At 41.2% G+C, this 144,179-nt stretch overlaps 1 protein-coding gene, 1 non-coding gene and 1 pseudogene across 2 annotated transcripts; 2 read left to right on the top strand and 1 right to left on the bottom strand.

Moving 5' to 3' along the window:
- Positions 1–32,891: 32,891 nt before the first annotated feature.
- LOC138421944 (F-box only protein 16-like) lies at positions 32,892–82,880 on the top strand (annotated as a pseudogene).
- LOC138422055 (U6 spliceosomal RNA) lies at positions 69,836–69,942 on the bottom strand. The gene has a single exon (XR_011249726.1). It is a non-coding gene; the product is annotated as a U6 spliceosomal RNA (small nuclear RNA).
- Positions 82,881–88,795: 5,915 nt separating the features above from the next.
- LOC138421943 (ankyrin repeat domain-containing protein 26-like) lies at positions 88,796–138,781 on the top strand. Its single transcript, XM_069556453.1, is given in 21 exon segments — positions 88,796–88,903; positions 92,543–92,618; positions 92,690–92,858; positions 92,860–92,891; positions 96,511–96,636; positions 96,936–96,997; positions 98,190–98,283; positions 101,984–102,082; positions 102,699–102,727; positions 102,822–102,883; positions 107,480–107,564; positions 111,875–112,017; positions 113,913–114,080; positions 116,243–116,289; positions 116,559–116,673; positions 122,151–122,437; positions 123,044–123,129; positions 123,131–123,264; positions 133,354–133,468; positions 133,630–133,803; positions 138,656–138,781. Coding segments are annotated over 21 exon segments (2,337 nt in total).
- Positions 138,782–144,179: the final 5,398 nt, after the last annotated feature.

The raw sequence follows: 144,179 nt of genomic DNA, 5'->3' as shown, positions 1-144,179 counted from the left end.
GGGCAGCAGGCCGAGGGTGGGAATAAAATGCAGGTGTCGAGGCTCACCGTCGGTCCCAGGGTGGGGGGGCTGAGGGCAACCCTGACGCGGACCTGAATGATGCACTAGGGAGTGTGCGTGTGTACACTTGTGTGTGGGAGCTTTTCATGTTATTTTAGTCAACAGTCTGTTATTCATATATCCATAGAAACAAGAATGTAGCAAGGGGAGGTGGGAGGGAGATTCAAGAGGGACGGGACATACGTACACCTATGGCTAATTCATGCTGATGTACGGCAGAAATCAACCGATATCGCACAAAATTATCTTTAAGTTAAAAAGAACATAGCAAGGTGGTCAGGAAAGTATAAAAAAAGATTTCTCATAGAGATTTATCCTCAACTCCATGCACATCTGGGAGCAGGCTGTCCACCATCATCAGACCTTACCCCCAGCATCAGGCCCTCCCACAGCATCAGGCCCCAGTCCAGCATCAGATGTGCCCCCCAGCATCAGGCCCTCTACCAGCATCAGACCCTTCCCCAGTGTCAGGCCCTCGTCCATCATCAGGCCCTACTCCAGCATTAGACCTTCCCCCAGCATCAGACCTTCCCCCAGCGCCAGAACCTAGTCCAGCATCAGACGCTCCCCCAGCATTAGACCTTAGTCCGGTATCAGGCCCTAGTCCACCATCAGGCCCTACTCCAGTATCAGACCCTTCCACAGCATCAGGCACTGCCCCAACATCAGGTCCTACTCCAGCATCAGAGGTTCCACCCAGCATCAGGTTCTAGTCCAGTACCAGGCCCTCCCCCAGCATCAGACCCTTCCCCAGCAACAGACCCTCACCGAGTGTCAGACCCTAGTTGAGCATCAGACCTTCCCCCACCATCAGACCCTTCCCCAGTGTCAGGCCCTCGTCCAGCATCAGACATTCCCCCAGCATCAGCCCCTAGTCCAGTATCAGGCCCTCCTCCACCCTCAGGCCCTCCCCCCACCCTCAGACCCTCCCCCAACCTCCGATCCTTCCCCAGTATCAGGCCCCCCACCTCCAGTATGAGGTGTGGCAGCCCTACTTGTCTGACGCTCCTGAACACACTGAGGCAGCCCCAGAGCAGCAGGACAACAGCTCTTGCAGGAGGTGCATTTTTAGGAATCACCTGCGGAGCAGCAGCAGCTGGGGTTTGTTTCAGGTCAAGGGGAGGCAAAGAGGAGGCACTTGTGCAGGATGCAGTGGAGGCTGCGGGCACGTTCCCCAGCTCTGCTTCCTCCCCGTGTGGGCTTTGCTCTCCTGCTCCCACGGTGGTGTCCTTCCAGATTCAAGGTCTCCTTGATATCTCAAGGCCAAGTCCTGAGTTGCGTCCCAGTCCGGCGTGGCAGAGGGCTGAGAACACCCAAGCTCAAGGCCTGAAAAGATCCCAGGGGGAGAGCCCAGCCCGAGTGGGTGGCAGGGCAGGGGATGAGGGTGGCCGCCCACAGAGGGGCCCACAGCAGCACTGGAAGGAGAGCAGTGATGCCTTAGCTCACAAGGGGACGCTGCCCGGCCTGGCACTCAGAGATCTTCCCACCAGCAGCTCTGGGGACGCAGGAAGCCCGGTGAGTGACACCACGGCACCCGGGCCGTGTGGGTGGGCACTGCTGACCATGGCCTCGGTTTTCATTCCGGTTCCAACTGTCCCTCCAAGGGCTGACCGGCTCCTCTTCCGAATGGCACAGATGTTTCCTTTATGTGGGTGACCGCATTCCTGCCTGTCTCTGTTGGCGCTGTTGTCGCTCATCGTGTATTTTCGCTTTACAACCTGTGCTTGCTGCTCTCCCAGTTTACCTTAGGAGCAGCCTGGATTTTCTGCATTTCTAGTTGTCAGCATTCACTGGGGCTTTCCAGGTGGTGCCAGGGGTAAAGATCCTGCCTGCCAATGCAACAGATAACAAGAGATGTGGGTTCGATCCCTGGGTCGAGAAAATGCCCTGGAGGAGGGCATGGCAACCCACTCCAGTATTCTTGCCTGGAGAATCCCATGGACAGAGGAGGTAGTGGGCTGCAGTCCCTGGGGTCGCAAAGAGTCAGACACGACTGGAGCAGGTTAGCACACACTCGGGTTTTAGTTCAGCCACTCAGTTGTGTCCGACTTTGCCACTCCGTGGACTGCAGCACTCCAGGCTTTCCTGTCCTTCACGATCTCCTGGAGATTGCTCCAACTCATGACCACTGAATCATTATGCCATTGAACCATCTCATTCCTGCTGCATCCACCAGAGAGGTGGCTGGGGCTTGGCAAAGTGCCTGGTCCTGCTGCGTGGGTGTGAACCTGCCCTCATCGCTCCCTGACCGTGTGACCGTCACTACGTCCTCCTCTGTAAATCGGGAGGGGGCAGCACCTGCTTGGTAAGGGGCACACACAGCATCTGGTATATAATCAATGCACCATCCATCTCAGCGTTGTATTTATTAACAATAGGGATAGCATTTAATAACCTGCTCCTTCTTCTCTCTTGTCACTTAACTGTGCTCCAGACCACATCTGCTTTACTTGCCCCTGTAAATCCCACACCCAGCACAAGTAAGACTCAACAAAAAGAAAAAGACCTTTAACTGGCACCCTCGTGCAAACACACACCCCTCCACAGAGGCTGAAGAGGCAGGAACATATGTGTCCTCAAGGAGAGGAAGCTGAGTGAGATGGGGGCCTAATGACAACCCTGTGTGACGAGGGGGACCCCAGGAGGACTTGCGTGGCTATGGGGTGGGGTGGGGGGCATGGGCAGAACCCCTGATGAGCTCCTGGGGATGGGGAGGTGGCAGGAAGGAGGGGGTCTGTTCCTCGTGGGGTGTCCACAGATTGTACCTCACTCTTCACTGATGAGCACCTAGGCCGTTTCCAAACAAGTGTCACTATTAGGGGGAAGCAATCATGGCCCAGCTCCTATTCAATCAATTTCATAGAATGTTTCTAGCACTGGAGCACAATCATCTGCTTTATTCATTCCATGTTCCGGTCATCCACCCATCCAGCCAGCCATCTGTTCATCCATCCATCCACCCACTAATCCATCCACCCACCCACCCATCCACTCATTAACTCATCAGACCATCTCAGACCCACTGAGAAGACAGACGCCTCCTCCGCTCCTGCTCCCAGGAGGACTCCCAGTGTGAGTGACAGGAGCCTCGTGGGGACAACGGGGGAGACATGCCTGCAGGCCCTCCTCCCTCTGAACGGTGAAGCACCCACCTGGTGCTAACGCCTCCTTGCCGGGATGCTCAGGCCGGCCCTTCTTCTTCTTGCGAAACAAGCGGCTGATGGAGGACTTGATGCCCTTCTTCTTCGGGGCTTTGTGCCATGAGTCCTGCCTGCTGGTGCTGCTGCTGGGGTTGTTCCCGGGGTTGTCCTGAGAGCCTGTAGAGCTTTGGGGAGAGAAAACGACCTTTAACTGGCACCCTTGTGCAAACACACACCCCTCCACAAGAGCTACTGATAGAAACGGGCACCCAGCAACACCCGCACCTCAACCTCGCAGCAGAGAGTGGAGTCTCCTTCACCAAACACGCTCCACACGAGCAGTGCAGGCTCCCCGACACAGACAACTGCCCCGGGAAGCTGAGATTCTCTGCCTCGAGCTCTCCCCCGAGGAGGGCGTGACTCCAGGCCAGCTGGTGCAGAGGGTGCTCCGACCCTCCCTCAGGGTCGCTGCTCGACAGGTGACAACGCTCCAGGAGAAGGCGAACTCCCCTGCTTTGGGCAGTTCTCCCCGCCTCCTGCAGGGTGACCATCCCTGGCCGTGGCAGGACGTAACCACACGTGCCCCCGATCGCGTGCTGCCTGGCTCAGGACGGGAGCCCAGGTGGTGGCCTGAATGAGGACAGTGTCCGTCACAGGAGGGGACAGAGTCTCCTGAGAGGAGACCCCTGAGGAAAAGGGAGGGACCCTCAAAAGCGAACCCGAGAGGCACGGGGCCGTCAGAGTCAGGAACGTGCCCCAGGCCAGGCAGACCTCTATCAAGAGCAGGAAGAAAGCTCCCACAGGAGTCAATCTGTAGAGAAGGACGTTTTCTAAAATCACTGAGGTCACTGCGCTCTTCTTCCCCAGGACCTGAAGTTCACCACTAAACACAGGCACTGAACCAATGGTATTCCTTTAAAATCATCCTTGCAACTCTTTGAAGACAAGAGGCGCAGGGCTCCTGAAACTGACGACGCGCACACAGGCCGCTTACTTGTGGGTGTCCCTGATGTTCTTGTGGGTGGATGTGTGCAGCAACCCCGTGTGCAGGTGGTCCAGCCGAAGGGACCGCAGTGAGCCGGGGGTCGAGGTTTAACATTTGATGGCGGTCTTGTCATCTCCTACCTCTTCCCGTAAAGCTGGCAGCTGAGGGAGTGAGGTAAGTGTAAAATTGGCTAACAATAGACTGTTTTGAAAACAGCAATCACACAGGCTTTACATTATAACCAGACACTTATTTGAAAATCTATAGCTATGCTTTCCCCCAAGTACAAAAAAACCCCTTGTTCTAGCTTAATGCCATGTTAAAGGACAGTCTTGTTCAAGGGAAGCGGGACTAGGGGCAGCAAGAGCATGACTGAGTGCAGAGACCCTGGACGGGAGCCTCCCTGCAGTCAGGCTCCACCCTCCCTGGAATCCAGCAACCAGATGGCCCTGCCAGGCAGGACAGCAGAGCGATGCCGGCCCTGTGAACCCTGCATGGCACGAACTGCCCTGATGAAAGGACTGTGCTCATCACCAGATGCTGCTCAGAAGCACCACAGCGAGAATAAGAAACCTCTCAGCAAAGCCATCCAGACCTTTCTGTTTGAAGGAGAAAAAGACACAGCTTGTGCCACCACCCAAGATCATTTGTAGTGATGATGCAGGTTACTGGAACCCATGACAACAAGAGAAACACCAAAAAGGTACCTAACCCCTCCACGCGAACACCACGCGCCTGGCTCGTATTTCTCGGTAATGTACAGACTGCGGGCTACCCACTGAAGTGCTTACACGCAGTTCGAGTGTCATTTGCTCACAGTTGTTTCTATAAAGCACCCCCAGGTCTTCACTAAGAGATGATCTTGTATCACCCTAGAGGGGTGGGAGGTTCAAACGGGAGGAGATATATGGATACCTACGGTTGATTCATGTTGAGGTTTGACAGAAAATTCTGTAAAGCAATTATTTTTCAATTAACAAACTAATTAAAAAAGAAAAAGAGATGATCTCTCCTGGACTTCCAGCTTTTCTGCTGGTCCTGGGTGTGAGGACAGGAAAGACAGTGTGGGGAACAGATTAACCCCTCAGGGTCGAGACAGGTCTCACTGATATATCTGGGTGTGTGGTTAAGCCAGGGGAAATTTTAGGAAACATGCATGGCATGTATTTTTATAAACAATGAGGTGTTGTTTTAAACAACTAACCTGTGTCTTTTTAGTGGGATTCTGTAAAGAATACTGATCCACAGGAGCTTGGTGACAACAAAGTGACGTAGTGCAAAGTAGAGCTGAACTCGTTTAACAGCAGCTGGATAAACTGGGCACCCTCCCCTGAGCTCCAACAAGAATCCTCAGACAACAGAAGGCAACAAAGGCTAGAAATTATCCACATGGAACTGAACAGGGGTCAATCTCAAATTCAAATTAAAATGAGCATTTATAAAAATCAGAAAACAACAACGAACAGAGCAGGGAAGTGACACACCTGGGTTGACTATGGACTCAGTGGAGACAAACACCTGCCTCAAGGTCAGGGACCATGCCAGCCCCTTCGCCCGGGCTTCCTCCTGAGGAAGGCCTCTGGTTGCGCAGCCTGGCCGCCCTCCCCCAGGAGGGGACCCACCCCACTGGTGCCCACATGGCCAGGATGGGCAGCACCGTGTCCACTTAACAGGAGGGCAAAGCAGGCCACAGAGCGGGCGAGCGGCACACCCAGGTCACCAACCCCAGGGGGACGGCGCTGCTCTGCTGTGCCCAGCAGAAGGGCTCCCAGGCACTGAGCTGCCTGAACTGGAGCATGGCCGCCCCAGTCCTGCGGGAAGCCCCAGGAGTGCTTGGTCAGCGGGCTGGGAGCAGGAGAGGGAAAAGGAAGGCCAGCCCTTGGGGCACTGGACTCCAGCAATAGGGGCTCATCCAAGTGACCCGAGGGGAGAGGCAGGAGGCTCCCTCCTGATGCTCCCGCCATCAGGGATGCCGGGATGGACACGAGAGCCTCTGGAGGAAAGCGGGCTGGACGGCACCACGGTTAAGTGTCCAGGCTCTGATCAGATCAGTCTGTACCACACTGCTGGGTGTGAGAGCCTGGGCAGGGTGCTCGGCCTCGCTAAGCCTCAGTGTCCATGTCTGCTGAATGGGGATAGCCGCAGCCTGGACCTCACCTGGGGATGAGATGACAGACTCGGAAAGCATGTGCCCAGTGCACAGTCTCCTGCACACTGCTACCCACCATCATTAAATTGGCTTCCCGCAAGTCTAACATCTATGGCTCTGATTCAGTCATTTCTTATAAGAAAACACTAACCGGAAATTCCATGGTGGTCCAGAGGTTAAGACTTGGTGCTTTCACTGCCGAGACACTGGTCTGATCCCTGGCTGGGGAACTAAGATCCCATAAGCTGTGGAGCATGGCCAAAAATATAAGTAAAGAAAAATTTTAAAATAATAAATAACACTATGTCTATTATAAACAAGCACGAGATGATCAGAAGGCAAATAAGTGGGAGAAAGGCAAACTGTTACAATTGTCCCAATGAATGACCTATTTCCAACAGAACCATCAGCACATTTTAAGTGGTGGGTGAGTTTCATTACTTCCATTAAAACATCAATTATTCACCAGTACATAACCACACAGTGTTCATTCACGTTAAATGATAAGGGCTCTTTAATACTTCACAGAGAAACAAAGGCCTGCTAAATTACTAGTTTACCTTTCGACGCTGCTTCCTTAAATCACTAGGCTGATAGATGCATGCAAAGAAATGAAGAGAAACCAGATTTATTGTGACTTTGAAGCTAAAATTTCAAGACTCAGTACAGGCAAATACAGGAAAGCAAAAATGATGGCAAACATGTAAGTGACATGAAGATATAGAGAACATGTGACTGGAAACAGAACATTTTTTTTGACCACAGATGTTAAATAAGCTATTCAAGATTTACTAGAGAAACACTATAAATTATTACTCAGGAAGATACAATTCTATTACAACATCATGATTTATTAAAGCACAGCATTCTGTACAACAAAGGGCCTTAACAGTTGTCTATTCTCAGCCAAACTTCTCTATAAGTTAGTTTCTCTTAATAAAAAACATGTTATACTTTAAATTAGTGATTGAACTGATGCGGAAGCTACCATAATACCTACTTTAACATTGAACAAATCTAACCACCTATTGGACATTAATGTAAAATCCTGACATAGAATTTGATTTAAAACTTCTCAAAATAAATTCATTAAAGCAGGTTCCCTGTGAAAATATGTAAGAACGAAAGCTAGCATAACAGCAGGTGCAGTCTTTACATTTTATTAACCAAAAAAGATACTTTTTAAAAGAGTCTAATAGAGACATTAACTGTGCAAAAGCTGATGAGATTTACAGTCTTAAATACAAGCACCAACACAGAAAGGATATTGTGTCAGTTCAGTTCAGTTGCTCAGTCGTGTCCGACTCTTTGCGACTCCATGGACTGTAGCCTACCGGGCTCCTCTGTCCATGGGATTTTCTGGGCAAGAGTACTGGAGTGGGTTGCCATTTCCTTCTCCAGATCACAGAGATGTTAGGTGACTTAGTTTCAAAGTCTGAAAGCTACTACATGAAAGAGGCAAAATCAGTATATAAATCTTTATGACATGTCTTATAACTCTATTTGCTTTCCAAAGGAGTTATACTGACTTAAAATGATATCAGAACCAAAGATAGTCCTCCTTCATTTTTTTGGTGAGAGAACTGGGTAGTTTGAATACCCAACAGGGACTGCCATGCCAGGAACCAAATTCCTATATTAAACCAATACCCATTCTCATATACCCAATCTAACAGTCTATACCAAATCTCTCCTTACCAGTTAGACTTTGTGTAGTCAGTGGAAGAGCAGAAATATTTTATTCAACCTCTACAATATTTTCAAGTATTTGGACTATACAAGTTGCCCTCTACGTTTCAAAATCTATGAATAATCATCTTTCTACAAAATTTCCCAGATTTATGTTAGTTTACTTGGAAGTACTAAATCTTTGAATTTTACTATAAAATGAAGATTCCAAAACAAGTAGTATTCGATTTGCTGAAAGCACTGTAACAAAGGATTAAAGACTAAAATTAAAAAAAAAAACAAACTTTAAATTCTATGTACTATGTAGCTACATTAATATTATAATAAGAGAAAATGGTAAAAGCTATCACTTTAAGAGAACTTACTCCAAAAGTACTGTGCCAGATACTTTATAAATGTTTCATTTTGTATAAATGCTTCATTTTGTATCTTCCAAAGTGTTAACTCTATTTTACAAGCAAAGTGACAATGGTAAGAAAGCTCAAGTAACTTGACCAAAGTAATACAGACAGAAAGTGGTAGCTGCTGCTGCAGTTTATACAATTCCAAAGCTTTTACCTCTTATTGTCACAGTTTACTGCCCCCTAATTCCTATCTGGTAAACATATCTTTGTCCACAATTCTAAAACCATTATTGAAACACATACATAATTATTTAAACCTATTATTAACTATATCCATTAATTTGTCATAGCTTCTAAAGTAAAATAATTAAAAACTGCCTAAAGAATTATCATTAGAAAAATTCAAGTAAGGCAACAGATTTTCATGACGTCCTGAGAGGTCAAGAACAGACAATCCACACAATAAAACCTCTATCACTGCTTGGGAGTTACTGTTCTTAAATTGATGTAAAGATAGTAAGACCAGGATACCATCTTAAGTATTTAAGACAATGTAAATACTGTAAACCCACCAGCCTAAAGGCTGAACCAAAGAACCCATTTTCAAAATCATGTTACCTTCAATATTTACTAAGTGAATTATGAATATTATTATTATAGTCTGCTCTTTAAAGTCTTATTATCAAATAACAGAAAAGATGTAACCATAACTTGGACAATTTAAACTTCTGAAAGGCTACTACTTCCCCAGTTCCAATGTTTCAAAGTTCTTCATAAAAGAATAGTATCTGAAAACTAAGATGAGTAATATCCCCCAAACATGAAATCTTCAGTCTATCAGAGTCTGAACCTGAACTTTTTAATGTACAAGATGCAGTTGAAAATAACATGTCAGTTGTTCCTGTTGTTTATCAGACCCATTCATTAGACTGATTAAAAAGGCAACACAAGAATCATTTTCTACGACACGCCAAATAATAGATGAAGTCTTACCTCCACTGCTAAAACTGCCATCTATTGATCATAGTGATTCAGAAGACTGGGCGTGAAGGCAGTGTTATAAGGTAAATCCTGGCACATCCTCAAGGTAATAGGCTCAAAGAAAACAAACTGTGCCCACCTATATGGCCCACAAACATAGTCAAGGGCCACAGAGAGAAGATGATCCAACTCATAGCCATGCTTTCTCGATTGAAGGGGATTCAGATGATCAGGCCTACTCAATATGTATGTTAGATCTTTGTACACCTGCAGGTCTCAGCTTGAAAGTACTTCTATCTTACCGTTAAGTTCTTCAAACAGAATTACTCTTTGCACCATCAGAGGTTTGTCAGCTTGGTCTCACAAAAGGCATTTGTTTTTGGTTTCACAATATGGGAAAATGACATCATCTTGCCTCTTCTTTTCATTTTATTACATCGGGTACCATGTGGCCAACGTGTCAAGTTGATCAACCACATTCCCAAACAACAGATTCCATCTTAGAAGAAGAGCTATTTCTTCCTTTGACTGAAATATCTGAAAAATAATTTTTTTTAAAATGGGAGAAATTAGCAATTTCCTCATAAAATATTACAGGCTTGATATTAAAACTTTGATTAGCTCAGTAAAGTTGCAGGATACAAAATCAGTATACAAAAATCAGTTGTGTTTCTACACACTAACAATCAGCTACTAGAAAGAGAAATTTTAAAATACTGCCTTTGGGACTTTCTGGTGGTCCAGTGATTAAAACTGCACACATCCACTACTGGAGCTCCAGTGCACTCCCTGGTGGAGAACTAAAATTTCAAGTGCCGGGCGTGTGGCTAACAACAATCACAAACTTTGACGAGAGATACAATACTGCCTTACAGACAAAATACATGGGTAATTCAGAAAAAAATATGACAGTTTTTCTACCTTCTCATTCTTGCTATAGATATACCAGAGAATCCATAAATAGCATTTAAAGGAAAGCACTATTTCCTCCCTCAGTTGTTTCTATAACATACAGTTTAATTTCCCATCTTCAATGGCAGTTTTTCATTTGTCACAAGACATAATTGATCCATCTTGAAAAACTTACATGCTGTTGTCCTAAATTTTATTTAAATATCTGCCACACTTAATAACAAGTCATTTGTATTTTATTATATATGTTTTAATCATTACATGATTCAGCAGATGGTATCTGTGAAAGGTGTAAACTATAAAGAAATCAAAAGATATGGATTCAAGCCTCTTCCCAACTATATGGATCACTTAACTTCTCTGAGCTCAGAATTTTCCTTTCTAAAAATTGCACCTTCCTATCAAAGATGTATGAGTGAATTATAAAATAATGTACCCTATAAAAGGTAAAGCAACATCAAACTTCAGGCAGTTTTATTACTGAATGACAGAGGATACAAAGACTTACTTCTATCAACCAATGCTGAACTGGCAAACCGAAGATTCTAAAAGTAGTATCAGGACATTTTCCCAGCAGTGCTTCATCCTTTAAGATAGTACAAAAATTTAGCACATAGATAGAGAAAATGTTTGACCAACAAATGCTGCATTACACACAGTCAGGCTGCAGAGAAGAGTCAACTCTAGAAAGTTACACGTGGAATATGAATCATTTCCAGTTAAGAGTTTCTACCAAGTTTCAGAGTCTGATTTGACACTGCCTTTCCTGGGGGATTCCCTGGTGGCTCAGACAGTAAAGAATCTGCCTGCAGTGCTAGAGACATGGGTTCGATCCCTGGGTTGGGAAGATTCCCTGGAGGAGGAAATGGCAACCCACTCCAATTTTCTTGCCTGGAAGAATGCCATGGACAGAGGAGCCTGGCAGGCTACAGTCCGTGGGATTGCAGAGAGTTGGATGCAACCTTCACATTCACTTTTTTGCTAGGGACAAAAATATGCATCTCTTTTGGGGCTGGAAGGGTAGGTAGAGTGGAAGGCAGGATTGGTAGGAAAAAAGCATATTCTAAAACTATCAGACCTCCACTTGGTTTTGTAAGGATGTTAAGTCTGCTTTTACTTTATTTTTGTTTCACAGATGTCAAATATTTCTGTTTGAAGTACACAACCTCGGCTGGGAAAACATGAGAAAGTCAGGTTCAGAAATTCTCAGAGACCCAGGTTAACAGGACAACTCAAATAGCTATTAGGGCCTGTGACAGAGAACTTGAACTGGCTTGGCTAAAGCAGAGAAAGAAACTGTCCTTTGTGCACTACCAATGACAGGGACCTCTGCATCCCAAGCTTTCATTACTGGGCAGAAAAAACTACTTGGAGAAAGAAAAGCCATGGCTGAATCTTCCCAATTTCTCCCCCAAGCATACGGTCTGGAGTAGAAGAAGGGAAAAGCAAAGTCTACAACCTTGGAATTAGAAACACCAAAGTTACAAGCAACCTCGGCCCCAAACGTCTCACCTCTCTAATACTGAAATCTCTAAATCAGAAATATTTGTTAAAGCTTCTTGGCCTGCCATATGTTTTCCTCCTTCAAGCTGGGCCCAGAAATGTGATGTCTGGCTATGGAAAAGTGATATTAAACACAGTCATGTATATTTAAGCTTAATTATCATGCAGCACGGTAACAATTATGCATATCATTAAATGTGTCAAATGAGCCCTGAAAGCTTTATTTGGCTACAGTATCAAACATTCATACAAGCTCCATTTTTGTAGTTTGCTGCTTATGCAGCATGTTCATCTGCTTGCAACTTTAAAAAAATTAAAGGGAACATTGCTCCCTACTGAATATGTATGTAACAATGAGAATTTCAAATTTTTCATTTAGACTATTTTTCTAGCAGTATGGGTTCCAAATTTACGGTTCAACGATTACCACACAAAACTTGAGGAAGAAACAAACTAATGTTGAGTTTTTTTAACTAGATGAGAAACTCCCTTATACTTCTGTCTACTCTATTTTACTTTTCCCTCAGTTATCCCTTTTGCCTCGTTTACAAACAATGCTTCTCACAGACTTACAAAAGTGCTTTCCTTTATGTACTTTAACATTCAAATTTTCATATATCAAAACATTTTTGTAAAATTATAGTTAGGCTGGGATAGGATAAAACCTTAATACATTAAGACTGCAGTTTATGATTATTAAGATAAACAAGAAAAAACAGTAGAATGCCATGAAACAAGAAGAAAAATAGGAACAGTAAAAATATTAAGGAATTCCTATTTCTTCCAAATCAGAGGTTCCCTAATTTTAATATGCAGCAGATTTATAGAAACTCCACGGGTCTAAGAAATCCGAACCTCTGGAAAATGAATGATATACATGCATTCTAACGATTATCTTGGTACTGTTACAAGTGATCTGTAAGTCGTATTTTAAGAAATGCTATTCTAAAATAGAATAACTTAAAACAGTACAGGATATTTGCACATAATTATATGTTTAGCAAAATACATAAAATGAATTTTTTTAAAAGCAGATAAAGAATACTACCTTAATAGAAAAATGGAAAAAGGACATAAATTTACAAATGGCCAACAAACATATGAAAAGATATTCAACTTTACTGATAAAAACATACAAACATGATATTTAACATTTTTGCCAATCAGATGAGCAAAGTAAGAATAACCAAACACAGTATAGGAGAGGGTGCAGAAAAAGGAATATATTCAACATTCCAACACTTGGAAATACTCTTTTTTTTTTTGGCTGTCCCACACGGCTTGCAGAATCTTAGTTCCCCAAACAAGGACTGAACCCGGGCCAGAGTAGTGCAGTGTCTAACCACTAGACCGCCAGGAAATTCTCCATTTTCAAATACTACTGGAGGAAAAGCAAACTAGTTGATATTTCAAAAAAAATTAGCTATGGACATCAAAAGCCCTTAAAATGTATATAATTTGATTCAGCAGACCTATTCTACAATTTATGCTAAGAAAGTAAACACAAGTACACATGATGTATAACTGAAATGTTAGTACAAAAACCCAGAGACAATCTGAAAGTCTACCAATAAGGAATTGGTTAAACTAAGGTACAAGCAACACATAACACACTCACTAAAAATGATGAGCAGGATCTGTATATACTGACTTGAAAAGACAGTAACAATACAATAGGTGAAAAATAAAATTTTAAATGGTTTACAAAACAGCATATAGTCTCCCACTTTTGTCAAAAATATACATATATGGAACAGAATAAAACTACCTGAATTGTTTAAAAATACAATAGTATAGGGACTTCCCTGGCAATCCAGTGATTAGGATTCTACACTTGTATGTCAGGGAGCTCGAATTTGATCGCTGGTCAGGGAATTAAGGTCCCACAAGCTGCAGAGCGTGGTCAAAAAACAAAACGAAAAAGTACTAAAGTATTATAAACGCTGCAATGTTATTTTAAAGTCTGTTGCATGTTATTTGTGTATGGGAAAATTAAGTCTGCTAAATCTATGAATGTGTACTGACAGTACTACTACTTGAATCAATGATTTACTGGCTGTTGATTAAATAACAAGCCAAGGGACACAAAAATACCCTACTACAGGTAGCAAGAAAAGCAAAAAAAAAATGATGATAAATTTAGAGTGGATCAAAAACTGATTTTGAATACTGAAAAAAAATCAGATCACCTCTCAGCTGAACCAAATATTATGCACAGTTAAAAGAAAACTTTTGATATATATTCTAAATTGCTTTTCAATAACATAATGAAATAAATGCTTCTAATCAGGATCACGTGAGTATGGATAGCAACAGTCCTTTTTCCTAAGAGAACCATCCTTGAAGCTGTAAGTTTCAGAGAGGACACAGACGATTGAGGAAACCAGGAAATACTGACAAAATACAGCAACTGATCACATAAAGATTAAAAGATTTTTTGCATTCTTTTTGATATTTTATCTTTTACTATAGGAATCTGCAGAATCTCAGCTGAATAAAGGGAATTGCTGGATTAACTGGAGGGAACAGTCTCAGGCATCAAGGACCAGTAAAAAATGAGGGGTCTGGCAACAGTTTTTCATGCCCTAACCCTGAGAAAAGACATTCACTTCTTTACAGAGCAATATAAGATATGTGGAAAACTAATTTCCAATTAAGTGACCTGATGACTATTTCATCAGAAAACAAAAAAGACTAGATACATTTAACCCTACACTTTATCAATGTGTAACATTAGGAATCTGATATTCCCCAATTTACCAGTTCTCTTTTGATGATAAAAAGTTCAGTTCAGTCGCTCATTCGTGTCCGACTCTCTGCGACCCCATAAATCACAGCACGCCAGGCCTCCCTGTCCATCACCATCTCCCAGAGTTTACCCAAACTCATATCCATTGAGTCGGTGATGCCATCCAGCCATCTCATCCTCTGTCATCCCCTTCTCCTCCTGACCCCAATCCCTCCCAGAATCAGAGTCTTTTCCAATGAATCAACTCTTCGCATGAGGTGGTCAAAGTATTGGAGTTTCAGCTTCAGCATCAGTCCTTCCAATGAACACCCAGGACTGACCTGCTTTAGGATGGACTGGTTGGATCTCCTTGCAGTCCAATGGACTCAGAAGAATCTTCACCAACACCACAGTTCAAAAGCATCAATTCTTCGGCGCTCAGCTTTCTTCACAGTCCAACTCTCACATCCATACATGACCACTGGAAAAACCATAGCCTTGAATAGACGGACCTTAGTCGGCAAAGTAATATCTGGTTTTTACTATGGTATCTAGGTTGGTCATAACTTTTCTTCCAAGGAGTAAGTGTCTTTTAATTTCATGGCTAAAATCACCATCCACAGTGATTTTGGAGCCCCAAAAAATAAAGTCTGACACTGTTTCCACTGTTTCCCCATCTATTTCCCATGAAGTGATGGGACCAGATGCCATGATCTTAGTTTTCTGCATATTGAGCTTTAAGCCAACTTTTTCACTCACCTCTTTCACGATCATCAAGAGGCTCTTTAATTCTTCACTTTCTGCCATAAGGGTGGTGTCATCTGCATATCTGAGGTTATTGATATCTCTCCCAGCAATCTTGATTGCAGCTTGTGCTTCTTCCAGCCCAGCGTTTCTCATGATGTACTCTGCATATAAGTTAAATAAGCAGGGTGACAATATACAGCCTTGACGTACTCCTTTTCCTATTTGGAAGCAGTCTGTTGTTCCATGTCCAGTTCTGTTTAATTTTTATCAATGTGCAACATCAGGAATCTGATATTCCCCAATTTACCAGTTCTCTTTTGATGTTAAAAAGTAAAAGCCCCTAAAATAAGTTGAGTATTTGTCCTGAAGAGCAGCAATAAAGGAGATACAATCTTGGAAGACTGTCTTCAGAGGCTGGCTACAAAGCCAGACCCAAAGAACTCAGGTGGGAAAAGCAGGAGATGGAACTGTGAAGAGGAAAGAAAGCAGGCAGAATCCCAGAAGAGACAATGACAAAAGTGGGCCTTGGGGGCTTGTCAGCAAGGCCCTGCAACAAAAGATGTTAGCAATTCTATTCCAATTCACACTTTCTATACAGAAAGTGATTCCTTTCATCTTTCTCAACTTAGATTTACTTATCTGGACACACTATACATGTACGTAACATTTTGCATTTCCAATTCAGAAATTAAAGGTTGTCTCAAACACACTGGCTACAATGGGAACAAGAGGATATTCTTTTGTCTTCTTTCAGAGTTTTCCAAGACTGCATTATAAAGATTAGCAATCACTACCGCTGAAGTGTCTTCTCTCAAGGAAATTATCATCTTCTTAGAGAGCAAAGTACACACTGAGAGCATATCACTGCTCAAAGTGCTAGGTTCCTTTTCCTAAAACTCATGTGGGTTTTGGCCTTTTGATTTCCATATCTTATTTTAAAAATAAATTTATTCTCAGGATACTGTTTTCTGGTTGCTAAAGTGTATATAGCTCCATATTCAATACATTGGAGAAGGCAATGGCAACCCACTCCAGTACCCTTGCCTGGAAAATCCCATGGGCGGAGGAGCCTGGTAGGCTACAGTCCATGAGGTCGCAGTGGGACATGATTGAGGGACTTCACTTTCACTTTTCACCTTCATGCACTGGAGAAGGAAATGGCAACCCACTCCAGTGTTCTTGCCTGGAGAATCCCAGGGACGGGGGAGCCTGGTGGGCTGCTGTCTATGGGGTCGCACAGAGTTGGACACGACTGAAGCGACTTAGCATCAGAATATTTAATTCATAGGGCCTAGATTCTTACTAATCTCAAGGTATCTTTGCTAAACTTTGCTACTTTAAGTTTTAATGTCCATCTAGTCATCTACTGGTCACAAAAGATAATCCAATCTTCCAGTGTGCTGAGTGATGGGGCTCAAAAAAATACACGAAAAACAAATCAAGTTCAAAACTTAAATGAATAGTAGGTATTAAAATTCAGTCCATCTTACAAATTATACATTACTTTTAATAGTAGAGAAAGCAGAAGCAGAAAATCTTTTAAAGCTAAAAACAAAACTGGAAAGGTAAAAGATGGCCAGAGTCTGGACTTAAAAAAAAAAAAAAAAAAATCAGGTTGAAATTCCAGCCCGGTTTCCCTTTTCCATTAAAATGTGTTCAGAAAATGCTCTAATATCAAGCTCCTGGGTTTTTTTTTTTCCCCCTTTAGCATGGTTGCATGTTTTGACTGTAAAATTAGTTTAAAGATAAACTTTGGGTACCAGGATTTTTTTTTTAGGCCTACTAGCCTAGTTGTTTGGAGAAGGCAATGGCACCCCACTCCAGTACCCTTGCCTGGAAAATCCCGTGGATGGAGGAGCCTGGTAGGCTGCATGGAGTCCATGGGGTCACACAGAGTCAGACACGACTGTAGTGACTTAGCAGCAGCAGCAGCCTAGTTGTTTTTTCTTAAACTTCATTCATAGTGCATTCCTTGCATCCCCCAAAACTGTTCTCAGCATAACAAACTGTAACTCAAAGATAGATTCATTATTCCTGATGCAACAGTCAGTTAAAACTAATTTCTAGTCAAAGAGGAGTTGTTACTCTTCAAACATTCATTCCTAACCTGGAAATGCAACTATTAAAAACCTTCACTTCTTTCCTCAAGACGCTGTGACCCTTCTTCTCCCAAATCTATACTGAACAATTCCTCTCATACGTATTTCAAAGTCTTGCTTTTCATTTGCACTACTGCTCTTTTTGTGGGCAGCTGCAGCTGTAAACGTCTCTAATTCTACAGATTTAGGGGTTAAAAAACACTTGAGGTCAACACTGCTCTTCCCTGTGAAAGAAGGTAAAGATGCAGTAAGAACTGTTTCCCATCACATGTCTCCTGAAGAAAATAAAGTCAACAGCAGTCTAACATCAACAAACTAACATGCTCAGAATACGTTTTCAGTATGAAATCTCATAGTTTTACTAACACACAGGACGTTTAAGTCGGGGAGAGAGATTTTTTGCCTGTCAAGTGGGCAACAGAGGACTTACAGTGAATTTAAAACCCCCTCTCTTTGCCCAATGATGACGTGCTCACAACACTGTGCTATACAAAGAAAAAACGTGCACTTTACTATTTATCTTCCCCTCAAGCCTCCCTACTTCAAATATCTCAATCATGGCTGGGGATCTCTCTAGAAAAATCCACCTAAATGTTCAAAGCACAAAATAAAGCTTAGAGGAATACAGTACCTAAGATGAAAAAAGGGATGAAAGAACCTAATGTCCTTTCTTCCTCTATTAATAGGGCACTGGTAGGTTTAGGAGAGATGTAGAGGCAGGGAATATTAGTGGATGAGAAAAAAAAAAAAAAAAGGAGGAGGAGGAAAGAGAAGGTAAGATGATAGGTTTTACTAATTGTTGAGGTCCTTTAATGGACCGGAACCTGGTGGTCCGGAGTTGAGGATAAGAAAGTAAAGGAGAGAAAGAGGCTGATATTCCTTGGTTTACGAAGAAAGCCAATAAAGCCCCTGGCACGGGGCTCGCTCTGTTCACGGAGGCCTCAGGCGCCCTCTTGATGGGGTGAATCGCACAGAGCCTTCTCGAGAGGGTCTTAGAAGGCCGGGCAAGAAACTGAACTCAGAGGACCTCTGCGCTCCAAAGAAATAGCCTGATAGAGAGAAAGACAGACACGGGGACCAGAGCTCTGATGGAGCAAAGGTGTTTTAATTAACATGGTGTGGGCATATATGCTGTCTTACAAGGTAGTTATTCTCAGCAAAGATAAAGATTAAAATTCCAGGCTTACAAAACATAGGCAATCCATACTAAAGAGAGAGAGAGCTGTAAACAATCACTTTTACTGTATGGTTCACAAGAAGGAAGAGGGTACTTATCTCCGTATAGAAAAACTAATGAAGGAAATGCAGGGATTCCTCAGCCCCGGGGAGAGGCTTATTTATTCCTCTTAATAAATTAATAAAGAACAGAGAATTCCTGACAGATCCAAAACAGCACACAGGAAGCCTCCTGTTAAATGCTTCCTGACAACTAATTACCTTATTTTCCTGACAGTTTCAAAGCATTTGGGGGGGAGGGGAGTAGAGGAGGAACCTGTTATTTCACTAAATAAAAGGCAACACTGTCAGAAGAATTGCATCTCAATTATCTTTTATTTTCAGCTCTATCCTTGCAAGCCTGCCCACTTAAACTTTCACATCACTTTCCGATCTTATTACCTCTATGTTGTGGGTTGGTACCTCAAACAAACACTTTTTTTCCCCCTCTTCTTATGGAGGAAAAAGATGGTATTGATTTGCTTAAAAGTACGGATGGGGGAAAAAAAAGGACGGATGGAAAGCATTATCTTGAGGAGTAAATGGTTCTTAATAACAGAACTACGGATTTATCTATCCCTTTGACTGACAGCACACCACTAAAGGCTAAAAAGGCTCAAGAGGGAGGTAACATCCCCCTTGTCAAGTCCTTGTTTCCTTGCTCCTGCGGTATTGGCTTTGCCAAGTAACCCAATTCCCGTACATAATCATTACAGGTCTCTCCAAACTACTTCTATAAAACAAGATATTGTTTGACCAACCTTATAGAGCACTCATTTATTTCTATAGCTGCTGGTCTGCTCTGCTGCTCTGTCTGCCTACATTCAGAAGGGAACCAAAATTCAAAATTTCATTTATTCTGGGCCAAAAACCAGACCTTTTTGTCCTTCCTAGATATTTTTATATGCTTTTGTTCTTTTAAGAAAGAAAGAAAGAAAAAACCACCCCTTTTTTCTCTTAAAAGGCACCTAATTCTGAAAAAGGCCTCTAGGAAGATGTTAAAATGTCTTGAAATGTTTAGCAGCACCTTATTTCAGAAGCTATGGATGAACCTCCCCGCAGTACCCCAGGGCAAACACACGGAGCGTCCAAGGAGGCAGAGGGGGAAGCCTCGAAGAGGAATATGCGGACTTTGCAAAAGTGACGGGAGGGAGGAGAGGAGACAACTTTCAGGACTAGAAACGGGAAGCAGCCCAGATGCTGCGACGCGGCCCGCGCCCCGCACCCAGCCCTCGGTGCACCGTCCTCCCGGCCAGCGGCCGCGCGCTCCATCCACAGCCCGCAGCGGCCCGGGAGCGCCACACGGCCCCGCGGCGCCGACCGAGCCCCAAGGCTGGGCCGAGGGCGGCGCGCAGGGAGCGCGGGCCACACTCCAACAGGTCGCTCGGCGCGGGCTCGGGACCGAGAGGGTTAATCCAGCCCGCGCGCCCGGCCCGCCCAGCCCCAAACGCGGGCTCCCCCGCCGGCCCGCCGCCCACCCCGAGAAAGCCCCGAGACCCCCCTCCACAGCGCGGCGCCCAAGGCTTGTGTTTTGGCGGCGAGCATAACGATCCCTGAGGAGGAGGCGCGCGGCTGCTGGTGGCTCTCCGGCACAGGGTCAGCCCGAGGAGCGGGCAGCCACCGGCACCTCCTCAGTCCCCACTCCCGAGGCCTTTTCCCGCTGAGCCGGACGGGAAGGGGCCTGCACGGCCCGGGGCTCACCTCACACCTCTTGCCCGGGCTCCCGGGGGGGCTACGGCGCCGGCCGGGGCGGCCGCAGGTCCCTCAGGTAAACGCAGCCAGCGAGGACCGCCGGCGCGCGCCTCGGAGCGCCCGCGCGCTTTCGCGACGGCCCGGGCGCGTGCGCACGCACGTACGGTGCAGGCGCGCGGCGCACGCTCGCCCGAGCGCTATTTTGAGCCCAGCTTCTGTATACGGGTCTGCAGGTTTCCTTGTTCTTTGCCTCGCGCTCCTATTTTGAGCCCAACTTCTGTATACGGGTCTGCAGGTTTCCTTGTTCTTGACCTCGCGCTGAGGCTGATGCTCGGCCCTGTCCTGCTCCGGCGGAGTCGTTCCGAGCTCTGGAAGCTTATCTTAAATGTCCTCAGTCTCCTTTGCAAAGCTCTCCCTCCCTTCCCTGCTGAGACAGTGCAGCGACTCTTCATCACTCAAGCCTGGAACGCTATTACTGCGAGACCACCAAAACCTGTTTCGAGAACCAGCGTGGCCCCTGGGGACGCGGGGATTGGAATTGGTTAAGAGGCGGGTGCTGAGGGTGGTACTGGGTGCAGATGGAGGTAGTCAGCTTTCATATGGCAGAGCTCCAGGCTGAAGCAGCAGAGCAGATACCCTCTTCACCAACACCCACTTTAGCGAGCAGGTGGGGCTTGAGGTTATTGGTGGCATTCCCCATCTTCTGTTCTTTGGCAAATGTTTCGCCTCTCTTTTTCTTCGTAAGTGATTTTATTTTTTTCTACATAAGCCACTTCAGAACTTAAAGATTCCTTAGAAATCATCTAAAGCTAACCTTTCAATATTCAGACGCGGAAAAGAACGGTCCAGAAAGGTTAAAAAGACTTAGCCAAAGCCAGGCAGCATTTTAAGGGCTGAGTCTGGATTCACTCATTTCAAGCCAAAGCTGTTCCGTTTGCCTCCATCATTTTACCTACCTTCCTTTCTCTTCCTTTTCCTCCCTTTTCAAACTAGACTTCACAGGCATCATTTTGTTCTATGGTAGCACGCAGGACTTAAAGAAATACTTTGATCTTGTAGCACAGTATGACTGTACTTAACTTGTAGCATAGTATGACTGTACATAGTATGACTGTTATTCAACTGTACACTTGGTTAAAATGGTGTATTTTAATATAATCTTCTGTCTGAATCTTTGCCACCCCATGTTAGGAGACTGACCAAAAGCAGCTATATACTCTTCGGTTTGTCCAAACCCTTGGGACACATCTCTGTGGCATCTTTAATTATAGGCAACTATTTTATACAAAGAAAAGTGGAAGTGTTAGTCCCTCAGTCGTGTCCGATTCTTTGTGATCCAATGGACTGTAGCCCACCAGACTCCTCTGTCCATGGACTTCTCCAGGCAAGAATACTGGAGTGGATTGCCGTTCCCTTCTACAGGGCACCTTCCCGACCCAGGTATGGAACCCAGGTCTCCTGCATTGCAGCCAGATTCTTTACTGTTTGAGCCACCAGTGAAACAATCTTTTTTTTAAATTTTTTATTTTATTTTTTTTTTACTTTATTTTACTTTACAACACTGTATAGGTTTTGCCATACATTGACATGAATCCACCACGGGTGTACATGCGTTCCCAAACATGAACCCCCCTCCCACCTCCCTCCCCATAACATCTCTCTGGGTCATCACCATGTACCAGCCCCAAGCATGCTGTATCCTGTGTCGGACATAGACTGGTGATTCGATTCTTACATGATAGTATACATGTTACAATGCCATTCTCCCAAATCATCCCACCCTCTCCCTCTCCCTCAGAGTCCAAAAGTCTGTTGTACATATCTGTATCTTTTTTGCTGTCTTGCATACAAGGTCGTCATTGCCATCTTTCTAAATTCCATATATATGTGTTAGTATACTGTATTGGTGTTTTTCTTTCTGGCTTACTGCACTCTGTATAATCAGCTCCAGTTTCATCCGTCTCATCAGAACTGATTCAAATGTATTCTTTTTAACGGCTGAGTAATACTCCATTGTGTATATGTACCACAGCTTTCTTATCCATTCATCTGCTGATGGACATCTAGGTTGTTTCCATGTCCTAGCTATTATAAAGAGTGCTGCGATGAACATTGGGGTACATGTGTCTCTTTCAATTCTGGTTTCCTCGGTGTGTATGCCCAGCAGGGGGATTGCTGGGTCATAAGGTAGTTCTATTTGCAATTTTTTAAGGACTCTCCACACTGTTCTCCAAAGTGGCTGTACTAGTTTGCATTCCCACCAACAGTGTAGGAGGGTTCCCTTTTCTCCACACCCTCTCCAGCATTTATTGCTTGCAGATTTTTGGATCGCAGACATTCTGACTGGTGTGAAGTGGTACCTCATTGTGGTTTTGATTTGCATTTCTCTAATAATGAGTGATGTTGAGCATCTTTTCATGTGTTTGTTAGCCATCCGTATGTCTTCTTTGGAGAAATGTCTATTTAGTTCTTTGGCCCATTTTTTGATTGGGTCGTTTATTTTTCTGGAATTGAGCTGCATAAGTTGCTTGTATATTTTTGAGATTAGTTGTTTGTCAGTTGCTTCATTTGCTATTATTTTCTCCCATTCAGAAGGCCATCTTTTCACCTTGCTTATAGTTTCCTTTGTTGTGCAGAAGCTTTTAATTTTAATTAGATCCCATTTGTTTATTTTTGCTTTTATTTCCAGTATTCTGGGAGGTGGATCATAGAGGATCCTGCTGTGATTTATGTCGGAGAGTGTTTTGCCTATATTCTCCTCTAGGAGTTTTATAGTTTCTGGTCTTACATTTAGATCTTTAATCCATTTTGAGTTTATTTTTGTGTATGGTGTTAGAAAGTGATCTAGTTTCATTCTTTTACAAGTGGTTGACCAATTTTCCCAGCACCACTTGTTAAAGAGATTGTCTTTACTCCATTGTATATTCTTGCCTCCTTTGTCAAAGATAAGTTGTCCATATGCGTGTGGATTTATCTCTGGGCTTTCTATTTTGTTCCATTGATCTATATGTCTGTCTTTGTGCCAGTACCATACTGTCTTGATGACTGTGGCTTTGTAGTAGAGCCTGAAGTCAGGCAAGTTGATTCCTCCAGTTCCATTCTTCTTTCTCAAGATGAAACAATCTTTTTTAAAGGTGCTCCCTAAATGATAATAAATACTGAGCTTAGACCGTCATAAATATAGTTTAATGTCAGAAGATGAGCTATGGGAATTGCATCATAAAAGGGATCTGAAATGACATTTTCAATTTCATTAATAAATACTAATGCAGTCATACTTTTTTTTGAAAAAGTAATGTTGATCCTTAGGCTGATTCTTATCAAGTCATTGTGTCTTATGGAGCCAACACTGCCTCTACTGAGGGTGAGTGAAGCGGCTAAGAGCATTTATGAAAATCAGTGTGGGCCTGCTTCAGGTACTTCTAGATCCCTTGTACCTTCAGATCCTCTAGAGATGTGCTGCTCTCACATTTTTATGCAATTTACACATGGTCTTGTGAAAACTGTCAGGCATAGAACATATCTTGGCTCCTAGTGGGAGGTGGGAATGATGTATAGATTATCATTGAATGTATCAACATGATCACATCTCAGAAATAGACCACTGAGTAAAAGAAGTGAACAACAAAGTATGTAGATTATGATAGCTCTTTAAAACAGTCACATTGTTTACAAGGCCAAACGTGTATATGTAATAAGCATAAAAAGTGGACAAGTAGGCAGCACACTAAATTTCATGACAGTGGATGCCTCTAGGCAGGCAGGGTGGAAAATGAGATCTGGGCCGCATGTAAAAGAGGCTTCAATTGTTAATCACACACACAAAGCAAAATGTTAACATTTTAAAAAATCTCTGCAGGGAGAAAAGGGTGTTTCTTAGGCAAGTCTGTAAACTTTTCTTTATGGTTGAAATGTTTCCTTTAAAAATAATGTTAAGGGGCTTCCCTGGTGGTCCAGTAACTAAGATTCCACCCTCCCAATGCAGAGGACCTAGGTTTAATCCCTGGTCTGGGAACTAGTGAAAGACAGGGAAGCCTGGAGTGGTGCAGTTGATGGGGTTTCAGAGTCAAACACGACTTAGCGACTGAAGAACAACTGGGAACTAGATCCCACAAACTGCAACTAAAGATCCAAGATCTTGTGTGCTGCAACTAAGATCCAGTGCAGCCAAATAAATATTTTTTTAAAGGAATTTTTAAAACATTTAAATGAAAGTAATGTTAAATTTTCAAGGACATTGAGCCAATGTGCTCACCATGAACACAGTGTGAATGGTGGTGTTCATTGGGGGATCAGCAGTCACACTGATGAAGGGCTGAACAAGGAGAGGTCCAGAGGATGCTAGCTGAGAGGATCAATGAAAGGGACCTTATTTTCAGGGATAAAAATATTCAGATCTAACAGGGATAAAGTGTCGGGCTCTCTTTAACCCCATCTTTCTTTCATTCAATGTTATAACCACCAATAGAAAGTCTTTAGGGCTTTCCTGGTAGCTCAGGAACTTCACCGAGACCCAACATTCTCCCAGGGAGTTGTTAAAACTGGTCTCTTTCTGGATAAACCCATTTTGAAACCATCCATGTTAACTGGTAATACATGATAATTTAGTATTGCATCTACTTACCTCCCCCAGGCCTCCACCCCTGCAAAAGTCTTTGTTTATTCATTTTACGTACAACCTGATCATAAAACATACAACCATACTTAAAACCACTGGGCTGTAATTTAGACACATAAGTTCTCATTTCAATTTGGCCACTTACTGATCCTTTGTCAACTCTAAAGAAAGCAGCAACCTCTATGAGCTTTACTTTTCATTTTCTTTTTAAATGGGAGATATACGAATGCTGCCTATTTCAAAACAATGAAACAATATAAACATAGGGTTTACATTTATTTACCTTGGAAGAAAGTACATTTTTATTTATTTTAGAAAACGTGAGATAGTAAGAAAAGTCTTCTTTTTTAAATTTTGTTAGCTGCTGCCCATAAGAACTGTTTTACACTTTCCGGATGTCCCTTCTGAAATGTTGTTTTTCTCCAGCATTATAGTTCTATCCCAGCAGTTATTTCTACATTGCATTTTCAAATCCTCCTCATTAGATTTCTTTTTTTATTCTTGCATTCTCACTCTGCCTCTCATTACATGGTAGATGCTTCATAAATTTCATTAATTAAATTAGACCAGATAGTAAAATTTCCCAAATTTGGAGTTATCCTTATTCAGGCATGCCATCTGCTGGTTCCCTGGTGTATCTGTTAGTCGGCCTGAATTCCTTAATACAATAACTTAAAATTCATGTTGAAGCGTTGCTGAGTTTGTGTGTTGGGCAATTTTCCCACGTTCTTCCACTTCCTGTGTGCAAGTGCTATTCTTTCATTGAACCTCTCCAGAATTGTTTTCCCTGCAACCTTCTTTTACCTGTTGGCCACTCTAAAAACCCGGAGAAACGTTTCAGAACCCTGGAGTGACCAGAACGATATAACTGGGCATGCTCAGTAGGTTGGCTTGATTTGGAACATACTTACGGCTTGGATGGGGGCATTTACTGCTGTTTGTTTCAGGATTGGCTGCATATTCGTCCTAGCCTTATATTGAGAGACGGCACCCTTTCCCACCCTCTGGGCGCTCCCACTTTTCCATTTTGTCGGTGTGCCCAATTTTGGAGCCAGCCCTCTAGGATCTCCCGGACAATCAAGAGACCACACATTGTTGCCTAAGAGACCCCGGATGCCAGCGAAAAGATTTATAGGTAGTGATTGGCCTATTGGAAGGGGTGGGGCTAGACGGAGTCACAGAAACAGGAGCTATGGCAACACCAGCGCTAGAGGTGAGAGCAGTGATCACTGCATGAGAAGGATCTGGACTGTTTTTGAAAGCGCTTCTCTCAGGTCCTCCTGGGCTTCTCACGAGCCTTGGCAGTGGCCCCGGGAATTACATTTTGCTCTGTGTTAGCAGTTAAATTACCAGGTGCATCAAATACACGAAATTAACAACCAACAAATAATTACTTCTATGCTTATCAAAGCACTGGATCTTTGCACCGTCTTATAATTTCTCTTTGTTTCCACCCAGTTGAATATAAGTTGAATTCATATTTAAATCTAACCGTACCCTATTTCCTGATCATTTCCTGGTAATCTCTCCTTCTCTGATGATACTGCAGTGTACAATGGGTGAGCTGTGTGTTAGTGGAGAAACTCAACCGTGTTCTGCTCTGTAAACGCCAAATAAAAACCCGATTATCCTGAGTCTAACCCCAATGCTCGGTTCCTAATGTTGAGTTTTACCTTCTTTGCCACTAGCTTTAATCCTTAAACCATCTCACCTCCACTATTGTGTTCATTCATTCTGCTGATTTAGACAAGTTTTTATTGAGCACCTACTGTGTACTACTGAGTTTAGGATTCAGGTGAGTACATTCAGAAAACCACATTAAGGCACCAGTGTTGCACCCCATTTTCTGATCTGAAGTGCAGTGTGTCTGTACAGATAGTGCATGAAGGGAGAGGAAGGAGGATGAACCAAAAAGGTAGATTCATGGTGTACCTAGATGAGCATGCTAAGGATTCTGTAGCCATTAGCGAGTCTCTGAAGGTTTTTGAGCTGAAAAAATGACTAACAGACCTTTTAAAAAATACTTCCCTGAATAGAGTAGTGGTTAGCCAAAGCTGGGGAGTAGGAAAGTGTGGAGATACTGATCAAAGGGTACAAACCTTCAGTTATAAAGTGAATAAGTTCTAGAGACCTTATGCACAGCATGGTGACTATGTGGTGATGGTGGCGGTAGTTTAGTCGCTAGTTGTGCCCCACTCTTGCAACCCCATGGACTGTAGCCCACCAGGTTCCTCTGTCCATGGGATTCTCCAGGCAGGAATACTGGAGTGGGTTGCCATTTACTTCTTCGGGGCATCCTCCTGCCCAGGGATCATGGTGACTATAGTTTATAATAATATATTATATACTTGAAATTTGCTGGAAGAGTAGATCTCAAGGGTAATCACACACACAGAAGTGCACACATGCACACACACGCACACAGGCACACACACACACAGTAACTATGGGAGGTGATGGATATGTTACATAGTTTGATTGTGGTAAGCATTCCACAATGTGTACATATGCTAAAACATCACCTTAAATATATACATTTTTATTTGTTAAAACCCTCTTGTAGTAGACTGTAATCTCCATTATAGTCAAGACTTGTCTTTATACCTGTGATAGAGACCTAATAAGTCTTTAGTGAAGCTGTGCAACGGTGACAGTGTGAAGAATGGCTTTGAAGATGGGACTGGAGGTGTGCAACCACTGGAACTTTACCAGAGGACCTATCCTTGCCTTTAAACATGACACCTGGAGAAGGCAATGGCAACCCACTCCAGTCCTCTTGCCTGGAAAATCCCATGGGCAGAGGAGCCTGGTAGGCTGCAGTCCATGGGGTCGTGAAGAGTCGGACACGACTGAGTGACTTCCCTTTCACTTTTCACTTTCATGCATTGGAGAAGGAAATGGCAACCCACTCCAGTGTTCTTGCCTGGAGAGTCCCAGCGATAGGGGAGCCTAGTGGGCTGCCGTCTATGGGGTCACACAGAGTCGGACATAACTGAAGCGACTTAGCAGCAGCAGCAGCAAACATGACACTAGAAGCACACACTGGGGGTAAGGGCCATAAGCCCTTTTCCTTCCCCTTTATCCAAAGAAAAATTAAGGGGAACATGCAAGGACAGCCATTAAGGGGAAAGAAGTCATGAAAAAACAACAGCAAGGTTTGTATGTAGAAGGAGGGAAGGCAACTTGCTTTGTCTTGTAATTGTTTTGTATGTTGTATGAAAGCATCTGAGTGGTCTATACTGTGAACCAGTGTGGGCATGCAGATATGCACACTGCCCATCTTCTAGAGTGGACAGAGGAAAAAACTGTAAAAGGATAATGACAAAAACCAGGGCAGGATACCTCCATTTGCCTGCTTCAGGAAGACTATTACCAAGAGGGCTCTTTTTCTCAGCCAGGCCCATCTCCTGAAAACCAAACTTTATTCAAGTTGATTTGAAAAAAAAGCCTAATTCAAATAATTTCTAGCTCTGAAGAACCAGGAAGAAAAAAAAAAAAAAAAAGCAAAACCTTAGGGAGGCCCTGGAAAAGCTACTTTGTCCTAATCAGAAATCGCGCTTAGAATCAGTCAGATTGTTTTCTACTCAAACTGGGAAAAGAGAGTTTCTGAGCTTACAACAGAAGTTTTTAACCTGGTATAAGCAAAATGTAATATTAATATGCATTTTTCTAGGGAGAAGATTCATAATTTTCATCATATCCTCAAAGAGTTTTATAGCCCTGAAAACAATAAAAAGATTGAAAACAGTTGGTTTAAGGAATTCCCTGGTGATCCAGAGGTTAGGACTCTGTACTTTCATTGCCAAGGGCCAGGGTCAATCCCTGGTTGGGGACTAAGATTCTGCAAGCCGAGTGGCTTGGCCTAAACAGATAAATAAAAATTAAAATACACACACACACACACAAAACTTCAATCAGTTTAAATAGAAGAAACATCAAACATGAATAAATAGCTATAAAAAAGGAAATATGTGATTTTTAACTGAGCAGATCTAGACTCAGTGACCGTGCTTTATATATTTGCCTGCTCATGTGTATTTTTATAGCAGCCAATTAATAATACATGGCATCCGGTCCCATCACTTCATGGGAAGTAGATGGGGAAACAGTGGAAAAAGTATCAGACTTTATTTTTGGGGGCTCAAAATCACTGCAGATGGTGACTGCAGCCATGAAATTAAAAGATGCTTACTCCTTGGAAGAAAAGTTATGACCAACCTAGATTGCATATTCAAAAGCAGAGACATTACTTTGCTGACTAAGGTCCGTCTAGTCAAGGCTATGGTTTTTCCAGTGGTCATGTATGGATGTGAGAGTTGGACTGTGAAGAAGGCTGAGCGCCGACGAATTGATGCTTTTCAACTGTGGTGTTGGAGAAAACTCTTGAGAGTCCCTTGGACTGCAAGGAGATCCAACCAGTCCATTCTGAAGGAGATCAGCCCTGGGATTTCTTTGGAACGAATGGTGCTAAAGCTGAAACTCCAGTACTTTGGCCACCTCATGCGAAGAGTTGACTTATTGGAAAAGACTTTGATGCTGGGTGGGATTGAGGGCAGGAGAAGAAGGGGATGACCGAGGATGAGATGGCTGGATGGGATCACTGACTCGATGGATGTGAGTCTGAATGAACTCCGGGAGTTGGTGATGGACAGGGAGGCCTGGCGTGCTGTGATTCATGGGGTCGCAAAGAGTCGGACACGACTGAGCGACTGAACTGAACTGAACTGAATAATACTGTAATGAAATAATTTCTTACACCTTTTCAACTTAGCTGTTAGGAGCTAAGAATGTGAGGGCTCATCTGAACCTCCTTAATTCCCCCTTATTCCAGTGGAGTGGTATCAGCAGGCAACTGCAGGAAGATATTATCTATGATTTAAAACCCTGAGGTTTTAAAATATTGGCTTTCTCTTCAGCTCTAATTTCAACCTGAGAGGGAATATTACTTGTCAAGTGAGAGTCACAAAATTTCAGATCTAGCATTTGGGGGAATCCTCTGTAAGTCAAAAACTAATGGTTTTTTAATTTAAAAAAATATTTATTTTTATTTGGCTGTGCCAGGTCTTAGTTGTGGCATGTGGATCAAAAAATTGTCCAGGTCAACTCCCTGGTGGTCCAGGGTACCTGGGTTCTATCCCTGGTCAGGGAACTACATCCCACATGCCCTAATGAAGACCTGGCTCAGCCAGATAAATAAATAAAAATAAATATTTTTTTAAAATTGTCTTATATTTGTCGCTATAATTTTTGGAGCTCTGGGTCAGGCAGGCAAATCCTATGCAGTCCCCAACTCAGCACCACTGCTTTGGATGTGAAACATACCTTCAGAGAGGAAGAAGGCACAAACAAACAGAAACACTGAGGATATATACTGAAAATGCCATCAATCTGCTTTAAATATTTTTTACCTTAAAATATTTTGTTGTGCTCCCTTCAAGGACAGGCTTTGACGAACTCTGTAAATAACAGGAAGTTCTAAGAAAGTCTGTGGTGATACTATTTATTTTATTTTTTAAAATTTTTTATTTTGTATTAGAGTATAATCAATTAACAGTGTTGTGGTAGTTTCACATGAACAATGAAGGGTCTCACCCATACATATACATGTATCCATTCTCCCCCAGCCAGGCTGCCATTTAGCACAATTCCTTGTGCTATATCGTGGGTCCCTGTTGGTTATCCATTTTAAATATAGCAGTGTGTACCTGTCCAAGTCAATCCTAAAGGAAATCAGTCCTGAATATTCATTGGAAGGACTGATGCTGAAGCTGAAGCTCCAATTCTTTGGCCACTTGATGCGAAGAGCCCACGCATTAGAAAAGACCCTGATGTTGGGAAAGATTGAAGGCAGGAGGAGAAGGGGATGCCAGAGGACGAGATGGTTGGATGGCATAACTGACTCAATGGACATGAGTTTGAGTAACCTGCAGGAGATGGTAAAGGATAGGGAAGCCTGGCATGCTGCCGTCCATGAGGTTAGTCGGACACGACTGAGTGACTTCTTGCAAAAAGTTTCAAAGCTAGTAAGTTTTAGAGCCAGGATCCAAACTGCAATGTTAAAAGTTTTGGTTGCAAACAACAGAAATAGATTCTAGCTAATGTGTGCATGCTGTGTGCTTAGTCACTCACTTGTGTCCAACTCTTTGTAGCCCACCAGGCTCCTCTGTCCATGGGGATTCTCCAGCCAAGAATACTGGAGTGAGTTGCCATGCCCTCCTCCAGGGAATCTTCCCAACCCAGGGATCGAATCCAGGTCTCCCGCATTGCAGGCAGATTCCTTACCATCTGAGCCACTAGGGATGCTCCTACAAGAAGGGTCTTCTAGCTAATGTAGGTGAAATTTATTGAAGGCTATCAGGTGGCTCACAAAATGGATAAGAAAGGACATGCATGCATGCTAAGTTGCTTCAGTCGTGTCTGATTCTTTGTGACCCTGTGGACCATAGCCCACCAGGGTCCTCTGTCCAAGGGATTCTCCAGGCAAGAATACTGGAGTGGGTTGCCATGGTCTCCTCCAGGGGATCTTCCCGACCCAGGGATCAAACCCACATCTCTTATGTCTCCAGCATTGGCAGGCAGATTCTTCACCACTAGCACCACCTAGGAAGCCCCTCCAAGAAGAGTCTAAGAACAGCTTAACAATCTACTCAGAGCATCTACGGTCCTTTGAATGATCACCTTGGCTGTAAAGCAAGAATAAGCCAGCATCAGTTACCTGGCCTAGCTTAGTCTCATGACTGGGCAAGGGGAGGCCACCTTGATTAACCCAGCAGACCCTACACACTGAGGAAAAAGTAATCCCTCATGGAAATTAGAGTGCTCTAATCCAATGAAGGCAGACATAGGGACTTCCCTGACTGTCAAATGGTTAGAATTGGATCATAAAGAAGGTCGAGCATTGAAGAATTGATGCTTTTTAATTGTGGTACTGGAGAAGACCTTTGAGACTCCCTTGCACAGCAAGGAGATCAAATGAGTCAATCCTAAAGAAAATCAACCCTGAATATTCACTGGAAGGACTGATGCTACAGCTGAAGCTCCAAAACTCTGGCCACCTGATACAAAGAGCCAACTCCTTGGGAAAGACCCTGATGCTGGGAAAGATTGGAGGCAGGAGGAGAAGGGAGGCAAGAGAGGATGAGATGGTTGGATGGCATCACCAACTCAATGGACATGAGTCTGAGCAAACTCTGGGAGATAGTGAAGGACAGGGAAGCCTGGTGTACTTCAGCCCATGGAGTTGCAAAGAGTTGGACACAACTTAGTGACTGAACAAGAGCAGTCATGGTTAAGACTCAACATTTCCAATACAAGGGATGTGAGTTCCATCTCTGGTGGGAGAATTGAGATCCCACATGCCATGAGGCCACAAAAATGAAGGCAGACATATACACTACTGGGTGTATTGTATATTTTCCCCAGTGTATTTTTCCCAATAAACCCAAATCTATCCATATGTAAATTCTTGGCCTTGTCCATTGTACTATTCTACTTCTTAAATACGGTAGCAAGCTAGAGCCCTTGTTAGCTAGATGTCAGAAAGTTAACAGAGGAAGAAGGAGGTCACAAGGGACAAAATGGAGTAGTTCAGATTGCACGGTGATTTTATAAATACTTCTTTCTGACCAATATGGTATGTTCTTAGCTAAGAGGGATTCTGATTTTTTTTCCCCTTGGTCCAGCGAAAATCAAACAGAGTTAAACAGACCTGGGTCTGATTCCCTCTTGCACCACCTACTGTCTGTATAACTCTGGGCAAAGCATGTAACTTCAGTGAGCCTCATTTCCTTCATCTGTAAAATAAGCTAAAACCCACCACCTTACCATATTGTTATGAATTTTAATTGAGCAAACCTGTTAAGTGCCTGACATATAAAACACTCCCAGTAAATGTTACTCTCCCCCTAGTCCCTGCCCCAGTGTACTAAAGAGGATTGTATGGAATGAGTGTTTTTAGTATTCTGAAGATTGTATGCTTCATTTCTTCTGCAGGTATAGTTTTTCTTACAGAAGAATATCCAGTTATTTCATGATGGAATTTGCACCTCCAAAAAACACAAATGGTCCCAAAATGCAGACAAAGATGAGTACCTGGACACCCCTAAACCATCAGCTTTTGAATGACCAGGTGAGTAATAAGAACTATTTTATTAGTTGAAATCATGCTTTAAAGGAAAAAAAAGCATTAAAATTTTGGTAATCAAAACATGAACAGGAATTGCTTAGGACTGTATAGTGGATAAAAAAAAAAACAAAATGAAGGATTTCTTCAAAAATTTTAGTTGAAAAAAACTGAAATAAATTTAGAACAAAAATAAAGAAAACTTTAATTGAGCCCCAGTTACATGGCCAGAGTTGGCAAGAGATACAGAGTACCTGCTTAGAAAGAAAGATCTTAGGGACTTCCCTGGTGGTTCAGTGCTAAGACTCTGTGCTCCCAGGGCTGGGGCCCAGGTTCTATCACTGGCCAGGGAATTCAGTCCCACATACTGCAACTGAAGACCTTGTGTGCTGCAACTAAGACCCAGCACAGCCAAATAAATTAATAAATATTTTTAAAAAGATTTAGGAGATGAGAAGGCAGACTGTCTACCAGCTCCCCTTCACCTCTATATCCAACTGGTTTTCAGGCTCTGTGAGTCTTCCTCCGAGGTCTCTTCATCCAGACCCCTCTTCTCCTTTGACTTGTGCACATCGGCTCCACATTCTCAGTTCACACACTCAACCCCCTTCGCCTGGTACATTGCAGTAACCCCTCAGCTGGTTTCACTGTCTCTAATCCGTCCTCTATTCTGGTCCCAGAACGATCTTTGTAAAATACCAAGGTAATCCTATGAAGCAAAAGCGATAACAGACTGCTCCAAAGGATAAATTCCACCCTACCCACCGTGCAGAGCACTGAGGACCCTTCATGTGTGTTAGTCACTGAGTCGTGTCAGACTTATGGACTATAGCCGGCCAGGCTCCTCTGTCTGTGGGATTCTCCAGGCAAGAATACTGGAGTAGGTGGCCGTGACCTCCTCCAAGGGATCTTCATGACCCACGGATCAAACCCAGTGTCCTTTATATCATCTGCATTAGCAGGTGAGTTTTCTTTTTTAAATTTATTTGGTTGCAATTTTTGTTGAAGCATGTGAACCCTTAGTTGCAGCATGTGGGATCTAGTTCCCTGACCAGAAATCAAACCCAGGCCCCCTGCATTGGGAGCATGGAGTCTTAGCCCCTGGACCACCAGGGAAGTCCTAGCAGGTGAGTTCTTTAACACTGGCTCCACCTGGGAAGCCTGAATAGCTTTTGTCAAATTTTATGAGAATTTCTAGGGAATTCCCTGGTGGCCCAGTGGCTCAGAGTCTGTGCTCCCAATGCAGGGGGCCTGGGTTCCGTCTGTGTTCAGGAAACTAGATCCTACATGCGGCAAGAGTTTGCATGCTGCAGCTAAAGAGCCCACAAGGCACAACTAAGACCCAGTGCAGTCAAATCAATACAAATGCTTTAAAATTTCATGTAATTTCTAGATGAGCAATGATAAGAGAAACAACAATTTCTATTAGGAATGATATTTATTTTGTTGCTCAGAACTCCCATTTTATCCCCCCCATTTTTATTTTGATTTAGTTAGGTTCTAGTTTGGAGTAAAAGTATTTTCAAAAATCTTAGCCTGCCATATGTAAAATAGATAGGCAATGGGAATTTGCTGCATGGCTCAGGAAACTCACACAGGGGCACTGTATCAACCTAGAGGGGTGGGGTGGGGAGGGAGAGGGGAGGGAGGTTCAAAAGGGAGGGGATATATGCATACCTATGGCTGATTCATGTTGAGGTTTGACAGAAAAAACAAAATTCTATAAAGCAAAATCCTTCAATAAAAAGATAATTAAAATTAAAAAACTGTCAAATCACCATGTTGTACACCTGAAACTAACATTATATTATGTGTCAATTATAATTCAATAAAAATTAAATATAATACAAATTAAAAAAATCTTGGCCCGTGTATATACCCATATGTATGTGAATGAATGTATCAGTGCTTAGACACACACATGGAATTTGCATATGTATACAGCAAACTGTTAATAGTGTGTGCACATGTGCTCTGTCTGGTCCGACTCTTTGCAGCTCCACAGACTGTAGCCCTCCAGGCTCCTCTGTCCATGGAATTTTCCAGGCAAGAATATTAGAGTGGGTTGCCATGCCCTCCTCCAGGGAATCTTCCCATCCCAGGGATTAAACCCACGTCTCTTCATGTCTCCTGCATTGGCAGGTGGGTTCTTTACCGGTTGAGCCACCAGAGAAGCCCAACTGTCAATAGTGGTTTCCCCTGAAAAGTTGGGTGACATGGAAGAGTGGGAGGGAAGTCTGTTGGAAGAGAGAGTTTTTGTTTTTTACCATATACAGTGCAATGATATCTAAGAATTTAAAAAACAAATATAAGTAAAAGCGAGCAAAGAACAATAATGCTGAGAATTGAAAAACACAGGTTCCAGATCAGCTATACTAAATAATCTCCTGCTTGACATCAGTGAGTCTCTTATGCCTCTGATCTTTGCTACCTGCCTTTGGAAATTGAGTGGCTTGGATCAGATGACCTCAAAGGCCCCTTCCAGGTCTAACATTCTGACACTGTGAAAGGGGTTCAAAATAGATACCTAAGTTTAGAGCTGGGCTGACTGTGTCCATACGATAACTTCAAGGGCTTTTCTACACTTCTACAACAGAGCATTTGCCAATGATCAGCGTAATTTTGAGGTCCTCTTTTTTTGTTTTGGCCACACTGCATAGCATATGGGATTTTAGTTTGCTGGCCAGGGATAGAACCCAGGCACCCTGCATTGCAAGCGCAGAGTCTTAAACACTGTACCACTAGGGAAGTCCCTGTTTTTTTTTTTTTTTTTGTTTGTTTTAATTTTGCCTTTTTTCTATTCTGTAGTAAAATGAAAAATATGAAACTGTTTCAGTCTAAAATAAACCTCATAGGAGTTTAACTTCACAAGAGGCTTTAAGCAGAGATTGAATTCAAATGTAGATACCAAAATTATAGCATCCTCAGATTACAAGATAATTCAGGCCTTGTGAAAATGTTGAGAGGAGGAATGTTTTGTAAGTATGTATTTCTTTGCTGTCTAGTGTAGGGTTTTTTCCCCATCTAGTGTTTTAATTGAAAGTGATCAACATTTCTTTTCTTTTCTTTTTTTTAACTATGGTTCACACATGTAGTTCAGTACACATGTAGTTAAAGGGGTGTTCTGAGAAAAAGCACCTAACCACCATCCATCGGTCATCATTTAGGAGCCCCAAAATGTCTTACTCCTCCATGGTAATGATGTCACTTGGTGAAATATGCAACCACAGTGTCAACAGACTAAAATAACGACCATGGGATTTTGACTTAACAGCAGGCTCTGAGTAAACTGTGATGTAAACAAACGGCAGCATTCTGCAAGGAAAGACGATTCTCTCTAATGTTTTCCACTTGAAGTGATACTGTTTCCGGCTCTTTTTTAATTTTAACTGAAGTATGGCTGATTTACAACGTTGTGTTAGTTTCAAGTGTACAGCAAAGGGGTTCAGTTATACATGTCCATTCTTTTTCAGAGTCTTTCCCCTATGGGTGATTACACAATACTGAGTAGTGTATGTACTATAAGTAGGTCCTTGTTGGTTATTTACTTTATATATAACAGTGTGTATATGTTAATCCCAAACTCCCAATTTATCCTCTTCCAGCTTTTTAAGATCAAAAATCTGATTGCAAATCCTTGGAATGAAGACTTGCTCCCAACCAGAGACTATAAGATTCTGAGTCTGCCTAAGGGCCTGACAGTTAAATAATTTGTTACAAATTATACTTCTTGTCAAGGGTAGAGTCAGAACCAGATCTGAGTTTATCTAGTGTTTCTCTTTCTGCCCCTCATGCCTATCAGTTCCTACCTGACTCTAATCGCCTTTTGGTGAAGAACTGGATTTGCTTGGACTCTGCTTAGACTTGGTCATTGGCCCTCTAAAGACCCTATCTCCTACCTTCTTCATTTTATTTTATTATCAATGACTGACTTTATTTATCATTTATTTATTTAAATATTTATTTTCTTTATCTATTTGGCTGCACTGGGTCTTCGTTACAGCATGCAGGGTCTCTAGATGCGGCGTGTGGGATCTTTTTAGCTGCAGCGTGTGGAATCCAGTTCCCTGACCAGAGATGGAACTCGGGCCCCGTACATAGGGAGGGTGGAGTCTCAGCCACTAGACCACCAGGGAAGTCCCCCTGCCACTTTCTCACTGACTCTCCACACCCCTTCAGGTCAGTGCCCTTTTCTTTCTGATGCCTTCTGTTGTCATTGGACATCACGACGGTCCTCCCAACCTCCTTTTGAAAGGAGTTTGTCATCCTGGGACTTAATTGTTTTTTTTCCCACTGTCAGGTCAAACCATGGGCAGCAATTCATTGAGAATGTAGGGCTTGAGGTCAGAATAGGGAAGATCAAGGTTGGGGGTCAGAATAGAAAGACCATGGTTCTAGCAGAGTTTCCAAGGTGTAGTGATGAAGAATCTGCCTGTCAATGCAGGACATGCAAGAGACGTGGGTTTGATCCCTGGGCCAGGAAGATTCCTGTAGAGTAGGAAATGGCAACCCAGTCCAGTATTCTTGCCTGAGAAATCCTATGGATAGAGGAGCCTGGCAGGCTACAGTCCAGGGGGTCTCCAAGACTTGGACATGACTAAGCATGCTTGCACCACATGGCTTTTTAGTGAGGAACCAAGTATATTATTCAGTTAAACATAGTCTGGAACCAATGATTTTTCTTTAAAATCTATAAAGGTAACCCTTTGGGCCTCTGCTTATCCTCTCTAAAACAGAAAAAGTGAACAAAAAGATCCTAAGATTCCTTTTAGCCCTAAAATCCTATGACACCTGAATCTCTTGTTGTTGTTCAGTCAGCAGGTGTTTTGTTGAGAGCTTCCCCTGGAACCTGTGGATCATATAAGGGGAAGTAGCTGTAATCTACCTGGGAAGAGAAAATGAACAGAATCACCTGGTGGGCAATAGCGACTCCCAGAAAGGCCAGGTGGAGCATGGGCTGCAAGTGGAGGAGGAATTGGGAAGAGTGAGACCAGTGGGAACCAGAGAATTGCTGGTGCCTGAGACTTAGGAGGGGAATTAGATGCTTGATAGGACTTTGTTAGACACAAGAGAAGGGTTCAGGAAATGTGTGAATCCTGATTTTTCTCTTTGTTTTGTTTTTCTTTATTTTTTCTTGGCTGCACTGAGTCTTCGCTGGTGCATGAGGGCTTTCTTTGGTTGCAGCGAGTGGGGGCTACTCTCTAGCTGCAGTACATGGACTCTAGGCCATGCGGGATCAATAGTTGTGGATCACTGGCTTAGCTGTCCTGAGGCATGTGGAATCTTCTCCGACCAGGAATGGAACCTGTATGTCCTGCATTGGCAGGCAGATTCTTAACCCCTGGACCACCATGAAAGCCCTGAATCCTAATTTTTCAGTTTTCTGAAAAATTCTATAGGTTTTAAATTTTATTTTATAGGCTCTCTTCTGTTTTCTTTTTCTTTGTTTGCTTGTTTTGACCACTCCATTGGCTTGTGGGACCTTAATTGCCCAACCAGGGATTGAACCCTTGCTTTCTGCAGTGGAAACACAGAGTCTTAACCACTGGACCACCAGGGAAATCCCCTTCTATTGTCATCTAAAAATTCTGAGATTATCTGTCACTGTTATTTGAGGGTCTTAGTGGCCCAGGGGGCAGTTAATTAGGAGGGAGGAGAAAATAGTATTCTTTTTCTTCTTCTCTAAAGTATAAAAAGTGTCTACCTGTGATATATGATATTCCCTGGTTAGTAGCAAAGATGGCATTTTACAGGCCTTGAGGTTGTTGTTGAATCAATTATTTCAGTCTCCATTTTGCCTGCTCTTTGATAGCAGAACTTGAGAGTCTAAAAAAAGGAAGGAAAACAGATCTGTTGGAAGCATGAAACCAGCTCCTCATCCTCCTCCACAAAAAGGAAGAAATAGCCCTGAGCTAGTTTCTAAATAGGAATGTTCTGACAGTGTGAGAGAATTTAGAAAGTGCCAGGAGGACGGGAAAACATGGAGCCCGGTTTTGAAAGCCGATAGAGCGCAGGGTGGGCGCCAGAGAGACAGTCACACCTGTTACCTGCTGTCTCTTGCTTCCTGGCTCCAGCTTGCCCTCCTCTGCCAAACCCTCTCACTCAAGTGGTCCCTTCCTCACCCATTCAGATAGATACACAAATGACTGAAGCTCAGGAAAACACCTCTCCACTAATATGTAAATACACTCACATGGTAGCGATACATCCAAAGGATATTCATTTGTCACAAGCATATTTGTTCCTTCCAGCAAGCTTGAGCACCTATAATATGCCACATACAGCACTCTGCAGTGGAGAAGTCAAGGTGAATAAGATATAGTTTCTGTCCTCAGTGGTATATAACAACAAACCTATACAGATAAACACTGAACTATAAGCCCAGAGGCGCACATATGCAAACATATATGTAATGTACACCCACTGGTATGTGAACTCATGAAATAAAAAAACAGAGCTACTCACTCATAAATTTCACAAGTTCTAATACTAGTAATGCTGAAATATTTGGAGGGAGGTTGTCCATTTTCCTATTTTTCCTTTGTCAGTTTTGTCATCGCCTTTCATATTCCAAAAATGATTTCACTTTATAGTTCCATTCTTTTCTTATTTCTTGCCTTTAAAAATTATTTATTCTCTAAGATGAATTGTCTCACATGGAGAAACTGAGAAAAAGGAAAGTTTGCCCAAGTTATAAATAAAGCTACCCTTTCAGGTACAAAATCTGTCTCTTTTACTCAGTTGATAAAATGGAAAAGACTGGCAATATTTAGTGATTGATTCTTTAATGATGTCTTTTTAAAAATTTATTTATTTTATTTTTGACTGTGCTCGGTTTTCATTGCTGTGCACAGGCTTGCTTTGGTTTTGGCAAGCAGGGGCCACTCTCCGGCTGCAGTGAGCAGGCTTCTCATTACGGTGGCTTCTCTTGTTGGGGAGCAGGGGCTCCAGGGCAGGCAGGCTTCAGTACTTGTAGCACTTGTGCTTAGTTGCACCTAGGCATGCGGAATCGTTTGGAACCAAGGATTGAGCCAATGTCCCCTGCATTGGCAGGCAGATACTTAACCACTGGCCCATTGGGGAAGTCCTAATGATGTCTTTTTAATGGGTATTTTGAACCACAAAATATGAAATCATTCAATCTTTTTTTTAAAATTATAGGTAGCATATTCAAAAGCAGGGACATTACTTTGCCGACTAAGGTCCGTCTAGTTAAGGCTATGGTTTTTCCTGTGGTCATGTATGGATGTGAGAGTTGGACTGTGAAGAAAGCTGAGCGCTGAAGAATTGATGCTTTTGAACTGCGGTGTTGGAGAAGACTCTTGAGAGTCCCTTGGACTGCAAGGAGATCCAACCAGTCCATTCTGAAAGAGATCAGCCCTGGGATTTCTTTGGAGGGAATGATGCTGAAGCTGAAGCTCCAGTACTTTGGCCACCTCATGCGAAGAATTGACTCATTGGAAAAGACTCTGATGCTGGGAGGGATTGGGGGCAGGAGGAGAAGGGGACGACCGAGGATGAGATGGCAGGATGGTATCACGGACTCGATGGACGTGAGTCTGAGTGAACTCCGGGAGATGGTAATGAACAGGGAGGCCTGGCGTGCTGCGATTCATGGGGTCACAAAGAGTCGGACACAACTGAGAGACTGAACTGAACTGATATGAAATTTTCAAAATAGACAGATCCATACAGACAGAAAATAGATGACTGGTTTCTAGGGGCCAGGGAGCAGGTGAGGAGTGACTGACTGTAATGGGTATGGAATTTATTTTGGGAGGTAATGAAAACATTCTGAAATTAGACAGTAGTGCTGGCTTTATAGCCTTGTGAATATACGAAAATGCTGGGTGGTGTGGTGTATGAATTTTTAATTTAAAAAAACAAATCAGGATCCCTTTTAAAAAATATGCTTTGATTTCTTTAACTCTAGATGTATATAATGAACTTGAAATTGTCCATCTTTAAAGCATACAGTCAAAGCCTTCTTTCCTTTTAAGGGAGCATCTTTGCCCCAGAGTATGGCCGGAGACAGAATATCCTACCTTGTGAGTTACTGAGATTCATTTTCCCGTATGTCCCAGGTGCTATAATGAAACACTGGTGGGGGCGGGGGCCTATAAACAGCAGAAAATTTATTCTCATAGTTCTAGAGGCTGGAAAGTCCAAGATCAAGGTGCTAGCAGACTCAGTGTCTGGTGGGAACCTGCTTTCTGGCTCAGAGACTCTCCGTGTGTCTTCACTTGACAAAAGGGCTAACAGGTCACTCTGTAGTCTCTTTAATAAAGGACACTAAACCCATTCATGAGGGCTTCCCTGGTGGCTCAGTGGTGAAGAATCCGCCTGCCTATCAGGAAACGCTGGTTTGCTCTCTGGGTCAGGAAGATCCCCTGGAGTAGGAAGTGGCAACCCACTCCAGTATCCTTGCCTGGAAAATCCCATCAACAGAGAAGCCTGGCGGGCTACAATCCATGGGGTTGCAAAGAGTCGGACACAACTGGGTGACTGAGCATGGATGCTTGCAATCCCATATATGAATGATCTCCCTCATGACCTAATCCTCTCAAAGGCCCCACCCACCTCCCTGGGTCATTACCACAGGGTTAGGGTTTCAATTTAGGAATTAGGGGTGACATAAACATTCAATCCATCATAAAGCTCTGTATCTTACTGTTCTTGTTTGTCTGATTTAGTCACCACTTCTTTTCTGTGCTGGTCTACAAGCTCCAGTCTAAAGATATTTACTAACCTAAAGAAGGAAAAATAAGTCATGTACACAATGTTTCTGGAAGACTTTACATATCCCCTGGAGAAAGAAATGGCAACCCATTCCAGTATTCTTGCCTGGAAAACCCCGTGGACAGAGGAGCCTGGCAGGTTACAGTCGTGGGGTCGCAAAGAGTTGGACATGACTGATCGACTTCACTTTACTTTTACTTTTACAAGAAAAGGGGCAATATTGATTCCCTTCAGACAGGAAAACTGTCTAAAGGGTGGAAGAGACTCTTACCTGGATAGCCTTTTGTGTCTTTTCAATTTTTAATCATGTGAATGTTTTTAATCATGTGAAGGTAATATCTATTCAAAATAATAGTAAAATTTTATAAAATAAATTCACTAAAAATGGCAAAATGAGAAATACCTGAAATTTAAAATCTAGCTAAGTTTTTCTCATATTGTATTTGTTTTTAAACTAACTTTGTTACCAACAACTTAAAAAAGAGACTTATAAAAAAAACAAATAGATAAAATGAAAAGGGACATATTTAAAATGACTATATTTGCATTTTCATTCTACTTACTATGAATGGAAATCCCTAAGTTAATATAACCAGGGCTAATATTCAGGCAGAATTCATTGGTATGGCTGACCAGCCTCTGCCTATTTTGATTGGTTGGTAGCATTGCCAGTTGTTAAACATTTTTAATATCACCCTGGATAAAATTCAAGATCTTCAAACTTTTAAAAAGATCTTGTTAATTCTTTTCTTTTATCATAACTAATAGAAGCATATATTTCAAAGGTCACTGATATTTGCAAAGATCACTAATTATCTCTCTACTCCAATCAGCCAAACTATAGGGTCAGGCATGGTTTTACCATTCTCTGTGTTGTACATTGCTTGATGCTATCAGGCATTTAATAAATATTTTCTAAATGAATAAATGATACTCACTGGTTTTTCTCTTTTGCCCAACAACAAACTTATTCCATAAATTCACTAGATCATATGATAATCTTTATACCTCCATGAAAGCCACAGGAATTAAGTTTGAAGGGGATATTTCCAGTTTATTTTTATTCAGTTTTCTCTCTCCATTTTAGGTTTTAGGCTTTATTTGTCTGTGTGTTTTATGAACAACATAACAGATTGATAGCATAAGGAATGCATTTTCAATAAAAAAAAAGAAAGGAGAGAAGTAAGCATACAGATTTTTAAAAAATTTTCCTTTATTCATGGCTGTGCTGAGTCTTCCTCGCTGCACAGGCTTTTCTCTAGTTGTGGTGTGCAAGCTTCTCATGGCCATGGCTTCTCTTGTTGCAGAGACTGGGCTTTAGAGCCTTTTCGTTTAAGTTGTGGCGCATGGGATCAACACAGGCTCAGTAGTTGTGGCACATGGGCTTAGTTGCTCCGCTGCATGTAGGATCTTCCCAGTTCAGGGATCAAACCCATGTTACCTGTATTGGCAGGTAGATTCTTTACCACTGAGCCACCAGGGAAGCCCAAGGATACTTATTTTTAAACTTAGCATTACTTGGGATTTTCATTGTAGGAGTCAAGTATTGGCTTTAAAGCTCAATCTCATATTAGAAGTAAAGTCACTTTTAAAAACAATCTGGATAGCAAGGGGCAAGATGTAATGTGAAACCTATTCAATGATAGACAATCCAAAAAGTATTTTATATTTAGCCATGTGTGCATGCTCAGTCGTGTCTGACTCTTTTTGACCCCATGAACTGTAGCCCACCAAGTTCCTCTGTCCATGGGATTTTCCAAGCAAGAACATTGGAGTGGGTTGCCATTTCCTTCCCCAGGGGATCTTCCCAATCCAGGGATCAAACCCAGGTCTCTTGCATTGCAGACAGATTCTTTACCAGCTGAGCCACCAGGGAAGCCCAGGATAATATAGCCAAAAAGCAAAACAAAAAAAAAAAAACAAAAACAGCCTCTTCCTTCATCTTGACCTCACTGCCTGAGAACTTTCCTTTCCTTGCCATTTGGTGTGAGGCGAGTGGCGCTGATGCCCTAGCAATGGTCTTCACATCTTGAAAGTGCAGCAAGAATCCTTGGGACAACTAGGGATTTTCACAATCCTATTGAAAATCCTACTGAAAATGGGATTTTCACAATCCTATTGTCAAGAAATCCTGAAAGGCATTAAAAGTAACTATAAAATATAATTATGATATGATATAAGATAGTATTGTTGCTGTTTAGTCACTAAGTCGTGTCAGAGTCTTTTGCAACCCTGTGGACTGTAAACCCACCAGGCTCCCCTGTCCATGTGATTTCCCAAGCAAGAATACTGGAGCCAGTTGCCATTTCCTTCTTCAAGGGATCTTCCTGACCCAGGGATTGACCCCCTGTGTCCTGCTTGGCAGGCATATTCTTTTCCACTGAGTCGCCAGTGATGGTCATATAAGATAGTATAGCATAAACTAATGTAGCACAATGTCGTATACTAATTATATGATATTAATATTAAAAAGGAACTAACTGTAAAATGAGGTATCATACATGGGACTAGGATAAGAAAACAGTCCTAGCTGCTCCCCGCCTCACACATTAGATCCCTGGCTGTGATGGTATGGCTCTTTTTTCTTGAAGAGCTGAAGCAAGAGATGTGGGACAGATACATATATACTATTTTATATATATATATATATATATATATATACACACATATATATATATGTAATAGATTTTAAAAAAAACCCAGGAACCTACTGTATAGCACAAGGAACTATATCTAATATCTTATTATAACCCACAGTGGAAAAGAATCTAAAACAGAATATATGTGTGTGTGTGTGTGTTTGTGTGTGTGTGTGCGTGTGTGTGTATACATATACAAATCACTATGCTAGATACCAAAAACACTGTAAAATAACAATGCTTCAATTTAAAAAGAAATTGAAAAGAGAAAGATACTGGGCGATTACCAAATTCATGTACAGTTAATTCTTCCATGGATTATCTACTTTTTGGATTATTCCCAGCACCTTTTAAATTCCAAGGGGATTTTCCCCAGCTGTTAAACATTCTTCTCAGTCATCTACCCACCTTCACCTGGTAGAAGTTCAAGGGATGCAAATTCATTTTCTATTAGACTAAATAAACACAGTTAGAAAGGAGAAACCCCCAAGGCAAAGAACACCTATCAAAGCCAAATATAAATTATCTTTGACTGCTATAATCAGGGAAATAAATGAGAAACCAATGTAATTATCTTTTTAATCTCTAGAGGAAAAGGATTGAATGTGTTCTTTTATAAATTTCTTCAGTACTTTATAAATTTTTTCAGTACTAATGTTCTTTTATAGTCATTCTGAATCACTGTTCTTCAATCTGTGCCTGTTCTCTCCTTCTGTCATGTTCTCCATGACAATAATTGAGCTGACCTCAATCCTTGCAAATGTGCTTCCTGTCCTTGTTAATGTACAAACATGGTAACTGTATGCTTTGTAATTTAATTATTGTATATCTAACGATTTACCCCTCATGCTTATTTTTAACATCACTATGATATTTTATAACAGGGGTCCCCAACCTCTGGGCCACAGGCCCATTGGTTTCTCTCATCAGATCAGCAGGGGCATCACATTAGAAATAAAGTGCGCAATAAATGTAATGCTGTAGGTTTTCTAGTAGTCATGTATGGATGCGAGAGTTGAACCATAAAGAAGGCTGAGTGATGAAGAATTGATGCTTTTGAACTGTGGTGTTGGAGCAGACTCTTGAGAGTCCCTTGAACTGCAAGGAGATCAAACCAGTCCATCCTAAAGGAAGTCAGTCCTGAATATTCATTGGAAGGACTGATGCTGAAGCTGAAACTCCATACTTGGGCCACCAGATGTGAAGAGCTGACTCATTAGAAAAGACTGATGCTGGGAAAGATTAAAGGCAGGAGGAGAAGGGGACGACAGAGGGCCAGAGCGTAGGAGAACATCACTGACCCAGTGGCGGTGAGTGTGAGCCAGCTCCAGGAGATGGTGAAGGACAGGGAAGTCTGGTGTGCTGCAGCCCGTGGACTTGCAGAGTCGGACATGACTGAGCGACTGAACTACAGCAAAATGCAATGCACTTGAATCACCCCGAAGCCATCCCTCCCTGCCTGTACCCCAGTCCCTGGAAAAATTCTCTCCTATGAAACTGGTCCCTGGTGCCAAAAAGTTTGGGGACCACTGTTTATAATATTAGCTACCATGAGTACAATGAGTCATATACTCTTTTAGGAATTTTATACATATTTTCATTTATTTAATCTTTCCAGTAACTCTAAACTTAGACATAATTATTCAATCAATGTATAAAGGAAGAAATTAAGAGATTCTTAGTGAGACTCTGAATGGCCTCACTCCCAAAGCCCCCATGCATCCTTAATGCCATATTTTCTCTTATCATGTTGCTGAGGTGATTCACTATTATGAGGCATTTGGGGTTATTTCTGGTTTACTGTAGTGATAATTATATCCCATAAAAATTTCTTCCCTAGTCATCCTGGGTCCCCACGTAGCTCAGTTTCTATAAGTAGCACGTAGCACTGCCCAAAGTAATTTTAAAGATGAATACCAATTTTCATGTTGTCTCTCAAAGAAAAATCACAGGGGATGCAATTCAGAACTCATAACACTACTTACCAGATCCCCTTTCTTCATCCCCCAGTTCTCTCACACTCTATAACTGCTGGAAAGGCAGTTCCAGTCTGAACCGCCACAAACTGCCTACATGCCAAACCCCTGCAGCGCTCCTGTCTCCATGTGCCCCCCACTGGCCCCTTGTTTTAGAGGTCACCGCAGCATCATGGGCTGGTCCTCCCCCTGGCCCTCGCCACTCTGGTTTAGCTTCTCTATGATTCTAATAACCCATCCCCAAAGGAAAGAAGTCTCATATTATGTTAGTTAGAAATATGGACTGTGCAGAAACAGGCTGAGAGGAAATCTGGGAACATTCATACATGAATACATTTTATTCAGTTATTTGTAAGTTAAGGTTTCTGATTTTTTTTTTTTCATTTGAGAGTCCCCCCTCCCCCTTGAATAATAGTGTCCAAAGTGAGATTGATGAGCACTGATAACACTGAATAGTTTTTGTTTTATTTAAAATTCTTTGGTTTGGCTGCACTGGGTCTTTGTCGCAGCACACAGGCTTTCTCTAGGTGTGGCATGTGGGATCTTAGTTCCCCGAGCAGGTGTCAACCCTAGCCCCTTGCGTTGGAAGGCAGATTCTTTTATTGGTTTGTCCATGGCTGAGCTGGTCTTCGCTGCTGTGTGCGGGCTTTCTCTGGTTGCCATGAGCATGGGGCCACTCCTCTCTTCTTGCAGTGCGTGGTCTTCCTGCTGCAGTGGCTTCTCTTGTTCAGCGCACAGGCTCCAGGGTGCTTGGGCTCCAGTCGCTGTGGCGTGTGGGCTCAGCAGTTGTAGCCCTCAGGCTTACTTGCCTTGCAGCACGTGGAATCATCCCAGACCAGGGATGGAACCCATGTCCACTGCACTGGCGGGTTCTTAACCACTGGACTTCCAAGGAAGTCCCACAGTAACTGGTTTTAATCAAGAAGTACACCAACTAATTAAAAAAAATAGATTACAAAGAAGTTGATTACAAAGAAGTTGACTTGTCATAAGGCTTGTCAAAAATACATTTTTACTTTATATGCCTTTTTTTTTTCCCAGGGCTTTCCTGGTGGCTCAGACAGTAAAAGCATCTGCCTGCAATGGGGGAGACCTGGGTTCGATTCCTGGGTTGGGACGATCCCCTGGAGAAGGAAATGGCAAACCACTCCAGCTCTCTTGCCTGGAAAATCCCATGGATGGACGAGCCTCATAGGCTACAGTCCATGGGGTTGCAAAGAGTTGGACACGACTTCACTTTCACTTTCACTTTCATGCCTTTTAAGGTGGTCAATGTATTTTATGATTAAAACTAAAGTATTATAAAATTCTGATTACTTTATAATAACTGCTGCTGCTGCTAAGTTGCTTCAGTCGTGTCTGACTCTGTGCGACCCCATAGACGGCAGCCCACCAGGCTCTCCCATTCCTGGGATTCTCTAGGCAAGAATACTGGAGTGGGTTGCCATTTCCTTCTCCAATGCATGAAAGGGAAAAGTGAAAGGGAAGTCGCTCAGTCCTGTCCGACTCTTCACGACCCCATGGACTGAAGCCCACCAGGCTCCTCCATCCATGGGATTTTCCAGGCAAGAGTACTGGAGTGGGGTGCCATTGCCTTCTCCGATAAAATACAAGTAGCCCCAGACTTTTCTGTTTTCTCTTCTCTAATGGACTAAAGAAGAAAAACAGAGATTTAGACTCTGATAACAGCTCCTTCCGCTGCTAGCTGTTCCCATAAGAACCTTTCTTTTGATTTTGCCCAGCTCTCACGCTCTCATCTTTGATCAGTCACTAATCTTGGGACTGGTTTGGGGTCATCACTGGGGAAAATTGTGAAGTAACCCAAACGTTTGTTTGGTATGCCCCAGATTGCTTTGGCATGTACTTCCTGTCTCTGGCACTCTTTTTTTTTTTTTTCCCAGGTCTTCCTATCAACTTTTCCTTTCCAATCATATCAATCATTTACATATTAGTAGGACTTTAACTCAGAGAAGGCAATGGCACCCCACTCCAGTACTCTTGCCTGGAAAATCCCATGGATGCAGGAGCCTGGTGGGCTGCAGTCCATGGGGTCGTGAAGAGTCGGACACAACCGAGTGACTTCCCTTTCACTTTTCCCTTTCATGCATTGGAGACGGAAATGGCAACCCACTCCAGTGTTCTTGCCTGGAGAATCCCAGGGACGGGGGAGCCTGGTGGGCTGCCGTCTATGGAGTCGCACAGAGTCGGACACAACTGAAGTGACTTAGCAGCAGCAGGACTTTAACTGGGGCTTCCCAGGTGATGCTAGTGGTAAAGAATCCACCTGCCAATGCCACAGACCCAAAAGACACAAATTCGATCCCTGGATTGGGAAGACCCCTTGCAATAAGAAATGGCTCCTCATCCTGGTATTCTTGCCTGGAAAATTCCATGGACAGAGGAGCCTAGTGGGCTCACCAAAGAGTCAGACAAGAGTGAGTGATTGAGAACACACAAACACACAAGACTTTAACCCTATATACTCCCCCTTCTCAGAGATATTTGCTTGTATTGCCTTATCTCTAATTGTAAACGCAAAGGTTTGTTTCTGGTCCTGGAGTTTTAATCACTAATGAGCTGATGTAGAAACTGTGGGGGGAGACTGACTGCCCAGGTGTCTTCTCTTAAGGTTGTACAGACAGTCCGTGGCTTGAGATGCTTTGGCTTAGCAACTTTTTGGCTTTACAGTGATGCAAAAGTGATAGACATTCAGTGGACACCATATTTAAAATTTTGTATTTGGGTTTTTTTGGGAGGGGTGGCTAGCCGTGTGCAGTAGGATACTCATTTATGGTGCTGGGTAGCCAGTAAGCCACAGCTCCCAGTCAGCCACTTGGTCACAAGAGTACAGGCCAAATACACTTAAAACCATTAGTATACAGACAGCTATTCTGGTTTCACATTCACTGTGCTTGTGTACATGCTAAGTTGCATCAGTCGTGTCCAACTCTGTGCAACCCCATGGACTGTAGCCCACCAGGCTCCTCTGGCCATGGAACTCTCCAGGCAAGAATGCTGGAGTGGGTTGCCATTCCCTTCTCCAGGTGTAGTAGTCAATAAATTACATGAACTAGTCAACGCTTTATTATACAATAGGCTTTGTGGTAGATGATTTTGCCCAACTGTAGGTTCATGTGAGGGCTTCCCTGGTGGCTCAGTGATAAAGAATACCCCTGTCAATGCAGGAGACTCGGGTTTGATCCCTGGGTCAGGAAGATCTCACGGAGGAGGGCACGGCAACCCACTCCGGTATTCTTGCCTTGAGAATCCCATGGACACAGGAGCCTGGTGAGCTATAGTCTATGGGGTCGCAAAACAGCTGGACATGACTGAGCGACTAAATAACAGCAACAAGCATCAGGGTCCATGTAAGCGTTCTGAGCATGTTAAGGTAGACTGGGCTAAGCTAGGATGTTTGGTAGGTTAAGTGTATTATGTGCATTTTTAATTTATGATATTTTCAACTTATGATGGATTAATTGGGATATAGCCCCATCAGAAGTTAAATATCTGCATTTTACAAGTCTGTATATATTCTCAGTTTATGACTATGACCAGCTCCCAAATTTTTCTGTAACTCCAAGTTTTGAGGTCAAGTGCACGTCTATGTGCACACCGGCCTTGCTTGGGCTCACACACACAAATGTGAGGAAGAACAGGTAGGTGGCAAAACATGGGGTGTACTTGTTAGGGAAGGAAATGCATGCAACTCGTTAGGAATAAGCTACTAAACTCACTTTCTATGCAGTTCTTTATCTCTTTCATAATGCGTCACTGGTGTCAGACTAAACCTGGAGCTTTTTTTTTTTTTTTAAATTTTTTTTCCAGTTTGACAAATGGCTGGACACCAGAGGAGAAGACTCCTGACAGTCCTGTTAGAACGCTGCTCCCTGTCACAGCAAAGGTTCTGCTGTTGAAAGCTTCAGGAGAAAATTCCAGCAGAAGCTCTGGATTTTACTACCAAGCTCCCAAAGGTGTTATCTTTATTCACCTTTTCTTTCCTGGACCCTCGAAGCCTTTGTTGCTGTGCACAGGCACAGATAAAGAAGCAGGGTTTGGTGTTTTGTAAAGACAGCCTAGAAAACACTGAAACTTGAGGGAAAAAAGAAAGCACACATACAAACCCGAGCACTGCCAAGACGCTCACCACGTTTCGTTTGCACAGTTTGGATTGGCCCCATCTCTTTGTGTCTGGCTGTGCACTTAGTGCTCAAAGGGGAGAAAAAGGAAGCCATCTCTAAGTGTCCGTAAAATAGTACAAGCCAGTGAGGGGAAATATATACACGTGTATATAATGGTTCATCATCAGAATAGTCTTATATTGCACAGCAGAGGACCAGAGTAAAACTTAAAGTGTAGAGTGCAGACCATTCATAAATAGAAAAGCATGAAATAAGGTGCTAATGTGATAAATAAACAGAAGCATGTGAGACTAAAGGAGTTCAGAGTGAGCAAATGTGCTCACAGGTTGGAAAAGCATCTGGCCATTATTTCCTTACAAATAATTTCATGGTGTATTCAAGTATATATTTTAAGATATAAAACTGATAGCCATTTTGTTGATTTCTTCTCAGTCTAGAAAGACCAGAAATTACCTGTTATTGTGCATTCACATGGTAACTTTAGTTTTTAAAATTAAGAAAATGAATGCAGTAAGATAGATGATATATTTAATAATTGGTGTTGGGACAATCGGGCAGTATCTGGAAAAAAATTCTAGAAGGATAAAAGATTGATATGAAATTATGGGAAACCATTCCCTACTCAAAGGAGGGAAATCCCTGGTCCAGTGGTTAAGTCTCTGCTCTTTCACTGCTGAGGGCAGAAGTTCAATCCCTGTTTGGGGAACTAAGATCCTGTAAGCCACCAGGCATGACTAAAGGGAAAAAAAATGTAATTAAAGGAAATCTAGGGAAGGAAGACTTTATGAGTAATGTATAATATTCAGAGCCTCAAAAGAAAATGTATAACTTAAAATCTTGCTTTATTTATTTTATATATTTTGAATACATATTGTATATGCTTTATAAATAAAGAAAGCAAGATTTTAAGTTGTGATTATAAAAGTTAAAATTTTCTCCATAGAGAAGAGAACTGTAAATAAATACAGACAGTAAACAGGAGGGACCTCCCTGGGAGTGGTTAGGACTCAGTGCTTTCACTGATGAGGGCTCAGGTTCAGCCCCTGGCTGGGAAACTACAAACCCACAAACTGCTGCAGTGTGGCCCCCAAAATTAAAATAAATGGGGGAAAAACATATTGCCAGCAAAGGGGTAATTTTCTTATTTTTAAAAGAATGACTATAAATCTACATTAAGAAGAAAAAAAAAAGCAAAGCCTAGCATAAAAATGAGCAAAGGAAGTGAACAAATAGTTCACAGAAAGAAAAGCAGATGTTTCTAAAACAGATAAAATGCTTAGCCTCATTTTCATGCCATCGTTTGTGACTCAGATGGATTGAGTTTCTTTTTTAATGATAACATTTTATATTGTTAGGGGTGTGGGGAAACAAGCACCTTCATATGTTGTGCCTTCATAGATAAATTGATGCAAACACCAAGGAGAGCAATTTGGTAGTACTCAATTTTTAAATAAAGATTCCTGGACATTCCCTGGTGATCCAGTGGCTTTCACTACCAAGGGTGTGAGTTTGATCCCTGGTCGGGGAACTGAGATCCTACAAGCCATGAGACATGGCTAAAAACTTAAAAAAAATTTTAATTAAAAAAAATAAGATTACCTTTGGCCAGTAGTTTCACTTCTTGGAATTTGTCTGATGGGTACACTTTAACACATGCAAAATTTATGTCTATATAAGAATATTGCATCATTGTTTGTAGTAGCAAAATGTTGGAAACAATGGAAATGTCTGCTAATAGCAGACTGGTTGCAACTATCTCCTCAATATATCATCAATAAAACAACAAAAGTGCAGAATTATCCTACCACTTTGGAAGAATAAAAGAATGTATCCATATTTGTTGCTGTTCTGGAATGGCACACAAGAAGCCAGTAATAATGGTTACATTCAGGGAGGGAAATGAGTGGCTAGATGACAAGGATGAGAGGCTTTTTTTTTTTTTTTTACTTTTTGTACAGTATGCCCCTTGGTATCTTTGAATTTAGTATTGATGTACACATATTATTCTAAAATTGAAAACAATTTGTTTTTTTAAAAACCATAGCGTTTTAAATGCCCAGTAATAGAGTATCATTCCGCCATATAATGAATTATTAGGCAGTCATTAGAAAACATGTTTTGGAAGAACAGAGATGCTTATTGTGTGTAAAATGAAGAAAGCATGATTTTAAATTGCATGCAGTTCCCCAATTTTACTTTCCTATATACCTGAAAAACAGAAAGGAAAATAACTCTACCAGCTTGTTGATAATGTTTGGTCATCTCTGATTGACAGGTTCTGGGTATTGTTTTTCTTCAGGTTGCTCAGAATTTTCCCTGTTTTTCACAATGAGAATGTTACCATTCCAGGGAGATGTGATACGAAATAGATAATCTTAAATATCAAGGGAACATTTAATGCAAAGATAGGCTTAATAAAGGACAGAAATGGTATGGACTTAACAGAAGCAGAAGATATTAAGAAGAGAAGGCAAGAATACACAGAAGAACTGTACAAAAAGGATCTTCATGACCCGGATAATCACGATGGTGTGATCACTCATCTAGAGCCAGACATCTTGGAATGTGAAGTCAAGTGGGCCTTAGAAAGCATCACTACGAACAAAGCTAGTGGAGGTGATGGAATTCCAGTAAAGCTATTTCAAATCCTGGAAGATGATGCTGTGAAAGTGCTAAACTCAGCAGTGGCCACAGGGCTGGAAAAGGTCAGTTTTCATTCCAATCCCAAAGAAAGGCAATGCCAAAGAATGCTCAAACTACCACACAATTGCACTCATCTCACATGCTAGTAAAGTAATGCTCAAAATTCTCCAAGCCAGGCTTCAGCAATACATGAACCGTGAATTTCTTGATGTTCAAGCTGGTTTTAGAAAAGGCAGAGGAACCAGAGATCAAATCGCCAACATCTGCTGGATCATGGAAAAAGCAAGAGAGTTCCAGAAATACATCTATTTCTGCTTTATTGACTATGCCAAAGCCTTTGACTGTGTGGATCACAATCAACTGTGGAAAATTCTGAAAGAGATGGGAATACCAGACCACCTGACCTGCCTCTTCAGAAATCTGTATGCAGGCCAGGAAGCAACAGTTAGAACTGGACATGGAACAACAGACTGGTTCCAAATAGGAAAAGGAGTATGTCAAGGCTGTATATTGTCACCCTGCTTATTTAACTTATATGCAGAGTACATCATGAGAAACGCTGGGCTGGAAGAAGCACAAGCTGGAATCAAGATTGCCGGGAGAAATATCAATTACCTCAGATATGCAGATGACACCACCCTTATGGCAGAAAGTGAAGAGGAACTAAAAAGCCTCTTGCTGAAAGTAAAAGAGGAGAGTGAAAAAGTGGGCTTAAAGCTCAACATTTAGAAAATGAAGATCATGGCATCTGGCCCCATCACTCCATGGGAAATAGATGGAGAAACAGTGGAAACAGTGTCAGACCTTATTTTTGGGGGCTCCAAAATCACTGTAGATGGTGATTGCAGCCATGAAATTAAAATATGCTTCCTCCTTGGAAGGAAAGTTATAACCGACCTAGATAGCATATTCAAAAGCAGAGACATTACTTTGCCGACTAAGGTCCCTCTAGTCAAGGCTGTGGTTTTTCCAGTAGTCATGTATGGATGTGAGAGTTGGACTATGAAGAAGGCTGAGCACTGAAGAATTGATGCTTTTGAAGTGTGGTGTTGGAGGAGACTCTTGAGAGTCCCTTGGACTGCAAAGAGATCCAACCAGTCCATTCTGGAGGAGATCAACCCTGGGATTTCTTTGGAAGGAATGATGCTAAGCTGAAACTCCAGTACTTTGGCCACCTCATGCGAAGAGTTGACTCATTGGAAAAGACTCTGATGCTGGGAGGGATTGGGGGCAGGAGAAGAAGGGGAAGACCAAGGATGAGATGGCTGGATGGCATCACCTACTCAATGGACGTGAGTCTGAGTGAACTCCAGGAGTTGGTGATGGACAGGGAGGCCTGGCGTGCTGCGATTCATGGGGTCGCCAAGTGTCAGACATGACTGAGCGACTGAGCTGAACTGAACTGATCATCTATGTGTGCCATATGTCAATCTTGGTAGATTTCAGCATTGTATTTTATTTCCTAGAACTGACTGTGAGGCAATTGTTCTTTAGCTAGATTTAAAGTAAACAATAAAGTCTCTGCACCAAGATGAGCTTTGCGCTGTTTAAAATTGTGTTGAGGGTTGTCTTACAGTTTTGAAAGAGCTTACCCACCCTCAACTTTCCTCATTCCTGTTTAGTTTTAAACAAAAAGCAGCAAAAATAAAAAAACAAAGCAAAATTTTATGTATCCCCAGTGCAGGAGGGGAAACCCCAACTTAACTACCCAGGTCTAAACCCGATCTAAGTCAAAAGATGAAAAGGGTGAGAATTAAGAAAAACTTTCTCCCCATCCCCTCCCTCCCAAACTCCACAGCTTGATTGAATTAATTAACCATATGAGGATTCAGGGCAGTGCAGTTTCATTCTGGGTTGCACAAAGTGGTTGTGATCACTGTTTCTGCCTGCAGTGTTGTATCAGATCCTCTAAGCCTTTTCCTCCATCTAGATCCTGAACCTACTGTTTCTCCTAATTGTGCCCCCTTCTGCTGCCCTCTCCCCTACATGTCTTATCTTCAGCCCATAAAATAATCCTGGATGTAATAGAAACTCCATACACAATGGATGGAAGGAAGGAGGAAGAGAGACAGATAGATAAACAAATGGATGGGTAGCGAGTTCCATTACAGAGTGTTCTGCTCCTTTTGGGGGCCCTCAAACATTATTTATTATTGAGTTAACCTTGGAAAAGAGGCCAGTTTTCCCAGGATGAAATGAATGTGAAGATTAGCTATCATATCTGCAATTCTTGATGAGAGACATGGAATGCCTAGTCTCAACTGTATATATGGACTTGACTCTAGTTTCTACAAAGACTTATTTAAAACCTGTAATAAATTATTTTAAAAACTACTACACATTATAGGGTCACCTCCACCATTTGCTGAATATGTAGGATTGACCATAATGCTATGAAAATGGAATGTACAGAATACTTTTTAAAAAATGTATTAATCGGGCTGCACCAGGTGTCAGTTGCAGCACGTGGAATCCAGTTCCCTAACCGGGGATCAAACCCTGGCCCCCTGCACTCAAAGCATAGAATCTTAGCCACTAGACCACCAGGGAAGTCCCCAGGACAAATACTTAATGCTCTGTTGAATCTTAAAGGCTATTTAGGACACACCAATATAGTATTAGTCACTGTGTTCCCTTTATATATTTAGTTAAATCATAAGAATGGAGGGAAAACAGAAGCATATCATGGAAAACATAAGCAATGTGCCAACTGGAGTTTCTGTAGCCTTCATACAACTTTCATACACAGACTCCCAGAGATCCTTCAGTTCAGTTCAGTTCAGTCACTCAGTTGTGTCTGACTCTTTGTGACCCCATGAATCACAGCATAGCAGGCCTCCCTGTCCATCACCAACTCCCGGAATTTACCCAAACTCGCGTCCATTGAGTTGGTGATGCCATCCAACCATCTCATCCTCTGTTGTCCCCTTCTCCTCCTGCCTTCAATCTTTCCTAACATCAGGGTCTTTTCAAATGGGTCGGCTCTTCACATCAGGTGGCCAAAGTACTGGAGTTTCTGCTTCAACTTCAGTCCCTCCAATAAACACCCAGGACTGATCTCCTTTAGGATGGACTGGCTGGATCTCCTTGCCATCCAAGGGACTTTTTAAGAGTCTTCTCCAACACCACAGTTCAAAAGCATCAATTCTTTGGCACTCAGCTTTCTTTATAGTCCAACTCTCACATCCATACATGACTACTGGAAAAACCATAGCCTTAACTAGACGGACCTTTGTTGGCAAAGTAACATCTCTGCTTTTTAATATGCTGTTTAAGTTGGTCATAACTTTCATTTGAAGGAGTAAGCATCTTTTAATTTCATGGCTGCAATCATCATCTGCAGTGATTTTGGAGCCCAGAAAAATAAAGTCAGCCACTGTTTCCACTGTTTCTCTATCTATTTTGCCATGAAGTGACGGGACCAGATGCCATGATCTTCGTTTTCTGAATTTTGAGCTTTAAGCCAACTTTTTCACTCTCCTTTTTCATCAAGAGGCTCTTTAGTTCTTTACTTTCTGCCATAAGGGTGGTGTCGTCTGCATATCTGAAGTTATTGATATTTCTCCCAGCACTCTTGATTCCAGTTTGTGCTTTCTCCAGCCCAGCATTTCTCATGATGTACTCTGCATAGAAGTTAAATAAGCAGGGTGACAATATACAGCCTTGATATACTCCTTTTCCGATTTGGAACCAGTCTGTTGTTCCATGTCCAGTTCTAACTGTTGCTTCCTGACCTGCATACAGATTTCTGAAGAGGCAGGTCAGGTGGTCTGGTGTTCCCATCTCTTTCAGAATTTTCCACAGTTGATTGTGATCCACACAGTTAAAGGCGTTGGCATAGCCAGAGATCTTTAGGAAGTTCCAAAGTCTTATCTAAAGCTTGGTTTCCCCATTTACAAGGGGAGTATATTAATTATACTTCAGGTTGTGATGAGGATGGTTAATAGGTGCTCAATAAATATTAGTTGACTTGGATTCTGGCTGAATTAACATTAAAAAAAAAAGAAAGAAAAGAAAAAGGGGTACCCAAAGCCAGTGCTTTGTGAGAACCTGGAGGGATGGGATGAGGACGGAGGTGGAAGTGGTGTTCAGGTTGGAGGGGACACATGTATACCTATGGCCAATGTATGGAAAAACCGTCATAATGTTGTAATTATCCTCCAATTAAAATAAAAAAAAAATCTTCCTGCCTGGTTAGGAAGCACTTCAGGTAAGAATAACTTGGTTGTGATTTGGAGGAAAAGGACCAAAAAGAAACTACTTGTGAATTCCAGGCATGGTTTATCTAGTTAAAATTATGTTTGCTCTGATCCATTCGTGAATGAATCCATGAATCCACTTCCCCAGTGGCTCAGTGGTAAAGAACCCGCCTGCAGTGCAGAGAAGTGTGTTCAATCCCTGGGTCAGGAAGATGCCTTGGAGGAGGGCGTGGCAACCCACTCCAGGAAAAAAAAAAAAAAAAAAAAAGAAGTTCTCTCAGTACCAGGGTGACAGCTCAAAACCTAGAGAAAGTGGACATGTAAACTGAATAGTTTTTTTAACATTGTTTTTCCAGGTGAGCTGGCATTGGAAGAATTTAACTGAACTGGATCAGCTCTGGATGCTAAAATGTTTACGGTTTAACTGGTACATCAATATCTCCCCAACTCCCTATGAGCAGGGTGTATGGAAGAAGCATTATATTCAAATGGTGAAAGAACTCCATGTTAGCAAGCCCAAGGTAAATTTGGGAAGAGAAGAATTTCTAACATCAGCTACTTAGGAATTCTAGAACTAAGTTGGAGAAGGCCATTGGTTCAAAAGAAATATACCATGACTTCAAAATTCCCTTGTTCTAAGAACTTAACAGCTCTTTTCAAGATATCCATGTTAGTTGAAAGTCATCTGACACTCACAAACCACAGTTCCACCCAGGTTATGACTTGGAGCTCCTCATTCTCTCCAGATTCCTGGATTTCTGTGTCTCTGACACCTACAGTGCACAATTCTGACACTGGGATTCTGTGGGTAATGTGCAGTATTTATTACCTATGGGTCATCAAATTTTACTTAACTAATTCAAATTTTCTGTGATTCTACCAGGCAAACTGAAGTTTATGTTTCTATCATTAATAAAGAAAAGTTTGCAAAAAATTAGTAATTAGGAAAGGGCATAATGGGCATATTAAAGTTCTTTTCACTTTAGAAACTAACAATGTAAAGTCCTTACATAGAATTATAAACAGTAAATAGTATGAGCATAAATTTTTCTAGTGGTTTTCTATGCATTGTAACCAATGTTTATGTTCATTTTTATAGTCACAGTTAATTAGATAACTTATGGGAAATTTTTATGAGCTTTTTCTTTATGGCATGATCTATATACATGCAGAGTTGTGCATTGTTTTGTATAATAGAAGAGTTCCTGAAAATTATGTGTAAATTAAAAATTTTAAATTATTTTTAAAACCACGGGGATTTTTATTTTTATAGAAAAGCTGCAGTGAGTCCTTTTTGAATTGAAGAATCCTTTTGAAATATAAATAGTTGGCTCTTAACATATTCATTTACATTTCATTTTATTGTGTTTACATGATGTAGAAGCCCTCTACATTTAATATAGTAATAAACTGCATAATTAATATTGGTATAATTACAATGATAAAAGCAGTCTTTCTGGTTTCAATGATGGCTGTTCTTCAGGAGAATTTCTTTTTAAAAGAAAAATGCAAAGTGCAGTGGTGGAAGAGTTATTTTAAAAATTACAATAGCTATGACTCCTTTTATCACAAGGCTTTTCTTAACTCTCATTCAAAGTCACTCCTAGCCAGGGAAAGGCTTCAATAGCTGAAGCGTGGGCTGTTCTGGGGCAGAGGAGAGAAAAGTGATTAACCAGGTTGCAGAATGAAAAAAACGGTTTTGAGTATTGTATGTAATACTGATTTTAATACTTGGTCTTCAACAATAACTCTTTTTCCAGAAACTATTTATGCACTTCCCTGGTGGCTCAGACGGTAAGGCATCCACCTGCAATGCAGGAGATGCGGGTTTGATCCCGGGGTTGGGAGGATCCCCTGGAGAAGAGAATGGCCACCCACTCCAGCATTCTTGCCGGGAGAATCCCCATGGTTGGAGGAGCCTGGTGGGCTACAGTCCCTAGGATCATAAAGAGTCGGACATGACTGAGCAACTAACGCACACATATTTTGAGATGATGAATAGTTCTGATACAAGAAAATTGCCACATTGTTGCTTAGTATTTAATTTCTTTAGGGAGCAGTTTGTTGTAGTAAATTTCAGTTTTTCTATTAAAGAAAAAATTGGCAAATTAAACCCAGTAAGATATAAAAAAAGAATAATACATGATGACCAAGTGGGATGTATCCAAGGAGGGTAAGGTTGGCATAATATTAAAAAATCAGTCCATCTAATTCATAGAATAAAAGAGGAAAGATGTCTGGTTATTTCAATATATGCAAACAAAAGCACTTAATATTTTTTCAACATTTGCCATTTTAAAAAGTCTCAAACGGCTTTGGGTAAAAGGAACAACGTTTTTGTTTACTTAACAGAAAAGTCATCAGTTTTCATTATTATCTATTCTGTTAATGGTCAAATATTTTGTACTTTTCAGAATTAATGATGTTTATTTATGTATATAGTTACTAGCATTCATGCCTAAATTTTCTCCCCTGAAATTGCTTTTTTATTATCATGTATTCTTTATTACCAGTAGTGTTAAACAAGACCTCTTCCAGCAAAAATATATTTCATTTGATATAAACTCAGAAAAATGAAATGAATGTCCATCTTATTTCATTTATTTTTTTTTTGGCCACCCCGTGTGACTTGGGCTCTTAGCTCCCTGACCAGAGACTGAACTCCTGCTCTCGGCAGTGGAAGTGTGGAGTCCTAACCGCTGGACCCCCAGGAGATTCCTTGAATGTCCATTTTAAGTGAGATCCACACTATGCTGTGCTTAGTTGCTCAGTCGTGTCCAACTCTTTACAACACCATGGCCTGTAGCTCACCAGGCTTCTCTGTCCATGGGGATTCTCCAGGCAAGAGTACTGGAGTGGGTTGCCATGCTTCCCTCCAAGATTCACACAAAACACTGAATACTAATCTAGTAATGAGCCATCAATCATATAAAAGTAAAATGTGTTCTTACTCTACTCCTTACAATCACTCACTAAATCAGTAAATATGTATTAAATACTGTTATGTGCTAGGTGCAAAGGGTACAGTGGTCTTAACTCCACTTTCTGGGAGCCTAGTCTACGGCCCAGGACACAGACAAACAGATAGTTACCACACTGAATATGAAGTACTATCCTGTAAGAGAAATATGTACAAACAAAGAGCAGTTGAAACAAGGATAAGAAACTAACTGATTCTGCTTGGAGGAACTTGGGGAATTTTTAAATTTTCACAAACAATTTAAGCAAACCAATTTACTCAGCAAAACTTCCCTAATCTCTTAAAGAACAAAAATTAAGCTTTTAATGGCTTCTCAACATAGCAGTACCTCTTCCCTTAGGCTGCAGCTGCTGCTAAGTCACTTCAGTCATGTCCAACTCTGTGTGACCCCATAGATGGCAGCCCACCAGGCTCCCCCATCCCTGGGATTCTCCAGGCAAGAACACTGGAGTGGGTTGCCATTTCCTTCTCCAATGCATGAAAGTGAAAAGTGAAAGGGAAGTCGCTCAGTTGTGTCCGACTCTTCACGACCCCATGGACTGCAGCCTACCAGGCTCCTCTGTCCATGGGATTTTCCAGGCAAGAGTTCTGGAGTGGGAATAATGAGAAAGTAGAAAAAGAAATTAAGGAAACAATTCCATTCACCATTGCAATGAAAAGAATAAAATACTTAGGAATATATCTACCTAAAGAAACTAAAGACCTATACATAGAAAACTATAAAACACTGGTGAAAGAAATCAAAGAGGACACTAATAGATGGAGAAATATACCATGTTCATGGATTGGAAGAATCAATAAAGTGAAAATGAGTATACTACCCAAAGCAATTTACAGATTCAACGCAATCCCTATCAAGCTACCAGCCACATTTTTCACAGAACTAGAACAAATAATTTCAAGATTTGTATGGAAATACAAAAAACCTCGAATAGCCAAAGCAATCTTGAGAAAGAAGAATGGAACTGGAGGAATCAACTTGCCTGACTTCAGGCTCTACTACAAAGCCACAGTCATCAAGACAGTATGGTACTGGCACAAAGACAGACATATAGATCAATGGAACAAAATAGAAAGCCCAGAGATACATCCACACACATATGGACACCTTATCTTTGACAAAGGAGGCAAGAATATACAATGGAGTAAAGACAATCTCTTTAACAAGTGGTGCTGGGAAAACTGGTCAACCACTTGTAAAAGAATGAAACTAGATCACTTTCTAACACCGCACACAAAAATAAACTCAAAATGGATTAAAGATCTAAATGTAAGACCAGAAACTATAAAACTCCTAGAGGAGAATATAGGCAAAACACTCTCCGACATAAATCACAGCAGGATCCTCTATGATCCACCTCCCAGAATACTGGAAATAAAAGCAAAAATAAACAAATGGGATCTAATTAAAATTAAAAGCTTCTGCACAACAAAGGAAACTATAAGCAAAGTGAAAAGACAGCCTTCTAAATGGGAGAAAATAATAGCAAATGAAGCAACTGACAAACAACTAATCTCAAAAATATACAAGCAACTTATGCAGCTCAATTCCAGAAAAATAAACGACCCAATCAAAAAATGGGCCAAAGAACTAAATAGGCATTCTCCAAAGAAGACATATGGATGGCTAACAAACACATGAAAAGATGCTCAACATCACTCATTATTAGAGAAATGCAAATCAAAACCACAATGAGGTACCACTTCACACCAGTCAGAATGTCTGCGATCCAAAAATCTGCAAGCAATAAATGCTGGAGAGGGTGTGGAGAAAAGGGAACCCTCCTACACTGTTGGTGGGAATGCAAACTAGTACAGCCACTTTGGAGAACAGTGTGGAGAGTCCTTAAAAAATTGCAAATAGAACTACCTTATGACCCAGCAATCCCCCTGCTGGGCATACACACCGAGGAAACCAGAATTGAAAGAGACACATGTACCCCAATGTTCATCACAGCACTGTTTATAATAGCCAGGACATGGAAACAACCTAGATGTCCATCAGCAGATGAATGGATAAGAAAGCTGTGGTACATATACACAATGGAATATTACTCAGCTGTTAAAAAGAATACATTTGAATCAGTTCTAATGAGATGGATGAAACTGGAGCTGATTATACAGAGTGCAGTAAGCCAGAAAGAAAAACACCAATACAGTATACTAAGACATATATATGGAATTTAGAAAGATGGCAATGACGACCCTGTATACAAGACAGGAAAAAAGACACAGATGTGTATAACGGACTTTTGGACTCAGAGGGAGAGGGAGAGGGTGGGATGATTTGGGAGAATGGCATTGTAACATGTATACTATCATGTAAGAGTCGAATCGCCAGTCTATGTCCGACGCAGGATACAGCATGCTTGGGGCTGGTGCACGGTGATGACCCAGAGAGACGTTATGGGGAGGGAGGTAGGTGGGGGGTTCATGTTTGGGAACGCATGTACATCCGTGGTTGATTCATGTCAATATATGGCAAAACCAATACAGTATTGTAAATTAAAAAAATAAATAAATAAAGCAATGGTTAGTAAACTTTGTCAATTTCAGAATTAAAAAAGAAAGATACTGATGGAAGTTCCCATCACATACCTTAGTCCTGCAGTCTCACACTGTAGGTTTTGACCTTGTGTCTCTGGAACTGAGCCATGTGGAAAGAGGAAAAGTTATACAGGATGTCATTGTAAAATGGCACGTTTTCCCCAGGGATAGTTTTGTATTTCTTATTTTAGTCTGCAGTATAGAGAGAAATCCAGAGAAATTTCTTAAGATGGTTAAATTATTCTAATGGCAGGAAATGTTCTGCATCCAATTGCTGCCCTACAGGAACTCTTCGGGGACCCATGTTCCCAACCCCTGAATTGCCAGGAGCAGGACAGGCAAGGACCTGCTGACAAAAACATGTATTTATTAATTTATTGCACTTGAAACTGTGGGTTATTTTCAAATACCTTTTGGTATTGAGTTCTCACATAGTTTCACAGTAATAAGAGAGCAGGCCCTGTATGATTTCAATATTCTTTATTTAGGCCATGAAACTTTTGCACCTTGTTTTACATCATGTTCCAGTGTCTCCTGGTTATAGTTTATGGGAACTTGAATAAAATTTGTATCCTGCTCTTGTGTGAAAATTGTATAAGTCTTAATTATGTTGAATTGGTTCACAATTCTTTTCAGGTCTAGTATATCCTACTTTCCTGTCCATTCTATTAATTTTTGAGAGTTTAATATTGAAATTCCAACCAAAAATCTTAATTTGTCTACTTAAGAAATTGTAATATATAGTGGAATTGTCTGTAACTATTTTGAAAGCCTCATATAAGTGTGCTGTCATACTTTTGTAATTTTGAAAAATTTTAAAAAGGAAAATAAAATCTTTATTGAAACTTAAAAAAAAAAAAAGAGTCCTGGAGTGGGGTGCCATTGCCTTCTCTGCTTCCCTTAGGCTACAACCACATAAAAACCCTTATGAATTTTATATACAAGAAACCAGACTTTCATTTTGGGCAATTAGAAAATAGACTTTCCAAAAAAAAAAAAAAAAAGACTTTCATCTCCCAATTCTTTAGAAATGGCTGAAGTTTTGATAATTGATAAAATCTGTAGTTTACCCCTACATAATGGAAATTGTCTCTGTGTTTTAGATAGGTAGAACAGGGTACTGTTTTTAAGAACGTATATTTTTATGAACACACTAACTGCAGTTGTGGAATAACTGTATGATGATATGGCAGGAGAGGTGGCGACACAGGACAGAGAAGTTCACTGTGTGGCCTGAAGCTGGAGAGTCCTGGATTCAAACTCTGACCCTGGGTCTTACTGCTTATGTCTTCATAGTAGCAGTGGAAAAATTTATCAGTTTATCCTACCTTCAGTTTTCTCTTCTGTAAAATGGAAGCAGTTACGATTACCTTTTAAAGTTATTATGAAGGTTAAATAAAGTAATGTAAGAACAGGACTTTCCTGATGGTCCAATGGTTAAGACTCTGTGCTTCCAATGTAAGGGGTGCAGGTTCGATCCCTGGTAGGGGGAGCTAAGATCCCACATGCCTCACTGTATAACCCCCCTCAAAAAATAATAACGCAGGAATACTTCCTGAGACAGTGCCTGGCACATGCAAGTGCCTCTGGGCTGGTGGCTGCTGTGATCACTGCCACCACTATCAGTGCCATCATGGTGATGATGATAATGATGTTTTTAAAGGATTTATTTATTTATTCATTTTTGGTTGCAGAGGGTCTTCGTTACTGCCCTTGGGCATTCTCTAGTTGCAGTGAACAGGGGCTGTTCTTCACCTTCCGTGCTCAGGAGTCTTATTACGATGGCTTCTCTTCTTGCAGAGCACAGAGTCCAGAGGGCTCAGTGGCTATGGCACACGGGCATGTGGAATCTTCCTGGACCAGGGATTCAACCAGTGTCCCCTGCATTGGCAGGCAGACTCTTAATCACTAGACCACCAGGAAGTCCATGTTCTTTGTTTTACTTTTGTTATTATTATAGCGTTTTGAGAGCAGAAATAATTTTCTCCTTCTGCTGCTGCTAAGTTGCTTCAGTCGTGTCCGACTCTGTGCAACCCCATAGACGGCAGCCCACCAGGCTCCCCCGTCCCTAGGATTCTCCAGGCGAGGACACTGGAGTGGGTTGCCATTGCCTTCTCCAACAAACTATGAGCACAATCGGACATTTCTCTGACTTAAAAAACAAAACAAAAATCAAAGGCTAAACAGAAACCCTCTCTCTGGGTTTTTGACATTCAGTATCTGTCACCCTCTAGCAGGGCTTGCTTAAGTTAAAACAGTCATAAATTAAAGACTTCAAAAGTTGTGCTCATTCAAGTTGAAAGGGAAACCAGAGCAAAGTAAACAAGGATGGAACACCATTAAGCTACGAGTAGGTGAATGTGCGATTATATGGATCTACTTGTGTGTGTTGTTTGCTCAGTCATGTCTGACTCTTTGCGACCCTGTGGACTGTAGCCAGCCAGGCCTCTCTGTCCATGGAATCCTCCAGGCAAGAATACTGGAGTGGGTTGCCATTTCCTCCTCCAGGGGATCTTCCAACCCAGGGATTGAACGTGGTTCTCCTGCATTGCAGGTGGGTTCTTTACCATCTAAGCCACCAGGGAAGCATACTTGTGTGGTTTCTGCAAATATGCTAATTAGAATCACTATTTCTGCTTAATTATAATAAAGAGCATTAAGGCATAATTAAACCCTCCGAAAGTGAGCTGGGACCTTTGACTCCACATTGGTGTCTGTGATGTGCGTGCATGCTCAGTCTTGTCTGACTCTTTGCAACCCCACGGACTGTAGCCTGCCAGGCTCCTCCTTTCCATGGAATTTTCCAGGCAAGAATACTGCAGTGGGTTGCCATTTCCTACTCCAGGAGATCTTTCAGACCCAGGGATCGAACTTGAGTCTACTGCATCGCCTGCCTTGGCAGGCAGAGCCTGTACCACTCTGCCCCTGGGGGAGCCTTGTGGCTGTTCAGGCCGCAGGCTGCAGGTGGCTAAGGCCCCCTCCCTCCCCTGTGCCAGTTTGCCCCCCCCCCACCACACCCCTACATGAGGCAAAGTGATTGTGAAAATGAAATACTAGCTATGGGGCCTGAGACAAGAGGAACTGGGTTTTGAGGAAATTCATTTAGGGGATATAAAGAAAGTAAGGAGTAAATAAAATCTGACAATAAAATGGATACTGAAGGACCTACTGGACAGCACAGGGAACTCTGCTGAATGTTATGCGGCAGCCTGGGTGAGAGAGGGGTTTGGGGGAGAATGGACACATGAATACGTATGTCTGAGTCCCTTTGTTGTCCACCTGAAGCCATCACAACATTGTCAATCAGCTGTACTCCAGTGTAAAATAGAAAGCTGAAAACGAAACAGAAACGACGAGTGCAGCTGTGGAGAGAGTGTGGTCGACACATCCCAAGTGTGATTAAAGTGGAGAAAATCACAGATTCATTAGAGAGAAAGTTCTTGCATCATTTAGACAGGTTTATCTAGGAGCATTCAGGAGGAACTAGAGAAACAGGGGAGCAGGAAAAGCTTAGGGGAGCGCCTTACAAAGCCAGGATGAGAAGGACAGATCATCAGCACCCAGGGAGGACCTGAGGCCTGAGCGCTGGCATGCACCCTGCCCCTCAAAGTGGGAAGAGGCGTGTCACGCTAGGAGAGGTTCAAGCTTTGTGAGATGGGGCACTTAGAAGAAAAACAGTGCAGGTGTGAAGGACAAAGAACATTCCTTTGAATATCCCCAAACTTTTTGGCACCAGGGACCAGTTTTATGAAAGAGAATTTTCCCCATAAATTGGAGAAGGCGGGATGGTTTCAGGATGATTCAAGTGCATTACATGTATTGTGTACTTTATTTCTATTATTATTACATCAGCTCCACCTCAGATCATCAGGTATTAGATCCCGGAGGCTGGGGACCCCTCTCTCAGCTCTCGCTCCAGGGCATGGCTATCAGGTCACTGAGGTATCTTCTCTGTTTGCCTGTCATTACTTAGAGGCTTCAAATAATAGAATTATCCCTCCAAACAGAAACATTCTCAAAGAAACAGTTTCAAATCTGTGTATATTGCTGTGAATGGGTGATGTTTTCTACTATTATTAGGTTTGAGTTTCAAGGGTACCTCATTCCCCTTTGAATACTAGCACTGCCTCATCACAGCTGCTTCATTGAACCACCTTTTGGTGTGAACCATTGATAGAAGCTAGCCTTCCCATGTGGCTCAGTGGTAAAGAATCCACCTGCCAATACTGGAGACACGGGTTTGATCCCTGGGTCGGGAAGATTCTCCTGGGAGAGGAAATGACAACCCATTCCAATATTCTTGCCTGGGAAAATCCTATGGACAGAGGAGCCTCATGGGCTACAGTCTGTGGGGTTCCAAAGAGTTGGACATGACTGAGTGAATCTCTATTTGATTACTAATGCTTTATCATTTTGAAGATGATTTATTAAAATTATGTAAACATCAAGGTATGTTCATTCCCATTAGGTTTTGTTGTGGCAGTTGTTTGTTTGTTTTGCTTTTTGGCCACACCATGTGGCATGTGGGATCTCAATTCCCTTACCAGGAATTGAACCTGTGACCCCCTGCATTGGAAGCTCAGAATCTTAACCACTGGACCATTAAGGAAGTCCCATCATTAGTTATAATAAAATTCTAGACAGAACAAAGCCTTGAAAAAATACAAGCACTACAGGACAGCCAGGTGCCACCTTAAACTTCAGAGATTTTCCCATCTTGAGTAAAGACGTGAAAAAAATAATTTAAAAAAATCTTAACAGCTGGCCCCATGATTCCTTTTTGGGAAGAGGAAGGAGGGAGCTGTCTCCTTGGGGGAAAGCCACTGAGGAGCAAAGGCTACAGGCACCTGGACTCCAGGGGAGGGAAAACCTGCCCGGCTGGAGATTAGAGGAAGAGTTTCTTGTTTCTGCTCCTGCAAGGAGAGGGGAGCGGGGGCAGAGGGCAGAAGGGAAAGAAATAAGACTATGAAAGAGAAGCCAGCCGGATGGAGGGAAGCTGAGCCCAGGCAGGGGAAAATGACATGTCAGTGTTAGATGGTAACCCAGCCATTCCCAATCAAATTCGTTCCCTATGACTGGGATGTAAAGCCTGCCTTCCATCTCTTGAGGAAATTGTACTCAATTTACACATGGAAGCAAGATCTCAGTAGTCTAGAAACCAAGAAAGCCCTTCAGGACTATTTACAAAAACCAAGGTGGGGAGGGTGGGGCTTCCCTGGCAGTCCAGTGGTTAAGACTTCACGCTTCCAGGGGGTGAAGGTTTGATCCTTGGTAAAGGAACTAAGATTCTACACACTGAACTTGGCCAAGGGAGGGAAAAAATGCTATCCTTAAAAATAAAACCAAGAGGGGTGGGCTTTGGGCTTCCCAGGGCTGGAATTGGGACCCAGCTGAACTGACATCTTGTTTTTTCTTTCCTTTTCCCTACCAAATTAAGTATAAGAACAAAAACCTTTTTGTCTCATGCTCAGCTTTTTTTTTCTTGAAGGTTAGAAGTCCTCACTTTCCAGGTTTTGATTTAGCCAAAGATTTCAAAAAGCTTTCTGTTCACAGCGTTCAGCTAAATACAAGTAACAAAAGCTTGCCTGCTTACTCTAATTGCTTAGATAAGACCTATCTTGCCTGGTGCTCCTCCCCTTAACTCCAGCCTCTGTGGTTACCATCTTGACCTCTTTCCAGGATAACTTGATTCTTAATGTCCTGATTGTTTTTTAATAGTCTTTAAGCTTTCTCACTTTTTTCCCCCTATCTGGATTAAGAGAGGAGGAGAAAGGAGTATTCTCTAAAGTGATTCATGGTTCATGTCTAAGAAAAACAATGGTTTAAGAATTGGGAAACCCCAGGTTCTGGCCTTAGCTCTACTGTTGACTAGCAGTCACTCAAGCTATTTCTAAAATAAATTAGAATTGCATCTTTTTTTTTTTTTAAATAATTGAGGTTTCTTTTAAATATTTATTTTATTTATTAAGTATTTATTTCACTGCACTGGATCTTAGTTGCAGCACATAAGATCTTCAATCTTCCTTGTGGCATGTGGGATCTAGTTCCCTGACTAGGGATCGAACCCACACTCACTGCATTGGAAGCACAGAGTCTTAGCTGCTGGACCACCAGGGAAGTCCCTGAAATACCTCTTTAATGTCTCTTCCAGGCTAAAGTCTGAATCTCTGGTCCCTCATAGTTTCCCACCACATTTACTCTCTGCTTTCCCCCAGTACCAAGAAAGAATCCAGGGTATTCATGAATCCTAATTCTAAATCATTAAAAACTGGTTTCTGTCTCCTTTTTTTTTTTCCTTCGAACTTTAGAAAACCTAATTAATTAAAACAGAAGAACTTATAAAACATAGTTTATACAGTGGTTTTCTTGCAAGCAGTCTTTAATAGACTTCTTTCAAATTCTGACAAATATACTAGGTGTTTGGTTCGGATATGCAGAACTAAAAATATCTAAAAGAGAGATTTTAAATTACTTAGTTCAATCCGTGCAATTCCTGAGAATTCCATCTGGAAGAAAGAATAGGAAAGAATATGGGGGACTTCCCTGGTGGTCCAGTGGCTTAGACACTAGTCCCAATGTAGGGGGCCTGGGTTTGATCTGTGGTCAGGAAACTAGATTCCACATGCCACAGTGAAGACCTGAAGAAGCCAAATAAATAAATAAATAAAATTTAGGAGCAAAACAACAATATATATATTTTAAAAAATGGAATATGGGCTTTGTAGTCTGAGAGACCTGGCCTTTTTCTTTTTCATGGTAGCAAGCAAACAGGATTTATTTCAGAGAGAAAGTACAAAACTCTCAGCATAGACACAGAGGAGGTGAAGTTCCCCAGACTGGGCCTTTGCAGTGCAACTTTAGATAAGTTACTTAACCTCTCTGAGCCTCAATTTTTAAAGAAATTTCCCTGTTTTATTCATACTTTTTTAACTTTATTTTTTAATTGGAGGCAAATCGCTTTACAATGTTGTGATGGTTTCTGCCATAAAAACATGAAATGCTTCACCAATTTGCATGTCATCCTTGAGCAGGGGCCATGCTAATCTTCTTTGTATCATTCCAATTTAAGTATATGTGCTGCCAAAGCGAGCACTGAGCCTCAATTTCTTCATCTATGAAATGGGAATGATACCTCCCTTGCAGGACTGTTGTGAGGATCACATGCCAGATATTAAGTACTCAATACACGTTCACGTTCTCCTCCATTAAACACCATCTAATTTTTTACTTTGCTCACCAAGAGCACACTCTTGGGCCTGAAGCAGCCTAGGTTCAATGGCCTGATCCCACAGTTTAAGCAACTGAGTGATTTGGGACAAGTTGTTAACAATCTCAGAAGCACTGTTTTCTTATCTGGGAAATGGAGTTAGCAACAACAGTGACCAGCTCCAGGAAGCATTCATGAACTAGTCACATCCATCAGAATCACATTAAATCGCCATGGAGACAGCAGGGATGCTGAGAGAGTGTTGATGCTGAGTGGCTGCTGAGTTGCTGACAAGGGGTCAGCAAGGTGGACAGGAGGAGGCTCCATCCTTCTCTTTCTTGACCTTTATTTGCCCCACTGTTCTTTTTTTTGATATTTTAAATTATTTTTTGGCTATGCTGTTGCTGCTGCTAAGTCGCTTCAGTCGCGTCCGAATCTGTGCGACCCCATAGACGGCAGCCCACGAGGTTCCCCTGTCCCTGGGATTCTCCAGGCAAGAACACTGGAGAGGGTTGCCATTTCCTTCTCCAATGCATGAAAGTGAAAAGTGAAAGTGAAGTCTTTCAGTCGTGCCCAACTCTTCGCGAAAACATGGACTGCAGCCCATCAGGCTCCTCCATCCATGAGATTTTTCCAGGCAAGAGTACTGGAGTGGGGTGCCATCGCCTTTTAGTTCAGTTCAGTTCAGTTCAGTCGCTCAGTCGTGTCCAACTCTTTGTGACCCCATGAATTGCAGCACGCCAGGCCTCCCTGTCCACCACCAACTCCTGGAGTTCACTCAAGCTCACATCCATCCAGTCGGTGATGCCATCCAGCCATCTCATTCTCTGTCATCCCCTTTTCCTCCTGCCCATAATCCCTCCCAGAATTAGGGTCTTTTCCAATGAGTCAACTCCTCACATGAGGCCAAAGTACTGGAGTTTCAGCTTTAGCATCATTCCTTCCAAAGAACACCCAGGGCTGATCTCCTTCAAAATGGACTGGTTGAATCTCCTTGCAGTCCAAGGGACTCTCAGAAGTCTTCTCTAACACCACAGTTCAAAAGCATCAATTCTTCAGTGCTCAGTTTTCTTCACAGTCCAACTCTCACATCCATACATGACCACTGGAAAAACCACAGCCTTGACTAGACAGACCTTAGTTGGCAAAGTAATGTCTCTGCTTTTCAGTATGCTATCTAGGTTGGTCATAACTTTTCTTCCAAGGAGTAAGCGTCTTTTAATTTCATGGCTGCAGTCACCACCTGCAGTGATTTTGGAGGCCCCAAAAAATAAAGTCTGACACTGTTTCCACTGTTTCCCCATCTATTTCCCATGAAGTGATGGGACCAGATGCCATGATCTTTGTTTTCTGAATGTTGAGCTTTAAGCCAACTTTTTCACTCTCCTCTTTCACTTTTATCAAGAGGCTATTTAGTTCCTCTTCACTTTCTGGTGTCATCTGCATATCTGAGGTTATTGAGATTTCTCCTGGCAATCTTGATTCCAGCTTGTGCTTCATCCAGCCCTGCGTTTCTCATGATGTACTCTGCAAGTAAGTTAAATAAGCAGGGTGACAATATACAGCCTTGACATATTCCTTTCCTATTTGGAAGCAGTCTGTTGTTCCCATGTCCAGTTCTAGCTGTTTCTTGCTGACTTGCACACATATTTCTCAAGAGGCAGGTCAGGTAGCCTGGTATTCCCATCTTTCAGAATTTTCACCAGTTTATTGGGATACACGCAGTCAAAGGCTTTGGCATAGTCAATAAAGCAGAAATAAATGTTTTTATGTAACTCTCTTGCTTTTTTGATGATCCAGTGGATGTTGGCAATTTGATCTCTGGTTCCTCTGCCTTTTCTAAATCCATCTTGAACATTTGAAAGTTCATGATTGACATATTGCTGAAGCCTAGCTTGGAGAATTTTGATCATTACTTTACTAGCGTGTGAGATGAGTCCAATTGTGTGGCAGTTTGAACATGTTTTGTCATTGCCTTTCTTTGGGACTAGAATGAAAACTGACGTAACAACCTAGATGTTTTCAATTGCATATGCTAAAAGAACTGGCTTTGTAGTTTCCAAGGAAAAATAGTTTCATTTTTACCAATTTTCTCTGAAGTCCAAGGAATATCATGGCCATCCTGCATCAGAAAGTCATCTTTCCTTGATGTAGTCATAGTTTCATGCCTAAACTATAGACCAACCCATGCTGAAATTGACTCTGATATCAGGGGCAGATCAGCTGATCAAAAGCTAAGATTGTACTTCTGGAGGGAAGTGAGACCTTGGTCCCATGAGAAGAATCTGAGGGCTTAAGGGAATTTGCTGGAGTGGGGAAAGCTTGGTCCATCCTACAGGTACCATAATCTTAAACAATGCTTATTTTCTTTACCGAAGTAAAAAACAGATGATAAAAACAAATATAAATCACTGAAAGGTAGAGAAACTCATCATCTGTGATTGAAAGCTGCATTCTAAGGAAACTTTGTTCTCTTAACCTAGAGAGGAGACTAAATTCCAGTCTGGTACCAGCTTACTAGGTAACAAAAAACAAAATTGTTTACAGGTAAGCTTAGAAAAGTCTTTTCCACAGATAATTTGAAGTAGCAGTATTTTGGCAAAGGCATCAGTGTGAAACCATAGATGGGATGTTTCAAACCTGATTCTATAGAAATTGACAAAGTAGTCTGGTCACCGCTGTGACTTGAAACACATGAATATGATAACTGGAATTGTAACTGACAGCATTTTACCAGGACGTATCAGATTTTCATGGATGTCACATAATTCCTAGGATACCTACATGAGTAACTGAAGGTGTCTTTGGGCCTAGAAAAGAAAACAACAGTCTCAAAGGCCCTTGCTGAATCATCTAACTTCGGAGAAAACAAAACCGAACTTTAGGTCCCGCCCTGAGGCTCCAGGCCAGTTGTATCTATCTGGGACTTATCAGCCCCTGCCCAAATATAAATGCCATCTCTCTCTCCTTTTCTGCCTCAGCCCAAACTTAACCTTACAGTAACATCCACCATATAATATAACTTGGGAAGATTCATCACTTCCTGACAGCACTTCCCATGTAGTTTAACATGTCAAATGAACTCAGGTTGTTTAATCTCTCTCTTGGGGAGGTCTCAGGGGCCCTCTGAAGCATCCCAAAGTTAGCTAGAAGTCAATTATTTAGGCAGGCTTGTTCATAGATATCAAAAGGGTTTATAACAGTCAGGAGGGCATCAGAGGGCAGACACGCTGAAACCATACTCACAGAAAACTAGTCAACTTAATCACACTAGGACCACAGCCTTGTGTAACTCAAAGAAAATAAGCCATGCCCTGTGAGGCCACCCAAGACAGGTGGGTCATGGTGGAGAGGTCTGACAGAAAGTGGTCCACTGGAGAAGGGAATGGCAAACTACTTCAGTATTCTTGCCTTGAGAACCCCATGAACAGTATGAAAAGGCAAAATGATAGGATACCGAAAGAGGAACTCCCCAGGTCAGTAGGTGCCCAATATGCTACTGGAGATCAGTGGAGAAATAACTCCAGAAAGAATGAAGGGATGGAGCCAAAGCAAAAACAATATCCAGCTGTGGCTGTGACTGGTGATAGAAGCAAGGTCCAATGCTGTAAAGAGCAATATTGCATAGGAACCTGGAATGTTAGGTCCATGAATCAAGGCAAATTGGAAGTGATCAAACAAGAGATGGCAAGAGTGAACGTCGACATTCTAGGAATCAGCAAACTAAAATGGACTGGAATGGATAAATTTAACTCAGATGACCATTATATCTACTACTGCGGGCAGGGATCCCTTAGAAGAAATGGAGTAACCATCATGGTCAACAAAAGAGTCTGAAATGCAGTACTTGGATGCAATCTCAAAAACAACAGAATGATCTCTGTTCATTTCCAAGGCAAACAATTCAATATCACAGTAATCCAAGTCTATGCCCCAACCAGTAATGCTGAAGAAGCTGAAGTTGAACGGTTCTATGAAGACCTACAAGACCTTTTAGAACTAACACCCCAAAACTATGTCCTTTTCATTATAGGAGACTGGAATGCAAAAGGAGGAAGTCAAGAAACACCTGGACTAACAGGCAAATTTGGCCTTGGAATGCGGAATGAAGCAGGGCAAAGACTAATAGAGTTTTGCCGAGAAAACACACCGGTCATAGCAAACACCCTCTTCCAACAACACAAGAGAAGACTCTACACATGGACATCACCAGATGGTCAATACTGAAATCAGACTGATTATATTCTTCACAGCCAAAGATGGAGAAGCTCTATACAGTCAGCAAAAACAAGACTGGGAGCTGACTGTGGCTCAGATCATGAACTTCTTATTGCCAAATTCAGACTTAAATTGAAGAAAGTAGGGAAAACCACTCGACCATTCAGGTATGACCTAAATCAAATCCCTTATGATTATACAGTGGAAGTGAGGAATAGATTTAAGGGCTTAGATCTGATAGATAGAGTGCCTGATGAACTATGGAATGAGGTTCATGACATTGTACAGAAGACAGGGATCAAGACCATCCCCATGGAAAAGAAATGCAAAGAAGAAAAATGGCTGTCTGGGGAGGTCTTACAAATAGCTGTGAAAAGAAGAGAAGCGAAAAGCAAAGGAGAAAAGGAAAGATATAAGCATCTGGATGCAGAGTTCCAAAGACTAGCAAGAATAGATAAGAAAGCCTTCCTCAGCAACCAATGCAAAGAAACAGAGGAAAACAACAGAATGGGAAAGACTAGAGATCTCTCCAGAAAATTAGAGATACCAAGGGAATATTTCATGCAAAGATGGGCTCGATAAAGGACAGAAATGGTATGGACCTAACAGAAGCAGACGATATTAAGAAGAGGTGGTAAGAATACACAGAAGAACTGTACAAAAGAGATCTTCATGACCAAGATAATCACGTTGATATGACCACTCATCTAGAGCCAGACATCCTGGAATGTGAAGTCAAGTGGGCCTTAGAAAGCATCACTATGAACAAAGCTAGTGGAGGCTATGGAATTCCAGTTGAGCTATTTCAAATCCTGAAAGATGATGCTGTGAAAGTGCTGCACTCAATATGCCAGCAAATTTGGAAAACTCAGCAGTGGCCATAGGACTGGAAAAGGTCAGTTTTCATTCCAATTCCAAAGAAGGGCAATGCCAAAGAATGCTCAAACTACCACACAATTGCACTTATCTCACACTCTAGTAAAGTAATGCTCAAAATTCTCCAAGCCAGGTTTCAGCAGTACATGAACTGTGAAGTTCCAGATGTTCAAGCTGGTTTAAGAACAGGCAGAGGAACCAGAGATCAAATTGCCAACATCTGCTGGATTATCGAAAAAGCAAGAGAGTTCCAGAAAAACATCTATTTCTGCTTTATTGACTATGCCAAAGCCTTTGACTGTGTGGATCACAATAAACTGGAAAATTCTGAAAGAGATGGGAATACCAGATCACCTGACCTGCCTCTTGAGAAACCTATATGCAGGTCAGGAAGCAACAGTTAGAACTGGACATGAATCAACAGACTGGTTCCAAATAGGAAAAGGAGTACATCAAGGCTGCATATTGTCATCCTGCTTATTTAACTTATATGCAGAGTACATCATGAGGAACGCTGGGCTGGAAGAAGCACAAGCTGGAATCAAGATTGCCGGGAGAAATATCAATAACCTCAGATGTGCAGATGACACCAACCTTATGGCAGAAAGTGAAGAGGAACTCAAAAGCCTCTTGCTGAAAGTGAAAGAGGAGAGTGAAAAAGTTGGCTTAAAGCTCAACATTCAGAAAATGAAGGTCATGGCATCTGGTCCCATCAGTTCGTGGGAAATAGATCGCGAAACAGGATAAACAGTGTCAGACTTTATTTTTTTGGGCTCCAAAATCACTGCAGATGGTGACTGCAGCCATGAAATTAAAAGACGCTTACTCCTTGGAAGAAAAGTTATGACCAACCTAGATAGCATATTCAAAAGCAGAGACATTACTTTGCCAACCAAAGACCATCTAGTCAAGGCTATGGTTATTCCAGTGGTCAGGTATGGATGTGCGAACTGGACTGCGAAGAAATCTGAGCGCCGAAGAATTGATGCTTTTGAACTGTGGTGTTGGAGAAGGCTCTTGAGAGTCCCTTGGACTGCAAGGAGATCCAACCAGTCCATTCTAAAGGAGATCAGCCCTGGGTGTTCTTTGGAAGGAATGATGCTAAAGCTGAAGCTCCAGTACTTTGGCCACCTCATGCGAAGAGTTGACTCATTGGAGAAGACTCTGATGCTGAGAGGGATTGGGGGCAGGAGGAGAAGGGGACGACAGAAGAAGAGATGGCTGGATGGCATCACCGACTCGATGGACGTGAGTCTGAGTGAACTCTGGGGGTTGGTGATGGACAGGGAGGCCTGGCATGCTGCGATTCATGGGGTCGCAAAGAGTTGGACATGACTGAGCGACTGAACTGAACTGAGGATCCCATAAGTCACCGTGAAACAATACTTCTCCACTTAGCAAAAGTTAACAAAAGATTTCAAAGGTAAACATAGAACAGATCACTTAGGAGGCAAAGAAACTTAAAATCTATTAGCAAAGGCAGTTCAACATCTCAAGAAAATGTGTACTTGGCACAAAACTCTATTCTGGGGGTCCACTTTCCATAAAACCTCCTTATCCCATTCTGTATCCATTCCTTTGCTTCTCCCGTCCTGAAACTGCCACCTGTAAGACAGAACTACTTCGTTTTCCTTTATAAAATGCAATTTCATTTTTCATACCTTCTTTAATAACAAGTCATACATTTCCCTTAAGCAACTAAGAACTGACTTTTATATTGGCATTGTATAGACTGGTGAACGTATGTATCAGTGATAATAGCAGAAAAAGTAAAATTGCTTTCTTACACTGAACATGTCAGGATGGCACCAGACACTATTCATGGATAGTCAAAAATCTGTTTTGTTTCTGTGTAAGAGGGAGGTCCTTTCAAGTACTGAATGTTTCACAACCTTAATTTATTTGGAAATGACCTAGCTATTCAATAAATACACTGTCGTCACTTAGTTTAGCACAACGATAGAAACCAAAATCTGGAGACACTGTTGTAAGTTCAGTTCTGTTCAGTTGCTCAGTCGTGTCTGACTCTTTGTGACCCCGGGGACTGCAGGACGCCAGGCTTCCCTGTCCATCACCAACTCCAGGGGCTTGCTCAAACTCATGTCCATTGAGTCAGTGATGCCATCCAACCATCTTATCCTCTGTCGTCCCCTTCTCCTCTGCCTTCAATTGAGACTATTATAGACAGATATTTTAGAGTATAATTATTGTTAATAGTTTATCTAAAAGCTCGTATCACATTTACATTTTTTAGGAGTTTGTTGTTTTTAGCGGTACTTTCTTTGTTGACAAGCTTGTGACAGATATAAAAATATAGCAACTTTTAACTTATAATAAACCTAGGCACTGTGAGAATGTTGTGCTTAATGTTCATGACTCTTAAATATGTCTATAGTAGAGTAGGGAAAAAAAATACTAGATATTTAATATTGACTATTTCCCAGTTCCCGTGAATCTGAAATTCATTTAGGTCAATGTTTTATTGTATTTCCAACTGTTTGATTTGTAAGGGCTTCCTTTTCTTGAGACCATTTAAATAAGAACTCAGCACTTGAGCAATATTATCAAAAAACAGAAGACTCGCACTGAGACATACATAAATCCAGACACACAGACAAGAGATCTAATAGTTTTCCGCCTGAGATTTAAAATATTTCTTTGAGCTGCCTTTTTCTTTTTTTGCGGGGGTGGGGGTGGGGGGGCGGGTGGCGGGGAGGCGGGTTGGCGGCAAGAATACTGGAGTGGGTTGCCAGTCCCTTCTCCAGGAGATCTTCCCGACCCAGGGATTGGACCCAAGTCTCCCGCATTGTAGGCAGACACTTTACCAGACGTCTGAGCCACCAGGGAAGTTGTTGAATTCTGTGGCGAGGGTTAACTTCAAGCGTTGCCCTAGGCAGGCCTTTGTAACAAGCTAATTGTTTTTAATTGCATAAGCAAAAGAACCAGCTTTACAGTTTCCAAGGAAAAAAGACGCTTCCTTGTAACCAATTTTGTCTGGTTCTATAGAATATCATGGCAGTCCTAGGTCAGGTCATCTTTGCTTTCTGTAGTCATAGCTTTATCCCTGAATCATAGACAGCTGAGCTGATAAAAAGCTTGGATTGTCTCTGTGGGGTGGATTTGCTTGTCCTTGTGCTTCACCTGGTGGCAGTAGCGAGGCCCACCTGCTTCTTCTGGAAGCGCGCGTGGGGGCGGGGCGTCCCAGTTGTGCTCTCAGGGGTCACCATTGCGGCTGGAAACACCCATTTCATGCGCTCCTGGTCCCCATCGATGGGCATCCAGTGAGTGGAGTGGACGGGTGTGGACCACAAGTAAGGGAACTGGGACTCGGTGGAGCAGGGAACCACGTTTTCCGCCCTCTCTGTTGGCACAGTCTCGGAGCCCCCTAACCTGGCAGTCGCAGAAAGGCCTCGCCTTTGGGGTCAAGCCTTTTACCGCTTTACCCCTTCGCATAAAGCTCAGACCCACGCGGTTTTCCCAAGCAGCCTAGTGCCTGTTGGAAGTCCAAGGGATTTATCCTGCCTGGTGATTTCACCTGCAGGGACTTCATAACCTTACCCTGGCCAGCTGGCCCAGCCTGCTTCTGGCACTTTGCAGCCCGGCGGGCCCTTGACCACCTGCTGGGATGGGAAAAGGAAGGGTCCACGAGTTGCACCCTAAAAACTTAGTAGGGTGCATGGATTTAAACACCTGGTGGCCACCCAGGCATAAAAGAAGGGTGGAGGGCACCTTGCTGCCCTTTCATGGTGGAATCTGTGGCTGTCCTGCTGAGAGGAGGGCCTTTCCAAGGAGACCCTGCGCAATCAGATTGGTGTTTTGGAACTGAATAATTAGAATGTGTAAAAATTTTAAATTATGTGGTGCTTTAATTAAAACAAAAAACAAAAAAACAAGCTCCAAGTTTTTTCGCAAAGTCAGGTCTAAAAATTGTAAGCCTGTTTTCCTTCCACTGTGGCATTCTATGAATAAATGTGTGTATTTTTACGAAAAGAGTCAGAAAAGTGAGGGAAACAGAAAACCCAAAGGTGCCCCTCTAGTTTGGCAAAGGCTGTCAGGAGGCAGTCTCTTCCTGTGGCTGATGGGCACAGAGCTCTGCAGGCTTGTTCTTTGCATGGATGTTCTTGTTTGTGAAAATCCAGCTCATATATTTACTGCCTCACCCCTAATCTCAGTCATTTATTCAAAGAACTTCTGTCCTTGCTTTCTTTTTGTAACATTGAATTGTTTTTGACTACGGGGTCTTTGTTGCTAGCTGTCTAGTTGTACTGAGCAGAGGCTGCCCTCTAGTGGCCGTGCCATGGCTTCTCATTGCAGTGCTTCCTCTGGTTGCACAACCTGGGCTCTGGAGCATGCAAGTACTTCAATAGTTGTACGGGGGCTTTGTTGCCTCTGGGCATGTGGAATCTTCTAGCCCCAGGGAGGGAACCCGTGTTCCGTGCATTGGTAGGCAGATCCTTTACCACCGGACCACCAGGGACATTTCCTGTTCCCTTTCATTACAGAATGATATGTGAAACATACATGTAGGCGCTAAAGATGCTCAGCTGACAATACTTGGAAATACATACATGTATTCGAGCTTACCTTTGAACATTTTCAGTTAAAGGTAATTTGTGATGATGTCTCCATGGATCTTGTAACCTTTCCATTTGTTTCTCTGTAACTTCCCATTCCAATGGTAAGACACCTGGCTTCCACCACTTGTCCTGTATAGAATTCAGTGCTTGTCCCATGTGGTTACTGAAAAAACTGTCAGACTGTCTTCCAAAGGGGGCTGTGCATGCATCCCACCAGTATCTTGAGTATGTTTTTGTATAATAGTTTGCTATCAGTATACCCTCAGTGGCCAGGTGTCTGTTTCAATCTTTACCAATTATGAATGGGCTTGTTTGCTCTAGTGTTCTTGGACAATTTGAGTAGAGATTTTTGTCAGATACGCATTTTTTAGGAAAACAATTGTTTGTATTTTTGGCTGTGCTGGGTCTTCAGGTGTGGGCTTTTCCCTAGTTCGAGCGAGCGTGGGCCATAACTAGCGGTGTGCGGGCTTCTCACTGCAGCGGCTCCTCTTGTTGCGGGGCACAGGCTCACGGGCTTCAGTGGTTGCAGTATGTGAGCTCGGCACTGTGGCTTCCAGGATCTAGAGCACAGGCTCGGCAGCTGCGGCTCACGGGTTCCATAGCATGTGGGATCTAACCATAGCAGGGATCACACCTGCGTGTCCCCCACTGGCAGGCGGATTCTTTACCACGGAGCCACCAGGGACGCCCTCAGGAATATTTTTGATTCTAGTTTTCCACACATGTTCCTGGTGAGAGAGGCCAGGATCAAGAGGCCTGGCACTGGAGTCCTCAGCCACAGTCCTGGCTGTGCCATCCAAAGCTCTGGGGCCTTTGGCGAGCACCTCAGCCTCCCTGGGACTGTTTCCTCCCTGGGGCATTTCCTCAGAAATGCCCTGCTGATGGACTGTAGCCCACCAAGCTCCTCTGTCCCTGGGATTTCTGAAGCCAGAATACTGGAGGGGGTGCCATTTCCTTCTCTACAAGGTAGCATTTGGAAGACGTTTTCTCCTGGATAGTGGTTTTGATGAAGGAAGGGGGATCCCTTGCAGGGCTTGAGAGTGGCTTCTTGTCTGACACTTGGAAATGAATTGTCCGAGGAGAGGAGTGCCGTCCAAGCGAGAGACTTTATTGGGAAGGGCTGCCGGGGTGGAGGGCGGGAGGGTGAGGGAAACGGAGAGAACTGCTCTGCCATGTGCCTTACAGTCTCAGGTTTTCTGGTCATTGGGTTAGTTTCTGGTTTGTCTCTTGCCAGTCATTCTGAATTGGATCCTTCCTGGGGGCAGACGCATCACTCAGCAGAGATGGATTCCAGCGAGGAGGATCCTGGGAAGTTGGTAGGACCTCTGCACTGCAGTCTCCCATCTTTTTGACGTCTCCAGAATCCTGGTTGGCGGTAGCTTGTTAGTTCCTTGCTCCTTACCAGGACCTCCTGTTGTAAGATGACTCCTGCAAGTGCTTTCTCTTCTCTGTTGCCTGGCAAGGGTGGGTGGTCAGTGGTTCATTTCACAGTGTGTCTTTTGTTTCTCTCGAATAAGGTTCTTCACAGAGTAAATGTATAAAATTGTAAAAGTCAATGTTTTAAACAATTTATATTCATAATTTGGTAAGTTGGCTTTTTTGTTGTGTGTTAGAACTCGTCACCAGACCAAAGGTCATGTAGATCTTTCGTTGTTTTCTAAAGTTTTATAGTTTTTAAAATTGAATTATGGTGTTAGTCACAAAGTTTGTGTTTCTGTTCATTTAGTCTTTTTTTTTAAACATTTATTTTTAGTTGATTGATCATTGCTTTACAATATTGGTTTGTTTTGTCATACACCCACATGAATTAACCATAGGTGTACATGTGTCCCCTCACTCTTTTTTTCTTTTTATTTATTTCTTTTTATTATAAATTTATTTATTTTAATTGGAGGCTAATTACGTTACAATATTGTATTGGTTTTGCCATACATTAACATGAATCCGCCACGGATATACCCTCCTCCCACCTCCTTCCCTGTAGCATCCCTCTGGGTCATCCCAGTGCACCAGCCCCAAGCATCCTGTATCCTGCATCGAACCTGGACTGGCGATTCGTTTCATATATGATATTATACATGTTTCAATGCCATTCTCCCAAATCATCCCACTCTCTCCCTCTCCCACAGAGTCCAGCAGACTGTTCTATATATCTGTGTCTCTTTTGCTATCTTGCATACTAGGTTATCGTTACCATCATTCTAAATTCCGTATATATGCGTTAGTTTACTGTATTGGTGTTTTTCTTTCTGGCTTACTTCACTCTGTATAATAGGCTCCAGTTTCATCCACCTCATTAGAATTGATTCAAATGTATTCTTTTTAAAGGCTCAGTAATACTCCATTGTGTGTGTGTACCACAGCTTTCTTATCCATTCATCTGCTGATGGACATCTAGGTTGCTTCCAGGTCCTGGCTATTATAAACAGTGCTGTGATGAACATTGGGGTACACGTGTCTCAATTCTGGTTTCCTCGGTGTGTATGCCCAGCAGTGGGATTGCTGGGTGATAAGGCAGTTCTATTTCCAGTTTTGTAAGGAATCTCCACACTGTTCTCCATAGTTTGAGTTCCCTGAGTCATACAGCAAATTCTCACTGGTTGTCTGTTTACGAATGTTGGTGTACATGCAGCCATGCTGCTCTGTCCATTCATCTCACCCTCTCCCTCTTGTTCCCCACCCTTGTCCGTAAGTCTGTTCTCTGTGTCTGCATCTCTGTTGCTGCTATGTGATCAGATTCGTCAGAGCCATCCTTCTAGATTCCGTGTTTTTCTCTTTCGGACTGACTTCCCTGTTTAATACGCTCTAGGTTCATCCCCTTCATTAGAACGGACGCAAATGTGTTCCTTTTTATGGCTGCATTCCATACAGGCTCTGATTGTTCCTTAGCCATGTTCTGAGGAGGGTCATGGAGCTATTCTGCTCCATTTCATTTTGGGCCTCCAGTCTGACTGCTCACAGCAGAGCTGCTTCTGGGTGAGCCCTCTGAGGTCTGTGAGCGCGGGGCTGCCTGCTCTTCTCTGGCGGCCCGCAGGGGGCGCCAAACCCCCTCTGACCCGCGGGCGCAGGACGCTTTGCCTTCAGACTGGGCTCGGTGACCAGCTGGCGGGAGTTTGGCTCCCCAGGGCCGTCAGGGCTCGGGCTCCTGGATAACGGGGCTGGGTCCAGGCTGAGAGGAGTGGGGTTGCCTCAGTGCCCACGAGCAGGAAGGCGCTGCAAGAGGGAAAAATGAGGACGAAGTAGACGTTTCCTGTGTCCAGCTGAGCGCTGACCAGAGGTCCATCTCAGAGGACTCGGCAGGGTGGGGGTGGGGTTCTGGGGGAAAGAGCTCCATGTGCAAAATGGTGGGTTTCCAGTTCGATTTCTGTTAGATGATCTAGAGGATGACCTTCCCTGATGTTCTTCAGTGTAGATGGCCAGTTTTCCGGTCACTGTTTCTTGAGAAGAAAGCCCTTTCCTCTTCACTCGCTCATGAACTGACCGCGTACATGTGGGTTCGTTCCTGGGCTCTCTGTTCTTTCCTGGAGTCCATACGTCTGTGTTCCTGCCAGTTCCTCACTGTGCTGGTTACTACAGCTCCGTGATACAGTTTGAAGTCGGAGGGGAAGATGCCTCCAGCTGTGTTCGTCTTCCTCAGAGTCTTTTTGGCTGTTTAAGGTCCTGTTCAATATTCAGTTCAGTTCAGTCGCTCAGTCGTGTCCGACTCTTTGTGACCCCATGAATCGCAGCACGCCAGGCCTCCCTGTCCATCACCAACTCCTGGAGTTCACCCAAACTCACGTTCATCCAGTCGGTGATGCCATCCAGCCATCTCTTCCTCCGTCGTCCCCTTCTCCTCCTGCCCTCAATCTCTCCGAGCATCAGAGTCTTTTCCAATGAGTCAGCTCTTTGCATGAGGTGGCCAAAGTACTGAAGTTTCAGCTTCACCATCATTCCTTCCAAAGAAATCCCAGGGCTGATTTCCTTTAGAATGGACTGGTTGGATCTCCTTGCAGTCCGAGGGACTCTCTAGAGTCTTCTCTAATACCACAGTCCAAAAGCAGCAATTCTTCAGCGCTCAGCTTTCTTCACAGTCCAACTCTCACATCCATACATGACCACTGGAAAAACTATAGCCTTGAATAGACTCACCTTTGTTGGCAAAGTAATGTCTCTGCTTTTCAGTATGCTATCTAGGTTCGTCATAACTTTCCTTCCAAGGAGTAAGCGTCTTTTAATTTCATGGCTGCAATCACCATTTGTAGTGATTTTGGAGCCCCCCAAAATAAAGTCTGACACTGTTTCCACTGTTTCCCCATCTATTTCTCATGAAGTGATGTGACCAGATACCATGATCTTCGTTTTCTGAATGTTGAGCTTTAAGCCAACCGTTTCACTCTCCTCTTTAACAATTTTCATATATAACATAGAACAGTGTTGATTAATTTTATTTATTGTGTTGTAGATTATATCCCTAGTACTTATTTATCTTACAACTGGAAGTTTGTACCTTTAAAAAAAATGTATTTGTAAATAAGGTTTATTCCAGTGTTTACATAAAAATGAGATGATGTAGAAGAGGAAAAGGTTTTTCCAAAGGGTTAAAATGTATTGAACAACAGAACTTGGTCCTTCCATTTAGTCTGAATTCAGTTGGCTGACTGCATCATTATTAATATCCACCCTCACCAATCATTTTCATCACACACAATATCAAAGGTCTTCTGGTGGCACTTTCTATTTCCCTGGAAGTCTCTTAAACTGCTTTCAGTTACAAAAGAAAGGCAAGGATTTTATCAGCTCACACTCTACTCCACTGGAGACAAAAATACAGCCCTCAATTATCTTCTTTAAATTGTGGCTCCTGGAAAACAGCGTCCAAATGAAGAAATTAGCACTAACACACAAAGAACACAGTATAATCTCTGTATAACAGTAACTTTGCTTCAATGTTTTTTCATTAAGAAGTATTTTTGTTATCTCTCCACAAGGAAGTTATAAAAATACCTGTAAAAACATTGAAAAGGCTCTTTAAAGTCCTGGCATGAAGAATTCTGAAGTATGAATTATGATACATCTATGATTTTCAAATAAAAGAATCAAATCAATGTTGCAAGTTGGAATTTCTGGATGACTTTAGTAGGAGTTTACCAGAGGAGGTAAAACATCAGACCTTAACAATTTTCTGTTTTCAAATCAGTTGAATTTTTGATCTGTTGACAGGCACAGTGCACACAGGAACTTGCTTCTGCCACTAACGATGAAGTCAATCCGAGGGACAGATATTTGTATCTTGGATGCACCAGGCTCTTCCATGCAACTGACTGGAGTGGTCTTCCCTTATTTGTTCCATCATGTTTTAAATAAAAGTAAATATACATATGGTAAACCATTTAAATAGTACAAGAGGATTTAAAATAATCAGTAAATATCCTTTTCTCCTATAACCTAGAAAATCTGATGTTTTCCAAATCATCAAACAGTCATATGAATAATTTGCAAAGCGAAGTCGACCTTAGAGTATCTTCATCTGAAAATTATTCTCAGGATTTCTGGAATACCTTGATTCTCTCATATTTTACCTCTGTTACAGAGGAAAGCCATGCAGTCTTCTCCTTCTCAAAAAAACTAACTAGGAAACCAACTCACACACTCTGCTCAGAGACAGCAAGTGCAGGCAACACCTTGTACCCCATGGATCTGGTTCTAGCCGTGGGCAGGGGCTCTGGTATCCACCAGAGACTCGGGAGGGTGCCCGGAGCCCAGCTGTGTCCTTGAATAGCCCTGGTCCCCAGGCCAGCTGAGCATCCTTTGAGGAGAGCATGACGTGGCTGGCGTGTAAGGAGGGGAGATAGGCATCCTCGAATAGACGAACTAGAAACGCTTCTGCCACCTCTTGCAGGGCCAGCAGGGCCTGGGTTTGCCAACTGAAGTCCACACCATGAGTGAATTTAACAGGTATTTCTCTTGCTGGTGAAGGAGCGGGGATGGGGGGAGGAGTGGAGAGGAAAAGGAGACTCAAGAGAAGGTAGACTCTCTCCGCAAGTCTCCGTGAATCTTCACCTCTGTTCTTCTTTCCTGGTGCTTACTCTTGGGACCTACCTGGTGGCTGATGTCAGCTCCAGGGAGTTTAGAGACGGCGGGCACGGCTCTCCTGGTCTCGGCGGTGGGAGAGGAGGAGACAGGCTAAGGGACGGGAGGCTGGTTGGATGAGAGAGTTGCAGGTGGCAGAAGGGGGTCTTTCTTAGCAGTAGGCCCGTGCCCTTGGATCGCCTGCAGGAGCGCATGTCTCCGGCGAGCCCGTGGATGGGAGGACGCTCCTGGACACGGGCCGGCGGGCGGGTGGCGGGAGCTGGGCTCGCCAGGCGCCCCTCAGTGTTTCGGGCTCGCGGCTGCGGTGGGCTGGTGGTGGGCGCGCAGAGGGTGTTTCGGCCCCGGGGCTCCTACTAGATCTCGGTGCAGGGGCAGAGGCCCGGAGGGCGGGGTCTCCCCGGCCGGCCTCCTGACCCGGCTGGGTGGTGCTCTGGAAGTTTGTACCCTTTGACCAGATTCTTCCAATTCCCAACACCCCTCTGCGTACTTCCAGTAAAGACAAATCCGATCTCGTTTTCTATGAACTTGTTTAGTTTTGAAGTATAATTGACTACAGCACTCTTAGTTCCCCGGTGCAGAGCATAGTGATTGGACATTTCTATACATTTCAAAATGATGGCTGTAAATCTAGTTACCATCTGTCACCATGAAAGGTATTACTTTATTACTGACTATATTCCCCTACATTATTATCGACTGTATTGTTGATTATATTCTTAGTGTTCCATATTGCTGTTTTTCCCCATGTGTCTCTGTATTTTAATGGTTGCTCTGGAGATTATAGTATTCATATTTAGCTTTTTTCTGTCTGCTTGGAAATAAGATTGTGCCACATCAAGGGGAATATAGAAGCCACACCACCACTTAGTGCTACATATACATCATATATACATACGAATAGTCTCGGGACTTCCCTGGTGGTCCAGTGGCTAGGACTCTGTGCTCCCAGTGCACGGGGCCTGGGTTTGATCCCTGGTCAGGGAGCTAGATCCCACCTGCTGCAATGAAGATGGAAGGTCCCAAGTGCCACAACTAAGACCTGGCACAGCTACATAAATACATAAAAATAAATATTTCTTAAATAAGAAGTGTAAAAAGCTGACTGCTTTGGCCACTTCTTTAAAATTAGGGACTCCCTGGCAGTCCAGTGACTAAGACTAGGAGCTCCCACTGCAGTGGGCAACGGGTTCCACCCCTGGTCGGGGAACTAAGATTCCACACATTGGATGGCACAGACCAAAAAAAACATAAGACTCATATTTATAGTTATTTGCCATTTCTAGTGCTCTTCCTTTCTTCTTGAAATTTGTTTCCCTCTGGTATTATTCTCTTTGAATCTGAAGAATTTCCTTTAGCCTCTCTTTCAAAGTGGGTCTGCTAGAGAGCTCCCTTCTCACTTTAGTGCAGATGGTACAGGAGGTGAGGATCCAGCATAGTGCTGCTGATCAGTGTGTGTCCAGGGTGCCTGGACACTGGTAAATTGCCTTGTGTGAACGTCATGGTTAGTGTACTGGAATTGCCTGGTTTCAGTCACACGACATGCACACCACATGGCAGACAGATGCCCTGTCCTGTGCCAAACAGGCAGAGGCAGCTGAGCCAGGATGAGTGCCGTCTGATAGCTGCCTTTGCTCCTTCTGACTCAGTGACCCACCTGTCTTCTTGAAATTTGTGCTCCCCTTCCCTTGTGATGGAGCAAAGTCATATGCTTCCACGGTCACCTGGTAACATGGGAGCGCTGTGTGCCAGCTTTTCCAAAACCATCAGATATTTCTCTTTGATAGTACAGGATTAAATAGGAATTTAATATAATTAAATGGAATTAAATAGGTTTCTTTCCCCCTCATGAAAGAAATTTCAGGCTTTAGAAGAAGGCAGGGGAATACTCGGGGGTTTAGGGACCTCTTGAAATCATTTGAGGCCAGGCTGGCTTTTCAAAAGTATTTAATATGTATTTATCTATTTGGTTATGTCGGGTCCTAGTTTCCACACGTGGGACCTTCGTTGTGGACTCTCTAGTTGCAGCTTGTTGGCTCAGTTGCTCCATGGCATGTGGGATCTTAGTTCCCCAAACAGGAGTTGAACTTTTGTTCTCTGCATTGCAAGGCAGATCTTAACCACTGAACCACCAGGGAAGCACCAGGCATATGTATGCAGACCAAGATACACGACCTTCAGACACGCAGAAAGGTCCCCTTCTCAGGAAGGCCTTCCCCATCTGCCCCATTTAAGGCTGTGAGTCGATGATACCCCGCCTCCTCCTGCTCTGTTTCTCTCATGTTACTTATCACCGTTTAAGATAGGGTTGCTTGTTTGCCAGGTTTGTATATTTTGTTAGTTGCAGTGTCCTAAGTGCCTAGAATGGTGCATGCTCAGTAAATATAAATATATATATATGTATATATTTATTTATTTTTTTACCTTGCTGCATGGCTTGTGGGATCTTAGTTCCCTGACCAGAGATTGAACCCAGGCCCTCAGCAGTGAAAGCATGGAGTCCTAACCACTGGACTGCCAGGGAAGTCCCTCAGTAAATATTTCTTGGATGAAAGAACACAGTTTTGCAACTTGCTTTTCTTCCTTTTTAAAAAGAAGTTGACCCTGACATCCTCCCATGGTGTGCATAACAACACCGGGCACCTCCTCTCTTTTCACGTTCCCCCTGCAATCCTTGGGCTTCCCATGTGGCGCTGGTGGTAAAGAACCTGCTTGCCAAGGCAGGAAATGTAAGAGACCCAGTTTTAATCCCTGGGTCAGGAAGATCCCCTGGAGGAGGGAATAGCAACCTACTCCAGTATTCTTGTCTGGAGAATCCCATGGACAGAAGCGCCTGGCAGGCTACAGTCCCTGGGGTCACAAAGAGTTGGACATAACTGAAGTGACTTAGCACACATGCGCTCTGCCATCCTAGCTTGGTCCTAAAGCTACAGAGTGTGCTGTTACTACCTGCAAGTGATTGGAGGGAAATGACACGCTCTGGACCCTTGGGCTCTAGGATGGAGAAGCACGGGCCCCTGACGTGGTCTCTTCTGTGTGAAGGAAGGCCGTCTGATGTGCTGACGCCCCGACACAGGCCTGTCCTTTCAGGTCTTATGCGGGTCATTGTATGATAGTCCCTGGTGCCTCAAACAGTAAAGAATCTGCCTTCAGTGCAGGAGACCTGGGTTTGATCCTTGGGTTGAGAAAATCCGCTGGAGGAAGGTATGGCCACCCACTCCAGTATTCTTGCCTGGAGAATCCCCATGGACAGAGGAGCCTGGTGGGCTACAGTCCACGGGGTCACAAAGAGTTGGACACAACTGAGTGACTAAGCACAATCTGTTGAAGGAGGTTGTACAGGTCTCATGAGTCAGAAGCTGGCAGGTAAGTGCTGAAAAGCAACCGTGCTATGGAACCCAAGACCCTGGAGAGCATCGCAAGGCGTTGGCAGTGAAACCACCTCCTGGGAAAAGCAGGAGGCTCCAGCTTGTGCCTCGCCCTTGCTGCTTGCTGATAGGAAATGAACATGTGCCTGCCACGTGCCACTGCTGTGTGATGAAAGAGGGGTGCAGACCAGGCCCATTTCCTCTGCTGTGCTGTTTGCAGCATTCCAGACCCACCCGCCTGGCTGCTGTCTGTCTCTGGCTGACGGCTTGTGATTGGCCCCCAGCACACTTCTGCAGGGGAGCAGGGCTTCTTGTCAAAACCACCTGGGTTCCAGGGAGTAGAGAATTAAAACATCTAAGAGGGAAGAATACAGGGATTGTGTCTTGGGGAAAATGGGATGGTTTTGAATAAGTCTTGGTGTTTGGAAAGGGTGTTAAGAAGGAAAAAGGCATCTGTGCAAATTACTTTGGTCACCTCCTTTAAGAAGACTGCCTTGATGGTTCATCTAGTGGTTAAGAATCTGCCTCTGACACAGGTTCCATCCCTGGTCCAGGAATATTCCATATGCTGCAGGGCAACGAAGCCCGTGTACCACAACCTCTGAGCCTGTGCTCCAGAGCCTGCAGGCCACATTGTCTGAAGCCCCCCCAGCCTAGAGCCAGTGCTGCGCAGCCAGAGAGGCCCCCGCAGCCAGAAGCCCGCACACCGCAACCAGAGAGCGGCGCCCCCTTGCCGCTGCCAGAGAAGGCTCATGTGCGGCTGGGGAGACCTGGCACAGCCCAGAGTAAATACATAAATAATAGGAGGAAAGAAGATAATAGGAAATCTTAAAGAAAGGTTTCAGACCACTGAAAGATCCTTAGAGGTTCCAAGGAGACAAAAAATTATTATGAAGTGAATGCTTAACCACTGCTTGTTATACTCCTTGTATTTTAAAATTAATTTTTATTGCAGTAGAGTTGCTTTGCAATCTTACTTTAGTTTCTGCTGTACAGCAAAGTGGATCAGTTATATGTATACATATATCCCCTCATTTTTAGATTTCTTTTCCTGTTAAGTCACCACAGAGCATTGGGTAGAGTTCCCTGAGCTATACAATACGTTCTCATTAGTTATCTCTTTTATACATCCGCCGTGTACATGTGTCAATCCTCAACATATTTATTTTAGACAAGGTGGTTGATGCTATTGTGTACATTACTTATATCCCCACCCCCTCCCCTACTTGGGATCTACTTCTATTACCTGTTAAGAAACTGGTGTTTAAAATTTCCATCTGTTTCTAGCTTTGGTTCCTTCAGTTCTTGCTTTGTTTATTTTGAGGCTCTGTTTTTAGACATGTGGATATTTATGACATGCCTTTCTGCTGAATTATCACTATGAGAAGTCTGTCTTCTATCTCAAGAAGTCTAGAGACTTCTCTAGTATTCTTCAGCATTCTAATGTTTAAAGTATGCGTGCTATGGGTTCTAACCAGTTATTTTTTTAAAATTGCAGCTTTACTTAAGAAAATGACAGTTTTATTGAGATACAATTCACACAGCATCAATTCACCCATTTAATATGTATAGTTCAGTGGTGTTTAGTATATTCACAGGGTTGTGCAACCATGGCCACAACAACTGTCAGAACATTTTCCTCATCTCAGAAGAATCCGACGTTAGCAATCATTCCCCATTTCATTCAGACACCCCACCCCCATGAGCCCAGCCCAACCACTAATTTATTTTCTGTCTCTATAGATTTGCCTCGTCTAGACATTTCATATACATGAAATCATGCTATATGTGGTTTTTATGACTGGCTTCTCTCACTTGGTATAATGTTCTCAAGGGTCCTAAGTGTTATAGCATGTTTCAGTATTTTATCCAACCATTGTTTCTGTTTTCTTTAAAAAGAAATAATAGACTTTATTTTTTAGAGCACTTTTAGGTTTGCAACAAAATTGAATAGACAGTGCAGAGAGCTCCCATATATCTGATTAGCCAACAAGTTCGTTCATGTTTTTCTGTAACATCTTATGGAAAAACCCAAACAAACTTTTCAGCCAACCCCAAACTTCTCCCACCCAATAGCTTTCTAGCTCCATCTTGTATTCCATTAATTTTTTTTTTCAAACAGCATCGTTTCCTTAGAATTCTGACTGCCAGTCCTTGTTCCCAGTGAAATGTTAAGAATATTTCTTTATCAGTTCCTCTCTCTCTAGTAATACTTGACAGCATTCAGGTAGTGAGAGATGCCCATGTGTGGCTAATTGAATGGCTTTTTTTATAGTGGCAAAAATAAGCTCTTTATTACAGTATTATTTATAAACAGTTTTAAAATAATATAAATCACTATTATTAGGGATATACAATGAACAAAAGCCTGTTTTAAATATATGTTTTATATATAATTATGTTTATATTTTCATAAAACTTGAGCAGTGTAGATATATAATTTATATATTAATAAAAACATATAAAGCACAGGCTTTGTTCATAGTGTATCCTTAGCAATACTGATATATTACTGATTTATTGTATATAAGTAATAAATATGTTTTTCCACATACCTCATTATACTTATGCTTTTCTTTTTTTTTCCCCTGAAGTTTGTACTTCACTAGGCATATCTCACTTTTTCCTTTCTTTTTCTTCCCCTACCTTTTGTCATTTTTAATATTTCCTGTTAACCTAATTTTTCCTTGCAGAATACATTTCTTCAGTGTCTGTTCTTTGAGTGCATCTCTCTCTGCCTCTATTGTTAACATGTTTGCCTATGGCTTTCTGTTTAGAGTGTTTGTGGCTTTCACTCATGATCGTTGCCCTACCGGTTTACTCTTATTTTTTCCCCTCTTTCTTAGAATGAGCTGAATTTTAAAAATCATTTGTCTTTAGCTCTTTGACAAACAGAATAGAAATAACTTTTCCTATTTGCAGTTCTAACCCATCTAAATAAGGTTCTGCTAAAAACTAAACTTTCATATTTCCCTTCCCAAGCAATAATTCATGCATATAGAAATCATGCAAACAAATTTCAAAACATAGCAACTAATTTAAATAGCTTAGTTTTTCAGACATAGTACTCTAAAGTATTGGGGATGAATTTTTATTCTAGAACATTTTGGTAGAGAAAGTAATCTAGTGGGTGTCATAGTATTTGTATAGCAGTATATTAGGGCTAAGGAGAGGAACATCCGGGGCTTCCTATGTCATCTGTCATAATCCTTACCCCATGAGAAGGTTAGTCAGTGGCAGAACTGGGATTTGAATCCACATCTGAATGACTCCAGAGCCTGTACTCTTTGTGTTAGAGCATAGAGGAATAGGGGATGTTATAATTATTTTATTAAATTTGACTCTTATTATTCTTAAAGTTCTTATTTTCTTCTCCAGAATGTCCTGAAACCAAACTTAACGAAGCTAATGAATGCTTCTCAGCAATCCAAGAGACAGTAAGTTATCTAAGACTGTCCTCCTGGTTTTATTCACTGATTTGAAATTACAGATGTTCTCATGTTCTCCCCCTTGTTTTCACTGTAGTAGAAGCAAAATGTGGCATTGTGAGACCAGAGAGTACAACCTTCTCTGAGGACAATAATTCTGATGGTGAAATTGAAGATGTGGTTGAAACCATTCCTGAACCATCACCTGGAGCCCGGGGTTTCTCTCATCCTGCCTCCCCATCGCCTGAGCCTCTTCCACAACCTCTCGTCTCTCGCGGGCCTTGGTCTCACAAAGGCAAGTTGTTTTGTTTGTAACTCTTTTTTCCCTGTACTTTTTCACATGCCATTCACATGTCATGTCCCCTTATATGACACAAGGGATCCTACGTGTCATACAGTAGGATGGAAGCCTTCAAAGTCACGATACAAAATGGTGTGATAATAGGAGCAATATATGTGCATGATTCAGATTTATAAACTTTGGCATACTAAGTAGGCCTTTATGAAAGAAAAACATTACAAAGCAATTAGGAAGAACAGCTAGATGAATATGAACATGGGGAGGGGGATGAAAGGGAAGAATTCATTTAAGAAGGACAAGATGAATATGAAATGGAATGAAGGTGAGGACGAGACAGATTATTACACAAACACAACAGAAATAGTGGGGGTATGTCAGACGAGGAACTCTATATTATAAATATGAGAAGAATTATTTCAAATTCAACTTAAGAGGAGACAGTGAGGTCATGAAAAAGCAGTGCTCATATGCTGTTGAATGACATACAGCTGATTTTTATGAAGAACTGAAAGAAAATTTGTTCCTTACCTTTTTGGTGGTTGTTTTTGAGGTTGGTGGTGGTTCTTTTTTTTTTTTTTTAATTGCAGTATAGTCAATTTACAATATTGTGTTAGCTTCAGGTGTACAGCAAAGTGACTTGGTTATACTTATACATGTACACATGGCTTCCCTGGTGGCTCAGTTGGTAAAGAGTCTGCCTGCAATGCGGGAGACCTGGGTTCAATCCCTGGGTCGGGAAGATCCCCTGGAGAAGGAAATGGCAACTCACTCCAGTATTCTTGCCTGCAGAATTCCATGGACAGAGGAGCCTGGTGGATTACAGTCCATGGGGTCACAAAGAGTTGGACACAACTGAGGGACTGACACACACACACGTATGTATATATCTGTATTGAATATAGTTCCCTCCGGAAGTTCATTTCAGTTTGAAATGATTTGAAATGAAGTGATTTGTCTTTTTAAACAAATTCTCACTTTGAAAGTAATGAAGCAATGTCTTCTATTTAATATAGCAAAACTTTAGTTCATAGACAATTCAAGGTGACTTCTGTTTTAGGCCTTAGAAGATTCATTATGATTTAAGAACTTTTGGCCTTTCTGTTTCTTGTGGTTTCTAACTTACTATTTCATAAATACTTAATGTACTTAACTAATTTATCTTACTGTATGGTATAATCTTGGTGGGTGTTTTAGATCTTTTAGAAAATAAAGAGGAAATAAATAAGCATTTTATCTAGTCTTTTTACAAAAGCTATAATTATATAAATGAGATTCTTACTCTCTTCATTCAATGAGAAAATTTTCAGCTGCGATAGTCTTAAAGAAAAAATGTAGAACTTTTTTTTTGCTGAAGAGATTCTGATTTGTCTTTTCCTAATATCTACATGTAATGGCACTTACAGTAAATGAATAAAATCACAATTTATGATTTTTTTTCTTATGCAGACTACTTGTTATTACAAAATCATAAGGAAAGAAAATTACTAACAGGGTTTAAAAATTATCTCTGGAAGATAATTTTTTACTTTTTAAAATATCTCTAGCCATATGTATACTCCATGTTATTCTTAAGAAACTTTATATTAACTTCAGTATTTATAGGTGTTAAACTAGCCTGTCAATTCTTTGTTATACATATGAAACTAACATATTAATTCTTTTGTATCCAAAACTCAGAAATTGTGGTTACTTGATTTTTTTCAGTTTGTTTGTTCTTTCCTGATACGAAGTTTGAGCCCTGCTTGATAATCATAGATGTGTTTGAAAACCTTTCTATCTCCAGCTAGGATAATCATAATTTTACTACTATTTTTAATATCAAGATCATTCCTTCAATCTTTACCTACTATTCCAGAAGGCACAGATAGGAAATTAGAGTTGTTAGTGTGCTGTTTACAGGGAAATAAGAAGAAAACCGTGTGAATTTTCAAATAGGGTTTTATATTTCTTTCTTAGCTCATAGTAGTACATTAAAATGACTCATAATTCCATACTCACATAAGCATTTCTAATCCACAATTTAAAAGTTGTCTTTTAAGATAAATTTTAAAAAGGAATCTTTTTGTAGCATCTTGAATTGGTGTTTTACTATTAAACCTTTTCATTACACTCAAAAATGCTTATTATTGTAATATCCAAGACATGAATATTTGCACATATTTATAAAAGTATATTTTTATGTCCTTGAAACAGGTGTTAAAATATATAACTGAAAATTTTAATGTCATAGTTTTCTTCCCCTGGTATTGTTTTATTTTCAAAAGTTCAGAATTCTGCATAGGTTTGCATTAATTATGCCAGGTTAGCATATTTTACAAATAGTTATGTTAACAGCTATGCTTTTGCTGAATAAGGCTATCTATTTCTAATCCAAAGGTATTTATCCAAATCCTTTCTTCTGAGTCCCTTGCATGAGTAATTAATTCATTACTCCCCAAACTGAAGGCCTTGTTCCTGACGCTTCCCTCGTCCCTGACTCTTTGTAAGCTACACTGTCTTCTGTTTTCCCTATCCTAGTAGACAGCATCACTGAAATGCCGCAGCAGGAAAGATCCCGGACTCCAAACTTCCTTGAAATTATTGCATCCAGTCACTCAGCAAGTTCAGTATTTTCTACCTGCTTATCATTTTTCATGTCTTATTATCATAATCCACTTTCTCACCTATAATCTTGAAATATTCTTTTCAAGTTTTGCTTCCCTGATGTTTATCTTTATGTTGCTGCCAGAGTAATCTTCCTAAAACATGTTTGTCAATCTTTTCATTCCTCTTGGCTTTGCAGTTTGTTTTAGAATGATTTTTACTGTTTTTATTTGGCTGTTTTTAAAGCCAAATTCAACTTTTTAATTACAGTTTCATGGAAACTCTGGGTGACGGGCAGTGTTTAGTTTGCTTCCTGTCTACTCTGGAGCATCAGTTGTAGTGTCTTTTTTTTTTTTTTTACAATGCTGTCCTGTAAAATAATGTCATATTTGCTACTCCCTGGTATAGTGTAGTCTTTCCCCTTTCATTTGAAAAAAAGCATGGCACCAAATAAAATAAAATATATTTGTGATGATGTAACCCTTTATTTCTGTAGTAGATTCCTGTCGTGTGCAGAAAAAAGATGACACTTGCTTTTTGCCATTTGACCCGGTCCTTCCATTTCGTCTCTCTGTAGGGTTCCCAGTAACTGTGCTCTAGTTTTCCACATGACTTATTCACACTGTTTCACACCTCATCCTTTCCTTGGGCTGCTCTTCCCAGAATCCCCCTCACACCCCTGCTCTGTACTCTGTCTTCTGAGACACAGCCCTTTGTCACAGCATTCCTTGAGCTTCATGGGCTCACCTGCCTCCTCTCTCCTTTGTGCCTTTCCTGTGCTTGGTCCACTTCAGTTGCAGAGCTGTTGAAGGACACTTTTCTGCCCTCTTGTTTGTTTTCACGTGTCTCTGCCTTGCCTAGAACACAGAACAGAATCGTTCTTTTCTTTACATTTCTAACTTCTCCAAGGACAGTGTCTATAATTTCTTAGACAACAGTGAATATCATCTTACTGATTGACTGAAAGACCAAATAAATGAATATGTTTTCTGAAGTTGGGTTTTTGTTTTATTTTGTCTTGTTTTTATAGGAAGGAGCCACAAAGCCAGAGATTGTAGACAAAGAAAGTGATACGGATATTACTGAAAGGGCTCCCCAAGAGCAAATAAATCATGACCATTTGAGTTATGTTGATGGAACGCACAAAAATAATAGAAGTGGTAAGTTCGTGAATGTCTGTGGATTTTTTTCTATGCTTAAAAGTGCAAATAAAAACCTTTAAAGTGCATAGATGCAAATATGGCATCCATTTCTTTTTAAGTGTGTTTCTTTTGCTCTCTTTCTTCAGAAGTGTCCCAAGTACTACCAACTTTTACTTCCTGAAAATGCTTCAACCCTCTGAAATTCTTTTCCACTAGTTCATTTTATTGAACTATTTGTGGATAGAGATAGACATATATGTGTTAAAATTCATAGTAGTAAATGTTCTCATTAATGTATCTGTGACTCCATTTTACAGATATGATGTCAGCCTTAGGATTGGGAATAGAGGAAGATATAGAATCACCTTGGGATTCTGAGGTACCGTCTTCTGTTATTGTTTTGAAATGTAAACAACTGAGTGATGTAAAAACATAAAAGCAGAAGATCCTGTGACTTTCTCACCTTTGCATTTGCCCGTCAAAATTTTTTTATTTTTAATCTGATTTTAATTTTTATTTTTAGTTATTGATTTTTGATCAAGAAGATAATTCTGTGCTAAATACTACCACATAGTACACTTTAGCTAATTGTCAAGATTTACCTAATGAACTCAGTGTAATACGGAAATCAAGGCTTAGAAGTCATAAGGAATCTGTTTGTGTTCTGAAATAACATTTATCTAAAAACTGAAGCATTGTTCCAGGTGAGTCTATGATCAAATGTTCCTTTCTTTCTTTCTTCCTCGCTTCCTTTCTTCCTTTATTTTTTACTGGAGTACAGTTGATTTACAATACTGTTAGGTTCAGGTGTGCAGCAAAGTGAATCAGTTATATCTCTCTATGTGTATATCACCTCTGTTTTAGATTCTTTTCCTGCATGGGCCAGTACAGAATATTGAGTGGAGTTCCCTGTGCTACACAGGAGGTCCTTACTAGTCATCTGTTGTATACACTGTAGTGTGTAGTGTGTTTGTGTCATCCCCAATCTCCCTAGCAAATGTATATTTCTTTGGCACATGTGCATGTGTAAAACTGCTGGAGAGGGCCAGAGAGAAACGGGTTGAACTGTGGTTTTTACCACATCAACATTGAAAAGACAGTGCTTGAAACTTGAAGGTATTATTACATTTGGATTGTCAAGTTAATCTGCAAGGAACATTTCAAGAGAAGCAAAAGCATAGTGAATAGTAAGAAACATGTGACATAATAACGGCAGTTAGCTTTGCTTTGTGATGTTTTAGTAAGTACAAACCATTTTGGATAGTTTAACCAGCACGCGCAGAGAACCTTTATGGCAGCCGTCCTTGAAGTAACATGAAGTAGCAGTGCTCTGTTTGAAGGCGGCAGCTATGGAAGGAGATGAGAAGGGTCTGATCCCTTAGGTGCAGGTAGCCACTGCCTGGTAATACAGCACCGTGTTTGAAGTCAGTGTCCTGAATCTGTCACTTAGCAGCTGTGGATCTTGGCAAACCTGTCTTAACTGGGTTAAATGTAGGCAGTTTTTAAAAGTAGGATATTTTCTTCAAAAGGAATTAGGAAATCTTCATGCAACTCAGTATTAATGTTAACAGAATATCTCTGAGAGCCTCCCACGGAAGTATGTGGATCTTTTATCTGGAGCTGCTGGTCAAAGAGGAAAAATTACGTTAAATGGACAGGTAGAAGGTAAGAACTATATTTTATAGAAAAGTCATTTGACAGAATGTTGATTTATTTTTTTTCTTTTTATTTATTTATTTATTTTTTACTTTAAAATATTGTATTGGTTTTGCCATACATCAACATGAATCTGCCACGGGTGTACATGTGTTCCTCATCCTGAACCCCCTCTCTCCTCCTTCTCCATACCATCCCTCTGGGTCATCCCAGTGCACCAGCCCCAAGCATCCTGTATCCTGCATTGAACCTGGACTGGCGATTTGTTTCATATATGATATTATACATGTTTCAATGCCATTCTCCCAAATCATCCCACCCTTTTCCCCTCCCACAGAGTCCAAAAGACTGTTATATACATCTGTGTCTCTTTTGCTGTCTCGCATACAAGGTTATTGTTACCATCTTTCTAAATTCCATATATATGCATTAGTAAACTACATTGCTGTTTTTCTTTGTGGCTTACTTCACTCTGCATAATAGGCTCCAGTTTCATCCACCTCATTAGAACTGATTCAAATGTATTCTTTTTAAAGGCTGAGTAATACTCCATTGTGTATATGTACCACAGCTTTCTTATCCATTCATCTGCTGATGGACATCTGGGTAGCTTCCATGTCCTGGCTATTATAAACAGTGCTGCGATGAACATTGGGGTACATGTGTCTCTTTCAATTCTGGTTTCCTCGGTGTGTATGCCCAGCAGTGGGATTGCTGGGTCATAAGGCAGTTCTAGTTCCAGTTTTTTAAGGAATCTCCACACTGTTCTCCATAGTGGCTGTACTAGTTTGCATTCCCACAGAATGTTGATTTAAAATGGAAATCAGAGAGATGATATGGGGTGGGAGGTGGGAGGGGGTTTCATGTTTGGGAACTCATGTACACCCATGGCAGATTCATGTCAATGTATGGCAAAACCAATACAGTATTGTAAAGTAAAATAAAGTAAAAATAAAAATTAAAAAAAAATAAAATGGAAATGCTGATATATTCTAATAGGCAAAGAAAATCACCTGTCAGATGTGTAGTGAGGTACAGATGAGAAAAGGAGGGAAATAGTGTATCTTATCATGTGTCAGCCACAGATTAAATTGAGAATCCAGTTTAAAGAGCTAAGTTATTTAGCTCCTGGACTTCCTTGGCGGTCCAGGGGTTAGGACTCTGTGTTGTTAAGAGTCTCCAATGCAGGGGGTGCTGGTTTGATCCCTATTCAGGGAACTAAGATTACATTTGACACATGGGCCAAAAAAATAAAAAAAATTAATTCTGTTTCAAGATACTCTATGACCTAAGGAAGGTTAAGAAACAAGAGGAATGAGGGAATGAGGGATTAGAGAGGCAAATCGTATAGGGAGGAAATGAAGGAAAAGAGGCACAGGTCTGTGGGGGAAGGGGGCAATAAGTAAGATAGCGCTTTAGAAAAAGGGAGAGTATTTGATATGGATGATGCATTTGAAGTGAGCTTCCAGCACCAAAACGTGTCAGAGAAGAACAGCAAAGCTTTCCCCTCTTCCTGTCTTCCTCATTGTTAGGAAGGCATTTAGGATTGCGGTCCCTGGGCATGCAGAGTGGTGTGTCATCCTCTGTGGGGGAGTGTGGGCATAGGTGCTCAGCTGTAATGTGTGCAAATTGGTGTCATATGAAATGTTGCTGCTTTATAGGATGGTGTCACATAGGCCAACAAAAGAGAACTAGAAAGAAGGAGTGAGCAGGGGGCGTGATAGGGAGATCAAGGAACCTACAGCCTGATAGAGAGTCCACTGGAAAGTTTCCAACTTGTAATGCAGTTTCACTTTACGGGGAAGTGTTAGAGTGAGGAAGTTGAGGCTAAGATTTCAGGAGAATAAATTAAGTTGAAGTAATGTAGAAGCAGACTCAGTATAGACCAGAGTTTCTCAGATTTTAACTAGTAGCCTGGGGACCTTGTGTGAAGTGCACATACTGAGCAGGAAGTCTGAGAATCTGTGTTTCTAACAAGGTCTCCGAGTAGCAAGGGTGTAGCCTTACATTTAGAGAAATCTGGAAGTAGAGCTTTGGAGAGTTCAGAACATAACAGGATCAAGGAAAAGCATTATTTTGTTTTTCTTTCTAAACGTGTCTGTAGCCAGAGGGAAGCAAAGAGTTGAAGTAGCAATTACAGGGGTAAGATACCATTGCTAAGCAAAGAGGGAAAAAGAAGCGGTGGGGATGATTCATAGAAAGAATGTAAAGGGGGAAGAATTAAGACCACAGATCCAGAGATTACCCTTTATAGAGGAAAGCTCTAGTGAAAGCACAAAGGGAGGAAAGTAAGGCCTTAGGGAGGTGAGTTTGGAGTTGAGGAAACTTGAAGGAACTCCTTCTAGATGGCTTCAGTGTATTTGCAATGAGAAGAGATAAGATCATTGTTGCTCCAGAGAATACTGGAGGTGGGAGGGGGTGCTAGAAGTGGGGGAAACTCCAGCCTCTCCAAATACCTATCAGACATCAAAGATATATGTTGTATCAGTATTTGTTATTCAAATTAGATTAATGCAAATATAGGGGCATTGACTTTTTTTAACAGTTGTTTCACAGAAATCCTTTGAAGCAGTAACATGGTATACCAAACCAAACTAAGTCTTGAAACAAAACCGATTAATAGGGTTCATTCCCTAAATGCTAGAATTGTTATTTTTGATAAGTACAGTTCTCCTGGGTTTCCTTACCCTACTGCCCTCCACCCGGGTGCCCTTTCCCATTGAAATCTCTTGCTTTGTCAGCACATGTGTCTCCTTGGACAATTCATTTCCGAGTGTTAAGCAAGAGCCCAGTTTTGGGCACTGGAAGGGGTCCGCCTTCCTGCAACAAATGGCGACTCTGGTGGGACTCCTCTTCGCTGAGACTGACATCCTGACCACTCGGGGTACTCAGGGGCCAGCTTGCCTGCCAATGGACCAGACCCAGTGGCTGCAAGTGGGACCCTTTTTTCCCTGGTCTCCTCCTGACGTGGACAACTGGCCAGAGTGCCCCGACCGGTAAGGAACAAGAGACTTTATTGACCTCTCTCCCCTTCCCTCTCTCTTTCCTCTCCTTAACCCTTCCTATCTTTCCCTGTTTTTCTAGTCCCCCAGTCCTGGACGCAGGAATCTGGTCAAAGGGCCCTCAGCCTGAGCTGAGGATTGGAGACTGATTACCTCCTCTTGGCAGAGAACTCGAATTCTGGTTCTGGTCTGATTTCTGGTAGGGCTGAGTTCCAGTCCTCCCTTCTCTGGAGCCCAAGGAAAAGTCCCATAATGCCTGGGTATCTGTAAGTGGCAGGAGATGTCTGTAAGACCACCCCTTTTGCCCCCCTCTCCCGCCTCCTCCCCCTTCTTTCAACCTGGCTTCCTTTCCTCCCTTGAAATCTTTGATGTTAGTACTTGGATCTGAAGTTCTGTGTAAAGCGTCTGCCTGCAATGTGGGAGACCTGGGTTCAATCCCTGGGTCGGGAAGATCCCCTGGAGAAGGAAATGGCAACCCACTCCAGTATTCTTGCCTGGAGAATCCCATGGATGGAGGAGCTTGGTGGGCTACAGCCCACAGGTCACAAAGAGTCGGACATGACTGAGCGACTTCACTTTCACTTTCACATTGATTTTGAAACATGGAAGATTTTTAATATCTAATAATTGTGTGACAGTTAAATTTATTATTTCCTTTTTGATAATTGTATTTCAATATTGAGAACTTATTATACATTATTTTCTAAATGTGTCTTATATACCTTCTTGCGTGATTGGATCAAGAAATTTTAAGATGGCTAAACTAGAGGAGCCAAGACATGTAGGCATACAAGTAGCCCACATGGGTATGAGAAAAAGTGAATATTTTTATGAACCATTATTCTACAAGTGTGTATCCCAGCTAATCAGTTCATTACTCTTTCTCTGATGATAAACGAATTATGCATTCAGTTGAACTATCATCCCAGCTGTGCACTTCTTAAATGATTGGACAGATTGAAGAACATGATAAATACTTGTAGTATAATGGTTAAATGATAACTGCTGTATTGCATTCAAGATAATGCTGTTGCATTTTACCATCTACTTTCACATTTACCTTCTTGGGGTCATGATTTGTTCCTCTGATTAAGATCACTTTTCTCCTCATCAGTCGGCATGTTCACATTGGTCTGTGTGCACTTTAATATTTTATAAAGTCATTGAAAACGTAATGTTACTTTTGAAGTCTTAGCTGCATGTTTTGTTGCACCTTTGTTTCTCTTGTTCTTCACTGTGTGTACTGGGTTCACAGTCTGCTTGCTGGTGTCCTAACATCCCCCTGAAAGCAAGACACTGAAACCAAATGTATCCGCTGCCAAGGCCGAGCACAGGGATTTCTGCTCAGCGCTAACTCTGCGTGAATGTAGAGCTGGCTTTCATGTTTACATGTAATTAACTCTGTGTCCCTTTCCCTTTTAGATTCTCCTGAGAAATATCCTAACGTGAAAGTAAAATCATTTATGTTTTTATCTTGAATTATGAACTGTGGATTGTATCAAAGGTACATTATTTATTAACCAACTTGTTTCCAAACCCATTCAGCCTGCAGTCTTAGTGAGAGAGTCCATTCCTAATAAAACAGTCGGAGTGAAGGATCTACAAACATTTACTTCAGGTAAATTTTGCAATACACACGTAACTCTGAAAAGAGGGACACTGAAGTATTTGAAATGCTCAGTCTTCATACTGCTAACTTTTTTTTTTTTGCAAATTTAATTGAAGCATTTGACATACATAAGGCAAATGTTATTATTGGTATCCATGTTTTGAAAAAAAGATAAGTACAAGCATAAGAACAAGAAATGTTTAAAATGTAAACTTGAACTCAATATGTTTCTGTATGTTTCAATACCCTGAAGTTCTCAGTTTGCAATGTGTATACTTAGGGATTCTCAGAAATTATTAGATCCTAAGATTTTTCCAGTGTCCAAAAATGCTTATCTGAACTCTGACGTTTACCTAGAGTAAAGCTTCTCTTGCTAATATATCAGTTATATTTCAGCTTATAATTATTTCATTTTAGTGTTGTTACACAGATGAATGTAGGCCAACCAGATGTTTTGTTATGCAGACTTTGTGTGTCTGTTGTGTTGGCGGTATCTTTGATTATTAGAAGTAGAGGAAGTACTCATACTTTAATGACTTTTTGGTAGACATAATCTTTTAAAACAGTGATTCTGAAAGTTTTGGCTTTAGGACCCTTTTGTACTTCTAAAAATTATTAGAATGCCATGGAACTTTTGTTTAAGTTGGTTGTATTTATTGATGTTCACTGTATTGGAAAACAAAGCTGAAAAACTTAAAATATAAGAACACAGAACCATAATGGCTAATTCCATTTTGTCATTAGAGTTATAATATCACATATCGTGTCTCTGAAGAACTCCACTGTGCACCCAGAAGAGAATGAGAATGGAAGTAACATTTAGTGTTGTTGTGAAAATAGTTCTGACCTCTTGGATCCCCTGACCCGATGGTCTCTGGACTTCAGGGAATCTCAGGGCACGCTTGAGAACCACAGTTTTAAACTGTTGAAGTGGTTAGATGTGAAATGATAAATGGGGCCTTGAGCTGAAACGGGGTTTAAAGTTTCACTTTTACATTTCTTGCTTGTTTCTTTGACTTCTCTTAAGAAATTTAGACCTGACAGTTTTTTTTTTTTGAAGCAAACATTTTTGTGTTGTATTCATTCTTGTCTCATGGTGCTCTGTGCTCTTTGGATCCAGTGTGGTCCTCGACTTATCCTAGTTTCACGTGGAAACAATTAGTCACACACAAGCCTATCATTTCTTATATGTTTGTGATGTTTATCCAAGGCTTAAAAAATGGGTTCTGAAGATATTGATACATTGAGAAAAGGCTGTTTTATTGTAATTAAAGTTGTTGTTGGTGCTGTTCAGTTGCTAAATCGTGTCCAATTCTTTGTGACCCTATGGACTGTAACACGCCAGGCCGCCCTGTCCCTCACCGTCTCCCCGAGTTCGCCTAGTCATGTTCACTCAATCAGTGAGGCTCAACCATCTCACCCTCTGCTGTCCCCCTCTCCTCCCCTCAATCTTTCCCAGCATCAGGGTCTTTTCCAGTGAGTTGGCTCTTCACATCAGGTGTCCAAAGTATTGGAGCTTCAGTTTCAGCATCAGTCCTTCCAGTGTGTATTTGGGATTCATTTCCCTTAGAATTGACTGGTTTGATCTCTTTGCTCTCCAGGGACTCTCAAGAGTCTTCTCTAGCATCAGTTCTTTGGCACTCAGCTTTCATTACGGTCCAACTCTCACATCCCTCTGTGACTACTGCAAAATCCGTAGCTTTGACTGTACAGACCTTTGTTGGCAAAGTGATGTCTTTGCATTTTAATACATTGTCTTGGTTTGTACCATTAATTAAGGTAGTACCATTCAATAAAAGTGTTTTTAAAACCATTGTCTCTAGAACACACAATATTGTCATGCATAATTCAATATAAAATAAATGCCATAAATTTTGTTAATAAAATATTTGTATGTTGAGGAAAAATAATTATTAATAAAGTTCTTATGGGATACAGAATATGTAATAGAGATTGAGTGAATCAGAGTAAGTAATACTAGAAAATTAGCAAGTAGAAAAAATGAGACACTAGTTAATGTCTCTTCATGAATGGCAGTGAAGTGTAAGATATAATAAGCTCTGAAGGACTAATGAGTTTGAGGGGAGAGGAGGACATGGAACTGATTCTCTGAAGAAAGACTGTACAAGTTAGTCAGAGTAGTATTCTTACTGACATTCTAATAAATGGAAACTGTTTTCAGAGTTTTCAGATTCCGATTCTAGTTTGAGCCTCAATAATGAGACTTATCAAGGAGCGGGGCATTTAAGAGTTGATAATTGTCCACCGGTGCCACAATCAATGAGCAAAAATCTGTCAGCATCCACAGAATTTGGACAGATGACTGTAATAGATAAAAGGTGACTGTTGGAGTGGTGTTTCTGGGGAATTACACGCTCCATGACCTGTGCCAGTTTCAGCTGCCAGAAAACAGAAAAAGCAAACAAGGTAATGCAGAAGCCCAGGGCACTCAGCTGTGGGCCACCTGGGCATGGCCTAACCATTATTCTGATGGTTCCAAATTAGATTCTGTGGCAAAACCTACCTTGTGCTGACTCCTTTTATGCAACCTACAGCCAAGCAATACGTCTTAGCAAGGTGTTTGCATTCTCCCTCTGACCATAGTGATACAAGAAATACAGAGAGAGTTAGGAGAAAGTGTCTAGCCTAGTATTTAGCATACAGCTGAGAGTGGGTAGCAGGATTATATTTAGAACTCTGGGACTAGTTGGGAGACCTAGGTAGACATCTAGAGATTGCCTTCTCAAAATGTAACCTCATAGCAATATTGAAGGAGTGCTGTATCGTTTAAAAGTGGTATATAGAAAGTCAATTCTGATTCTGCTAGGATGCCCAATCTATTGAGTAGCCACATCTAATATGTGTTGTCCATAAATACCAATTAATTTGGTACCTTTAATCAGTCATATGGTCAGAGCTATAGTAAGAAATCATATACTGTTTCTTTCTTTCATACCTAGTTTTTTCTTTTCTACCCTCACCTATAGGGTTAACTTTGCATTTACCAAAGATTCTCAGTTATTTCCTAGAATAGTGACTACAAGCTATAAACTCAAAGTGTTTTGTTTTTTTTTTTAATCTATAGAAGTGACTTGTTTGCCTTTGTTTGTGCGTTAGCTTGGTATGTCCACGAAATGCAAATTCAGATAAACCCTATCCAGTCCCTTCAACAGAGGAAGATGTGAAATAGGAAAAGTACAAAATAAATGGAAGTCACTTTAGACTGTTCATGTAGATCATTTCTCATCTCAGTCGATACCTTTTATAAAGTAACCAGCGGAGTCTACTCCTTCAGGGTCCCTGATTTGTACATTTATTAATTTCATAAAGATTTATTCTTTACTGGACTCAGAAAATTTTATATCCTAAATATTTCTGGGAACACTCCCCCAGTTCAGGCCTGCACCACCTTTGTTTTTTTTCCATTAATAATGCCTTCAGATTCATCTCCCTCCATTTGTTTGTATGCCCTTCAAATTCATTCCTCTTGTAGCATTTAGGGTCACCTCTCTCAAAAGCAAGTGTGACTGTGCGCCATTCTTCAAATCACATTAATGTCCAAGCATCATAAAGTGACACGTGAGGCTTTCATAATCTGACTTCTGTCTGACTCTTCATCTCTTGGCCTTTCTGTCATTTGCTATGGGATTCTGAATTGCTGGTGTTGCCCTCCTGACCTGTCTCTGTACTTTCTCAGATATTTACCCTGTTGTGTGTGTGCTTCTCTCCCCGTCTTGTTACAGCCTTGCATGCCTTCCTCTCTTTCCCTTGGACTGTGTAAGTCTCCTCTTAGGCGTTATCTCTAGAAAAGCATTCCCTGACATGTTTCATCTACATTTTTCTTTAAACTCCAGAGTCTAGTACAGAGCAGAAAGCTGATAAATAATTATTAACTAAAATAAATAAGGACTAAAAAGTGATTTTTAAGAGCTTGTCCTGTGCAGTTTAGGAGCCAAGAAGATAGACATGTGAAAAAATAATTTACAATTCAGGTGATGACGATACACTAGAAAAATCTATAAAGTACTAAGGTCGCTACAAGGAAAGGGATACCTGTTTATCTGAGGAAAGATAGCTGTAATCAAGGACAACTTCACAAAGCAGGTTGAGTCTTAAAAGATGAAAAGTAATTTGTCAGGAAGAGTACAGGGTAGCATTACAGATTAAGGAATTGATAAAAGCATAAAAAGTAAGAAGAATTTTGTAAACCATGAATAATGTTGCAGCTGAAGCTTGGCATGTTGTTAAAAATGTACTGTTATGAAGTAGAGAAGAGACTGTATTGGGACTTTATATGTCTGCCTTGTATTTTGAAATTTTGTTTTGTTTCTGATTGTTTTGTTCATTGATGTTTGGATGATTTTGTGAATGAATCTTTGAGCTGTTTGTGTGCTCATATCCTGGTGACATCTGGTATTTTCCAAATTGTTTGTTGAAATTTTAGATTGTTGGAAGTATGTCTTAAAGAAGTAAATATTCAGCTGAAGATTAAGATTGATTTAAGATGTCATTTGATACTGTGTTTTAAATCTATGTTTTAAATAAAGATTATGTCTTGTATCTAAATATTCTAAGTAACTTTAATTAAACGTACAGATTTGTCGGCAGAACTAGATTTAGAAATGACATCAGAGGAAGAAGAAGAAAAACCTGTTGGAGATGAAAATAACCATTCCCAGGTATGTAAAAATGCAAATTTAAATTTCTCACTTAATACTGTTTCCTGTGCTTCAACAGCATGATACAGTGTGCAACAAAGGTCATGACAAATAAAATTACCTTTCAAAATTAGCCTTTTAGAATCAATAGATAATAATTTAATAGTTTTTATGGAACCTTAATTATTAAACTTCACATATTGTTAGAATCTATTATATTTATAGTTTGGTTTCGGAATTGAGGGAAAAAAATTTCCTGACTATTTTTGATTTCTTCCATTTTTATAACTTCATTATATGATTATGAAGGTGATATCAAATACTGAATTGTAAGAGTAAACAGTTGAAATTATAAACAATATGACAATGATGATCCTGGACCTAGATACATGTAGAGAGAAATCATTCCCAGTGGTTCAGGGTTTTCCATTGAAATTGCCAGCCAGTGATGCCAAGATGAAAGAGTCATTCTGTCTGTGATCTTGGTGTAATTGATTAGGGATGTACATTCAGAGAGAGAGTGGGGTCATAGAATCAACCCAGTTACCTATTAAGAGAATCAAAGCTTCCAGATTGGACCTTTGTTGTTAGGGCACAAATAATAACTTTCTAATTTATCTCATTTTGGGGTGAGAAATCAGTAAATATTATTAAAAATGCTTTATCCACTTTCATTGGTAGATATTAGAATATAATATAACTGAATGTAGGGGCTTCCTTGGTAGCTCAGCTGGTAAAGAATCCACCTGCAATGCAGGAGACCCCAGTTCACTTTCTGGGTCAGGAAATTCCCCTGGAGAAGGGTTTGGCTACCCACTCCAGTATTCTTGGGCTACCCTGGTGGCTCAGATGATAAAGAATCCACCTGTAATGTGTGAGACCTAGGTTTAATCCCTGGGTTGGGAAGATCCCCTGGAGGAGGATGTGGCAACCTACTCCAGTATTCTTGCCAGGAGAATCCCAGGGACGGGGGAGCCTGGTGGGCACCCTTGTGGACTGCCATCTATGGCGTCACACAGAGTCAGACACAACTGAAGCGACTTAGCAGCAGCAGCAGCAGCAAGCATAGATTAAGAAGTTTAAGAGTTAGATTTTAATAAACTTTAGATTTCCAACATGGACACTTCAGGATATTTTTAGTGACAAATACATGTGCTTCCTTCCCTTTATGTATTTAATAACAAATTTAATAACAATAAAATAAAATTAAAAATAGAACAAACAGTATAAAACAAATTAAAAAATAAAAAATTTAATAATAAAAATAAAATTAAAAATAAAACAAACAGTATAAAACAAATTAAAAAAATAAAAAATTTAATAAATACATGTACTCCCTTCCCAATACATGTATAAGGCTTCCCTTGTGGCTCAGTTGGAAAAGAATTTTCCTGCAGTGCAGGAGACCTGGGCTTGATTCCTGGGTTGGGAAGATCCCCTAGAGAAAGAAGAGACTATCCACTCCAGTATTCTGGCCTGGGAAACTCCATGGTCCGTATAGTCCATAGGGTTGCAAAGAGTCGGACACAACGGAGTGGCTTTCACTTTAACTTTCACATGTACTCCCACATATTCTTTAATCATCACTTGTAGATGTTTCTTTTGAGATAGACTTTTCTGTTATGTTGTTTATTAAAATGTAGTAAGTTCTGACACATGTGATTTTGTCACATAGGTAGTATAAACTCCCACCCCCAAAAATTATCTCCAAAGGAGAAAACTGAATTTTGAGATGCTGTGTGATTTTTCTTCCTTCCAGTAATAGATTTTTAAATTTCTTTTCTTGTTTGCTCTTTTGTGTAAGAGGTGCCTTGACTTGAGTTTTAACAACAGACAAAAATCTGTAGGTATTCTCCTTTAAAAGAAAAAGGAGATCAACCCTATCCCCAGTTAAGGCATTAAATTACTTGGGCAAAGTCATGCAAACTTATCTGATTCACTTGATGAATTCATTTGATAATTTATCAGATTCAAGGTTACAGAATTTTATCATCTCTTTTGGTGCCATAAAATGCTAGGGAATGCCACTTTAGGGGCTTTGAAGAAATCATTTAGTTTATCTTTGTGTATGATGTTAAGAAGGGTTCTAATTCCATTCCTTTACATGTAGCTGTCCAGTTTTCCCAGCACCATTTATTGAAGAGGCTGTCTTTGCCCCATTGTATATTCTTGCCTCCTTTGTCAAAACTAAGGTACCCATAGGTGCATGGGTTTATTTCTAGGCTTTCAGACTTGTTCCATGGGTCTATATTTCTGTTTTTGTGCCAGTACCATACTGTCTTTATGAGTGTAGCTTTGTAATATAATCTGAAGTCAAGAAGGTTGATTTCTCCAGCTCGATTGGACTAAAATGGATTAAAAACCTAAATGCAAGACTAGAAACTATAAAACTCTTAGAGGAAAACATAGGCAGAACACTCGATGACATAAATCTAAGCAAGATCATCTGTGACCCACCTCCTAGAGTAATGGAAATAAAAACAAAAGTAAACAAGTGGGACCTGATTAAACTTAAAAGCTTTTGCACAGCAAAGGAAACTATAAGCAAGGTGAAAAGACAACCCTAAGAATGGGAGAAAATAATAGCAAATGAAACAACTGACAAAGGATTAATTTCCAAAATATACAAGCAGCTCATACAACTCAATACCAGAAAGACAATCCAATCAAAAAGTGGGAAAAAGACCTAAATAGACATTTCTCCAAAGACAACATACAGGTGGCTAACAAACACATGAAAAGGTGCTCAACATCGCTCATTATTAGAGAAATACAAATCAAAACTACCATGAGATATAACCTCACACCAGTCAGAATGGCCATCATCAAAAAGTCTACAAGCAATAAATGCTGGAGAGGGTGTGGAGGAAAGGGAACGCTCTTGCACTGTTGGTGGGAATGTAAATTGATTCAGTCACTATGGAAGGCTGTATGGAGATTCCTTAAAAAACTAGGAATAAAACTACCATATGACCCAGGAGCAATCTCACTCCTAGGCATATACCCTGAGGAAACCAAAATTGAAAAAGACACATGTATTCCATCATTCATTGCAGCACTGTTGCTATAGCTAGAACATGGAAGCAACCTAGATGTCCATTGATAGATGAATGGATAAAGAAGTTGTGGTTCATCACACAATGCAATATTACTCAGCCATGAAAAGGTGTGTACTTGAGTCAGTTCTAATGAGGTGAATGAACCTAGAGCCTATTATACAGAGTGAAGTAAGTCAAAAGAAAAAGATAAATATCACATTCTAACACATATATATGGAATCTAGGAAAATGGTACTGAAGAATTTATTTACAGGGTGGCAGTGGAGAATCAGACATAGAGAATAGACTTATGGACTTGGAGCAAGGGGAAGAGAGGTTGAGATGCATGGAAAGAGTAACATGGAAACTTACATTACCATACGTAAAAAGATAGACAATGGGAATTTGCTGTATGGCTCAGAAAACTTAAACAGGAGCTCTGTATCTACCTAGAGGGGTGGGATGGGGGCGGGGAAATGGGAGGCAGGTTCAAAAGGCAGGGGATATATGTATAACTTTGGCTGATTTATGTTGAGGTTTGACAGAAAACAACAAAATTCTGTAAAGCAATTTCGTTCAATTAAAAAATAATTTGAAAAAAAGAAAAGGACAAAACATTTAACCTTTCTTGGTTTTGCTCCTATTTCTGGTAAATAATGGGGCTACAATAGACAATTATTTCTATACCCTCTAGCTATAAAGTTTGATGGTTATTGAATGTGGAATTAGGAAGCATTATTTATATTCCAGAATTCCACACTAACAACTCATCAGTTTCACTCTGCTCCTTGTGTTTCGGTAAACTTTGGTTCATATATTTTAGTGAACACCGTCACTTTTTTGTTATATCCTGGATCCAAATGAACAAAGAAATGTAAAAGGCAGTGGGGAAAGAATAGCTTTAGTGTTTTTGAGGCACTAAGGTGTCACATCCTCTAAATCTGTCTGTTTAATGGAAAATCCAGGTGGTAAAGACTGAAGAGGACAGATTTTGTGTTTTGTCTTTTTATTTCTCTATCTCTGCCAGTTAGATGGGGAAGACTGGCATCATCTTAAGGAAGCCTTTTTTTGAAATTTTGGGAATTTTGTTTCTTTTCATCAAAAAAGGAGAAGTAAGATTTACAAATATTTTAGTGACTTGTTAATGATAAAATTCAAGTAAGCACAAAAAGATTTTTTTATCACTTAAAATCAGGCCAAACCCTGAGTCAAATAATAAAATTAATGACAACAACAAAAAAAGATGTTTATAATTAAGTAACAGAATTTCTTACTGTCAAACTTTCATCAAAGTTTGAAGAAGAAAAGAAGAAGCACAAAAGTAGTGAAGTGGAAGTATCAGACAATGTATGTGATACTGCTGATGAGAGTGGATTGATTCAGCAGGGAAAGAACAAGCAGGAGTTTGCTGCTATGGAGAATGAAGGTTCTGATAGGTAAGCCTATTTAGCAGCAGGTCATTTGTTATTTTTCTGTTAAATAAGTTTGGATGTGAGAGTTGGGCTATAAAGAAAGCTAAGCACGGAAGAATTGATGCTTTTGAACTGTGATCTTGGAGAAGATTCTTGAGAGTCCCTTGGACTGCAAGGAGATCCAACAAGTCCATCCTAAAGGAGATCAGTCCTGGGTGTTCATTGGACGGACTGATGTTGAAGCTGAAACTCCAATACTTTGGCCACCTGATGCAAAGAGCTGCGTCATTGGAAAAGACCCTGATGCTGGAAAGGTTGAAGGCAGGAGGAGAAGGGGATGACAGAGGAGGAAATGGTTGGATGGCATCACTGACTCAATGGACATGAGTTTGGGTAAACTCCAGGAGTTGGTGATGGACAGGGAGGTCTGGCGTGCTGCAGTCCATAGGGTCACAAAGAGTCAGATATGACTGAGTGACTAAACTGAACTGAACTGAACTGAGCTAATGGTTGTGATGATCACAATTTACATTTTGCTAGAGATATAGTTGTTTTTATTTTTTTGTCCTTTAGACATAATACTAAAGTTAATTTCTTAACATACCACCATATTACAGTATTAGAGTATTCTGAATTTGACTGCCTACTTGCCTTTACCAGTGTGTGGTATATTTAAATATATTTTATGTCACTACTTGGCATCTTTTCATTTCAGTGTGAGGACTTCTTTCAGCATTTCTTATGGAACAGGTCTAGTGGTGAGGAACTCCCTCAGCTCTGTCTTTTCTGGGAAAGTTTTTATTTTTCCTTCATTTCTGAAACATAATTTTTCTGGATAGAGTATTCTTGGTGGGCAGGTTTTTTTTTTTTCTCATAGCACTTTGAGTATGTTCGTGGATGGAAGCCAAATTGTTGTTGGTGGCGGGGGAGCTGATGAGGTACTGGTCTTTCAGCCATAATGCTGAAATCACCCCATCATGTGGGTGGTTTAAAAGTAAACTGCCTTGCTGCCCGCCCCCCACCAACCCCAAATATTTCCTTGATTTTTTCTTTCATGTTATATGTGCCTCATGTCATTTAAAAAGTCACCCAAATTAAGCATTACTTTTTTTTGAGTTTTTTTTTTTTTCTTTTTGGCTGCGCTGGTTCTTTGCAGCGGCAGTGCTTGGGCTTCTCGTTGTGGTGGCTTCTCTTGATGCTGAGCATGGGCTCTAGGGTGCTGGCTTCAGTAGCTGTGCAGCACGGGTTTAGTTGCCCCATGGCATGTGGGATCTTCCTGGACCAGGGATCAAACCAGTGCCCCCTCATTGGCAGGCAGACTCCTAAGTACTGGACCATCAGGGAAATCCCTAAATTAAGCATTATTGTATTTAAAAGCAAAACAGAAAATAAAGTGTAAATCTAATTATGACTCCCATGGGTAAGAGTCATTGTATTAGGCAGTGAACTCTAGGTTTCCAGTGTAGCCCTTGAGGTTCTTCCCAATGTCTTTCCAAAGACGCACCTCCCTGCTTTCTTTCATGTGTTTCATACTTTTCCTTCCAGATTCCTAGGAAACAGCCTGGATGCCACGTGCCTGATCTTTGTGCTCCGTACTCTAGTCTCCAAGTAGAATGATTTTCTCCCTTTTTTCTTCTTTGTAACCTTCTCTCTTCACTTCTGTAGAGCCTTCCTTATTTCACTGATCACTTTCATGTATCAACTCTTACATATCACATCAAATCATAATTGTATATCTGTCTTTGAGGCAAGAAAATTTGTGTTTTCTTGCATATGGTTGGTACTTAATAACTACTTTGTGAATTAATCAATGATTTAAGATGGGTAACAGTAGGAATTTTACAAGAATTGCTTTCTTATTCTTTATCAGTTGAATTAGAAAACATTGGCTTTTTTGTGGATTTTTTTTTTTAAAGTAGCGATCCTGGCATGCATAGGATGGAAGTAAAGAAAAAGGACACTAGCAAATGGACACCAGAAGAATGTGTGATTGCACCAATATTTGAAAAGACCTATTCACTGACTGGTGGTCTGCTGCATGTTAATGATGACAGCATTTTAAGTGAAGTGGATCAGGATGATGACAGGTAATAGCTACAAATTCTTTATTTCTAGAGGAAGAAATAAGCACTGAATACTTCTTCTGGAAATAGAGCAGCATAATACAGTATACAGGCCAAGACAAGAGATTCCTCAACTATAGTGGACAAACACTGCTGAAAGATTAAAGTGAGGACCAGTGCCTTTGGCCAGAAATCGTTTCAGTAAATAGTCTCCTTGAAAGCTGGACTGTAGTGAATACATGTAAACAGCCCTGTAGGGAATATTTGCTGGGACAGGCCATAGAGAACTGGATGGTAACTGAAGAGGAATGTGGAGTTCAAAGGAGTTTCTTTTTTTATGTTAAGATGGGAGATTTTAGAGTATGCATGCTCTTAGAAATGAGCCAGCAGAGGACGTGTTTATTGGGTTTAATCTTGTTTGCATTTCCAATATTAGAAAGCTTATTGATCATATGGCATTATCTTTAAACTATTATAGCAAACTAATTGTACATAATACTTCTGTTATATATAGTTTTATGGTAAGGGCTTGTTTGTTGGTTCTGAAGTGTAATATTCCTATGTAATTGCACGTGTGGATGATTAGTTCTGCTAATCCTATCCTACATAGATTTTAAAAAATTATATAATCATGAACTTACAAACACTTAGGCTATACTGAATAGGATTTGATCATCCCTTGATGATTCTAGTTGATAGCAACATCCTGAGCAACTATGATTTTGTAAGGTACTCTGAAATATTACATCATATCAATGTCATAGTTGTTTGCAGATTCTAAGGAAAAGGGAAATTTTTTGTTTATGTTCAACAGAAAAAAAAAACTTCTAACAATCTTTCACAAATTATTAATTTTGGTTTATAAAGTTCTAAATTAGAAAAAATATGCTTCCCATAGTAAGAGTTTTATTAACATGTATTTTGTGCTCAATAAATGTATATCAGATTCATGAATAAACAGCAGAATGGTTGAATGAATGCCTACTGATAAATTTCTTTACAAAAGCATGTGTTTAGTGAAAGTAGATTTCCAGCATTGCCTACCTCTAAAGTCTTTTTATTTTTTGAGAAACGTGTTAAGATTCAGAAATTATTATTTATAGTTATAACTGGACATGGAATAATAATAAAGATTAATTTGCTATCATATTACTTAAGACTTATTTATTTTATTTTATTTTTTTTACTCTTTTTATTTATTTATTTTTTTAATTTTAATTTTTACTTTATTTTACTTTACAATACTGTATTGGTTTTGCCATACATTGACATGAATCTGCCACGGGTGTACATGAGTTCCCAATCCTGAACCCTCCTCCCACCTCCCACCCCATATCATCTCTCTGAAGCATCCTTGTGCACCAGCCCCAAGCATCCTGTATCCTGCATCGAACATAGACTAGCGATTTGTTTCTTACATGATAGTATACATGTTTCAGTGCCATTCTCCCAAATCATCCCACCCTCTCCCTCTCCCTCAGAGTCCAAAAGTCCGTTCTATACGGGTTATCATTACCATCTTTCTAAATTCCATATATATGTGTTAGTATACTTATTTAAATATTACTTTCTCAGCATATTTTCGAACCACAGTGTTGAAGCCAGATTTCCTGAGTTTGAACTCTGGGTCTGTTGGTGACCTGCTGTGTGGGCTTGGGCAACTTACTCAGCCTTTCTGTGCTCTGTTTCTTCCTATGTAGAGGACCTAATGTGTTACCTATCTCCCAGAACGTTTGTGAGGATTAAAATGCTGTTAAGACATACAAAGTGCTTATAATAATGCATAGCAGTTGCATAGGACGTCCTTGGAAGGCTAATATCATGGTTATTAAAACTGGGTTTCTTTCTTATACGGACTTAAGTAATACTTCCCAGATAGGTTTTATTGCTGCAAAACATATTTCCTATTGATGAAAATAACAACTGCAAAAAATCCTGGTATATTCCCTTCACATAATACAAGTAATGTTATGTTGTTCCTTTTCTTTGATCTAAATTAAATGCCTTATTAGTATTACAAATGTATTTTGTTTGTCCTTTAATGTTACTCTTCTTTCTTGTTTTATCCTTTTATAAAACATTACTTACCAATGCAAATGCAAAGATTTTATATAAAAAACAAAGTTTAGGTATTTGTGTTTTTAAGTATTTAATATTAACCTGAAAAGAATCCTTTGTTTTTTTAGGTCTGCAAAGAAAACATCTAATGAAAATAACAAGGTACAGTCAAAAAGTTATCTATAAAAAATATTTTCCTAGTAAAAAATACTTTGTAAAAGGAATAGTAGCAAAATATAAAATCTTCCTTTGTTGTAGAGACATATACTTTGCCAACTTAATTTAGAAACACTATTGATAAAATTATCCTTTTGATAAAAAAATCTGTCCTTTTAAAAAGTGTCTGGTTTTGCTTTAATGAAGAGATGATTATCACCTTTGTACAATTAGTATGTTATATAAATATTTTAAGGACATTATGAAATAGTGTTATTTATGTGTAAGTCAAAGAACAAATTAATTCTGTGGATGACCTTGATGACTTAACTCAGTCATCTGAAACAGCTTCCAAGGATGGTGAGTTGCTTTACTATGAGAATTCCATGTTGCTAAGATCAGTGCAAAGAAATAGAGGAAAAAAACAGAATGGGAAAGACTAGAGGTCTCTTCAAGAAAATTAGAGATACCAAGGGAACATTTTATGTAAAGATGGGCTCTATAAAGGACAGAAATGGTCTGGACCTAACAGAAGCAGAAGATATTAAGAAGAGGTGGTAAGAATACACAGAAGAACTATACAAAAAAGATCTTCATGACCCAAATAATCATGATGATGTGATCACTCATCTAGAGCCAGACATCTTGGAATGTGAAGTCAAGTGGGCCTTAGAAAGCATCACTACAAAGCTAGTGGAGGTGATGGAATTCCAGTTGAGCTGTTTCAAATCCTGAAAGATGATGTTCTGAAAGTGCTGCACTCAATATGCCAGCAAATTTGGAAAACTCAGCAGTGGCCACAGGACTGGAAAAGGTCAGTTTTCATTCCAATTCCAAAGAAAGGCAATGCCAAAGAATGCTCAAACTACTGCACAATTGTACTCATCTCACACGCTAGTAAAGTAATGCTCAAAATTCTCCAAGCCAGACTTCAGCAATACGTGAACCGTGAACTCCCTGACATTCAAGCTGGTTTTAGAAAAGGCAGAGGAACCAGAGATCAAATTGCCAACATCCGATGGATCATGAAAAAGGAAGAGAGTTCCAGAAAAACATCTATTTCTGCTTTATTGACTATGCCAAAGCCTTTGACTGTGTGGATCACTATAAACTGTGGAAAATTCTGAAAGAGATGGGAATACCAGACCACCTAACCTGCCTCTTGAGGAATCTGTATGCAGGTCAGGAAGCAACAGTTAGAACTGGACATGGAACAACAGACTGGTTCCAAATAGGAAAAGGAGTATGTCAAGGCTGTATATTGTCACCCTGCTTATTTAACTTCTGTGCAGAGTACATCATGAGAAACGCTGGACTGAAAGAAACTCAAGCTGGAATCAAGATTGCCAGGAGAAATATCAATAACCTCAGATATGCAGATGACACCACCCTTATGGCAGAGAGTGAAGAGGACCTAAAAAGCCTCTTGATGAAAGTGAAAGAGGAGAGTGAAAAAGTTGGCTTAAAGCTCAACATTCAGAAAACGAAGATCATGGCATGTGGTCCCATCACTTCATGGGAAATAGATGGGGAAACAGTGGAAACAGTGTCAGACTTTACTTTTTTGGGCTCCAAAATCACTGCAGATGGTGACTGCAGCCATGAAATTAAAAGACGTTTACTTCTTGGAAGAAAAGTTATGACCAACCTAGATAGCTTATTCAAAAGCAGAGACATTACTTTGCCGACTAAGGTCCGTCTAGTCAAGGCTATGGTTTTTCCTGTGGTCACATAGAGATGTGAGAGTTGGACTGTGAAGAAGGCTGAGTGCTGAAGAATTGATGCTTTTGAAGTGTGGTGTTGGAGAAGACTCTTGAGAGTCCCTTGGACTGCAAGGAGATTCAACCAGTCCATTCTGAAGGAGATCAACCCTGGGATTTCTTTGGAAGGAATGATGCTAAAGCTGAAGCTCCAGTACTTTGGCCACCTCATGCGAAGAGTTTACTCATTGGAAAAGACTCTGATGCTGGGGGGCAGGAGGAGAAGGGGACGACAGAGAATGAGATGGCTGGATGGCATCACGGACTCAATGGACGTGAGTCTGGGTGAACCACGGGAGTTGGTGATGGACAGGGAGGCTTGGCATGCTGCGATTCATGGGGTCGCAAAGAGTCGGACACGACTGAACTGAACTGAACTGAACTGAATATTCTTTTGTATGGACGTTCCACATTTTATTTATCCATTCATCATCTGATGGACCTTTGGGGTTGTTTCTAATTTTTGGCTAATGTCAGTAATGTTGCTGTGAACGTTTATGTCTAAGTTTTGATGTGAACATATTTTTTCACTTCTTTTGGGAATACAGTTATGAATAGAATTGCTGTATTACACAGCAACTCTGTTTAACCTTTTGAGGACCTGCCATACTGTTTTCCAGCATGGCGGCATCATTTTATATTTTTTTCCAAGGTATGTAAAACGTTCCCATTTCTATGCATTCCTGTCAACACTAGTCATTACCTGTCTCTGTGAGTATAGCCATCCTAGCAAGTATGAAGTGGCATCTCGTGGTGTTTTATTTCTCTCTCTGAGGAGAGGACAATGAAGATTGAGTTCTAGATTAGTAACTACTCAAAGCTGCCCACCTCTTTTAGAATTTCAGTAAATTGAGATGAGGTCAAAAGTCTGATTTTGGTAATTAAACTATTTCTAGTTACTTCTTATAGTTCAAATCATATGTCTCATTGCTTACTAGTCTTCATTGTTTTCAAACTTGAGAAGAAATTCTGAGTCACACCTGCCTATTTGTAAGAAATTGTAATTGAAGGGAACCCTGAAAAAACTTCTTCCTGAGTAGTTCTTAAGTCTTTCTTCTAGTTATATGCTTCTTCTCCTCAACATTGTCATTAAAACTCTTACCCTTTATTATATTCCAGTTTATAAGAGATCAGTTTCTACCTGCATTTAAGTTATGCTTTTATTTTCTCTTTTTCAAAAATCCATTTTTCTGTTTTTTCCTAATCAGCTTTAAGTTTAGTGGCTTCAATAAACAACAATGGTTTCATTCAAAATCTGCACTTAGGAAACGGTGGCCAGGACAGCTGGCTTCTCGTCCCCTCGGCTTCAGATGGGGCAGCTCGAGGGCTGGGAACTGGAATTGGGTGAAGGTGTGTTCATTTCCATGTCTGATAGTTGGTATCTGTGGTTGGCTGGACTTTGGTGAAGGCAGACAAGTGAAACACCTACCCTGAACACCTAGGCTCTCTTTGCAGCCTGGGCTTACTCGCAACATGGAGCCTGGTTCCCAGGTTGAGAGCCAGGAAAAAGCTCTGCCGCCTTGTCTAACCTCACTTTGCAGTTCACACAGCATCACTTTCATCATCTTCTGTTCAATAGGAGCAAGTCACTTATACTTGGCCTATATTCTACCTTTTTTACAGAATCAAGTTTTAAAAACTAATGGGTACATTTAAAAACTAGCACAGTAACTCACTGGCCACAATTTTTTATATTCCTTCCAATGAAAAATACCCTTTTCCCTACTCATTCCCTCACAAATCTCAGTTGTTAAGTGTGAGGCCCAGGCTCAAGTAGAGGTCTTACCATCTTCATCAGGTACAGATGGCACATGGGGATGAGGTTTCTGGGTGTGATTTCTAGAGTGTGATCCTGTGAGCACAACCCTCTCAGTACTAAGACTTGAGAACTAAAGGGACAAGTTATCTGCCACCGACACCCCCACCATTCTGCTGAATGACTAGACTCTCCCGTCCAGAAACAGGAAACGGGAGGCACCGTAGTCCATGGCACCTCGAGGTCCAGTTTGGTGCTGCCAGCTCTTTGATGCAGACTTGGTCCTGCCCATAGGAGTGCTTCTCCTTTGCTCTACCCTCTGAGCTCTGTGTGCTGTCCTTTCCATAAGAAATGACCTCTGTCTGTAGCTGAGTCATGTTTCTTAAGCCAGCTTCCTCTTTATTGAACTTCAAAGAAAATCCCGAAGGCCTATTCTCGTTTGTATGTCATGGTCTCTGTTAGGCCAAGCACTGTTTTTTGCTGTCAAGGTTCTATTTAAAGCTTTTAGTGTCCTGTGAATTGGATTGGGATTCACATCATTGGAGAGGCTACCCTCACAAATCTTTTTTGAGAGAAGCTCTGCACCTTGGGCTTCTTATGAAGCTTTGTAGGATAATGCCTTTAAAATTCTTATGCCCTTAAGATCTTTAAAGGAATTTGAGGCACCACCTTAAGTCTTTTCAGGGTCTTAATGAAGGGTTTTACAGTCTACAGGCTTCACCTTTAGACCATGTTTTCCTGGCAGCACCCTAGATTTGATCTTAGCCCAGAAGCTGTTTCTGTCTTTTAGCATCATGTGACCACTGGACATGTGGAGATGCTGTAAAGGAGATAACAGATATTGAACCCAAATATAATTGAGCCTTCTTCCTTTATATTTAATAATCCTCCCCCTTTTTTTGGATAGCTTATCCCTCTCATTGATGTTACTTTCAGCTGGTTCTTAGCAAGAGTTTCCTTTCCCCTGTGTTTCAGTGTCGTTTTCTTCTCTTGCCTAGAAGCTGTCACCAGCAGCCTCTTTAAGGGCCATCAGGATTCAGTTTACCATGTCATGAAGCCCTTTGGGTTTTCATTTCTTTCTTTGCATCCATTCATATCTCACCTACCTCCAGGTTGAAAGTCATTCTCACATCTTTTAGTTCTTTTTTAATGGTACTTTTAATATCAGTATCTGTGCCAGGTATTTATTGCCAGCAAATTGTATAATAAACCACGTCAAAGCCTAGTGGCTCAAAACAGCATTTACTTTGTTCACAAATTTGTGTTGAGGCAAGGCTCAGTGAGTGAGGCCAGCATGTTTCTTTTCCAGTTGGCATCAGCTGGGATGTCGTGAAGGTGGGGACCAGAGTCATCTAAGATTAGTTCATGCACATGTCTGGCAGTTGGAGCCGGCTTTTGGGTGAGACATTAGTTGGGGGCGGTCAGTGGGGGCACTGACAAGGTGCTCACTATGTGGTCTGGACTTCTTTGCAGCGTAGTGACTGATGCTAAGGGTGGGCTTGCCCACAGAGCAAACGTCAGTTTCCCCAGACTCTGTCCAGTAGAAATCAGTTACTGAGGCCAGCACATATTTAAGGGGAGGGAATTTCAGAGAAAAGTGTCCAAGAATTTGTAGACAGTTTCAATACCACCACCTCCACTCACCTCGACTTACCAACTAATCATTCTGTCTAAAGGAAAGTTCTTTGCAGCTCGGTGTCACTGAAATTCCTGCAAATTTTGTTTGTTGTTTTGTTTGGTATGTTCTGTTCTGTGAAAAGTAACAAATGGTTACCAAAATGAGGCATTTGTTGTTGTTGTTGTTCAGGAAAATCTATGGATCATCTCACTAAGCTATTAGGAGATGGGATTTCTTTAACCTTTTGAATTATTTTTCTTTGGAATGCAGTTCAAATTAGCAAAAACTAGTCATAGTTCAGAAAAAGACTTATGGGATTAGTATCCATATTTATAATATTTATTATTGAAAGTCTTATTTTCACAATCTTCTTTTGGGAAGTATTTATTAACTCAGCCCTAGGTAACTCAATACAGTATCCCTCAAACTTCTTTAAAACATGGGGCATTAAGATGGGTGGAAAGGAGTAAGGGACATTCTACTAAGAGGTGACTTGTAGTCATTTTATGGAAAAAATACAAAAGAGTATAAAATCAAGTGCAAATGTTCTGTGACAAAGATGATGACAGTGAAGAATATATTTTGTGCCTCTTGGTGGTTTGAACTTCTTTCTTGATTCTCTGAGTAATCCCTGGTCCTACATTCTACAATACAGATACCATTGTATCTATTTGATCCTGGGTTTGAGTTAGGCTGTGCTCAGTCCACTTTCTTCATTAACAAACAGTATCATTTTATTCTTGAAGACTGATAATCCTTGAAACTGCATCTTCAAAATGTCTGCACCTGGATGCAAAAAATCAAGTTCTTCGAGAGGAGTTATTATCTATGAAAGGAATGCAAAAGAAATGTGAAAAACTAGAGAAGAATAAAAAGAAGTTGGAGCAAGAAGTAGTGAACCTCAGAAGTCATATAGAAATGAATATGATAGAACACAGTCAAGTAGAGCAGTATAAAGGGGAGATTGAAGAAAGGGCGAGACAGGATCTCGTAGAGAAATTAAAGGAAGTCAACCTATTTTGCAGGTTAATTTGTTCATCTGTCATGTGCTTGAATTCACCTCATTGTAAATTACATTTTGGATCTATACAGCTTATGGGTTTCCTCTACTTCCCTTAGAGCAGTTGGTTTGCTGGTTTTCTGGAAGGAAGGGTACACTTGTTTCTCCCTTTAAATATTTCCGTTTCCATCACAGTTATCACCAAATTGACCTATCAGAATGATTCTCACTAGAGAATCCTTTCATTTATAAGACCAATTGGTATAAAGCAAGACTACTAGGAGGAAAAGAAAATATTGTGGTTTAGAACTGGTACCATCCTCTTGAATTATTTTTAAGTTGTCTTGTTCAGGTTTTAAAATTTTAAGTTGATCCTCTTGTTCTTTGAATTATCAGATTATATAAGCACCACTATAACAATAATTCCACTTTCATTTTATAATTCTCATGTAATTCACTTCACATTGATGATAACTGTTTTAAACTTCTGCTTTTTTTTAACCCTTAAAATTGCTTTCTGAATCACTGGCTCAAAACTAAAGGGAGCAAATATCATTTTCTAGGTTAATGATTATTTTTATTTTTATTTTTTAATTTTTTGATTATTTAAAAAATGTTATCTTTTAAAATTTGCCTTAGATAAAAGCAGCTCTCAGGAGAACTTAGAGCAGTTACAAGAGAAGAATAATGCTTCCATAAGAAGTCAGCTGGAACTCAGAATTAAATAAAGACTTGGAATCTGAACTCTCCAAGGTGAAAACTTTGCAAGAAGATTCTCATAAAGCAGAATTGGAAAAATATAAGCAACTCTACCTAGTAGAACTAGAAGTTAGAAAGTCATTGGAAGGTAAACTAGACAGGTAAGCCAAAACACAGAATCACAGAATGTAAATTTAGTTCATTAATTTGTCTCTAAAGCCGACTTTTTCTAGAGTGCAGTTCATGAGATTAGTAGGAAGTGAAGGCTAACTAGATGGTCATTGATAGAGGGCGCCCTAAGACAAACAATTAATACTGTGTCCTTTTAAGTTTTACCACACAGAGTTGGAAACGACTGAAGTGACTTAGCAGCAGCAGCATACTGCATAAAGGCATGCTTGTGAAACTGGGGGCAATTAACATAACACAGGAGTGAAAGACAGGACAATTCACAGAGTGGCTAGAAATAGTATGGTGACCTGACTGGGGGGGGAGGGGGTGTGGAGGATGGAAAGGCACCTCCAGTGCCTAGTCCAGGTTTCCCCACTGTCTGAAAGCAGAGCATTCCTAGGAAGCCTTTCATAAGCCAAAACAGCATACAGCAAAGAAGTAGGTACCCGAGGGCACGTTCTGCTAGTTTAAGCCTAAAATGAATACGCACAAGTGAGGCACAGGTGCTCCCACATAGGGTTTGGGGTTGTGGTGACTTGACACTGAGATGTGGGGTGTGGCTTCCAGGGAAGGAGCCCAGTTGGGCCAGTCTCCCTGCTTAGGGAGCATGATGCCTTTTACTGTAAAATGTACACTGAACCTTTTTATATGAAATCAAAAAGTCTCTTAAATTTTATTTTTTAAATTATCAAAAACAGATGCTGATGTAGGCCTTTCCTAGAAGTAAAGTAACATAAAGTGAACTTTGGAAAAGCAGGGGATACTTGTAATTGTTCCTGGTGCTGTTTTAGCTCTTTTCAATCACCTATTGACTTTCTTGTCCTCCCCTCTAGATTGTGACTCTAGATGATTCCTCAGAGCCAAAAGCTTAATTTCTTTTTTTTTAAAATTTTTTCAAAAGCTTAATTTCTCCAAGGTCAAGAGTGAAACATGTATACAAGGTGGTGAAAGCAAATGCTTGAAAGTGGCTTTGTGGGATGGGGTGTTTCTTCATCCCTGAACTGTTTCCTGGAGGCAGGTGTGTCCCAGAGGGCAGCAGGTGTCACTGTGAGGCCACCTCCCTTTCTCTCTGATGCCCTTTCTCTCCTCTCCCAACTGTGACTTGTTACTTGAAGAGCCCTAGACACGTGTGTACTTCTTTAGAACAAGGTTACAACTATCAGTCTGAGTGAACTCTGGGAGTTTGTGATGGACAGGGAGGCCTGGCATGCTGCGATTCATGGGGTCGCAAAGAGTCAGACACGACTGAGCGACTGAACTGAACTGAACTGAACTAAGTAAAAGTCATAATTAGCTGTGCTAATAAAGGAGACATAAATTTTATGATTTTTTTTGTCTCAGAGTTCTTGATTTTAAGAGATACTTACTAAATTATTAAATTTCTTGAAAAGCTGCGTTTAAATTCTACTTTAGAAGTGAAATCTTATTGCCTAATATCCAAAAGTATTCTTTCAGATGTTTCACTTCCTTTCTAATTGATTTCAGTTGGCAATGGTTCATAATCATTTTCAAGCTCTGCTGTACCCAACGAAGTTTTTCTGCCTCTAAGCATAAGTGAATCACTGGTGTCTAAACACTAACCATAAATAGATGCTTTTTGTTTAAAGGAATCCTAGATAAATCCTTTTTATGAATTAAATAAACTTACAATACTAAACCAAAACATTAATTTCTAGTTTTAGCTTAACATTTTTTTGTCATTTTCTTACATAAATTTTGTCATTTCTTACAAAAATGACATTTTCGTCATTTTCTTTAATTGCTATTTTACCTATAGCATTTTTATTTAAAATTAAAAAAAATCTTGCTGAGCATTTGTAGAATATTTCTAGATTTGTAGTTAATTCAAACATTTAAACATTATAAATGAAGCTCACTTTATCTCTATCTTGACATCACCTGGATGAATGGTATCTAAGATGGCAATGATGGGGAGTCTTGAAATTGCAACCAGTTTTCACTGTTCAATCATTTTGATTAAAATATCCATTTCAGTCAGTGCAAACAGGTTTATGGTTTTGATGGTGTTTTCCTGATATTTGTGATGTACGGAAAAGTAACCCTTGTTAAATTCAGTCTCAACCTGTTTTCTCATTTGGCTTCTTGCCATCGTAGGAGAGCAATTAAGGTTTCTTTCACAGCACTGCATCTACACTGGGTCTTAGTACTTGAGAGCTGTGAAACTGGAGGATGTGCTGTAGCTGTGCGGTCACAGCGGGCCTCCGAACACTTCATCCCAAGTCAGACACTTCTCCATGCAGGCCTAAAGGAGGAAGCAAATGCTTGACCCCCATCCCAGACACAGGCTGCCTACTCCACACCCAAGTTCACAGTGCTGTGGGCACATACATCTTTTCAAAGTAGGGATCTGGAACCAAGCAAGCACTTTGGGAGAAGTTCTTTCTCCCAAACTCACTGGTTAGGTAAATCTCCTCACCTCTCATAAGGAGGGTAGGAGTATGAGTCCTTACCTTGAAACTTTTCTCCTTCAAGTTCCCTGTCATGTGTTTTTTTTTAAAAAAATATGCTTTATAAATTAACTATATCAACTGACTGCTACATATAGGAGTTTGACAATAATTTATTCTTGTTCTTGCTTTAAAACATGATTTAGTTAAAAAGCTACTATGTCATGTCATGCCACAAGCATTATTGAACTATGTAAGAAGGTTTTACATATTCATTTTCTCTGCATTATAGTTAAAAATCTATGTGTTTTTTCTTAATCTGAGGAAGTAGCTGGCACAGGACTCTGGACTCAGTAAGAAAGTCATTGGCTTTCTTACTTCTTTTGTAGAATTATGAACTTTGCCTAAATCATGACTCTCATACCTTAAAAAAAGTTGTTTTTTTTCCCCCAAAGTAAAAGCCTTTCTTAAAAAACAAACAAACAAACAAACAAACAAACAAACAAACTTTTGTGTGGAACCATATTATATAAAACAGAGACAAGTATAAAGCCTTTAGCCAAAGGAGTGGCCAGAGGTCCTGTGTTTTTGTTAAATGGAAAAGTTTAAAGAAAACTGCAGATGTGTTCTCCTTAATAACATTCAAGTCAAACTATTGCCTCCATTTGAACAGGATCCTCACCTAGAAATCAAAATAAATGTGTATTTAGAGCAGGAGCTGTTAGGGGGAAAAGATAGTAATCTTGTGGGTCACTCCTAGGATCATGGGTCATTCTGTAATTCTTTGAAATTATGTGTACTCAATAGACTGATATTTAATGTACTTTTTATCAGATTAACATTCCATATATAGGTTCCTTGTTATTTATAAGTGGAATAAGTAGGAATACATTTTCTTTTATTTATATGATTATTTTTCTACTTAAGTAATCTTCAAATTAGGTCTAGTCTCTAAAAGTATTATTAAAATGTCACATTTAATAAGTTGTATAACATTCCTATGATAATGTCTCTTGCTTAAGTTAAAGATAAGTAATATTTGACTTATTTCGGATGCAGCAGGAGTTGGACAGGAGTATAACTAGAGAACTAAGAAAAGGTATGTTGCCAAAATGTATGAATTAAATTTAGATATTGATTTCTGAAATAAACAATAAATGGCATCTCTTTCCATTGTTTGGATAACAGATGCTATGTTAAATGTTTTCTTCTTAGACATAGCTAATGAAAAATGTGAAAGCATGAGCAGTCATAGTGAAAAATATTCTTCTTCCTCATTTATTCATGTTCCATAATTAAGAAAAAAATCTCAAAAGTTCTATGTATTTCTATTTATTTCTGGCTGTATCCTTTCTCTACTACTGCCATCGCTGTGGAACTGTCCATCTGCACCCGGACACCATCCTCAGAAAGCATGGAGTTCATCAACGTCTCAAGTGTCTGGTAGTGGTTAAGGCTAGAACACCCAGACTCAAGCAGTCATGTTTGCATAGCTGTCACTTGGTGGGTGACTTTATAATTTCTGTGTCATTCACTTTGTAACTAGTTTATCTCTTGCCCTCAGGAAAAGCTCCAAACACCTGCATCAATTTGGGTCCTTCCAAAGTAGTTGACCTTATCTCTTTACCACCTTACTCTGCCCCTTAGCTGTGCATCTAAACAGCCAGACTGTGTAGGATCCCACAGATTCCTTTCCTCACCTCTGGTCTTTGTATGTGCTTCTCCCCTCTGACTCTTGTACTTTTTCCTGTCCTTCAGGTGGCTACTTCCATAGCACCTCCACCAAAAAGCTGGCATTATTGACACAAAGCCGGCTGTCCCTTCTGAGTGTTCCTCATGCCATCTTGTATATCTGTCTTAGTATTTATGACTCCGTATGGAAATTGTCTGTTCATCTATTTTTACAGTTTATGGCATTATCATTTCTCAGGGTGAATGGGTCACCTTCATCTTGTAATTCCAGTGTTTGTCACAACACCTTAGCAGATAGTCATTGAGTAAATGAATGAAGAATGAGAAAGCCAGAAGCTCTGATACTCAGCCACATGTGGGACCGTCGGCTGATTATATAATTGTAATCTTGTATTTTGTTTTCTGTCATTTATAGATATGTTTCATTTTTCAGATCACTTAGAAATATCTCAGGTTTTTTAAATTTTTTTTATTTTTTTTACTAATACTGAGTTAACTCAAGTATTTTAGAGAAAGAATGTAATCCCTTTTCTTTCCAGCTGCTGCTGAATTTAAATCGAGTCCTATGGATTATCTCCTCTAGGAGCTACAGATGGGTCAAATCTGTCTCAGGACCTGCTTTTGAAAACATCACAAGAATATGCACAGATTTTGAAGAAAAAATAAATGATCTGAAAGATAATTAGTAAAAATTTCCCTTCTGGACTGTTCTCATGACATTTTAGTTGTTTCTCATTAAACATGATGAGAAAATCTTTATTAAAGGGAAATATTTTTGTGTGTATGATGAAAGTTTATATGGTATTTAAAAAATACTACTTTTAAGTAGTATTAATACTACTTTTAGACAGTAGTATCTAAGTACTTTTGATACTAAGTATTTTCTCTGCAGCTAACTTGAGTGATTTAAAAACCAGCACTGTTAAGTTTTCCATATTCAAAGTGAAAGTATTAGTCCCTTAGTCGTGTCCGACTCTGCGACCAATAGACTGCAGCCCGCCAGACTCCTCTGTCCTCCACTATCTTGTGGGGTTATCTCAAATTAATGTCCATTGAGTTGGTGATGGTATCCAACCCTCTTGTCCTCTGTTGTCCCCTTTCTCCTCCTGCCTTCCATCTTTCCCAGCATGATGGTCTTTTCTGATGAGTCAGCTCTTCACATCAAGTGGTTGAAGTATTGGCGCTTCAGCCTCAACTCAGTCCTTCCAATGAATATTCAGGATTGATTTCCTTTAGGATTGACTGGTTTAATGTCCTTGCAGTCCAAGGACTCTCGAGAGTCTACTCCCAACACCACAGTTCAAAAGCATTAATTCTTTTTCAGTCAGTCTTCTTTATTGTACAACTCTCATATCCATACATGACTACTAGAAAATAGTGTATATATGTTAATCCCAATCTCCTAATTTGTCCTTCCCCTCATGTTTCCCCTTTCATAACCATAATTTGATTTTGAGATCTTGTGAGTTGGTTTCTGTTGTGTAAATAAGCTTATTTTTATTAAATTCCACATGTAAGTGATGTGATATTTGTTTTTCTCTGTCTGAGTTACTTCACTTTAGGATTGTAATTTCGAGATCCATCTGTGTTGCTGCTAAAGGCATTATTATTTATTTGCATGGCCGAGTAATATTCCATTTTCGTTGTGTGTGTGTGTGTGTGTGTGTGTGTGTGTGTGTGTGTGTGTGTACCACATCTTCTTTATCCATTCTTCTATTGATGGACACTTAGGTTGCTTCAATGTCTTGGCTATTGTAAATAGTTCTGCAGTGAACACTGGGGTTCATATACCTTTTTGAATTATGGTTTTCTCCAGATATACACCCAGTAAGCAACCTTTATAGAGTTTTCTACAGTGGGTGTACATAGTTGCATTCCACAAGCAGTGTAGAAGGGTTCCCTTTTCTCCACACTCTCGCCAGCATTTATTGTTTGTATATTTTTTGATGGTGACTATTCTGATTGGTATGAAATGATACCTTATTATAGTATTTCTGCATTTCTATATTAATTAGTGATGCGGAGCTTCCTTTCTGAGCATCCCTCGTGTGCTTTTTGGTTGTCTGTAGGTGTTCCTTACAGAAATGTGTATTTAGATCTTATACTCATTTTTTGATCAGGTTCTTTGTTTTTTGCTGTTGAGCTCTTTGAGTTATTTGAATATGTTGGAGATTAATCCCTTGTCAATTGCATCATTTGCAAATAGTCTGTGGGTTGTCGTCTGTCTTGTTTATGATTTCCTGTACTGTGGAAAAGCTTTTAAATTTAATTAGATACCATTTGCTTATTTCTGTTTTTATTTTCATTACTCTAAGAGGTGGATGAAAAAAGATCCTGCTGTAATTTATGTCAGAGTGTGTTCTGCCTATATTCTCCTCTGAGTTTTACAGGACCTGTCTTATATTTAGGTGTTTAGTCCATTTTGAGTTTATTTTTGTGTATGATGTTATACATGTAGCTGTTGAGTTTTCTCAGCATCACTTATTGAAGGGGCTGTCTTTTCTCCTTTATATATAGTCTTGCCTCCTTTATCCTAGATTAATTGACCACAGGTACGTAGGTTTCTCTCTGGACTTTCTGTCTTGTTCCATTGATCATTCAGTATATTTCTGTTTTTGTGCTAGTGCTGTGTTTTGAAGCTTGCAGAGTAGTCTGCAGTCAGGGTACCTGATTCTTTCAGCTCTTGCTTTTCTTTCTCAAGATTGCTTTGTCTATTTGGGGTCTTTTGTTTCCATACACACTGTAAAATTTTTTGTTCCAGTTGTGTGAAAAATGCCATTGGTAATTTGACAGAAATTGCACTGAATCTGTAGATTGCTTTGGAAACTATAGTTATTTTGACAGTTATACAGTTATAATGTCACTTTCATTTCTGTATTTCAGTTTCCTCTCTTTCCTTCTTAGTTTAGGTAAGGGTTTATTGATATTGTTTGTTTCTTTCAGGAAATGAACTTACAGTTCTTGCATATGAGCACTGGGCTGGCACACCAGGCCTCTGTGCACATAGGCAATGTGTTTAGAGGTGTTGCTTAGCAACGATCATTCTGGGATGAAAGATTCCAAACCGTTGAGCTTCCCAGCTGGGAGGTTGTGGCGGGACGGCTCTGGCTTACCTGTAGTGCTCGTGTTGGGTTTAGGGGACTGTGAAGAGCTGAGGGAGAGGTGAGGTGTGTTTAGAGTCCATAGGCTCTGCGATTAAGAAGATTTTTGGCTTCAGGAGTAAGAAGGGTGTGTCGCCCTTTGGCTCCTCCATCAACCTGGTGAGAGACAGTGGTCATGGAATCAACTTCCAGCCCAGGTACCACATCTGAGACAAAGACCTCAGAAAGATCCACAAAGCTGCCGTTGTGGGCAACGTAGCCAAAGTGCAGCATGTTCTGTTTGGAAAAAATGGCCTGAACGACAGGGACAAGATGAAGAGGTAAGCGAGGTGGAAGGGCCTGGCAGAGATCCCTCCTGTGAGTTTCCCCTCCAAGGCTCCTGGATACCTTCCTGGGATCCAGCATCCCACAGACTTTATAGGCAGCAAAAGGCCTTAGCTGGTTTTGGACCCACTTATAATTCCTCTTATAGAGCTTTCCTGATAGTTTTGAAGTCATTTAACTGCATGTTGGTAATCACAGAAATGAAATGAAACATGAATAGCATCTGTTTTTCCTTTCTTCCTCCTGCTTTTATTTGCATGGGTTAGCATGATGTACTCATGAGTAAAAGCTCTCAAGTTATATAGCCTTCAAGAAATCTTCTGAACTTCTGGCTCTCACACTTTTTCTCATGTGATTTATGAAAGCACTTCTTCATGGATCGCCTATTGTGGATCATGGCAGTGGAGAGATTTCTGATGTTGTCAATATTTTATTTTTAATGTATATATTTTTTATACCGTAAGGTTATATATTACAGAAAACTGCATAGTGAGCAAAATAATTCCCATGCCAAATCAACTTCTGGATTAAAAATTCTTCAGATACAATTCAATATCCATTTTATATCAGTGTACACTTAGGTATATGTGTTCTTTGATGAAGGACCTTAGAAGACAGCTTTGAAGTTGGAAGCTGGCTGTGTCCTTGCATAGGAAGGCATTTTCTTAGGATGTATGGTCTTTCTATATTTAAAGCAAATCAACATTTCATGGTTTTAAAGATTTGGGGTTACATATGCTGTCTTTAATTGTTGTGATGAAATTAAAAGTTTTGTATGGTAGAGGAATATTTGCCCTTTTAGATATCAAAATGTGTTATAAGTGCCCACAAAGTGTTCACTTACTAACGATTGAAAAGATAGATAAATGAATGGAACAGAATGCCCAAACACCCAAATGTATATAAAACTTTAGAACTTGAAAATGATGACATTTTCTGTGGGAAATGATAAACTGTATGTAGATGGTGAAGAAATAACCTGGTAAAAGAGAAAAGTAACTCAATTTTTATCTCACCAAAATGTTTCAGGTAGAGTATGTATCAAACATTTCAAATATGCACAGTGAGAAAAGTACCAGAGTAAAACTCAGATTCCTATTTATACATTTTTTATCTGCTGACAGAGACATTCTGTTTTTTCTATTTCTACTGTTTCTTAACCTTGATTTTTTTAAATTGGAGAATAATTGCTTTACAATGTTGTGTTGTGTTCTGCTGTATAACATCATAAATCAGTTGTAAGTATACATATATCCCTTCCTTGTGAGCCTCCCTCCCACCCCAAAGACCTTTCTAAGAATGATTTCAGAAGTAAGAATTCTGGAGTTTCCTGGATTTTGGCACACACACACACAAAGAAACAAAAGAAAAGAAATCTGGATGTTGATTTAACATTTTAACAACACAAACAATTTAAAACTCTCTGTAGATCAAGCTGTCTATAGGCAAGTCAGATTAGCAGACAGGGCTTGTCTTTTTGGCACTAATAGGAATGTGGCAAAGATAAAAATGATTTCTCACTTTCAAATTTTTTTAAGAATTTTTTTTGAGGATTTACATTTTCTGACAACTTTCAGCCTTTTCAGAACTCAAGGGAATCTAGGGAGTTCCTTGGTCATCCAGTGGTTAAGACCTGCTGCTGTGGGCCCAGGGTTCGATACCTGGTGGGGGAACGAAAATCCTGCCAGCTACTGGGATATATTGTACAACATGGGGAATATAGCAAATGCCATATAATAACTTTAAATGGAGTATGACCTATAAAAATTGTGAATCACTATGTTGTGTACCTGTAATATATAATAGTATGTAATATGCACCATCTATATTTTAATTAAAAAGAAGAAACCTTAGACAAAAAGACCTTATGGTAATTAGATCAACAGGAAAAATGAGAAATGAGCAAACAAAAATGCTACCAATTATAGTTGTACAGACATTGTGAATTATACATTTCGTTCCAATGTCAGAGACATTAAAATGTCAGAAAATGAATGTATTAGAATCATTGAAGTACAGTGTTGTCTCTAATCCTCAAAATGTATCTACAAAGGAGGTATGATATCCTTTGACTTCATTGAGATGTTGTCCTTGTAAAAGAGTAGTAGTAATAATAAGTATGATTATATTACCTAACAGTTACTGAGCTGTTACCTGTGCCAGGAATGGTTCTAAACTCATTGCATGGATCTCATTTAAGCATCGCAGTGCTGTCCTGTGAGAGAACTACTACTCTCTCTCCATTTTGTTGTTGAGGAAATTGAGGCACAGAGAGGCTGAGCGACAGCTAAGTGACAGAGTGAAAGTAAAATTCAAACCCAAGTTGAGCTGAATCTCAAGGTCATGGTCATTCAATTCAAGTAAATTGTTCTTTCATTACTGTGTTAAGAAGAGCTAATGATAATATATAATGTTCTTTCTCCAGAAGGAAACGAAATATTTGTTTTAGAGCGATAAGAATAGCATGCTATTGAATGTTTTCAATCACAAGAACAATTGTTTGTTTTGAAACAGTAACACTACAGTTTCCTGAAAACTCCTCTTTCTTTCATAGGACTGCCCTCCACTTGGCCTGTGCCAATGGCCATTCAGTGGTGGTAACTCTGCTCCTGGAGAGAAAATGCCTGCTTAACCTCTGTGACAATGAAAACAGGACAGTGCTGATGAAGGTATGGGGCAGCGAACCATGTCCACACGAGGTGGATGTGATTTAACTACTGAAACTAAAGTGAATGCATCTCATTTAGATATAGCAAACCAGTGAAGCTTGTGGACTGTTTACTTTGAATTCCTAGAATTTACACTCTGTTTCTTGGTGCAACACTGACAGGCCTTAGAATGCCAAGAAGAGGAGTGTGCGACTCTTCTGCTGGAGCATGGTGCCGACCCAAATGTCATGGACATCAGTGGGAACACCGCTCTCCTCTATGCTGTTTTTTGCCAGAATATATCACTCGCAGCAAAGCTGCTTTCCTGCGACGCCAATATAGAAGCCAGGAACAAGGTATATCTCAACTAACTTTATTTACAAAATATTTGCAAAGCATTTTTTTAAACTAGAAGTGTTTTATTTCTAACTATGTAAATAGGTAAACTGAATAGTGTCCATCAAGCCCTGTTACCGTGGAAACAACTCCAAAGCCACTGCAGGGGGTGGGGGAAAATGTTGGAGCCCACAGAGAGGGCAAAGCTCTGTCTCCCAGCCAGCCGTCTATCCCAGAAGGAAGATTTCCCGTCAGAACGTGCCGGAGAGTGGGTGGTTGGCTCAGAGCCCACAAATGATGAAGGCCTGGGGGAAATGAAGTGATGTGAGGAGTGGCTGCTTCCAGGGGCCCAGGGAATGGGTGCCCCTGGAGGTGGGTGGGAGGAGGAAGGAGACCTAGTGCCCATGAGGGGGAGCCAGGTGAGTGCAAATGGGCCTGGGAGGCAGCAGGCCTAGAGCCCTGAGCCCTCCAGGACCCCGGTTCTGAGATCCAGCCAAGAGGGTCAGGTCATGTTTGACACCCAGCAAGGGCGTTCACTTGTGCTGGTGACCGCTTGGTTCATGATGTACACCTCGGGGTCTCCTGCACTCAGCCCTGGGGAGCTGCTCGGTGGGGTTGCAGCTGTGCGTGTGGAGCTGGTGGTGGTGAAGCCGTCCCTCTTGCTTTATCCAGGACACACGTGATGTCCTGCAGCTGCAGCTCCACCAGGAACTCCCTCCACTCTCACAGGTGGGCTCAGTTTTTCATCTTTGAAAGCTCCAGCTGTCCCTGTGTCAAAGTATTTTGAAAGAACCAAATTGTCTATGATTTCACTTGAAATCATGATATTTCTCAAGCATTAGAGAGTAAAGCATTCCTTTATGTGTTTATGGCTGGTATTCGTGATAACACTGCACTTGTTAAAGGTAAAACATTTTCCAAATATTTTCCCCCACTTAAGTTTTTCTTTTTCTTTTTTTGGTAATCAGTCTAAAATAACAGAGTAAAGCAAAATTTGCCTCAGTAGACTTTGTCTTGAAATTCAAACATAATGAAAGCATTTTACAACATATTAGAAATCTTGCTGCTATTCACAAATTCCCATTTTATGAAAAATGGTTTATATAAACACAGTTTCTCTCTTATTGCCCAAGTCTTAAGAGGGTAAAAGGAAAAGAAAAGGAGCAAGCATGTGAAAAGTGCAAGCCAAGCTGGAATTTTGGCAGTTGGGAAATGCCAAGAAGAGGATTTATTTATTTTAATATTTATTTATTTGGCTGAGCTGGGCTTAGTTTCAGCATGTAGGATCTAGTTTCCTGACCAGGGGTGGAACCCAGGCCCTCTTTCCTGGGAGCACTGAGACCCAGCCACGGGACCACCACGGAAGTCCCGAGATTTTGTTTTGTGCTTTTTATTCCCTTCAGTTTATATATTTCTTATATGCTTTTCAGTTTTCAGGGATAATAGTTGTTATTTTGAAAAAGAGTGTGAGTGAATTGTAAACTTGCCTAGGTGCCAGTTTTAAGAAGACTCTGATCCAAACAGACTGACAGTGAACAGGTGGTGATTAAGTGGGAATTAAGAGAGAAGAGCAAATAGCTACCTGATATTACCGTATTCTGGCAGAACCATCCACTTAGATAAGAGTCTAGACTCTGCTCTCCCATCTAGAATGTCTTGATGGGAAGGAAGTAAGGGGTTTATAAATAATGAGATGCGGTTGCCTTTTGGGTTTACAAAACTACTTTTGGTAGTCCCTGTTCTACCACTGTTTACCCAGGAAAATTAAAAAAAATTGCAGTTTTGATGACTGTTGCCTCTTACACTTTTCTTTTTTATTCAAACCTTCACATAAGAGAAAGAATTGGCCGTGTGAGTAAGAGATGAGACTGGACTGGTTGCTGCACTAATTCTCAGCTATATTCTGCTGGTGAACCAGTTATTTGGGAAAACTTATTTTTAAAATGTATTAGCCTAGGCTGTTCGCTGTAGATTTTGACTGAGTAAATTGAGGAACGCTTGGGCGTGTGTATTTAGAACTATTCCCTTGAGATTCTGATCCAATCCTTGATGAATAACTATGGAGTGAATACATGTAATTTCTAAATGCACACTTCACAAAAGAAAGTAGTCTCCTGAAGTGTTGGAGTTTGATCAATGCTAGCTACTTCCATCAGCTCCCTCCTTTCCAACAATATTAGCCTGACTTTTTCTCTGCCCCTGTGTTTAAGACATTAAAAGGAATATCTTTGGCAGTATCTATGGGCTTGAACAATAACTCCTTTTCCTTCCAACCACTCATCATTCAGTGACACTCCGAGAGTCTTTAGCGATTTGCTCATGGCGAAGTCACTTCGTCTGTAGAGTCTGACCCTTTAAGGATTTTGCACCTTCACTTATTGTCCAGGTCATTAGGTCAACGGATGTTTGTTACCAACAGGGTTTTCCTGACTGCAGTAATAGTAACTCATGAGCCTTTTTTGGTGTCAGCTGCAGGACAGACTCTTGCAGTGTGTCTGTTAGAATTGCTGATCCCTGGCATAAGCAGATGAGAGCTTTAAAACCCGTGAAGTTAGTAACAGCACAGAGGAGAATTGTTTTAAGCATTTATTTTCAGCAGGCTTGGTAACTCATGATCCATTTTATTAACAATCTAGAAGAATTCTAGAGATAGACTGTAGTTTCAACAGGCAGTGGAAATATTCTTGACTGTGAATTATGAGTCTTTTTAAAAGAATTTATGTTTACTTGAATTATGAGTCTTAATAGCCATATTTATTACATATTGGGACCCACACTTTTTGTGAAACATATGATACTAAAGAAAGGAAAGGTTTCACATACAAATATTTGCTTTATACCCACCTGTTTGGAAACAGCAAACAAAAAACCAAAAGTGGACCATAGACCAAACATGGCCCTTGGATATGTTTAGTTTGCCTCCACACACTGAGTCAACATTTCAAATTTAGGAGGCCCAGGCAGAAGTTCAGGCTGCTCCAAGAACCAAATCTAGACCCCCTTGAGCCCATCCTACTGTTTGGTCTGCGTGCAGAGGCTACCCCTTCTGTGTGGGACATGTGTTTTTGGGGTTACTGGTCTCACCTGGCTTTTTCACTTACTCAGGTCATCAGCTTTCCATCCATAAGCATATGAGTTTCCAATTTTTGATTGATAGTTTATTTTGATAAATATTTGAAGGTTTTAAAAGACAGTCTAATTAATCTATAATTGATTTCATATTTAAAAAAATCTTAAGAATGGGATTGAATTTTTCAAATTAGAATTGTTAAGTTGGTTGTGGCAGTTTCGCACTGAATAACTCTCACAAACACACAAGATTATAAGAGACAGCGCAGGGAGAGCTGGTGGAAGAGCAACTCCCCTAGAAAATGTTGAGCATGTATTTATTGGTAATTTTATGCTGCAATCTTTAACTAAGAGCAGTAAAGCAAGACAAACACGAGAACTCTAGGATTTTGGAAGCTTCCTCCTGGTCGTCTGGAGGTAATCACATGAGAGTCATCAAGAAGGGTCTTTGAAGATAAGGTGGGGAGGGCACTCATTCTGCATGCAGTTAGCAGCTAGCTAATGCTGACCTCTCAGCCAGAACGTCTAACTTAAGGAAGGGCGGTGGAAAGAGCAAGCAAGGAAGAGAGAATGAGTAAGATTAAATTCCAGGAGACATTTCTGAGAAAGCAGTAAAACAGGGTTCCCACAGTTGATTTTTTGAAAAAAAAAAAAAAAGTTTCTCTCTTTGCATGTTCATGTAGAGAGTAATGTTCCCACTGGAATGTCTGTAAACCTTTTGAGTTTACTCATGGTCATCCTTGGATAGGTTATGCATGCTACAGATAGTATTATATATTTCTGCCTCAGCATTGTCCTTAAAATATGCAATTGATACAGTAGCTAAATGATACCCACACCCCTTGCATTGGGAACTTGACACTGAGCCACTGGACCACCAGGGAAGGCCCAGAGGAGGAGCATATTAAAGAGAAAGAAGGTGAACAGGGCAGTGAGGAGGGGGTTCTCTTTCATTTATTTTCTGACTTTTATTCTTAAGTTCAGAGAATCTATTGCAAGATTTTAATTTCAATTTAGAAATAGGTTAACTGTGTACATTAGAAATGGTTTTCCTTGTTTTACAGGATGACCTGACACCACTGTCACTTGTGATATGTGAAAGGAGAGGGCAAATGGTGGAGTTTTTAGTAAAGAAAGAAGCGAATATACATGCGGTTGATAAGATGAAAAGGTACTGTTGTTCTTTTTCTTTTGAAAACCCTTAAAAAAAAAGAAAACCCTTAGTGCTGTTCTAGGATGGTAATATCAAGATTAAATGAATAAGAGGATTCATTTGTGATCAACACATCATCACTTAGGTAGAAAATCAATTATTCTGACTGGGAATCATGAACAATATATAGCAGGAATGTATAGCAGGTTTCATATTCCCTTATAATATTGACTGATGTCATATGCAACCTCTTTTTGTTTGGTTGGTTGATCTTGTAATAGCTGAGGGATTTCAAATTAGTTTTATTAGCTTTGTGAAATATGGATTCTGCTTTTTAGTTTACCTTATGACAATATCGAGTTTCTTAATTCATTTAAAAGAATTCTTTAACCTCTACTTTGTATGTATATATTTTTATATGATGCATAGTAAACCTAAAAGACTTGATTTTGTCTTTTGGATAACTCTTTGTTTTAAATTACTTTGTTTGAAGAATGCCGATGTTACTAGGTTGCAAAAGAGTCAGATACAACATAGTGACTAAATAACAACAGCCACAAAAAGGTGATTATTACTTACTGTCACCAGATCCTGTGGGCTCATCAATTTTTATCCTTTTTCATTTTAGTACATTTTGATATTTTTATCAGGTAATCCAAGCCTATGCCCCAACCAGTAATGCTGAAGAAGTTGACATTGAATGGTTCTATGAAGTCTTTCAAGACCTTTTAGAACTAACACCCAATAAAGTTGTCCTTTCCATTCTAGGGGACTAGTATGCAAACGTAGGAAGTCAAGAAACACCTGAAATAATAGGCAAACTAGGCCTTGGAGTACGGAATGAAGCAGGACAAATAATAGCATTTTGCCAAGAGAACGCACTGGTCATAGCAAACACCCACTTCCCACAACACAAAAGAAGACTGTACACATGGACATCATCAGATGGTCAACACGGAAATCAGACTGAATACATTCTTTGCAGCCAAAGGTGGAGAAGCTCCATACAATGTGCAGAAACAAGACGGGGAACTGACTGGCTCAAATCATGAACTTCTTATTGCTAAATTTAGACTTAATTTGAAGAAAGTAGGAAAAACAACTAGACAATTTACATATGACTTAAATCAAATCCCTGATGATTATACAGTGGAAGTGAGAAATAGATTTAACGGATTAGACCTGATAGACTTCCTGATGAACTATGGACGGAGGTTCATGACATTGTACAGGAACAGGGATCAAGACTACCCCCATGGAAAAGAAATGCAAAAAAAGCAAAATGATTGTCTGAGAAGGCCTTACACATAGCTGTGAACAGAAGAGAAGAGAAAAGCAAAGGAGAAAAGGAAAGATATAAGTATCTGTACGCATCGTTCCAAAGAATAGCAAGGAGAGATAAGAAAGGCTTCAGGAGAGAACAATGCAAAGAAAAGAGGAAAACAACAGAGTGGAAAAGACTAGAGATCTCGTCCAGAAAATTAGAGATACCAAGGGATCATTTCATGCAAAGATGGGCTCGATTAAGACAGAAATGATATGGACCTAACAGAAGCAGAAGATATTAAGAAGTGGCAAGAATTCACAGAAGAACTGTACCAGAAAGATCTTCACGACCCAGATAATCATGATGGTGTGATCACTCACGTATTATCAGACATCCTGGAATGTGAAGTCAAGTGGGCCTTAGCATCGCTAGGAAGACACTAGTGGAGGTGATGGATTTCCAGTGGAGCTCTATCAAATCCTGAAAGATGATGCTGTGAAAAGGCTGCACTCGATATTCCAGCAAATTTGGAAAACTCAGCAGTGGCCACAGGGCTGGAAAAGGTCAGTTTTGATTCCAAGGTCAAAGAATGCTCAAACTACCGCACAGTTGCACTCATCTCACATGCTAGTAAAGTAATGCTCAAAATTCTCCAAGCCAGGCTTCAGCAATACATGAACCGTGAACTTCCAGATATTTAAGCTGGTTTTAGAAAAGGCAGAGGAACCAGAGATCAAATTGCCAACATCTGCTGAATCCTCAAAAAAGCAAGAGAGTTCTAGAAAAACATCTATTTCTGCTTTATTGATTATGCCAAAGCCTTTGACTGTGTGGATCACAATAAAGTGTGGGAAAATTTTCAAGAGATGGGAATACCAGACCACCTGACCTACCTCTTGAGAAACCTATATGCAGGTCACGAAGCAAAAGTTAGAACTTGACATGGAAAAACAGACTGGTTCCAAATAGGGAAAGGAGTACATCAAGGCTGTATATTGTCCCCTTGCTTCTATAACTTATATGCAGAGGCCTCATGAGAAAGGCTGGGCTGGAAGAAGCACAAGCTGGAATCAAGATTTCCAGGAGAAATATCAATAACCTCAGAGATGCAGATGACACCACCCTTATGGCAGAAAGAGAAGAGGAACTAAAGAGCCTCTTGATGAAAGTGAAAGAGGAGAGTGAAAATATTGTCTTCAAGCTCAACATTCAGAAAACTAAGATCATGTCATGGCAAATAGATGGGGAATTGTGGATACAGTGTCAGACATTATTTTGAGGGGGCTCCAAAATCACTGCCGATGGTGATTGCAGCTGTGAAATTAAAAGACACTTACTCCTTGGAAGGAAAGTTATGACCAACCTAGATAGCCTATTCAAAATCAGAGACATTAATTACTTTGCCAACAAAGTTCCGTCTAGTCAAGGCTATGGTTTTCCCACTTGTCATGCATGGATGTGAGAGTTGGACTGTGAAGAAATCTGAGTGCTGAGGAATTGATGCTTCGGAACTGTGGTGTTGGAGAAGACTCTTGAGAGTCCCTTGGACTGCAAGGAGATCCAACCAGTCCATTCTGAAGGAGGGAAGCCCTGGGATTTCTTTGGAAGGAATGATGCTAAAGCTGAAACTCCAGTACTTTGGCCACCTCATGCAAAGTGTTGACTCATTGGAAAACACTCTGATGCTGGGAGGGATTGGGGGCAGGAGGAGAAGGAGACGACCGAGGATGAGATGGCTGGATGGCATCACTGACTCGATGGACATGTGTCTGAGTGGACTCTGTGGGTTGGTGATGGACAGCAAGGCCTGGTGTACTGTGCTTCACAGGGTCGCAGAGTCAGACACGACAGAGCGACTCAACTGAACTGAACTGAATATGTAAAGGAAGAGAGGAGGCCCATTGGGGCTATTTTGCACCCATTAGGAAAGTAAGTTGGATCCCTGCCTCACAAAAAACACCACCATAGCAATTAAGACACCTGCGAAAAACTAACAATTGAAAGGAAAAGTTGAGAAATTTTATAATTTGTGATGAGTAAATACCTTACTTTAGAATCGAGGTATCATGTATTTTTAAAGATTTGTTAGTTTAAGGCATACAGCAAGGTGATTGAGGGATTCAGTGTCTCAGGGGCTTCCTTGGATAAAATTCACTCCATTTGAGGGGCCCCTGGAACATGTCTTCTACTCAGAACAGGCAAGAATCCTGAAAACCCAGAGCAGCATGTGGTGGTGCTAGTGGGCATTTTTTCACTGAATCAATTATTCTACCATGACCCACAGAAAAAGCCTGGATGCTAGGATGGTGATCTCCAAGCCTATCTTCAAACAGGAGGCCTTGCTCCCTTGAATAGTGTTGCGTGAAACTACTCCTGGGAAGGGAAGAGGTGTGTCATGAAGATTTTGTCTGCAGAGAACAAAGTGCTGTGTAGAGACGTTGTGCAAGCTCATCCCAGGACATGGAGCACAAGGACACAGTGACCTGATTCTCAGCCCTGCTCTTGGGGCATCACGCTGTTTCTACCCTTACATATGGTGAGGCTCTCACAGGTGTCCTGAAGAGTATGGTCACATGACCCGAAAATGTCCAATCTGTGTGTTCCATCTTCCCTGGCTACCGTGATGGGCTCAGGACTTGGGCAGTGACAAATCAGGACCCAGGGCCCAGGGACTCAGGCTGCAATCAAGGGGAAGAGGAGCTCTGGTTCTGCTGGAAGGGGCGGGGCTGGTGAGGTCAGTCTACAGCAGTGGGAGGAGTGTGAGTTCAGCCTGGGGCGATTGGTGACCTTTCTGCTCCCGTCAGGGCAGAGGCACTGGCTTGAGAATGAGGGCGCTACTGAGCCCAGGTTTTGAGAGCGCTGGCTCCTGCTGTGGTCCTGAAGCTCCACCTGAGCCTGGAAGGAAGCTGTCCACTGGTGCGTCCCCCTGCTTATCTGTGAGCTTGTGGAACCACGCTGGTTTTCTGTCCAGGGGGCTAAGTGGAGACCCTGCAAATGCAAGTGTGTGGGTTTTGGCTGGCTTCAGGAAAGAGACACCAGATGGCACTGGGAGACTCCAGTCTAATCTGGATTCAGGTGATATCTCTTGAAAGTGAAGGGACAAGTCCTTCTGTCATGTCTGACTCTTTTCGACCCCATAGACTTTGGATCCATGGAATTCTGCAGACAAAAATACTGGAGTGGGCAGCCTTTCCCATCTCCAGGGGATCTTCCAATCTCAGGGGTCGAACACAGGTCTGCACATGCAGGCAGATTCTTTACCGCCTGAGCCACAAAGAGGCCCAAGATTATTGGACTGGGTAGCCTGACCGTTCTGCAGCAGATCAGGATTTCCTGACCCAGGAACCAAACTGGACTCTCCTGCAATGCAGGAGTTTACGTCACCAGCTGAGGTATCAGAGAAGCCCAATAACTCTTAACACCAGCTACTAACTGTAGGATTACCCTAAAGAATCTTCACAGGTTTAAGGTACCAACCTGCTAAGGTAGCAATCAATGGCCTTATTCTAGAGGACAAAACTGGGGCTCTAAGAAGGGGGTAACTCAGCTATAGCAAGGAAGTGTGTACCCAGACAAACCCCGCCATTCCTGCTGTTAGAACTCAGGGAGACCACATGGTGTAGCTTGTCCCTGTGACAGGGGCTAAGGCACCCAGCCCACACTGGGTGCTGCGGGGACCTGACTTGGTAACTGTCGTCTGGCAGCTCGGAGACTCACAAAATCAGTTTGCAGCGAAGAAAGGAATGGCACCTCCCTTCATCCACTCTGCTACACTCTCTGTGTCCTTCCACACCCTACTCCCTTTCTCTTGCTTTCTGAGGAAATTAGAGTCATGCTCATGTGACCACATTGCCTGTCCAATGTTCACAGGCTGCCACTGGAGCTGCTAAAACAGAGGCCAAGAGCCTTTGCCACTGAGTATCTCTTTCCTTTGCACCATCGAAGCCCTCCTCCACCCTTGCACACCAGAGGCCTTTTCTGAGACGTGCAGGCATCCTCCCTCATTTTGCAACAAGTGGTATCCACTGCTGTCCTTTCAATGCCTCCCTTGACTCAGCTCATGTGTTCTCTTCCCTGCATGGCAGCCCACCTGGTGGCCATGGGACAGAGCTGACTGTGAATCCAAAGCTCAGATCTGACAGCTCGGCATCTGTGTATAGAGGACCTGGTTATTCACACTGTAAAGGCAGAAGTAGGCTCCAGGAGTCCAGAACTAGGGCTTGGGCCAAAGTGACTCCACAGGCTTAAGGATGCCCGGGGAGGCTTCTGACTCTATTGAGGATGGGGCGAGTTTCTGAGGTTCTGAAGGACCACTGTGTGCAGGTTCATGGTGCATAGAGAAGAGAAGGTGGAGTCTACCCTGGAGGTGGTCGCAGCTCATGGCTGAGCAAGACAGGCAGGCAGGTCCTGAAAGCACCTGAGCTGCCTTCCTGAGGGAGGGATGTGGGGCAGAGGAAGAGACCCAGGTCTGCTCCCTCATGCGGTACCCGGGGCATGCTGACACCAGACTAAACACTTACACCGTGATGACCATCTCTGCTGTCTGCAAAGGGTTTACACTTGCATGTGTCTTCATCTGAGAGTCAGGCCGTCTCAAAACTACACTGGCCATGGGCATGGCCTGTCCACGCTCACATGTTTCTTCTCTTCCTTACTGAACATTCATTTCCAAGAGGGTTTTTGGGCCATAGGATGTTGGGTTTTCTCTAGCTTTGTCCTATGAGGAATGCTTTTTGGTTGTTGGTGTTGTTCATTTTCCAGCTCTCTCTTTTGGCTTCTTCTGTGAATTTGTTTGTGGAACAGGAAGAGCTCTGCATATCCCTTTGGTTGAGATGTCACCTTTACAACAGGAATGCCTACCTGGAGGTTCGGATTACATTTGCTGAAGGGGCTTGGTTTTGCAGATG

The sequence above is a fragment of the Ovis canadensis genome, chromosome 16 (genome assembly GCF_042477335.2).
Source record: "Ovis canadensis isolate MfBH-ARS-UI-01 breed Bighorn chromosome 16, ARS-UI_OviCan_v2, whole genome shotgun sequence".
In the NCBI taxonomy this organism is placed as follows: Eukaryota; Metazoa; Chordata; class Mammalia; order Artiodactyla; family Bovidae; genus Ovis; species Ovis canadensis.
The sequence above is the reverse complement of the archived record's forward strand: the minus strand, read 5'-3'. Positions and strand labels throughout refer to the sequence as shown.